At 37.4% G+C, this 144,179-nt stretch overlaps 7 protein-coding genes, 1 long non-coding RNA gene and 1 pseudogene across 42 annotated transcripts; all 9 read left to right on the plus strand.

Moving 5' to 3' along the window:
- The first annotated feature begins 13,218 nt into the window (after positions 1-13,218).
- Positions 13,219-19,704, plus strand: LOC145799085 (homeobox protein knotted-1-like 3). Its single transcript, XM_082888649.1, has 2 exons — positions 13,219-13,751; positions 19,536-19,704. Exons 1-2 carry the CDS (start codon positions 13,422-13,424, stop codon positions 19,680-19,682), a joined length of 477 nt encoding a protein of 158 aa, XP_082744775.1. The 5' UTR covers positions 13,219-13,421; the 3' UTR covers positions 19,683-19,704.
- A 469-nt stretch (positions 19,705-20,173) lies between these two features.
- Positions 20,174-22,049, plus strand: LOC114259245 (uncharacterized). The gene is given in 5 exon segments (XM_082916978.1): positions 20,174-20,265; positions 20,785-20,895; positions 21,099-21,102; positions 21,291-21,409; positions 22,028-22,049. Coding segments are annotated over 5 exon segments (348 nt in total).
- Positions 22,050-24,101: 2,052 nt separating this feature from the next.
- LOC114291561 (protein DETOXIFICATION 27) lies at positions 24,102-67,319 on the plus strand. Of its 10 annotated transcripts, XR_014341105.1 has the most exons (13): positions 24,102-24,496; positions 24,988-25,529; positions 26,229-26,315; positions 29,140-29,196; positions 54,253-54,491; positions 54,886-55,004; positions 55,613-55,756; positions 56,286-56,364; positions 58,575-58,698; positions 59,703-59,802; positions 59,875-59,922; positions 61,059-61,906; positions 66,966-67,319. XR_014341105.1 is itself a non-coding variant. In XM_082888651.1 (8 exons), exons 1-8 carry the CDS (start codon positions 24,203-24,205, stop codon positions 67,011-67,013), a joined length of 1,476 nt encoding a protein of 491 aa, XP_082744777.1. In that variant the 5' UTR covers positions 24,102-24,202; the 3' UTR covers positions 67,014-67,319. The 10 variants fall into 10 exon arrangements, 1 of the variants encoding a protein (XP_082744777.1); XR_014341118.1 differs by lacking the exon at positions 66,966-67,319 and having other exon boundaries at positions 59,715-59,802; positions 61,059-61,278; XR_014341110.1 differs by lacking the exon at positions 66,966-67,319 and having other exon boundaries at positions 58,575-59,802; positions 61,059-61,278.
- Positions 29,203-51,696, plus strand: LOC145799136 (uncharacterized). Its single transcript, XR_014341152.1, has 2 exons — positions 29,203-40,732; positions 40,823-51,696. It is a non-coding gene; the product is annotated as an uncharacterized LOC145799136 (long non-coding RNA).
- Positions 67,320-68,538: 1,219 nt separating the features above from the next.
- On the plus strand, positions 68,539-70,255 carry LOC145799129 (uncharacterized). Its single transcript, XM_082888676.1, has 4 exons — positions 68,539-68,635; positions 69,011-69,056; positions 69,199-69,414; positions 69,714-70,255. Exons 2-4 carry the CDS (start codon positions 69,054-69,056, stop codon positions 70,017-70,019), a joined length of 525 nt encoding a protein of 174 aa, XP_082744802.1. The 5' UTR covers positions 68,539-68,635; positions 69,011-69,053; the 3' UTR covers positions 70,020-70,255.
- Positions 70,256-70,820: 565 nt separating this feature from the next.
- On the plus strand, positions 70,821-76,031 carry LOC114310512 (26S proteasome non-ATPase regulatory subunit 14 homolog). Of its 3 annotated transcripts, XM_082888669.1 has the most exons (7): positions 70,821-70,889; positions 71,157-71,225; positions 71,707-71,877; positions 72,234-72,315; positions 72,943-73,119; positions 73,209-73,376; positions 75,718-76,031. In XM_082888669.1, exons 4-7 carry the CDS (start codon positions 72,241-72,243, stop codon positions 75,754-75,756), a joined length of 459 nt encoding a protein of 152 aa, XP_082744795.1. In that variant the 5' UTR covers positions 70,821-70,889; positions 71,157-71,225; positions 71,707-71,877; positions 72,234-72,240; the 3' UTR covers positions 75,757-76,031. The 3 variants fall into 3 exon arrangements, 2 of the variants coding, with proteins under 2 accessions (XP_082744795.1, XP_082744791.1); XR_014341139.1 differs by lacking the exons at positions 70,821-70,889; positions 71,707-71,877 and adding an exon at positions 75,493-75,554 and having other exon boundaries at positions 71,173-71,225; XM_082888665.1 differs by lacking the exons at positions 70,821-70,889; positions 71,707-71,877 and having other exon boundaries at positions 71,173-71,225.
- A 1,495-nt stretch (positions 76,032-77,526) lies between these two features.
- LOC114287973 (14-3-3 protein 1 pseudogene) lies at positions 77,527-78,677 on the plus strand (annotated as a pseudogene). The gene has a single exon (XR_014328887.1). The product of XR_014328887.1 is annotated as a 14-3-3 protein 1 pseudogene (transcript).
- A 4,224-nt stretch (positions 78,678-82,901) lies between these two features.
- LOC114291234 (GTP-binding protein YPTM2-like) lies at positions 82,902-97,615 on the plus strand. 23 transcript variants are annotated; one of them, XM_082888706.1, is made up of 13 exons: positions 82,902-83,177; positions 85,802-86,044; positions 86,538-86,641; positions 87,390-87,865; positions 88,218-88,519; positions 89,390-89,461; positions 90,924-90,996; positions 91,136-91,183; positions 96,351-96,412; positions 96,507-96,554; positions 96,919-96,973; positions 97,070-97,225; positions 97,330-97,615. In XM_082888706.1, the coding sequence occupies exons 8-13, from the start codon at positions 91,157-91,159 to the stop codon at positions 97,429-97,431; spliced, it is 450 nt and encodes a 149-aa protein (XP_082744832.1). In that variant the 5' UTR covers positions 82,902-83,177; positions 85,802-86,044; positions 86,538-86,641; positions 87,390-87,865; positions 88,218-88,519; positions 89,390-89,461; positions 90,924-90,996; positions 91,136-91,156; the 3' UTR covers positions 97,432-97,615. The 23 variants fall into 23 exon arrangements, 20 of the variants coding, with proteins under 20 accessions (XP_082744832.1, XP_082744838.1, XP_082744856.1 ...); XM_082888714.1 differs by having other exon boundaries at positions 82,903-83,177; positions 87,390-87,425; positions 88,297-88,519; XM_082888712.1 differs by lacking the exon at positions 86,538-86,641.
- Positions 97,616-100,217: 2,602 nt separating this feature from the next.
- On the plus strand, positions 100,218-103,273 carry LOC114288822 (ras-related protein RIC1-like; the record flags this gene model as incomplete). Its single annotated transcript, XM_082916983.1, has 7 exons — positions 100,218-100,285; positions 101,750-101,822; positions 102,024-102,071; positions 102,166-102,213; positions 102,578-102,649; positions 102,729-102,883; positions 102,988-103,273. Coding segments are annotated over 7 exons (498 nt in total), but the record flags the coding sequence as incomplete, so codon positions are not given.
- Positions 103,274-144,179: the final 40,906 nt, after the last annotated feature.

The raw sequence follows: 144,179 nt of genomic DNA on the forward strand, positions 1-144,179 counted from the left end.
GGGCAGGCCCGGACCGGCTTGTTGACAATGTGAATATTCACATTGACATGTTAACATTCACATTGATAAGAGTATAAAATTGGCCCGGGGCCCATGGCTGGCCAAAAGCCCCCCCGCCGCCCAGGGCAGGCCCGGACCGGCTTGTTGACAATGTGAATATTCACATTGACATGTTAACATTCACATTGATAGGAGTGTAAAATTAGCCTGCGCCTCGTGGCTGCCCAAAACCCGCCCATGGGAGGCCCAGGGCGGGCCCGGCCCGGCCTGTTGACAATATGAATATTCATATTGACATGTTAACATTCACATTGATAAGAGTATAAAATTGGCCAGCGGCCCAGGATAGGCCCGACCCGGCCCGTTGACAATGTAAATATTCACATTGACATGTTAACATTCACATTGATAAGAGTATAAAATTGGCCAGCGGCCCAAGGCAGGCCCGACCCAACCCGTTGACAATGTGAATATTCACATTGACATGTTAACATTCACATTGATAGGAGTATAAAATTGGCTAGCGGCCCAGGGCGGGCCCGACCCGGCCCGTTGACAATGTGAATATTCACATTGACATGTTAACATTCGCATTGATAAGAGTATAAAATTGGCCAGCGGCCCAGGCAGGCCCGACCCAGCCCGTTGACATTGTGAATATTCACATTGACATGTTAACATTCACATTGATAGGAGTGTAAAATTAGCCCGCGTCTCATGGCTGCCCGAAACCTGCCCACAGCCCATGGGTGGCCCGGAGCAGGCCCGGTCCGGCCTGTTGACAATGTGAATATTCACATTGACATGTTAACATTCACATTGATAAGAGTATAAAATTAGCCCACAGCCCATGAGCGGCCAAAAGCCCGCCCGCCGCTCGGGGCGGGCCCGGTCCGGCCCGTTGACAATGTGAATATTCACATTGGCATGTTAACATTCACATTGATAGGAGTGTAAAATTAGCCCGCGCCTCGGGACTGTCCGAAACCCGCAGCCCGGCCTGTTGACAATATGAATATTTACATTGACATGTTAACATTCACATTGATAAGAGTATAAAATTAGCTAGCAACCTAGGGCGGGCCCGACCTAGCCTGTTGACAATGTGAATATTCACATTGACATGTTAACATTCACATTGATAAGAGTGTAAAATTGGCCCGCAACCCGTGGCGCGGCCCAAAGCCCGACCGCAGCCCGAGGCGGGTTTGGCCCGACCCGTGACAATGCGAATATTCACATTGACATGTTAACATTAACATTGATAGAAGTGTAAAATTTGTCCGCTGCCCGAAGCTTCCTACGGCCCGGGGTAGACCCGGCCCTGCCCGTTGACAATGTGAATATTCACATTGACATGTTAAAATGCACATTGATAGGAATGTAGAATTGGCCCGCAGCCCGTGGGCTGCCGGAAGCCCGCCAACGGCCCGAGGCAGGCTCGTTTCGATCCGGGCTCGAGCATGTCCGAGACCCTAGGTTAGGGCCTAGGTCATCACTTTGAAGCCCAGCCCGACCCATCGGCCCGCTTAAGGCCCATTCAAGGCTTGGTCCGAGGCCCAGCCCAGCCCGCTTGGAGCGCAATGTATTTTTTTGTAGAAAATAATAAAATTTTGATAGAAAAAATTGAAAAGAATTAAAAAAAAAATGGCCAGGCCCACCCAAGCCCGATCTAAGCTCGACGCTAGACCTAGGCCAACTGGCCCGATCCGAGGCTCAATCCATTGGTCCGTCCAAAGACCGAATACCCTTGTGCTAAGGCTAGGGCTTGGGCTTAATTTTTTGGCCCGTGGGCGGGCCCGAGAAAGGCTCGTTTGGGCCTAGGCTCGAGCCTAGTCCGAGACCCTAGGCTAGGGCCTAGGCCATCACTTTGAAGCCCGGCCCGGCCTATCGGCCTGGTTAAGGCCCATTCAAGGCTCGGTTTGAGGCCCAGCCTGCGCCGAGGCCTAATGTCTTTTTTTGTGGAAAATAATAAAATTTTGGCAGAAAAAATTAAAAAGAATTAAAAAAAAATGGTCAGGCCCGCCCTGGGCCGCCCACGAGCCGTGGGCGGGTTTCAGGCAGTCACGAGGCACGGGGTAATTTTACACTTCTATCAATGTGAATGTTAACATGTCAATGTAAATATTCACATTGTCAACGGGCCGGGCTGGGCCCGCCCTGGGCCGCTGGCCAATTTTATACTCTTATCAATGTGAATGTTAACATGTTAATGTGAATATTCACATTGTCAACAGGCCAGCCCGGGCCCGTCCCGGGCTACCTAAGGGCCGTGGGCGAGTTTCCGGCAACCACGAGACGCGGGCTAATTTTATACTCCTATCAATGTGAATGTTAACATGTTAATGTGAATATTCACAATGTCAACGGGCCGGGCCGGACCGAGCCCGCCTTGGGCCGCTGGCCAATTTTATACTCTTATCAATGTGAATGTTAACATGTCAATGTGAATATTCATATTGTCAATAGGTCGGGCCGGGCCCGCCCCGGGCCGCCCACAGGCCTGGGGCAGGTTTTGGGCAGCCACAAGGCGCGGGCTAATTTTACACTCCTATCAATGTGAATGTTAACATGTCAATGTGAATATTCACATTGTCAACGGGCCGGGCTGGGAAGGCTGTCCATAGGCCCCGGGCCAATTTTATACTCTTATCAATATGAATGTTAATATGTCAATGTGAATATTCACATTGTCAACGGGCCGAACCGGGCCCACCCCGGGCCGCCTATGGGCCGCGGGCGGGTTTCGCGTCGCCACGAGACGCGGGCCAATTTTACACTCCTATTAATGTGAAAGTTAACATGTCAATGTGAATATTCACATTGACATGGGTCGGGCCCGCCCCGGCCCGACGCGAATTTTTTCGAGCACCCACAAAGATCGACATGGGTCGGGCCCCTACACATTGACGATATGAATATTCACATTGATGGTGTGAACATTCACATTAGGGATATTTTGGTAATTATGTCACCCATAGGACTTATTGAAACATAAGAAAATAATGTGAACTAAATGGAATATAAGTAAATGAAAAAGGTATTTGGGTCTTCTTATCTCAAATAGGACCTAATGGAATAGTAAAAAAGAATATGGGTTGGATGGAATAAAGCTCTTAGAAAGTAGATTTATCAAAAAAAACTCCCATTTTGGAAAGTAGTTTAAAAGTTGATTTGTTGATTTTTTTTTTTTTATAATTTTGTTTGAAAAAACGTGCGAAAAAATAGAATAATGATGTGACTCAAAAAAATCAAAAAACTATTTTTAACTGTATTGCCAACCATAGCCTTTGTTTGGGTAGTGAGTTGACTTTTTAACAGCTATTTTAACTTAGGTTAAAAAGTCTCGATTTTTTGACTTTTGTGAAGGAAAAAGTTAAATAATTATAGTTAGATATGACATTTTATTGTATTAACTTTTTAGCCAATTTTATTTTTTTGTAACTATTTTAATCCCAAACTCGCATGCCAAACATAGCCATAGTAGACTGAAAAATCTAAAAATTTCCAAGTTTGTGATTATGTTTCAATTTTTAAACAATAAATAATAATTCTAATCAAACAATCAAAGACAAAATGACACAACAATTTAACATGAAAAAATCATAATTGGAGTGTCTCCAATTGTGATAAAAAAATCACGGGCCAAAACCACAAAACAATCCACTAAGAAAACTAAAAGAAATTATACAAATGTACTCTTTATTATCTAGTGAATTCACACTCGAATTGAACTGATCCCAATATGCCTCTTCTACTACCGTCTTTACCTCAGAATTGTCTTCTCTAAAGTTGAATCTACAAGACTGAAGTCGAATCCACGATGATGAGCCACTCCGAAATCCACCAAAGATTCAGGCCTAAATTTTTCAAAATCTACCGAAAAATAACTCTCTCTTTTATGAATAAACGAAAACAAACAAATCCTTGATGATGTTGCTATGAAATTCACGAATCCAATAATCACTCTTAAATTATCAAGAAAACACTCATAAAACACCATCAAATATAAAACACATTATATATTGTTCCTCTCTGAAACTTTGGACGGTACAAACTCTAAAAAAGTGAACAACGCACCTTATAAAAAAGAGGATTGCACAAACCCGCGCACATTTCACCACTCGAGAGGTAAACTTATTCCCAGAAGTTCAAGCACTCTACAAAAATACTGGATGATCATTTTCCTCGCTTGAGCGCACAAATAACCGCTTGAACGCTCGATTCTCGTACTTAGTCAGTTTAATAGCAAATATGACAGGATTAAGATCACAAACTACTCTATATAAGTATAATTCGAATTGAATTCACATCTAAATATTTATATCCTTACTAAAATAAAAAATAAATAAAATTACAATTAAAAAAATTTTGTCAAACAAAAAATTACTAATAACAAAAACTTAACATAAGCCTTCATGATTGTCCTAGAATTTCTGCCCCATTGTTATCCTGTAGTTGCCCACGAGGACTAGTTCATAAAATTTCCAAAAAAAATTCAGAACTGACATCATGTGCATTTTATATACATTTAACAAAATTTTTAACATTTTTATGTTGAAAAATTTATAAAGAGGTAGTTGTAAATTAAAATAAACTCCATTTTGAATGAAAGGGTGTAACTTTTCATGGTGTCTTTTTGTTTTAAAGGAAGGGTCAAACCTCCATTTGAATGAAACGGTGCAAACTTTTCATGGTGTCTTTTTATTTTAAAGGAAGGGTTATATCCCTTCTTCATACATTTTCTATTCAAATTGAATAGGTGCCAACAAAGCCTATATAAAGGCGACCCCATTCCAATTTTGATTGATTCCGAAAATTTATTTTTCTTGCCTTCATTTTGCTCTCTTGCGTTCTTTATTCTTCATATTATTTTAGGGATATTTTTAGAGAGTTATAGAACATAAGGTTCTAGTTCGTCAGACAAATTTGTTTGAAGTGTTACTACAAATCTGTTAAGATCATTGTATCATGGGAGATAGACGCCACATAACCGTAAGCATCGTAGCAGGGCGAATCTGTCTTAAGAACAGAGCGTCACATACTCGACTTGGTCTTTAACTATTGTTACGGTTCAACAAAATAAATTCTGTAAGTTTATTTTATTTTGTTTGAATTATTTCTATTTATTTTATTTACGCAGAAGATTGTTTCCAACAATCTTAAGACAGATTCGAATTATTCTGTTTACAAATTTTTTCGTTTGTTTCATTTTCTCTTTCTTCGTTTAAGAAAATTATTTTCTGTGGATTTACAAAATAATATTCTGGTTGGAAAAACAAATAGTGATTATATGCTATTTGACAGATAGTAGTAATATACTGTCTATTTTCTTTGACAACTAGTAGTACAATACTGGTGTCATTAACAATTCAGAATATATTTTTGTGGAATTTTTTCAGAAATGAATTTTGGGTTTTTTAGAAATTATTTTTTGGATTTTCATTAATTAAAATTCTGTTTCAGTATTTTAATTATTGAAGTGTTATAGAAATTTAATTTTCTGTGTGGAATTAATTTTTTTAAATAAAATTTTATTTTATTTCCAAATTAATTGGAAAATAAAAGTTACATTTTTGTTTCTTTTATTTTTACAGAATTTAATTTTGTAAATTTGGATTAGTTTTCTGTGTGGAATTAATTTGGTTAAATAAAATTTCATTTTATTTTATTTCCAAATTAATTGAAAATAAAAGTTACATTTTGTTTTGTTTCTTTTATTTTAACAGAATTTATTTCTGTAGTTTTGGAATTAATTTGGTTAAATAAAATTTTATTTTATTTTATTTTATTTCCAAATTAATTGAAAATAAAAGTTACATTTTGTTTTTGTTTCTTTTATTTTAACAGAATTTATTTCTGTAGTTTTGGTTTAATTTGTTTAAATAAAATTTTATTTTATTTACAAATTAATTGGAAATAAAAGTTACAATTCTTATTTCTTTTATTTTTACAGAATTTAAAATTCTGTGTTTTTTGGTTTAAATTTACTGTGTAGTATAAAATTCTAATTATAATTTTATTTTATAATTTAGAATTTATGACTACTAAAACTGGTCAAACTAATATTCTAACCAGTACTGGTATGGTGATTGCCATTACGCCAACCTCTCCTTATGTTGGGACTGTGCTAGTGAATAATGGTGAAAAATCAGAGAAGTTCTTAAAAACTGATTTTTGCAAAGGCAAAGGAAGAACAAGTAAGAAGGTTACTAAAGCCGATATAACCGAAATGGATATAATTTCCAATAGTGTAGATGTCATAAATCTTTCTGCAGTTGTTTCCGAGGAAAATCTTGTCGGAAAACTTAAAGAATGGTAGGTGGACACTGGTGTTACTCGCCATATCTGTGCCAACAAAAAGATGTTCACATCTTATTCTACAGTGAACAATGGTGAACAACTTTTTATGGGCAACTCTTCGACTTCTAAAGTTGAAGGACAAGGAAAGATTATTCTGAAAATGACATCTGGAAAGGAACTCACTCTCAACAATGTGTTGCATGTACCGGAAATGAACAAGAATCTTGTTTCTGGATCTTTGTTGAGTAAGAATGGATTTAGGCTAGTTTTTGAAAGTGACAAGTTTGTACTTACAAAAAACGGGATATATGTAGAAAAATGTTACATGTCTGATGGCCTTTTCATAATGAATGTAATGACTGTTGTACTCTCTGGTATTAATAAATACACATCTTCTTCTTACTTGCTTGAGTCTTCAAATTTATGGCATGGTAGACTAGGACATATTAATTATGGATCTTTGCGTAGATTAATTAATATGGAATGTTTACCGAAATTTGCAATTGATTCAAATAATAAATGTGAAATTTGTGTTAAGGCAAAATTATCAAAAACTCCTTTTCATTCAATTGAAAGAAGTACGGAACCACATGAATTAATTCATAGTGACATTTGTGATTTTAAATCAATTCAAACTAGAGGTGGGAAAAAGTATTTTATCACTTTTATAGATGACTATACTAGATATAGTTATGTTTATTTAATTCGAACCAAGGATGAAACTTTGGAAATTTTCATTCAATATAAGAATGAAGTTGAAAATCAACTTGGTAAGAAAATCAAGAAACTTAGAAGTGATAGGGGTGGTGAATATGAATCACCTTTTGGTGAATTTTGTAAAGAACATGGAATAATTCATCAAACCACCGCTCCTTACTCACCTCAGCAAAATGGAATTGCTGAAAGCAAAAATAGGACTTTAAAAGAAATGATGAATGCCATGTTAATAAGTTCTGGATTGCCTCAGAACTTGTGGGGGGGAAACAATACTTTCTGCTAATTATATTTTAAATAAAGTACCCCGAAAGAAAGTGAATCAAACACCTTATGAAATGTGGCATGGTAGAGTACCATCCTACAAATACTTAAAAGTGTAGGGGTGTTTGGCTAAAGTGGCTATTCCTAGTCCTAAAAAGACTAAGATACGTCCTAAGACCATTGATTGCATTTTCATTGGTTATGCTAAGAATAGTAGTGCATATCGGTTTTTGATTCATAAATCAGAACACACCGAAATGCATGTAAATACTATCATTGAGTCAAGGAATGCATCATTCTTTGAACATGTATTTCCAAATAAGACTGGACAAGAGACTAGTAACAATAAAAAATCTCATGATGCTATTACTAGTCAGGATCAAGAACATGATCAAGAACAAGAGTTAGATCAAAATGAGGAAGAGGAACCTAGGCATAGTAAACGTGCTAGAACCTCAAAATCTTTCGGTCCAAATTTTCTAACATATATGGTAGAAAATGAGTCTTTAACTTTTAAAGAGGCTATGTCCAGTCCTGAAGCTCCTTTATGGAAAGAAGCTGTCAACAGTGAAGTTGAATCCATCTTGCAAAATCACACTTGGGAATTGGTGGATTTACCACTAGGTTGTAAACCTCTTGGGTACAAGTAGATTTTCAAAAGAAAATTGAAAGCGGATGGATCAATTGACAAGTACAAGGCAAGACTTGTGGTCAAAGGATTTAGACAAAAAGAAAGTCTTGATTACTTTGACACATACTCACCGGTTACTAGAATAACATCCATTAAAATGTTAATTAACATTGCATCTTTATACAATTTAGAAATTCATCAAATGGAACCTCTTTATTAAATGGTGAGTTAGAGGAAGAAATTTACATGGAACAACCATAAGGTTTTTCTGTTCCAGGAAAAGAAAAGAAAGTGTGTAAATTGGTTAAATCATTATATGGTTTAAAACAAGCGCCAAAGCAATGGCATGAGAAATTTGATGAGGCAATGATGTCAAACAGATTTAAAATTAATGAGTGTGAGAAATGTGTTTATATTAAAAACACAGACAAATATTATGTCATTGTATGTCTTTATGTAGATGATATACTCATCATAGGTAGTAATAATGACATGATTAAAACTACCAAGAAAATGTTGAATAAACATTTTGACATGAAGGACATGGGCATTGCTGATGTAATTCTTGGTATGAAAATTACCAAAACATCAGAAGGATATGCTTTGTCACAATCTCATTACATGGAGAAAATACTTGACAAATTCAGCAAAGATGATGATCATCTTGCTAGAATACCTGTAGATGTTAATTTGTATCTTTCTATGAATGTACAGGAAAGTATTTCTCAATTAGAGTATGAAAAAATTATTGGAAGCTTAATGTACTTGATGAACTGCACTCGCCCTGATATAGCTTATGCAGTAAGTAAATTAAGTAGATATACGAGTAATCCGGGAGTAGAACACTGGAAAGCAATTATAAGGGTTCTAAGGTATCTCCGATTTACTCGTAATAGTGGGCTGAATTATACTACATATCCAGTAGTACTTGAAGGATACTGTGATGGAAATTGGATATCGGATACTAGAGACTCAAAGTCCACTAGTGGGTATGTCTTTACTCTTGGTAGGGCGGCTGTATCTTGGAAATCTTCCAAACAGACTTGTATTGCTAGGTCTACTATGGAATCAGAATTCATAACTTTAGATAAAGCTGGGGAAGAAGCAGAATGGTTTCGCCACTTCCTTGAAGATATTTCAATATGGCCAAAACTGGTGCCTTCTATATGCATACATTGTGATAGTCAATCAGCAATTGGTAGAGCACAGAGTCATATGTATAACGGTAAGTCTCGACACATTCGTCGTCGACATAATACCATGAGACAACTACTCTCTAATGGAATTATTTCCATAGAATATATTAAGTCTAAAGACAACATAGCGGATCCACTAACCAAAGGGTTAGCAAGAGAGTTAGTTGAGAATTAATCGAGGGGAATGGGACTTAAGCCTATTAAATAAGAGTTACCATAACGGCAACCCAACCTAGTTGACTGGAGATCCCAAGATCTAGGTTCAAAGGGACAACCGAGCTGTGAATGACTTAGAAGGATCACTGGGGAGTCTAACCCCTACCCATTTCTTTGATGAAATAGTGATGTCTGCAGCGTTTAAGGTTAAGTAAAATTTTAATGATTTTTATATCTAGGTAAACCTAGTAGAGTATGCCAGGATACTCTTCATAAGAATCACCTATCACTACTACAAAAATAGTTAAAGATCACACTTTGACAAAAAAAAAAGATCTTACTTTTATTGGAAGTGTGATAAAAAAAAATTAGATTGATATTTTAATCACACTTAATTTGATTGAGTGTGATAATATTTATTTTTTATGTCACTTTTCAATTAAGTGTGATTATATATATATATTTTTAATCACACCTTCTAATTAAAGTGTGATTATATATACACTACTACTTTTTAATCACACTTTTAAACAAGTGTGATTATATATATATTTTTTAATCACACATTCTAATTAAAGTGTGATTATTTATATATTTTTTAATCACACCTTCTAATTAAAGTGTGATTATATATATACTACTACTTTTTAATCACACTTTTTAAATAGGTGTGATTATATAGATATTTTTTAACCACACATTCTAATTAAAGTGTGATTATTTATATATTTTTGAATCACACCTTCTAATTAAAGTGTGATTATATATACACTATTACTTTTTAATCACACTTTTTAAATAGGTGTGATTATATAGATATTTTTTAACCACACATTCTAATTAAAGTGTGATTATTTATATATTTTTTAATCACACATTCTAATTAAAGTGTGATTATATATACACTACTACTTTTTAATCACACTTTTTAAATAGGTGTGATTATATAGATATTTTTTAACCACACATTCTAATTAAAGTGTGATTATTTATATTTTTTTTAATCACACCTTCTAATTAAAGTGTGATTATATATACACTACTACTTTTTAATCACACTTTTTAAATAAGTGTGATTATATATATATTTTTTAATCACACATTCTAATTAAAGTGTGATTATATATACATTACTACTTTTTAATCACACTCCCTAAATAGGTGTGATTGTATAAAATATTTTAATTTGATTTTTATATAAAATATACAATTCCCAAATCCGCGCCTCTATTCTACCCATGAATGATAGAGATGACTCACTACTAGAAAATGAGGCTTTAGACACGGAACTTTTTCACCTATTTTTTCATCTTTCTATCTCTCTGTCTCTGTCTCTGTCTCTCTTCTCTCTCTCTCTCTCACTCTCACTCATCACTCTTCTCTGTCTGTCTGTCTCTCTCTCTTTCTCTCTGTCTATCTCTCTCATCTCTCTCTGTCTCTATTCTCTATCTCTCTTCTCGTTACCTCTCTCGCTCATCTCTCTCTATCTCTCTCTCGTTTATCTCTTTTCGCTCTTTTTTTCTCTCACTCTCTCTTTGTCTATATCTTTTCACCTATTTTTTCATCTTCCTTTCTCTCTTCTCTCTCTCTCTCTCTCTCTCACTCATCAGTCTTTCTTTCTGTCTATCTGTCTCTCTCTCTCTCTCTGTGTCTCTCACTCATCTCTCTTCTCTCATCTCTTTTCTCTCTCTGTCTCTTTCGTTCATCTCTCTTATCTCTATCTCTCTCATATTTCTCTGTCTCTCTCACTCATCTCTCTTCTCTCTTCTCTCTCTCGTTCATCTTTCTTCTCTCTATGTCTCTCTCGCTCATCTCACTTCTCTCTATCTCTCTCTCGTTCATCTCTCTTCTCTCTCTATCTTTTTTCTGTCTCTCACTCTCTATCTTTTTGTCCCTCTCTCTCTCTTCTCTTTCTCTCTCTCTTTCTCTCCCACTATGTTCGCGTTGCTCACTCCCTCCCTTCTGTCTTCTCTATTTACTGAGCTCCCTCTCGATTTATCTATCCACTACAAGAAAATGCACTTTTAGCGACCACTTTGTCTCTCTCTTGCTCATCACTCTGTCTTTGTCTCTCTCTCTTTCTCTTTCTCTCCTCTATCTGTCTCTCACTCGTTTTTCTCTCTCTCACCACCCATCTCCTTTACCACCTTCACCACTACTGCAAACGCCATTCCATTACCACCATTACTACCACTGTCGCCACTTCACCTCTACGACTACCATTGCTACTACCATTGCCACCACTACCACTACTGCCACTATTACTACCATTACCTCTCATTCACCGTTGCCACTTCATATACTCTACCACTACTACAACTTCACCACTAATCTCCTTCGCCACAACCACCACCACCACCACCATCATCTCTTATCCACCACCTTCACCACTACTGCCACTACTACTACCATTACCTCTCATTCACCCTTGCCACTTCATCTACTCTACCACTACCACAACTTCACCATTAATCTCCTTCGCCGCTACCACCACCACCACCATCATCTCTTATCCACCACCTTCACCACAACTGCCACTTTCTATCCTCTACAAAAAAAAAAAAAAAAAATCATTAATTACAAAAAAATATATATTTTAACAAAAAATATTTTTTTTTGACGACGGCAACTCCCGTCGCAAAAAAAAAAAGAAAGTTAAACGACATTATTTTGTTATTTAAATTTCATTTTTGACAAAAAAAAAATATTTTTTATTCCCGCCCGTTTTTGTTTTCCATTCCCGCTCTATTCTCTCTCTATCTCTTCTATCCGTCTCTCACTCATCTCTCTCTCTCTCACCACCCATCTCCTCTACCACCTTCACCACTACTGCAAACGTCATTCCACCACCACCACTACTTCCACTGTCGCCACTTCACCTCTACGACTACCATTACTACTACTATCGCCACCACTCCACTACTGCCGCTACTACTACCATTACCTCTCCTTCACCCCTTCCACTCCATCTACACTACAACTACCACAACTTCACCACTAATATTTTTCGCCATCACCACCACCACCACCACCACCACCATCTCTTATCCACCACCTCCACCACTAATGTCGCTACCTTTCCTCTACCACAAAAAATTAGTTCATGATTTTTACTAACCAAAAAAAATAGGCCGTAGAAAAATATTTTTCATTGACCACAGAAAATAAACTTTTATTTTAGTGGAAAATATTTTTCATTAAAATATTACCCTTCTTCTACCAAATAAAAAAATAATAATAATATCTATATTTCTATCATTTGATTTTCATACATACTTTTTGATTTTTTTCTTTTTAATCTCTATCATTTGATTTTCATACATAGACTTTCTGATTGATTTGTAATCGATCTGTGCTTCTCTCTTATTTTACTTTTAGACCCTTGTGTTTGTATATTTGTTTTTGATGCAAGATTGTTTCTTCTTTTTTTTTTGAAAATTTTCTCTTCTCTGTTTGTTTGCTGAGAAAACCGAGCATTAGAACCAAATATAATTAAAAAATAGCTTGATTAGTTGTTGATTTTTTAAATATTTTAAATGTTTTTTTAATTGATTAAAATATTAAAAAAATTCACTAAAAATAAAAAAATACTAATTAAAAACTCAAAAAAATAATTTTCAAAAATTGAAACAAATTTTTAATACAAAATCTATTTTGACTCGTTCAGACCCGCCCATTTGCCACGTTTAAAAAAAAAAAAAAAAAAAAAAAAAAAAAAAAAAAAAAAAAAAAAAAACTAACAAATTATTCCAAAATTCCCCCCAAAATTTCCCTCATTTTTCTTCTTCTCAGTCGCGCCCATCTCTCTCTGTCTCTCTCTCAATCGTTTTGTATTTTTTTCCCTTTGAATTTCAGCCTCTTTTTCTCTCTCTCATTTGTTGCATAACCCTAACCCAACCCGTCTTTGAGAGAGATGCAGAGACGAAACGACATGGAGATGAAGGCGATGTGACTCCGGTAGACGACTCCAGCAGACGACTCCGGCAGCTAGGCGAGGGGAGGCGACATCGAGGCAAGGGTCGAATCAGTGTAATTTCCTCAATTTACACACGAATTCCGATTCGACGACCACGTCGCAGCAGCAGCAACAAGGGTCGAATCAGTGGCTCTCGAGATCAATTCTTCAGCGCAACGAAGTGCAGGTCTCGAACGATTCGATGATGGCTGCTGCGGCGATATCGCACGAATCGGCTGATTTGAACAACAATAAAGTGGAGAACAATGGAGGAGAGATAACAGGGAGCGATGTTCGTGGTGGCAAGGGAGTTATGAATTGGCAGAGTGCTAGGCTCAAATCTAAAATTCTGGCGCATCCGCTTTACGAGCAGTTGTTATCGGCTCATGTTGCGTGCTTGCGTATCGCAACACCGGTGGATCAGTTGCCGAGGATTGACGCTCAGCTCGCTCAATCGCAGCACGTGGTGGGGAAGTATTCGGGTCTCGGCCATGGTAGCATTGGCGATGATAAGGAGCTCGATCAATTCATGGTAAGTAATTAAGCTTCTTGTGCTCTGTTTTATCTATATTTTCTCTGATAATTGTTTGAATTTTGTTATTAATTAGGTGATATGTGTATGCTATTTATGAAACTGAAGATGAGTTTATTATGGGTCTTGTTTCTGATTGTTTTGTCATCCAATTTTGTCTCTATGCTGTCAAAAATCAGAACATAACAATTCATCAGGGCGAAAATTTTCCTTGCTATAGATTATTTTTTTAAATCAATTTTGATCAATATCCTCTTGACAAGTAAATATTATAGGGAAAATATTGGTTATTTTTGTTCTTTCTGTACTTGTTGCGTTCGTATGGATCTGCATTGTGATGTGAAGAGTGGCTGGAACAAGGGCATCAAACGTTTTGCTCATAAAATTAAGTTATTTTAGGAACTTATAGTATTGTTATACTAAATATTGGATGAGAGGTCTTGATTAGTTGTCTTTGCTCTTAAATTAAGTTCTTGGTAGGAACTTTAAAGTATTGTTTTACTAAATTATATGAGAGGTCTTGATTTGCAGTGATAGACAATTACTTATTGGAGCTGAGACTGTTGATATGAAAAAATGGCCAATATTGCTGCTTATTCATTGAGTGTTACTCATGATTGAGAAGCTTTGAGCCTGAAGCTTCACTTGCTATTTTAAACACTTTACTCTTATTATATTAAGTGCTCCTTCCATCGTCTCATTCTTGAATTTTAAGTTTCCCTCGTTTTTGGAATAGATGCCACTTTAACATATTGTTTGCCAAACACTTTCTGTAGAAGATATCATATCACAAATGGATGGTTTTTTGTTATTGTATTTTCTTGCACAATGAAGAAAATGGTTCATGCTATTTTTATTTTTTCCTTGTCTTTAACTTTTTGCTTTCTCCTTAGTGCAAGATATATGGGTTGTCACAAAAACAGTGCCCGTACTTGGACATGAGAAGTAAAAAATTGCTTAATAGTGTAGATATATATACATACCTCTATGTTTCTGTGAGATTGTTAGACCGGTTTGTAAGTATATACCCCTATATCTTTCTCTATCTATACGTTTATATTTTTTGAGAAGAAAACAGAGAAAGAAGAGCCTTAACAAATCTGCACACTGTAATTGTAAGTGCTTTAAATTTGAATTCTTGGTTTTTGGGTCTTCAAAGTTGTATTTCAAATTTACGACTTTGAATGATATGGTTATGGCTATGTTCATTTTTTCTCTTTGTTTACTTTCTGAAAGCTTTATTGATGTTTACAATGCACTTCTGGTCAATTTTTATTTAAATTTAATATATAAATATTTTTTCGGCTTTACTTATGATTTTATTGGACATAAATACAGGTGTTGTTGGCATGGAAACAGATTTTTACTTGAATTTTTTAGGTGACACCTGTGCATTCTGCTATTTATTCTGATGGATAAATTTCACTTTTGGCAAATTGTAACAGGTAAGCTGATGCATTTGTGTCATTATTTGGAAGAGAATTCACAAATAATGTTGTATAATTTTTTTGTTTGACTGCATTTAGAAGTGAGTTGCTTCCAATAATGTGTCTTTGTGTATGCTGTTGAACGGTATGATTATATTTCTCAGTTTGTTAGGCTCTGAAATATATTTTTTCAAGTTTGATTGTAAAATATCTTGTGGCAAATGAATATTTATCCTTGCTTTTAAGTGAAAGGTCATTGGATGTTATAATGGATTTTTATGTTTTCCTACATTCCATAGATTAGATTTTGTTCGGTCAAAATGTAAACGTGAACTTCAATTTTTAACATAATAATATTCTGAGCGAGTTGTTCTATTGAGTTGATTATTTATGCTATCAATCTTGGAATTTTGAAGATGCACATATATAACAGATGACCTATAAATTGTTATATTAATAATGATAATGAAGTGTGCCCCTTACAATCGATGCTCAATCCAAATGTTAAGTGTGGCATTGCTCTTATACGACATAAGACTACTTAAAATGCAATTAATGATTCTCTTACCCTCTTAAATTTTTAGATTGAATTGACCTTTATATATGTGTGTGGATAGATAAATGCCAGGTGCTCATACTACAGAGGACGATGCAAGATCAGAGCACCTTGTGACAAAATATTTGATTGCAAGCAATGCCATAATGAATCCAAGGTCTTTTAAGTATTTTGTTTGATTTTGTTTGTTTTTTTGTAGTTGATTAAAACAATATTACTCTGCTATTGCTACTGTTGTGAGCATGTAATTGACACCAGAGAGTTCAAGCTAATTTATTATTATTTTTTTTTCAAATTATTATTGATGACTGTACATATTTGTCCTACTTTGTTGGGAGGTTTTATACACCAATGGATTTTGTAAGGTCTTTTGTGCTCACTTATCTTGAAGACTTGTAATGGTCTGCTGCTGTAGCATTTTTGTTTGGAGATTTTGATCAGGATTCTACTTTTTCACTATAGTTTTAATATGTTCTTTTACATGTTTTATTGTTTTAGCTATTGTTAATCTTTTATGACTACTTACTGGATACTCTGTATTATTTTCCTTTCAATAAAATTGAGCATGCACCACTGTCACCTTTCTATGCTACATTTGATTTCCTGTTAAAACTTGCTCGAACAACTGGCACGGGCCATCGTGTGAAGCATGAACCCTCACAACTAGTGTATAATAAGAGGGAGCTCATACCTGCTACAGTAGTAGGTGGCTCTCTTTTTTTCTTCATTTTCTATCCTTTTGTTTTGTGCTTTGGTTGTTTATTTATTTTTTTGTTTTTTTCTGGACAATTTTGCAACTTACAACCTTGGGAGTTTAACAATGGCTCTGCTAAAAAAAAAAAAAAAAACTCTATGAAGGAGAGCCAGCCACGTATACCATCCTTTTACACCACACAATTTCTCTTCACTTCACTTCACTTCACTTCAGTCTATGCATGCGTATCTCATTTTCTCTCCGTACTGCAAATTCTTCACCTCTCAGTCTGCGTGTCTCTCAGTCTCTCCTCGTCCAGAGAGATGTCCACGATTTGGACTATGGTTTGAGATCTTGATGGCGATGAGTTCATGATCCCAAAATACTACCAAAGATGTGTTCAACTTGATTTCGATTTTGGATTACAATTTGGAATTTCTATGAGAATTCGCCCAACAAAATTAGGGTTTCTTCTTCTCTTCGGGTACAGTACATAATTTATTTTTTTATTTATATTTTGTTGCAAAAAAAAAGGGCTTTCGCTTACAACATCTCATCTTCAAAATCGAATCAACATAATTAATCATGTATGGAAGTTCTATGAGACTCGTCTAACAAAATCAGGATTTTTTTTCTTCTATTTTTTATGTACTGTACACAAATTTTTTTGTTTGTTTGTTTGTTTGTTTTTGTTGTGTAACAAACGTTTTGTTTTCATTATTTATTTATATTTAATTTATATTTGTTAACGATTTTCTTTCTTTCTTTCTTTTTTTCATTTACTTTTTTTTTTTGAAGGGTTGTGTGGTTATCATGTTTTGTCTTCTGCATTTCCTGCTGGATTCGACTTCTTTCTGTTCAGGTAAGAAAGGCTTTCTCTGTGTGGGGATATGTTTCGGGCAAGAAAATTCATTTTAATTGTTCAAAAACACAAGGCATTAAGACTTGTTTGGATTAGGTAGATATCTCCAGGAGCATGGTAAGCCATGGAATTTTAGTTTGTTAAGAATAACATATTTTGAAAATTAAATTAAATGACTTATTGACTAACCAGGATTATTATTATTTTTTATTATTGTGGTGACTTTGGTTGGTTGCAGTGTCTGAGTGATGATGAATAAAGAGACACACAGGTTATCTAAGATTCCAGATGAAGTTCGAGTGGAAAATATGTTGTACATTGCATTACGCACGGACACTTCTTATTTTTGTTGTGGTTATTGGATATGATCAATAAATGCTGGGCATCTTTTCCTATAGAATACATAGCTTGAGTTTGTGAGATTGCTGAAGGCATATAAACAAAGTTCGGTTGGTACATTGTTTTGTCTTACTTTGGAGGCAATTGACGTTGGTGTGAAGAAAACGTATTTTGCAAAAACTTTGAGAAATGGTAGCTAGAATTGCTGATTGGAGTTATAATCATTTCAGCTTTTTCCTAACAAGATTGAAACATAATTGGCAAGCCAGGTAACCATTTTACAACTTTGTAAAGTCTCACTTTGATCGAAGTCTTATACATATTTAGAAAGATTGCACAACAATTATTTCTTGATTATTGTATACCTTAACTACATGTGTGTTACTTTACTTGTGATGGACTTTTGTTGTAGTTGTACATTATTACGTTTGCGAATGGAAATTGAATTAGAGATGTCATTAAACTGGTGTATTATGATTGAAACTTGTTTAGAAGTGATAATCTTGCCTTAAAGATGGATAGTGATGGTATGCAAAATGAGAACATAATTTGGAATCTAATGTGCCTTGTTAAGGAGTTGTTTTAGTTCTTTCAATTATCCGATTTCTTTTTTTTTGAATGCCAAAGTCAGTATTTGGTGGCAGATACTTGAGCATATTCTGAGACACTGATTAAGAACTTGAGTCTTGCAGATCACTTGGTGTTCTCAAGCTCTATGGTGCTCATGTTTTTGTCATGACATTAGAGCCATATAATATTTTCTCATTCTGCCTAATCACAAATCTGTCATATAAATCCACGAAAGCAGTTCCTGAAACCTGAATATAAACAGAACTTTATGCAGACTACTATATTATGTTTAGGTTCTTAATTGATTTTTTGGGAGCTAAATATAATGAATTGCGTGGAATTACAGTTCTTCATTCCACTGGGTTTTGCTTATGTACTGTTTGAACATATGATTCCTCTTCCCTTCAGAACTGGTCAATGAATAAATAAAAAAAAAAGAGAAGTTTATTCTCATTTTTTTCAGTACACATGAGATTGACTACTAAAATTTGGTCAGAAAGAATTTATGCACCCATTTCTCTTGAAATAAATCTAGTTCTCCGGTGTTTTACAGTTAAGTTGCCTAAATGATCAAATAGTGGACTGCTATTTGGGAGGAAATATTAGGATATCCAACTTCCCACTACTTTTCTTTTTGTCATTCTATGTCAGGCTTTTTGGGATCTTTAGTTGACATGGTGGAATTATGAATCATTTTGTAAAAATAAATCTGCAAAAAAATCTTGTGTCAACAGAAAACACCAAGCACGATGCAGACTCCTTGACGCTTCACATGATGATTAGCCGATCTTTTTACAAGTCCTGATGAACTTTGCTTCATGCTTGGGAGCCATTTTAATATTTGTCAAAATAATATATTCTATGGATTATAAAACCTAAATTCTTGCAAGAATACAAGTAACCATCAATACGCTTACAAGGCTTCAAAAATTTCCATTTACTAATTTCTTTGAGCAACTGTCGTGGTCATAAAACGACTGCATTATATTATTTTAAGACTTATTTTGATACATAAACATGTTCTACATTCAAAACGAAAGTTTTTTTAAATGGAACCAACCCGAGATCCCCTACCCCTAAAAAGTAAGGGGAAAGGGTATGGGACTAAAGCCAAGGCCTTTTTCCTTCCATCAAGAATACAAGTAACCATCAATACGCTTATAAGGTTTCAAAAATTTTCATTTGCTAATTTCTTTGAGCAACTGTCATGGTCATAAAATGACTGCATTATATTATTTTAAGACTTATTTTGATACATAAACATGTTCTACATTCAAAAGGAAAGTTTTTTTTTAAATGTGTCTTATTTTTCATATATCTTCCTCTTATAATGTAGACACATTATGTACTCTTGCTCTGTTCTTTTAAAGAACAACTGCAACAACATGTTCGTGTGCATGCAATGGAAGCAGTAATGGCTTGCTGGGAGATTGAGCAATCCCTACAAAGCTTAACAGGTATGTTCATTATTTATTCTTTCTAGATTTGTTCATTTCTCAGATTTCTTGTGTACTCCAATAGATTCCAGGTTTCCCTAGAATTTGAAATCCTTTTTCCGCAGGCCAATTTTTACTTGCTTTCTTGTAATGATGTTGATTATCATACAATTTTTTGACAGTTCGAGACCTTTAGTGCTGTTACTTACATTGAAGTTTACATAACTTCTCATGACCTTATGTCAACTCCATTGAGAAGCATGAAGCAAAAAAACTATGATTAAAATTCCCACAAGCATCAATAGGCTTCGATTTTTAGATGCTCAAATCAACACTTCCATTACTCCTAAAATTATGTTGTGTTGCTACTTGTTAGTGAATGCATTCTAATATGATCTACATAATAAAATACCTTTCAAAACATAACAGTAGAGTGTTTATTGTACCAAAATTATATATTTTTGATAGGCATGAAAATAATGAGTTAAGGCAAAACATAAATGTAATTTTTTTTATTATTTTTTGATCAACAACGTAAATGGAAAAACTTAATGCCCAGCAGGACCACAAGCTCATGTTCGGTCTACTTTTTTCCCTTAAATCCTTGACTGCAAAAATGGATCCAACAAGGTTTGTTTTGCTTCTTCAAGTTTTGAATTTCAAACATAATATGTTTGCGTGAGTATTTTGATTTCCCATAGAAATTAAAAAAATTTATTTGATTATATAAAACAGAAAATGTTTCGGTTGTGCAAAGAAAACTAATAATTTGACATGCATATACTGTTTGTTTTGGGATCCATAAGATGGTATTAGAAACACTATAACTGGTTCTAATGCCATATGTGATGTGTTGATTCCTGTAACAGAAAACTCTTCCTGTATCATCTATTGGCCTTATTAACTCCATATTTATTCTTAGCTTGGAGATTGATTAAATTTTTGTTGAAATTTGCATATGTTTGTTAGACATATTTTGTTTGGTATTGGAGTCTCACACTGTAATATATTCATGATTCATCACTTGTTTGGATTTGAAGCTAATTTTTTCATTGAGGTCCAAATGTTGTGCCAGACATTGTTTTTAATTATTTTGGTTGTGGTTGGTGTTCAATGATTGTATGATTTACATGGGACTCTTTTGGACAGTGCGGAGAAGGGAAATCTTGGGGTGCCTCAGTTACCAGGACAAGGGTGTTCATTTCACAGCTTTCGTACCAATACGTACAAACTCAGTTTTATGGAGAGTCCATCTGGTATGTTGAGCTCCCAAATATGGATGTGACTATCACGTGATGAGGTCATATGAAAGTCTTTGATAAGAAAACTTGTGTTCCCAGTGACATTAATTGATGTATTCAATGTAATGGCAACGTGATGCTGTGCATACTTTAGACTGGAATGGTAAGATTAAGGTCATTAAGATGTCTTGTTTGACGTGACAAGTTAGTCCCTTTTGCGAGAAAGGTTTTGTTTTGAATTTTTACACTGCATTATACTTAAAATTGAGAAGTTTTTGATTTACATGAGACTACCTGTAAGAGCACTACTCTGAAAGAAAGAATTCACTTCACTTCAGGCTCTCATTACTAATTTTTGGTATCTGTGTAACCACACAGTTCTCATTGTACAACTACATATAAATTTGTTTGCAGATCATTCTCGTCACTCATCCCAGGACTGGTGATCTAAGGGATTCCCTGAAGTATATTTACAATTTGTAAGTTGAATAGGTTGTCAAGAATCCACTCTATAGTCCAGGAACTCCAATCAGGTGAGTGATATATATTTTCTATCTTATTTGTATCATTGTGAAACACTTATATGATGACCTATTAGCTAAGGGTTTTAAATGCTGCATGACACCTCAGAGATTTTCTATGTAGAAGTTAATTTGATTGGGCTGTTGTCCCTGACGGGTGCCTTCTACCATTTTGGAGAATAGTTTTTGAGCAAAATATAACCAAATAGAGAAAATATTGCAAGGATTAATTTATTCAATCTAAAACAAGTTTCATTACTGACTATAAGTGACACCGAAAAAACTTGAATGGTGTAGACTGTATTGTTTTAGACTAGCACAATACATTGATCTATAAGTGAGTGGATGTATACATATTACCCCTACTCTCTTTGTTGTGTCGTGCTTAGTATCTAATCTTTTATTAAATGTCTTGTTTCTCAAATAATATTGTCATTTTCTACAAGTGCATATCTTGAGTTTTAGATCACTTTTTTGTTTTATTATTAAATTATTCTAGCTTAAGAAAGTTTGAATTCATTCATGCCTTGATGATTTATTTTGGCTTTTACAAGGGTATCAATATCTTTTGTAGCTTTATACTATTTGTGTGGAGAATCAAAATAATTATGTCATTTTTGGTGGCTGTAGGGAAAGGATTGGGGCAGTTTAACAACTGGATAAATTACATTATTTTTGGTGTGATCTAAATGTAAGTTTATAAATTAAATAGTAAGTTTATTCATATGCTTCTGGCGGTTTTTAAATTAATTTGTTTTTTGATTTTTCAGGTCAGAAATTTCTTGGAGAGATGCAAAATATGGTCAAAGAATTCAAGAACTTACTTTTTTCAAGTTTTTTATTTTTTATTTTTTAATGTATGTAATCACAGTTAATTTTTTTTATTAATTTCTTTGTATATACTTTTAAACATTTAACTTTCATTTATGAAATATATGATATTATTTCATTCAATATATGGTTGTGATTCAAAATATAGTATATAGTGTGTATTATATTATTCAAATGCGCGTGCAAAAATAATATTGATTATTTTTTAAATATGTCAATTTTTTTTTTATCACAGATTTTATTAGTTATTAATCACACTTAAAAGGTGTGATCTAAATGTTTTTAATCACACTTAAAAGGTGTGATCTAAAGTTTTTAATCACACTTAAAAGGTGTGAACTAAAGTTTTTAATCACACTTAAAAGGTATGATCTAAATGTTTTAACCACACTTAAAAGGTGTGATCTAAATATTTTTAATCACACTTAAAAGGTGTGATCTAAATGTTTTTAATCACACTTAAAAGGTGTGAACTAAAGTTTTTAATCACACTTAAAAGGTGTGATCTAAATGTTTTTAACCACACTTAAAAGGTGTGATCTAAATGTTTTTAACCACACTTAAAAGGTGTGATCTAAATATTTTTAATCACACTTAAAAGGTGTGATCTAAATGTTTTTAACCACACTTAAAAGGTGTGATCTAAATATTATTAATCACACTTAAAAGATGTGATGAAAGCATTTTTTAATGACACTTAAAAAGTGTGATTAAAAATGACCATTTTTAATCACACTCCTAAAGACCACACTTTAATAAAACTTAAAAGGTGTGATTAAAAAACATACATCACACTAAAAAAGTGTGATCTTTATCTATATTTGTAGTAGTGTATGTGAGTGTGAACTGGACCAGTTTTATGAGATTTGTGAAGGGCTACAATTCTCTAGAGCATTCATGAAAGACCAGGTTGTTCAGGGCCAAAATGAACACAATAGTGAGAACTAAACTGTGTTTGGAGATATACTCTGTGAGTTCTATTGTCTTGGTTTACATAAACGGCTGAACAGTTCAAGACATCATGTTCACTGGTTAGCTAGTAAATCCGATAGTGTCTCACAAGGGAAGGTTCAAAGCCAAAAGCTACCTATCCTTTGCAGAATATTTTCAATTTCTATACTCTCTGTATTTACATCATGTTATTGCATTTTCTCTCTGTCAATTTCATTCACGTGGGGGATTGTTGGAAAATTTATAAAGAGGTAGTTGTGAATTGAAATAGACTCCATTTTGAATGAAAGGGTGTAACCTTTCATGGTGTCTTTTTGTTTTAAAGGAAGGCTCAAATCTCCATTTGAATGAAAGGGTGCAAACCTTTCATGGTATCTCTTTATTTTAAAGGAATGGTTATGTCCCTTCTTCATACATTTTCTATTCAAATTGAATAGGTGCCAACAAAGCCTATATCAAGGCAGCCCCATTCCAATTTTGATTGATTCCGAAAATTCATTTTTCTTGCCTTCATTTTGCTCTCTTGCGTTCTTTATTCTTCATATTATTTTAGGGATATTTTCAAAGAGTTATAGAACACAAGGTTCTAATTCGGCAGACAAATTTGTTTGAAGTGCTACTACAAATTTGTGAAGATCATTGTATCTTGGGAGATAGACGTCACATAACCGTAAGTATCGTAGCGGGGCGAATCTGTCTTAAGGATAGAGTGTCAGACACTCGACTTGGTTTTTAATTATTGTTACGGTTCAACAAAATAAATTCTGTAAATTTATTTTATTTTGTTTGAATTATTTCTATTTATTTTATTTACATGGAAGATTGTTCCAACACTATATACACATCAATCATTTATAATAATAAAAAAAACTAATAATAATATAATATTCATATATATATATATATCACAAGCCAATGGAATGTCCTCATACTTTGTATTTGTAATATAATAATACAAACCATTCTGGTCTTCTCTTCCGTCTCTTCTCTCCCCACCGAATTGGCACCCAAAAAAAAATAAAAATGCCAAGAAATGGCTCAGTCGAGGAATCGAAAGTACCGTTGCTGGACTATTCATCATCAAACACAGTCCGATCAACCCATGAAGAAGATAATCAAGATCTTGGTCTTACACAGAGGGTCTTGATTGAATCAAAGAAGCTATGGCACATAGTAGGCCCTTCCATGGTCAGCCGCATCGCCTCCTTCTCCATGTTCGTCATCACCCAATCTTCTGCCGGCCACCTCGGCGACCTTGAACTCGCTGCTATCTCCATTTCCTCCAATGTCATCCTCGGCTTCAACTTCGGCCTCTTGGTACTACTACTCAAAAATATGCTCAAAATTTGAAATATGTAAATCAAATTCATATACCAGTTATGATGGATGTAACATCAAATTTTATTTCTAAATTCTGAACATTTTTTAAAAATTTTCTAAATATAACATTTTCATTATTACTTTGCCTTCTTCTTCTTCTTCTTCTTTTGTTTTTGGTTTTATTTTATGACGGAGAAACCCAACTAGCCCATTCATTCAAATTCTGATTACATAACATTTTTCTTACTACTCTCATCTTTTATCTTTATTTATTTTTAATTTTTAAATTTTTTTTTTTTTTTAGAGAACATACCCCGTCACTAAGTACAAAGAAGATTTGAGATATCGATAAATATGTGCTGAAATTTTAGACTTTCGGTATGCAGTTATGTATAAAACCATTGTACATGGTACAGAGTATGATCCTTGTCTATTTTCTCAAAAGCATAAGCTTGATTCGGGTGTTGTATTGTATGTATTATTAACAGTTGGGGATGGCAAGTGCTTTAGAAACACTATGTGGGCAAGCATACGGAGCAAAGAAGTACCAAATGTTAGGGATATATATGCAGCGTTCATGGATAGTTCTCTTCATATGTGGTGTTATTCTTTTGCCATTCTACATCTTTGCCACTCCAATCTTGAAGTTATTGGGACAGCCTTCAGACATAGCAGAACTATCGGGGGTTGTCTCTATTTGGATGATTCCACTTCACTTCAGCTTTGTGTTTCAGTTTCCTCTCCAGAGGTTCTTGCAGAGCCAGCTCAAGACCGCCGCCATTGCCTGGGTATCTGTGGCTGCTCTCGCTGTCCATTCCTTGGTTAGCTGGTGGTTTGTTTACAGGCTTAAGTTTGACCTCGTTGGGGTTGTTGTTACTTTGAATTTCTCTTGGTGGATTTCGGTGTTTGGCCTGTTTGCTTACGTTGTTCTTGGTGGCTGTCCTCTTACTTGGATTGGCTTCTCCATTGAAGCCTTTTCGGGTCTTTGGGAGTTTGTCAAGCTCTCTGCTGCTTCTGGGGTCATGCTGTGGTACTCTCTCTCTCTCTCTCTCAATAAAATTTCAACGTTTTCACAAATGTGAGATAAATATTCGTAATGCGGTTCCTTTTAGTTGGATCCCTAATTTTTAGTTATGATAAGTTATATCTTATACTTCAAATTAATTTGTAACGTAACTAATCATTAGTATGAAAAATCCATATAAACAAATTTGTGTTTGAAATTCAAATTAATTAAGAGGAGTTACAAACTTTATAACAATGTGATAGTTTTAAATTGATGAATTTAAATTATAAAGATATGTTTGGAATCTTATGAGGTCGAAATGAAAATCTCTAATTTTCTTATGTGGAAGAGAGGAAGACCACATTTGAGAGTGGAAGACCAATTAAATTTAGAATTACAATGTGTAGATGACGAAACAAAATAATTATAGATTTTATATATGAGAAAGGTTAGAAACATAAAAAAAAAATATTAAAATTTTGTGTTACATGGGTGTGGATCACGTATAGATGTTAGTCGAACACTCATATAAAACATTTGACAAAAATTTTAATAAATTTTTTAGATTCTTTAACATTTTCCTTCATATATTTGCTATTAAAAAATGTGACATATTGCAAATTTATGCGAACCACGTTAAAGCACTGAATAGATGAGTGAGTGACATTTCAACTCAAATATTAATAGTAATTTGGTTTGGCGATTTTCATGGTTGTTGAACAGTTTGGAGAATTGGTACTACAGAATACTGGTATTGATGACTGGAAACCTGCAGAATGCTGAAATTGCTGTGGATGCTTTGTCCATATGGTTAGCTACTTACTTGTTCATCATTACTTTTGTTTCTATAATCATTATTAACCAAAGTTCTGTTACAAATTTGATTATTATCTAATATGATTCCTTATATTATTATATTATCTAATATTCATACAATAACTAAAAATTACAGTGGATTATATCAGTATACTAATATAATATGAGAACTTGCATTAGATGGTGATATCATTGTTATATTTAATATTTTATTTTAGGATTGTTTTGAAAAAATGATTAAAAGTTGACTTTTTATTTATTATTTTTTTTAGCTTTTTTTTAAAAAAATGTATAAAAATTATGAGAGATGATTTGATTCAAAATGAGTTAAAAAGTTAAAAGACGACTTTTAGCCATTTTTTCAAAATAACCCTTATCATAATGACATGTAAAATAGTAAATAAATTTGACGTAAAAATTTAATCATTACAACATTACATTATCATTAGTAACAAATTTATTGTTATTATTATTATTAGATGATGATGACTACACATTATAATAAACCAGTCACAAACTTTTACAATATCAATTATAAAATTTTAAATATTTTGTTATTTTAATTTGTGGTGAAGTTATATATTTTGTAATTTATGTTATGAAATTTTATAAGAAAATTACAGATTTTTGTAGTAGGGTGCTCATGGTATGCATCCCTAAAGACCCTAAAGGGGTGCATACCATAGCATTTTCTTAAATTAAGATTTTGAAGACAAATTTAGAGACAAAAGACAAAATATTTTTATCACTGAAAGTATCATTATTATATTTTAGTAATGAAATAAAATATTTAATGATGAATTATTATCCTTTTGCTATCAAATTTTTTATTTAAAAAATAAACCTTTTCAAAATAAATTATTTTGCCTAAAAGTATATATACTAGCGGCAGTTTAAAATTTTATTGATAAATGGTCTCTTTTTTATTTTTCAAGATAATCTTTTAACAATTATTTTCACGACGGTGGATCTCCAAATACTTTGTGCAACAAAAAATTTACTTTTAAAGTTAACAAAAAATTAAGGGGTATTTTTTTAAGGTCCCTGATATTATGATTTTATAGTATAAATGACATCAAATATTTCATGATGTCTAAGGTCCCTCAACATCAATCTAGAGAAATTTCAGTCCCAGAGAAAATTGGTCCAGAGAAAATTCACGTCATAGAGAAAATTGGTCCAGAGAAATTCTGGGAAGAATTTCTCTGGACCAACCCAGAGAAAATTTAGTTCAAAAACCAGAGAATTTCTCTGGTTTCAACCCGGAGAAAATTCAGTTAAAAAATCAAAGAATTTCTCTGGTTTTAACTTCAAATAAAAAAAAATTCAATTCACAATTTGGAACCTGGAATGCTTAACTTAGAACCCAGAGAATTTCTTTGGACCAGCATTGCTATTGCTTGTGGTGAACCCAACATAACTGCAATTGTTCCAGCACTTTTCCATACAATCGCTAATGCTTAAGCCTGAATTATCGTCGCGGTCATTGGATTCGACCGAGTTGGAAGTGAAGGCTCGGAGCAATAACGAGATGAAGAGGACTTTTACTTTACTGTTTTGCCTCTTGTAGAATAGAGAGATGCTGAAGGTTTCGAACTCCAGGTTTATCTTCTTGTTCAACATCTTCATCAACCTCTATATCAGTAACTAACAGCACAAATGATGCACAAACTTTATTACCAAGAAACAACAACAATACCAAAAGCACACATGTACAAGAACACATCATTTGTGTAGTTGACAGATATAATGCAAGTTGTAGAAGGGGAAATTGAATCAGTTTCTCTGGACGAATTTTCTCTGGACTTCACAGAGAAATTCTAGTTTACAGAGATTTTCTCTGGTCCAATTTTCTCTGGACTTCACAGTTCACAGAGAATTTCTCTGGTCGAATCCTCAGACGATCGTTTGTCCATTTTTGGCCAGATAAGAAACAGACAATGAAGATTTTACCACTGTAGATGCCATCAAGAAGAGGCTAAAATTAACGACTCAGTATCATCAAATTCTAATGAATTTTTTTTATAAGCAGCAAGTTCATTCAACAAAGAATCAATAACATTCTCACGAAATCCAAATTGCTAGTTTTGAATTTATACCTCAGGTGTACTCACATTACCTTTCTCAGCAGAATCGGCTGCGATCAGCACGTCGGTGGCAGCGGCGACTTTGGAATAGCTTCGGCATAAGAAACCATGAAAATCTCTTCTAGTTACCATGTTGTTCTTGTGTGATGAAATCCTAGAGAGATAAGTCACAGCTCTGCTCCATCTCGGCAACATCACGATTGCAATCTGTCAAATTCAAAACAAACATTTTACCAAAAATATGAATTGAAGAAGAACCATTCGTGAATAACTGCGTCTGCGTGTATATATAAAGCAAATAGAGAACCTGTAAACAGAGAGCTAGAGAGAGATAGACAGAGATATGTGGATTGCAATCTGCTTTGCGTCTGTAATTCGAATCCTCAGACGATCGTTTGTCCCAGCTGTCATTGATGTAGGAGAGAGAGAGAGAGAGAGAGAGAGAGAGAGAGAGGAAGCAGAGAGTGAGAAGAGAGACCAAACTTAGTGGAGGTGAAGTGATGAGATCAGGGGAGAGAGAGAGGTGGGAATTTCTCTGTGATATATGGGTGTGGGAGTTAAGGGACCTTAGACATTATAAAATAATTTTGTGGATGTCTTCCATTACGAAAAATGGGAGAGGGACCCTAGACCAATTTTCTCAAAAATTAACTCCTAAAACTTTTAATGTAGTGACAGTTAATTTTTGTTTGATTTGATTTTTCATTATGTTGTTTGTCTTTTTTTTTCAGCATGAATATTAACGCATGGGAGATGATGATTCCTCTTGCATTCTTTGCCGGAATTGGGTAAATCCTTTCTTATATAATTGCTAGAAATTCATAATTTAAATTTCACAATTCACTTATATTAATATAGTAGTATAATTGTGTCTTACATAATTAAGTTTAAGATAAATTAGAAGTTAATATATAATTTGTTGGGTTCTCTTAGGAGTGCATACCATATGCACCTCTATCACAAAATATGTAATTTTATCATAAAATTTCGTAACATTAACTATAATATACGTAATCTCGTCACAAATTGATGTAACAAAAAATGCTATAACCAAACTACAAAATTTTTGACATTTTGTTACGTCAATTGTGATGATATTAAGTATTTTGTGATTAATGTTACAAAATTTTACGATAAAATTATACATTTTATAGTAAGGTGATACAATATGCACCACTTTATCATTTTCCTAATTTGTCATGTCATTATAAATATAATTTTAAAACTTAAATTGTGGGTCTTAGCCTCGTTTGGATAATTAACATTTTAATTAAAAGGTTAAAAAATTACTAAAAACAATTAAAAAGTCCAAAATAATAATAATAATAATAATTCATACAAAAAAAAATCAAATATTCATTCTCAATCATTCTACTTTTTACACTTTTTTTTTATTAAAACGTTAAAAAAAATAAAATTATTTCTAAACATATTAATTTTTTATTTTCTATTTTAGTCAAAAGGTTAAAATTACCTGAAAAAGGGGAAGTTATTTGATAGATACCTCATGTTTGTTGTAATTGGTGAAAAAAAATAAAGTCTCCAATTTTATATTAAGTGATTAAAAAATAACAAAAGACTCAAAAGTATAGTGACGTGGTGGTCTCCACAAAATAATATTTCCTGAGAAAGATATTTCTTATTGATTATGGTCTTCATGGCTCCACGTATTGTTCATTCCTCTACGCAACTCAAAACGATGAGAAATTCTAACATATCCTTTTAATTTAAAGGTACCTATCATATGTCATTTTATAATTATATCACAATTATTCATAATGAAATTATAAAAATTCATAATTTCGTTTATTGTAAACTTTCAAACCTTTTTAATATTTATAATATAATTAAAATATTTCCTATGGTATGCCTCTTCCTAACTAAGGCCTTGTTTGGCAATCTTGATTTTGGTCAAAAAATCATTATAAATTATTAAATCGTTCTCACTAAAAAAACCCAATTCACAAAAAAAGAAAAAAGAAAAAAATCATAATTAATGAGTTTGTGTAGTGGTTGAATCCAAGATGGCCAATATTTATGAGGTATATGGTGAAAATTTATTTGAATTTCTTATAAAGTTATGTTTTATAAATCAAATTTTTATACAACATTCTCAGAAAGAGTTATATGACTATAATCGTGACATTTCAAATCAGAACATTCTACATTTAAATTTAACAATTTAAAAAATATTATTATAATATCATTCTAAATAAATATCGTTTACAAGATAGTTTGAATTATATTTTTTCTTCTTCATCTTTTTATATATTTTTTCCGTCTCAAAATATTAGTCTCTTATTTCATTTTTTATTATCCCAAAATATTAGTCTCCTTTTCAAAAATCAAGTACAAAAATAATATAAATTTTCTATTTTGTCATTTTTTAAAATTCATTAATAACATAAAAAGTACAATTATGATATTGATATTTCTAAAAAATGTACTATTAAAGGGTAATTTTGAAAAATTATTTTTTTAAATGTAATAATTATATTACTAAAAAAAATTAAATTTCTCAAAAAGAAACCATTATTTTGGGACAGTGGCAATATACATTAATGGTGTACAAAAATTAACATTAATGATATTGGTGTCGATTTGAGTGGTACCTACCCATACTTGACTTTGCCTCTGTTTTTTTTTTTTTTTGAACAAAGTCTTTGGTTATAGCTATGCAACTATTAATGGTGTTCAACAACCAAGTTGCTGGCGAAGAAGTAAGGTTCTTCATGTCAATCATTTATGAAATAAATTAAATCGATTTTATAATTATAATTTTTTAATTTTATTACGTTTTTCTTTTAAAAAAAAAATAGATAATTTATTTTCAAAAATAAATTTGTCTGAAATAAAGATGATAAATGAAAATTTTATGATTATCGGATCGAATTAATTTTTTTTTTATAAATAATATATATTGAGAGTTTTATAAAATGAAACATACCCCTCAAGTTCTCTTAAATTGAAATGTAAACTTGAGAGAAACCTAACTCTATAAGGGTAAATTACAATATATCCCCTAAATTATTGTTCATTTACACATTGTCTCTTTGAACTTTAAAACACAATACTTAACTACCTCGAACTATTATCATGTTATACTTAATATCTTTAGTTAGGATTTTGTCTCGAAATTTAAACGAAATCAGGTCATGTGTAACACTTAATAATTTTTTTTAGAATAAAAATACAAAATATTGATTTTTTGAAGACGACAACATCCTTATCTAGTGATTCCATTTGCACTTTGAATTTTTTTTTTTTGATCAGCAAAAGTTAGTGATTAGTTGTTAAATTAACACTTTGGCTCACTTATCTTAGTAACAAAATGAAAATGGAATAAAATTCAATAAATGTTTCATGTACTGCACATATGATCTGATTTTGTGTAAATTTTTGACAGAATACTAATACAATTGATTAACTATAACCTGATAATATTTTAAGTTAGCTAACTAGTGAATTTTGAAGTTCATGAGGTAAAATATAAACGGATTGTAATTTAAGAGAGTTTAACGTAATGTACCCATATTATAATGGTCACATTTATAACTTTTAAATCAATGTAATGATAAATTAAGAAATAATATTCACTTTATGAACATCCACAACAACATATAAAGATTTTAACAACTAAATTTTTTGTTTTTAAAAGTGAAAATATTATTAAATAAAATATTAAGAGATCAATGGTAGTGGTCGAGTGAATCCCCCCAAAAATGCAGGAGAGGATTTTTTTCAGCTGGATTTCTCAATTGGAGGGTGTTGTTGGGGCTTTATAGGCCTATTATGGAGTCTACATCGATGATTCAAAACGTTTAATGTATAGAGCTCGTCGAGTATTTCATTCCTGTAAAAAATTATATTGATCGGATATCGATTATCATTTGATCAAATCATAATTGTATCAATAATTTATTTTTAAAATTATAATTACCATTAATACAAATGTAATTTGATCAAGGGTTTATGGATATCCAATGAACATGATTTTTTGTAGGGATAAGTATTCGATGAGCTCTGCCCATAGAAGCCTAATAGCACCCTCAATCCTATATGAATTGGAGAGAAACTTTTTTCCAAAAAAGCCATCATAAAAAAAAAACTTTATTTTATTTTTTTATAATTTTCATAATACTAGTTTTACCTTCATCCCTACCATTGACTCTTCTCCTTATCTCCAAACTTTTCAAACCCTAGTGTCTTCAACTCCACCCCATCACTACCACCTCCACCGGCCCACCATCGTCACTACCAATCTACCACCACTACGCCATCACTTTGGTTTGGTCTCGGTGCTTCGAGTCTCATTGCCTACTCCATTGACAGGCATAACCTTATCCTCCCAAGGTTCAATACCCAAATCTTATAAGAACAAAAATATGAACAAATCATATAAGAAGGAAGATTTGAGAGAAAGAGAGACAGAGCTATTGAACAATGATATAAAGTTTTAACAATTCAAAACAAAAGCCTCAAATTTTTTTTAAGCAAATACATATATGGAGTTGGTTTAATTTGTTTCAGAATTTAAATCAACACATCCTTTATATATATAGAGAGAGAATGTAACAAAATGAACGTCAATGCCTTTGTTGGGAGATTAGTGTCGATTGAGGAGGAGTAGGGTTTCCCTTAAAATTACTAGTTTCTCAAATTCCTGCACATGCAGCTTCCAATGTTTGCACAGCACAATCACAACATGAAGCTCGAGGTTTGGTTTTTCAGATGGGTATGAAAGCAATCAATCAACGCATTGTTATGACTTCGATAGTAGAATTCATCTGTTGAAGTTAATTGTATTTCGTGGTTTATTTGTGATTTCAAATAGGGTTATAATTTTTCTAATCAAAGAATGTAATGGCGATGATGAGATTATGGAGTTAATGGATGCAATTACATGCGGAACCTTTGTTATTATGTGTGTCAATTTCCGACCACACTACCAAATTAGTACTTAGTTGGAGAGCACTGCCATAATAGATTAAGCCCGAACGACCTGTAACAGAAAGAAAAGATTCCGACGGTGGTACGTCCACTCGGGGACACTCCGACGATCAAGTCAGTTATCTCTCAAAGATAGCAAAAATGCTTAACTCACTATTCAGAATAAAATTGCGTACCTTAGACCCATGGGGGTGCCTCCCTTTTATAGCCAATACAATCCTAGTCCCAATAGAAGCCTAGCTCCATTGGACTTAGGATTATTGCTAATCTTGGACTCCCAGTAGGATTGGGATAAACTTTCTAAGAGTCTTATCCTTACCCAATATTGAAGTCCCATTCAATCCAGGACTCTTGTCCTTTATCTGCTTATCCCGGACTCCGATATCTTCGGAGATAACCTCGGCCTAGCCGAGATCACCTCGGCGTCATGACTAGGACACGTGGCACCTCGGCTGACACTTCGGCGTCACCTTGGCCACATGTTGACACTCAGAAAAATATGTCCCCACAACTGCCCCCTAGGTTCTATTACCTCGGCATCCTGAGGTGATGGAACCTATATCGTCATATCGTATAGCATGTCGGCTATCTTGCTCTATCATCTTTACCGAGGTCATAATACATCGGCTCACACGACCAGGTCCTGTAGTCTATCTCATCAAGGTTTTTAGAACCAATAACCTAGTTTATTCAAGTTATTTAGCCGAGATCTTCCTACCAGCTGAGGTCATTGCATCATTAAACCAAGAACTCCAAGAGTTTTATCACGCGTATGAGCTGTTACACATAACATTTCAACCGTTTCTACCACGCGTCTGTCCCCCACTGGGCCGTGTCTGACACATGCCATTAAGTCGCCTTGCGCCTACGTGTGCCGTCTGACAAATACGTTGTTCTAGGCTCATCAATTTCATTTTGCTGCCTTTTCACGTTTTTGACAAAACTAGCACCCTCTCTCTTCGTCTTTTCACTTTACATCATTGTCTTCGTGCAAAAAACTCTCTCTCTCTTTACTCTCCTAAATCCTCCATTGCTGCTTTCGCGAAGCTTTCTCCAACCAGTCTCACTCTCTCCTCTAGCGAGACTTCTACTGTACTTTCTTACTTCCAGCTACCGTCTGATCCCGACAAACTTTACTTTGGCTTCATTTTTCTTGGGTGAGTCACTGTTCCTTTTTATTTCAATTCCTTGTTTCTCTTCAAAAAGCTTTACTTTATTATTTGTTGCCATTGCTGTTTTGCTCAAGTTCTTGATTTATGAATCACGTATCTGAGCACGTTTATTTTACGACTTTGCTTTTGCCCAATTCGTGTCTTGAATACACACACATTGTTCATAAAATTGTTTACTTTTGCCACTGTTCTTGGCCTCGCACCCTTGTGCACACTTTGTCACAGTGTTCTTGATAGTTTATCACTGTTCTTAATTCTGAAACACGTTCTTGTTTTCTGTTTTTTTGTGTCTTTTCCAGATTCATGCATTCAATCTTCGTTTCCATAGATCTAGGTTTGGGATTTGCTTGTAGAACCCACAAATTTTAGGAAAAACTGAAACGAATTCCCCTTAAAATCCCCACAAATTCTTACCCCAGCTCACATTTAGGTTTTAGCTGAGGTCTTTCAAAATCGTCACAAAATACTTCATTCTGAAATCCTACACCTTCCCCTCAAGCCGACATCATGGGTATGTGGAAGCATAGGGTAGACACACCGACCAAGTTAGAATACTTTAGGCAGGAGTTTTCCATTCCAGCCGACGTTCACCTTAGGTTGGCTGGTGAGGACGACTCCATTATGCCCACAGTCAACTCCATGCCCTTCTCGGTCGTCGCCTTCATTGAGTGTGGACTCAGGCTTCCACTAGACATCCTTTTCTGAGAAGTCCTCCATTATTACAAGCTTAACCCAATGCAGTTAACCATTAACTCATACAGAGTCATTAATGGTATCATAGGCTTAGCACGCCGAGAAAATGCTAGGGTGACCTTAGCCGACATCCAATACTACTACACCATGTGTGGCCTCAAATTAGAAAAAGGCTATGTCTGCTACCTCAAATCGAGGTCTACTGAATACAAACTTGTTGCCGACCTCCCAGACTCCAACAAGGGAGCTGGGGATGATTACTTCATTATCTCGGGCAATTGGGAGTTTGCTCCGGATGACGACTGTAGACGTCCCCGAATGCCCCGGGAGGAACGAGTCCCCCGTTCCGTTCGATATTGGGCTCACTACAGTTCGGACTCTCAAATTGTCACGGTTCTAAATCTGAACCAAAGAGTCCAAATCCAGCAAATCGTTTTGAGAAAACAGATTTTTAGAAAAGAAGTGCTAAACATGGACTGCTTTGCCAGATACAGAGTCGCCACCTAAATATTTTATTTTGGAGAAATTTAGGAAACCCTGACTCGTTTGCCTAAGGCCACGTGTCCGTCATCACCAAAGTTGCCTCGGCTCGGGAACTTGGGTACGATTGGGGAAGGTCACTTCGTGAGCACCCCCGCTCACCCGATCAAAGATCGGCCTCTACTAACCATGATATCTATTTTTGAAAATATTATGCGTTCTTATTCCGGTTATTAGCCTAGATTTACTATGTGATGCGCACAGCATACAAGTATAGACTGGATCGCCTGAATTGGAACAAAACATTTCATGTTTGTTTGTTTGAAAATGGTTTGATGGTGCTACTCGCAAGTAGGCTAAGACGTGGATTTGCCACCCTCAGGTGGGCTTAGAAAACATGATTTTGCCACTATCTAGTGGGCTTAAAACTCACAATTAATGAATTGTTCCAATTCAAATAACCCAACCTTCACCCACAGGCATTCAGGCAGTTTATATCACATAAGCACATAACCTCATGGTAAGCATGCTATCATGGCATTCACTCACACGCATGCAAGGATGCTAAAGCGTAAAACTTACCGAGTACTCCAAGCCAAAACAGAAGCTAGGTTAGAAATCCATGCATGATCCTAACTATACAGAAATGTCTAATGCAGCACATGTAAAAATGCAACTATAGCAGGCTCGGCTATTCTAAACATGGCATATGAAATGCTACAGCTAATATGTATTCAACTTGAAATTGAAAATACAATGCAGTTAGTATGATGCACCGAGTCCGGTGCATGCAAAACAGATGAATGAATGCAAACATGCTATCATACTGTATGCTAATTAAAACATGCCCTAATCTAACCATCATAAGCGGGTAAATAAAAGGGAGAAAGACGTGGGGTTGGAAGACATACATCACACACACGCACACTTATTACAGTTGTACCCTCGTACAGAGGGTCCGAATAAATAATATACCGTCCCAAATGAATAATTACAGTCCAAATATATACAAAACCCTAATTAATTAACAAATTAAATTAGGAAAGCAATAAATTGGCATGCAAGCCAGGGACTGCCTCAAATCTACTCCGGGTGATGAATGATGCATGCTCGGGTTGCCTTGTGCCGAGAATCCCTCGCGATGCCCCGGTTTGCCTCTGTTTACAATTGTTCTTGGAATGCGCGCCAAGCTCCGGAAGGCTACTGATTTCTGATTTGCTGTAATAGAGAGCAACAAAGGGGCATGACAAATTATTTTCACATATGTATGCATAACTACTCTTCAGGGAGTGTAGTCCTCGATCCTCGTGCCACCAATCACGCATCTCGATGCATGATGGCCGAGGAGTCGATTTGCACGACTCAATATGAAATGAATGCACATATGGACACAACAAGGCCTAGACTCCATTATGGATAATCCGGAGCGTCGGTGACCAGGAATTGAGACACGTTCCGTCACTCGGAGTATGAAACGTACCTCGTTTCCCGTGCTTAGGCTAATTCCTCTCCCAAGCACAATGCAATATGCATGACATGCATGAATGCAACTAATATACAACCTAGCATGCACAATGCTATGAAATGGCATACACAATGCACGATGCAACATGGCATACACGATGCTCTAACATACAACCTAGCATACGCAATGCTATGAATTGAAATGGCATACACAATGCACAATGGACTTACACCAACATGAGTGGACCTCAGCCACACTCATATAGGAGGCCATAAGATGAAAATGAGACACTCGAAATGCGTGCACACATGTACGCAAACCGATAACCGATCCTAAGGCACAAATGCCACTCTAACAAGGCATGGCAAGGCACGAAATATGGCATACAAACATGAAAGTTTCAGCACTGAAATGTGATGCAAACTGATCCCGAAACATGGAAACATGGCACCCGATGCATGGAATGAGACCCGAAACATGAAATTAGGTACCTGGAATGACCTATGGCTATACAAAGCATGCATTATTTGAACATGAAGTGTGAAGAAAGAATCAAGACAGTCCCAAAACAAGCATATTTACAGTTTTAAGCAAGGCCAAACAATGGACACAAATAGGACTAAGCTAGCATGCAAAAATGGCCCCAAAAGAGAGATAATGAAGCAAGTAGCAGCTGCTAGCCCCAAATAGCCAAGAGCCCTTCAACAAAGTTGAATAGGGGCTCAAAATGAAGCACTTTACAGTTTACAACAAGCCACGAAAACAAACATAAGTATGGCTAAACTATTGTGCAAGAAATGGGCCAAAAGGGAGACAAAGAAGCAAGTGATGGTTTCTGGTCTCAAACAGAGGAGGGCCCTTGATCAAACATGAAGAGGGGGTCAAAATATGATCCTTTACAGTTCGGACTAGAGCCCAAAAATACAAGCACAAGGGGCTAACAAAACATGCAAAAATAAGGCCAAAAGAGGGATAAAGAGGCAAGTGACAAAAGGAAGCCTCAAACAGTGAAGAGCCCTTCAACAATGTTGAAGAAGGGCTCAAAATAAGCCATTTTTCAGTTTATAACCAAGCTCAAAAAAGTTTAAAAAAAGGCCCAAAATACTATGCAAGAAAGAGGCATACAACAAAGGTAAAGAAGCAAGTGTAAAAAGGAAGCCTCAAACAGGGAGAGGCCCTTAAACAAACATGAAAAGGAGCTCAAAATAATTCTATTTTCAGTTAGGGTCGGAGCCCAAATATGCAAGCAAGAGGAGCTAATATATTGAGCAAAAATAGGCAAGAAAGAGGGAGAATGAGACTTACCCTTGTAGCCTATGTCTTCAACAACTCTTGGACCAAGTTTGGTGGCTCTCAACCTCTGGAAATGGCCTTGAAGCTGCTGGAATGGAGTGTGGATTGGTTGGCTTGGAGATGGTGTAGAAATGGTGTAGGATTTGAGGGGTTTTGATGGTTGGAATATAGAGAGAGAGAGAGAGATTGAATGCAAGAGGCTTAAACCAAAACCTTATAACCTCTGAAATGGGAGCTGGAGGGCCTGTTATATAGGCAAGAGAGTGGAGAAAAGGGGGGAAAAATGGGGGGAAAGGATTTCCCCTCAAAAGTGCAGCCCCTCAGATACACAATCTGGGGGGAAACAAAGTACATATTTGTAATGTACCAGAGGAGGGGATCATGGCCGGCCGGTTATTGTAGTTTCAGGTGGCCGGCCGGCCCTTCCCATAGCCGGCCGGCCAAGGGTCAAAAGGGTCAATCATGATTGATGGCTGGCCATGCCAAAAAGAGGGCCTCCCATGTGTGCACAACACAACCATGTGGTCAAAAACTGGAGAAATTGAACCAGGAGAGAGAAAAGGTCACTTTTAGGAGAGGTTCAAAAGGGTCACAAAGAATTACTGGCCGGCCATATGATATTGGTGGCCTCCCAAGTGTGTACAACACAAATATGTGGTTCGGGGCAAGAAAAAGTGGCCTTAGGGTGGTCAACATTAACTTTCAAGTGAGAAAAACGGGCGACGGAGGGCGATGGAGGAATAAAACTGGTTGTCAAAACAATTACTGGCCTCCCACCCTTCTATGACCTTCTTAACAATGAAACAGAGGTCCCTGCCAAAAATGAACCCAAACCGATGCAAAATGAAGGTTCGGGGGCCGAAACGCGCAGCCCGAGGCCCCGAAAACTGACTGTTAGGCACCGGAAGTGGTGTTCGACCACGAAGTTAGTCTCTCGAGCCACAGTGTCCCTCAAAAGGGAGCAAATAAGATGCATGCCAAAAACCGGAGCAAACAGAGGTGGTTAAGCGGTCCCGAACCGAGGCACACGGCCAACGGCTCCGAAAAATCGGAAACCGGACTCCAAATGGGCAAAATGGCCTACGACCACGAAACGTAGCCTACGGCCACTGAGAGATGATCTACGAGACCTCTCCCTCCCTTCGGGAAGAGAAAACAGAGAAAACAGAGCCTGGTTTGCAAACTAAGGCAAAGCATAAAAGAGTCCGGAAGTCCGGAGGCAAGGCTCGCAGCCGAGACTCTGAAACCTCTGAACGAGCACGATATGCAACATCACCAAGCGCTCGATCGGTGACGTCTGAGTCTTAAGGTCGGTCAAAAATGGGGTGTCTACAATGACCTTCATCTCTACCCTCTCAGCCAAACAGTTTTCGTAGAAGGTAATGGTAAGAGCCAAGCACTACATTTTTTCAAGCCTTTCATACGTCATTTTTTCTATATGTTCTAACATCTGTTTTTCTTGTAGTTCTTCCTCAACCACCAAAAGACTTCCACAAATCCTTCTCCCCAGGAAGGATCTTAAGAAGTTGCTGGTCTTGCCAGTCCACAAGCGGAGAGCTTCTTTACTGCTCAACTTCATCCCGACCTATAAGTCAGTACTTCCCAACGTCCCAAGGAAGTAGAAAAGCAAGTCTCTTCCTTCTGCCACAACTCCACCAACAACTTCATCATCTCGGCTAGATCAGGGGTCAACCTCAGATCTAGCAAAACAACCATCTACCTCGACTCCACAGCTGATCCCACTATCCCAACGCCGACGTTGACGCCGAACTATAATTCCTGCCGAGATGGGTCGCAAGAAGGCAGTCGCTGAAGATCTTTTGGCCGACATCTCTACCACAGTTGACGCTCAACCAGCACTATCTAGCCTCAAGCGAAGTCGAAACAAAAAAGACTGAAGAAGGCTCAGCCAAAGGCAACGGTGACTCAGATTGATACTAAGGACACCTTGCCAATTTCAAAATTAGCTGAGAGTGAAAAGACCACTTTCGTCGCCGAGAAGAGGCCCGCCGAGGCCGAACCATCCCAATCCACTTGGTCAAAAAGGCCAAGGTCTGAGTCGGCCATAACCTCGGGGCCAATGAAGCCAGATGCCCCTGGGCCCCTCTGATCACCATCGATGACAAGCCAGTCAAAGCTGGCGACAGTGCGACTGATCTTGAAGTCGGCGTCGCCCTTTCTATGGCTTTGCTCATTCCAAACGATCTTAACCAAAACGCCGAGATGAGCGAGTATGAAAAATTTGCTCTGATGCTCCAGCATTCTGTTCAAGTAAGTCTCTTACACTTGGTATTTTTCTTTCTTTATTCTTTCATACTTTTAGAACTTCTACTAACTTTCGTTCTGTCCATTTTCTTTCAGGCGATCCATCTTCTCAATGCAATCTTTTGAAATGAGGAAGGAGTTGGCCGACAAGATCAGAGAGGTCTCTGGTTTGCAGAAGACCCTCAAAAAGACCGAGGGAAAAATGAAGACTTTGGCCGACCAGGCCGAAGCAGCCATTAAAGACAAAAACGAGGCTGAGGAAAAAGCTGACACTGCCGAGGCTATTGCCAAGGTCCTTATGGCTGAAAAGAAAGAGGCCGAGACAAAGATGGCCGAGGCCCAAAAGGAACTACAAGATGCCTTGGCCATAAAAGCTGCCAAGATCAAGGCCGCAGATAAAAAGGCATTTAATGAAGGGGTGGCCGATGTCACGGCGGACTACAAAAAACAATTGAAGTAGGCATGCAACAAGGGTTTCACCCTTGGTTAGATGGTTGCCCTCAAGAAGTTGGACGTCCCCGAGGACTCCCCCCTCAAGAATGCTGACGACCTCCCCCTGCCATTCCCGCCTACTCCAAGCCAATCCGAAGACGGTTCTGAGTCTGAGAGGAAGCTTTGGTTAGGAAGACGAAGGACATTGCTGGGGCCAAGCCCTCTACTATGAATGAACAAGTCTAGGACTTGACTTAGGATAAGGAAAGTGAGGTCTCCAAAGATACTCTTTCTGAGAAGGCAATATCGGACGCACCTATTGCCAACAAGAGCCTCGACCAAACTCTTCAAGAAATTGATGTCGAGCTTGCGGCTGAGAGGGCTGCCGAGATGTCTTCTCAGCTGTCTTCTGAACTCCAGACCCAACCAGCCATAGACGCCGAAGAGTCTTAGTTTGACGTTCTTCTCTTTCTTTTCCTATACCTTGTACTTTTTTCTTTTTTTTTTTTTTAAAACAGTGTAAGCTTTAATTTGGCCGACATTCCATCTTTGGAATGTTAATACAACTTCCTCTCCTGAATGCTTGTATCTTTGTCTTCCTTTTACTGTCTTGTATGATTCTATACTTAGAATAATTTGGATGTCTTCAAAATACACCTTATATGTGCGATCTTCTCGGGGTGAAATACCTCGGTTATACCCACCAACAGTTTATCTCGGCAAGTACATAAGTACTTCTTTTAATACAACCTTGGTCTTAACTTGTAAATTTCAACAAGTATTTAAACCAATCTTTCTTTGTCATAACCTCGGTTTCAACTTGTAAATTTAAAATTTCAACAAGTGTTAAACATGTCATCGGTTTAACTTCAACTTGTAAACTTAAATTTCAACAAGCGTATGACTTTAGTTTAACTTCAACTTGGAAACTCAAGTTTCAACAAGTGTTAACATGTCCTCGGTTTAACTTCAACTTGTAAACTTAAATTTCAACAAGTGTTAAACATGACCTTAGTTTAACTTCAATTTGTAAACTTAAGTTTCAACAAGCGTTAAACATGACCTCAGTTTAACTACAACTTGTAAACTTGAAATTTCAACAAGCGTTAAACATGACCTCGGTTTAACTTCAACTTGTAAACTTAAGTTTCAACAAGCATTAAACATGACTTCAGTTTAACTTCAACTTGTAAACTTGAAATTTCAATAAGCGTTAGACTAATTTTAGTTTGTAAATTTTACCTTTCTAGGAACCATTTCCCAACTCTCTGCCCCCTAATGTGAACTTAAGTTCCACTTGGGTTCTCATTATGAATGTGTTCCAGAGACATCGTCAAGTATCTTATCAGTCACAAGTGTAAAAAATCAAGCTAAAACTTTATTATTACTTTAGCTAATAACAAAGAACAAGAAAGTCTAATGATAAAAAAATTTCAGACTGCAAGTATTCTAGGGTCTTGGTAGCTCTTTGCCTTTACAATCCTCAAGCCGATATGCCCCATTGCCCAAGATCGAGATGATTCTATAGGGTCCTTCCCAATTTGGGCCAAGCTTGCTTTCTCTGGGATCCTTCTTGTTGCTGACGACCTTTCTCAGGACGAGGTCACCAACTTGGAACTCTCGCGAGTTCACTTTCTTATTATAAGCCTTGGCAAGCTGCTGTTGGTTTGCCCCCAGCTGAATTGCTGCTTTCTCTCTTCTCTCTTTTAGAAGATCCAGATCTTGGGCTAAAAATACATCATTAGTTCCATTCTCCACTGCCTGGGTTCTGATCCCTGGGATGCTGACCTCCAGCGGAATGACTGCTTCTGTGCCATAAGCCATGGCAAACGGGGATTCCCCTGTTAATCTTCTTGGCGTAGTCCGATATGCCCAGAATACACTGGGCAATTCATCTACCCACTTTCCCTTTGCTGCTTGCAGCCTTTTTTTTATCCCATCCAAGATAACTTTGTTGGACGTTTCTGCTTGTCCATTGCTTTGAGGAAAACTTGGGGTTGAAAAGTAATTCTTGATTTTGAACTTTGCACAGAAACTTTTGATTAACTTACTATCAAATTGTGTTCCATTGCTTGTAACTATTGCTCTTGGAATCCCAAACCTAGTAATGATGTTCTTCTAGATGAAGTTCTTCACATCAATGTCTCGAATCTTGGCAAGGGGTTCAGCTTCTACCCATTTAGTGAAATAATCTGTTGCCACTAGTAAGTACTTCCTTTGTCTAGTTGCTTGAGGTAGTTTTCCGACAAGATCCATGCCCCATTAAGCAAATGGCCAAGGATTGGATACTGGGTTCAAGTTGGCTACTGGTTAATGTATCAAAGGTGCAAACCTTTGGCACTTCTCACACTTCTTCACATAAGCTTTGGCATCTTTCTGCATATAGGGCCACCAGTACCCCTGAGTAATGGCCCTATGGGCAAGTGACCTGCCCCCAGCGTGGCTTCCACATATTCCTTCATGTATCTCGTACAGAAAATCTTCAACTTGTGTAGGATGCACACACCTCAGAAGGGGTCCAGTAAATGATCTTCTGTAGAGGTGTCTTTCTGGGGTCAAACTGAATCTTGCCGACTTCAGTCTGATCTTGTGCGCTTCTTTTCGGTCATCGGGCACCTTCCCTTCATTAAGGAATGCTATTATTGCATCTATCCAACTTGGTTCTATCTCCACACACATAATTGCTTCGCGCTCTGTGTTCAATGGTTCTATGCTTGGACCAGGATCGTCCTTGCTTTTCCAGGTTGTATTGCACTAGCCAGGTTGGCTAGGACATCAGCATGACTGTTATTATCTCGGCTAACCTGCTGTAGTCGACAATTCTAAAACAAGGCCACCAATCTGCTGACCTCCTTTACATAGGCTGACATCTTTTCGTCTCGAGCTGCGAACTCGCCTGTTGTCTGGTTGACTATAAGCTGAGAGTCACAAAAGACTATCACCTCATCTGCTTCTACTGTTACTACCAGTTTCAGTCCTGCAATCAGTGCTTCATACTCTGCTTTATTGTTTAAGGCCTTGAACCCCAAACGAATGGATTGTTCTAATATTTGTCCATCTGGAGATACCAGTACTACTCCTGTCCCCGCTCCTTGTCGGTTTGAACTCCCATCTACAAACAATCGAAAGGAGTCGCTGATGTAAATACTACAGGGCCTGAGTTTTTCTTCCTTCCTTTGTTCTATTGCCCTTGGCTGGACTCCTCTTTGTTTGCTTGGACATCGTTCACCTCGGCTCAACGACGCCTAATGTATGATGGCTCCTGGTGTGAACTCGGCCACGAAGTCAGCCAAAACTTGGCCTTTGATTGCTGTTCTGGGTTTGTATTTCAGGTCATACTGGCCCAAGGCCACTGCCCATCTGGCTATTCTACTTGTCAGATCTCCCTACTGCAATAGGGACTTCAAAGGATGTTCAGTTAGCACCACAATTTTGTGGGCTTGAAAGTAATGGTTCAGCTTCTTTGAAGCCATTACGAAAGCTAGTGTTAACTTCTCCAAGGGTAAATACTTGGTTTCTGCATCAGCTAGGATTTTGCTTACGTAGTAAACAACCATTTGTTCCCATTTTTCTTCTCAGATTACCACTGCACTTACCGCATGTTCCGAAACTGCTAAGTACAGGAATAAGTCCTCTCCAGGTTCTGGATTTGAGAGAACTGGAGCCGTAGTCAAATACTTCTTCAAGTCGGCCAAGGCGACTTCGCACTCTTCTGTCCATAAGAAGTTTATGGCCTTCTTCACTAAGTTGAAGAAGGGTTTGCATTTATCAGAACTTTTCTTATGAACCTATTCAGGGCTACAGCCCTTCCAGTCAACATCTATACTTGCTTCATCGATGTTGAGCTTTTCAGTTCTAGGATGGCCTTGATCTGATCTGATCTGGCCTCAATGCTCCTTCTGGTTACTAAGTATCCTAAGAACTTACCAGATCCAACTCCAAATGCACACTTCGATGCATTGAGTCGGAGCTGATATGTTTTTAGGATGTCAAAGACTGCCTTTAAGTCTTCCAGATGGTCCTTAGGTTCCTTGGTCTTCACGACCATGTCATCGATGTATACCTCCACTGTTCGGCCATTTAGGTGTCTGAACATTTTGGTTACCAATCTCTGGTAAGTTGCTCCTGCATTTTTCAACCCAAAAGGCATCACTCTGTAGCAATACAGCCCTTTTGGGGTGATAAACACAGTCTTCTCCTCATCTGGGGGGTACATGGCTATCTGATGGTACCTCCTGGAGGCATCAAGGAAGCTCATCCTTCTATGCCCTGATGTGGCATCCACTAATTGGTCAATCTTGGGTAATGGGAAACTGTCTTTAGGACAGGCCTTGTTTAGGCTGGTAGAGTCCACGCAGACCTTCCATTTACCATTCTTTTTCTTCACCACCACTGTATTTGATAGTCATGTCGGGTAATTTACCTCTCGAATGGCTTTGGCCTCCAAAAGTCTATCTACTTCCTCTTCCACTGCCTCAACATGCATCAACGTCGGTTTTCTTGCTCGTTGGATTACAGGTTTGGCCGACCTGTCTACGTTTAGTTTATGGCAAGTGACCTCAGGGTCAATGCCAGGTATCTCGTAAGGCGTCCAGGCAAATACCTCAATGTTTGCTCTTAGTTCTTTTTTCTCTTCCTCGGCTAAGCCCGAGCCGAGAAGGAAGAAGTGTTCCTCATCCCCTTGCTGGATAAGGATTTTCTTCAAGGCTTCTCACTCTTCTCGGCTGGCTCTTTGCCGACGTCATCTAGGACTTCCACATCCTCGTCTTCGATCTCTACTGTCTCTGGTTCTTGTATGCTGCAGGTGGATTTCATTGCTGCCATAGAGCAGTTCTTTGCCTGCAGCTGATCCCCTCTGACCTCTTCTATCCCATGCTCTGTTGGGAACCGCAATAGCTGATGTAACGTTGAGGGAACAGGCCCCATTACATATAGCCATGGCCTTCCCAAGATGGCATTGTAGGGGGAGGGTGTGTCGATTATGGTGAATTCTATTTTTATTTTTTTGGTGCCAGCCTGCACCTCCAAGCTTGCTGCTCCCAGTGGCCATGTCGGCGTTCCATTGAACCCGACCATTGGGCTGTTGGACTGCTCCATATCGTCTGGGTGAAGGCCAGGCTCCTTGTAACACCTGACATACATGATGTCACAAGAGCTGCCTTAGTCAATTAGGATGCGCTTCACTTGGCACTCCCCAACCTGGAGGGATACTACCAAGACATCGTTATGTCGATGCTGCACCATCTCAAGGTCGGATTCAGTAAAGGACACTACTGGTCCCTTGCACTTCTCGGCCCGAGGTCTTTTCTCCCGAACCTGGTACACATGCTGCAAGTGTTTTACCTTCTAGGTCTTCCCCCGTATTTCGTTTTCATTGACCTTCGAGTAAATTACATTAATTACCCGAGGTCCGTCTGCCTGCGGTTGCTGTGCTGGAGGAGATGGAGCTGCTGGTCCTTGAGGCAGTCTTGCCTGCTCTTCCCTTGTCTTGGCTTCATATACAAGGTCCTTTAAATGGCCTTGCCTTACCAAGTCTTCCAGGTGTGATTTCAGAGCTCTGCAACCCCGAGTCAGATGGCCATCTTCATTGTGGTAAGCACAATGCTTACCAAGGCTTATTCCCATAAACTCTCCTGGTACCCTTACTGGTGCTCTGAAATAGGGCTGGGTTCGGATTTTATCCAGGACTTTGTGAAGTGGAATTCGAAATACAGTTGTGACTGCCTGTGCAGCCCTCAGTCCTATCTCTTGCTTGTTGGATCCGTTGTTACCTCGGCCTCGCTTCGGCGGGCCGTTTTCTTTCTCTTGCTTTATCTCCTTAGTCCTTAGCGTGTCTTCCTCGGCTCTGGCATATTTCTCAATTTTGGCCATGAGCTCTTCTATGCTTTTTGGCAATGTTTTTGCCAATGACTTTCGTAGTGGACAATCGTCTTTTAAGCCGTTCTTGAAAGACACGACCGCCACCTCTTGGTTGCACTCGAGTATTCAGTTGAATACCTCATAATACCTTTTGGCATAGGCTCTTAGGCTTTCGTCCTTACCAATTTTTAGAGTCATCAGGGTGTCTACCCTTAACGGCTATAGTTTGTTTGTCACAAATCTGGCCACAAACATCTCGGCCAGGCCTTCTGAGGTTTTCACAGTTCTTTTTAGCAACTTGTGAAACCAGTCTAATGCAATTTCTCCGAAGGATGAGGGGAACACCCTGCAAAGCAACAGCTCGTTCCCGGTGTATAATGCCACCGAGTTCAGGTACAAACCAACGTGAAAGTTGGGGTCTGACTTCCCGTCGTAGATCTGGAATCTTGGCATGCTAAATCTGTTCGGGACTTCGAATTTGTCCAATTCTACTGAGAATGGCGTTCTCGACTTGACCGGGGAGGTTACCTCGGCATTTTGTTGCCTCCTCTGTGGGTAATCCCTTAGGTCCTCCTTGGTCCGACCAGGAGGTCGGCTATATCCTGACTTCAGCTTTTTAGGTGGACTACTCTCAGCTTCATTGTGAGCCCTCTTCGACCTTTCTCTATTAGTTGCGTCGAAGCACAACTCTTGCCTTTGAACATGCCAATGTTCTTTGGGGTCTGCTTCCTTGGTGCGATGTGTACTTCGAGATTCTTCCATTCTCGACTCTCCTCGCCTGACCTCCCTTGAAGGCCAACGAGAGTGTTCTTCGCTCCTGGTGTGTTGGGGAACTGTAGGGACTGTTTTCTGCTCATCTTGTCGGGCATCTTTCTTGGCCGCTGGAATCGATGTATCTTGTAAGGGGAACAGTGGCTGCATGACGTTGTTCTGCATCATGAAATTGACGACTGTTTGTAGGTCTGCCAATTTGTTCGCCATTCCCTTTACCTCATCGTCCCACCGTAGGCATCTATCCTTCCATGCCTGAAGGTCGTCCTCGTTGTAATACCCGCTTTGGTCCGTTTTCTTTGGTACGTTGCTTTCCTGGCTGACGTCCTTTCCTCCGTGATTCTGGTTATGAGTCTCTTCGTTGTAGTTGTCTCCTTCGACATCAAGGTCTACAGGTTTCCCACTCCCAGTAGGGGGTCGTCCCCAACCTTCTTTTTCTGTCCATCATTGGCCATCTATTCTCCTTTCTTTCCCACAGACGGCGCCAAATTGTGTATGTCAATTTTCTGACCACACTGCCAAATTAGTACTTAGCTGGAGAGCACTGGCAGAATAGATTAAGCCCGAATGACCTGCAACAGAAAGAAGAGATTCTTGTGGTAGTACGTCCACCCGGGAGCACTCAGACGATCAAGTCAGTTATCTCTCAAAGATAGCAAAAATGCTTAACTCACTAGTCAGAATAAAATTGCGTACCTTAGACCCATGAGGGTGCCTCCCTTTTATAGCCAATACAATCCTAGTCCCAATAGAAGCCTAGCTCCATTGGACTTAGGATTATTGCTAATCTTGGACTCCCAGTAGGATTGTGATAAACTCTCTAAGAGTCTTATCTTTACCCAATACTGAAGTCCCATTCAATCTAGGACTCTTGTCTTTTATCCGCTTATCCCGGACTCCTATATCTTTGGAGATAACCTCGGCCTAGCCGAGATCACCTCGGTGTCATGACCAGGACACGTGGCACCTCGGCTGACACTTCGGCGTCACCATGGCCACTTGTTGGCACTCAGAAATTATGTCCCCACAGTTATAGCTCTTTTTTGATGTGTTTAGCTAAGTTGAGCAGGGTTCTTCAGCATTTTCGGTGTATCAAAGAATGGTAGATGATGGGTTTGTTCTTGGGGTTGTTGATTACGGTGGTGGGCCGATGGAGGTGGTGGTGATGGGGTGGAGGTAAAGAAACTAGGGTTTGAAAGATTTGGGCGTAAGGAGAAGAGTAATGGTAGGGATGAGGGTATTATAAAAATTGTAAAAAAATAAAATAAAATATTAATATTTTAAGGGTGTAAGGAGATACTTTGTAGTGTAAGTGGAAAAAAAATAAAAATAAAAATCAAATAATCTCAATGTAATGCCAAAAATGCCCTCACGTGATTTTGTTACTAAACTGTTTTTAAATCTTGTACCTTAATTATTGTATCATAATTGAAAAACCTTAAAATATTAATATTGAGAGAAATATAGGAAGGAATAGTCTTCCACTTACTTTCTTGCAATAGCACGACATATTTAAAAAGAATTATCAAAAAAATAAATCAATAAATTAGATTAATTATAAATATAATTTATATTTCAATAACTTCAAATTTACACTTTACCAAAAGTAATTTATTTTCTTGTATTGCTTTTTACTTACCACCAAAAGTGTTCAAAGATTCTCTCCTCCACCAACAGTCATGCTCAATGTGTACCGGTCTCACTTTTTTAATAAAATAAATAAATAATCACGAAATATAAATTTGAAACTAGATTTCTTCCAACCATTATATATATATATATATATATATATTTATAACCACTTTTTAGTGGTTTGTAAGATTAGTAATCTTATCACGAAAAAAAATTCTTAAAAAATTTTAGGGTAAAATACATTAATTTCTCTTGAGATTTACTTTAGTTACAATTATCACTCCTGTAGTTTTAAAAATTATACTGATCTCCTATACTTTTGAAAATAATACACAAATTCATTCTTCCTGTTAAAAGAGCATAAACGACGTTAACTTGATAGCCAAATTAACCATAATGCCCTTAACTACATTGTGAAAGGATACAACTGACCCTTCTCTATTTTCATTTTCTCCATCTTCACAAACCCTTCTCCCAACACCTCAATGATAGAAACCATTCTGCAATTTCACCTAAAGAAAACCCATTCCCATTCACAAACCTAAAATCAAGATTATGGCAAAAATTCCCATCAGTCTTGCCTGAACTCTTTGATCTAATTCTAGTAGGAATTGAATATTTGTCATTGAATTTCTTTGTCCGAAACCTAAGAGGTACCAAATCTAGATGAATTGGAGTTTTTATGTAAAACCAACTATCTGAATCAAAATTAGGTTAAAAAATCCCATGAATCTTTTCAAATTTCTTGCTTCTAATTAGGCCTTGAAAATCAGTATATCATTATCAACAACAACTACAAATATATATATATATATATATAAATAAAAAATAAAAAATAAAAAATTATAGAACTGAAAATCCACACCAAAATCCTCTGAAATTCAGCTACACCATACCAAAATCCACATCATTCATTTCCAATCTCTCCGCTTATGGGTTTCGTTTTCTTCAAACAATGCACCAAGCCTAATCAATCTCCACACACTCTCTTTCTCTCTCTGTGACATTTGTACTCTTCGACGATGTCGACAGCGAGACCATCTCATTCTCCGACCGAGAACAACAATAACAATGGCGTTGATGCAATGCTGTTTCTCATGGACCAGATCCTCCGCGGCGCGACGCAGCACGGTTCTTTCATTGCACCAGCAATCGGAGAATGATGCATGAGCCGTTGATGTGAGTGTGCAAGTCGGTGACGAAGCAGATCGATGATAGGCAGAGTGATTGGGCGTGTTCACGGCACAATCATAATTCTCAATCTCGTATAAAACCAGGAGTGGATTGATCTGTGATGTGAGAGAGAGGGAGAGAGAAAGAGAGATGATAACACAGAGAGATGAAAGACAGATAGTGAGAGAGAGAGATGTAGAGGACAGAGAGATGGAATGGCTAGGTTTTGATATGTATGTGTTGATATATATATATATATATATATATAAATATATGGATAAATTACACTTACCTCCCTGAAGGGTAGTATTGAAATTTGAAGAATAATTATGGATGATATTAGCAGAATCTAATTGAATTTGGACGAATGGGTAATAGAAAGGGGTCTTTGCATATTAGTTTTAAAAGTAAGGAAGGTCTATGTTATTTTTTAAACCATAATGGAGTTACCTGTAATAAAAGCAAACCTTAGGGGAGTCAGTGTAATTTATCCAAAAATTTAAAGTCTTTGATAGTTAGTTGACCAGTTGATTTTAATTTTTTTTCCAGTTATTCGATCACTATTTAAAAAATAAACAAAAAAAAGTCATAAAATATATTTTTTTATTATAAACATTTTTGTTGTAAGGTTATTCAGTTTTCTCTCTATTATTGTTATCTAGGAGAAATTATTAGTTGGTCCTAGAACGTCACGTGGCATATTCCAGATCAATCACAATATATCATGTTTCTTATGTTCTTCAATTATTTAACACAAATTCATGAATCTCATTATTTTTACTAATCATAATATCATTGGAACATCACACAATGATACCTTCAAACCAACTAATCACTTCTTGTAATTTAGAGACGTGGTTTCAAGGAGCCAATCCAACTTCTTTTTTTTAGCTTCGTTTCGGATACACATTTGGGCTAAAATAATCATATAGGACAAAATAAGTTATTTTAGTAAAATAGGTCATAATTCTAATTTTGGATTGTCTACATTAATGGTCATAATTCTAGAAGATGGTACACTCAACTAATTTTGACCAAAAACTAAAAAAATAAAAAAATACAAACATATACATACATACATGCATACATACTATAAAGGGAAGTGATTGAGACCCCCTCTAATCACTACCTCCACCATCCTCACACACACATGGGGGCTAGTGATTGGAGGGGAAGAAAAGAAGAAAAAAAAAAAAAACTGGCCAATCAGAGAGAGAGGGAGTTGTGGGGGTGCCCCTTTGTGGGGGTTCAAGTCATTTTCCATACTATAAAACATAAGGAAAATGTTTGGGACCCCCATGACCCCACTAATGTATTGACCATTAATGTGTTTAAATTTTTTTTTCTATCTCTGGCAGTGACATGAATGGTCCAAATTATTTTGAGAGTTGTGGGACTTCTATTTTGTGGAGATTTCTATCATTATTGAAAACATAATTTTCACACAAAAGGGGAGATGATGTGACATAGTTACTTTTAATTTATGAATTGACGCGATTTGCCTTTTTTTTTTTTTTTTTTTTTAAGGAGTGTAAAAATGGCTCGCGGCCCGTGGATGGCTCGAAGTCGGCCTGTGGCCTCGGGTGGGTCTGGCCCGTTTAGGTCCATTTGGACTCGGGCCCGAGCCCAGTCCAAGGCCCTGGCCTGAGCTATCATTTTGAAGCTCGGCTCGGCCCACTTAAGGCCCACTCAAGGCCCGAATTAAAGCCCGATGTCTTTTTTAGTGAAAAATAATAAAATTTTAATAGAAAAATTTTTAAAAAATAAAAAAAAAAGGCAAGGCCAGGCCCAAGCCTATAAGGTCCGCCCCACCGGAGGCCCAAATACCCCTCGGTTCGGTCCTGGGCCTAATTTTTTAGCCTGTGGCCCGGCCTGACCTGAATTTTGGTAGGAGCCTGCCAGGCCTAACATGGGCCGGGCCGGGCCAAATTTACGCCCCTAAAAAAAAAAAATTACGAAAAAATAGTACAATTTTCATATTTTTGTGTATTTATTAATTTTTTAAAATATTTTTTCACAAATATTTTACTTTTTTAAAAAGTAAAAAAATTTCCTAAAATATTCACTAAAAATAAAAAAATGCGAAAAAATAAAAAATTCAATTTAAAAAAAATTAAATTTAAAAAAATGAATAAAACTTGTCATTGCCATTTCGTATAAGTCTCTCTTTTTACTTTGGTCAATTATGATTATTGTTTTTTTTTTTTATGAAATTTTTATAGACGTGTATGTATAAAATTTGTGGGATAATTTTTTAAATGGAAAAATTTTATGTCAGTGTAAAATTTAAAAAGTAATTACAATAAGTGATAAATTTTATAACTATTAATAATTAAAATCACAATTATTTTTTATAAATATATAATATATTTTTTTAATTATCACTTATTGGTAATTTTTTTCTTTCTAAAATCATTTGACTGAAATTTTGTGTGACATTATTTTTGTCGTACTTTTAAATTAAATGAAAAATTATAATTAACTTTTATCTTCTAATTAATGAAAAATGAAACTGTACTATAAAGTTGCTTACTATATAAGGAGTATTAGGGAGCATAATATGAATAAATATCACATATGATATACCGAGCCTATTTCCTGTGAAGCTACCAAGGTAGTATGACTGAAAAAGATGTCCATAATTAGCATTTGCTAGTCTCACTTTGCTAATTTTTCAGGACGGACTAAAAAGTAAAAAAGTTTTTGCTGAAAAGTTTTTATAATTTTAATGAACAAAACACTAAAGATGAAATTTCAAAAAGAAAAAGAAAAAAAGAACCAACTTAAAATTTGGGAGAGAAATTGCATTCGTGTTGTACTCAAAAACATTCTATACTCACAGCACTTAGTTTAATCAAGGACTTAAATTTCTTGAATAGTTTGATTTTTATATTTTAAGTTAATTTTTTACTTAGTTTTTCTGTTTCAATTAGAAGTTAAAATTAACAATTTTGAAATATTTGTTAGTATCTTACAATGTATACATAGAAAAAGTCAATGAAAATTTGAATAGAATAACCAAATTGAAATTAAATTTAAAGTCTAGGGATCAAACTGTTCAATTTAAAATAATGGAGATCAAAATAAAATTTGAATTAAATTATAAAAATAAAATGTATATTTTATCCATTAATCAATAAATCTAAGTGCATAGATTCAAACACAAATGTGTCATGAAGGATGGATTTCATATGATTATAGTTCTTATAAAATATTTGTATCTCATAGTGTTTGATTGAATTTGTAATCGTAAAGGAGACTTATGTGTAAGTTATAATAGGTGGACTTATTGTCTAATAGGTCTTATAATAATTAATGGATTTTTTCATCAAATACTATTAAAAAATGTCACAAATTGTTAATTTTCAGCGACAGTTTGACAATTGTCACAAAAATGTCATTAATTATAAGTTTTAATGATAGTTTAAAAAAATCGTCACAAAAAAAGGCCACTAATTTTAAATTTCAGAGATAGTTTAAAAAATTTATCACAAAAAAGCCCTTAATTGTAAATTTCATGGACAATTTATAAAAATCGTCAAAAAAAAAAAAAAAAAAACATGCGGCAGTTATCCTATATTGTTTTGCATTGATATTATAGAAAGCAATGTATGATCGATCTGATTTAGCTCTGGTTTTGCATGAATGATATAATATAGAGTGAGGGTTGCTAACGAGCTCGGAGCAGGCAATGCAAAAGGCGCGAAATTTGCAACGATAGTTGCAGTGATGACATCTTTAGCGATTGGTCTCTTCTTCTGGTTGTTGATTCTCATTTTTCACAATGAGATTGCCCTAATATTCACTTCCAGCAAACCTATCCTTGAAGCTGTAGACAAGCTCTCTATGCTTTTAGCCTTTACTCTTCTCCTCAATAGTGTCCAACCAGTTCTCTCTGGTAAGTCCCTTCTTCTTCATTTGTATAATTTCTTTTGGGTTAATTACACTTTACACTTCTACCATTTATCTTTAATCCATACCAATCTATTATTTTTCAATTATAACAATTAATCTCATACTTGTTGCCTTTTTGTGAGCTGTTATTGTATGGCTGATGAAAATGGTCATGCGGTGTTGCACTTATAAAATGCCACAATGACATTTTCCGGCCATAAATCAAAGGGCTCATAGAAGGTTAACATTAAAATTCCTCATAAATATAGGAAATTGATTGATATAATTGAAAAATGACACTAATATGAGATTTTAAGGTAAAATACCAAAAATGTGCGTCTCTATCTATTTTAATTACCAAAATTGGTTTTTGTTTATTCTTTTTTAATGAATGATAGGGGTGGCGGTTGGATCGGGATGGCAATCGTATGTTGCATACATTAACATAGGTTGTTACTATCTGCTTGGAGTGCCCCTTGGCTTTGTAATGGGATGGGTTTTTAACCAAGGAGTCATGGTACGTATTTGTGTTCCCTTGTCTTTCTTCCTCTCCATTTTTCATTTCTTTTATTGATATACACATTCTTGCTCATTTATTTATTTTTACCGCCATTGATTTATTTAACTACTTTTAATTTTCTTCTTCTTCTACTTCTTCTTCTTCTTCTTCTTCTTTGTTTTTTTTTTTTTTTTTTCATTTAGTATTTAGGAAAATTTTGCACTATACATGTAATAATTGTTGGACTTCAGTCATAATATTGTTATGAATTATGATTATTGGCTAACAATTTTAAGAAAATTTGCTGACCCTGCTAACACTACTAGAAAAATGATTATTTGCGTCTAATTTTTTGCGACTGATTATTTAACCGTCGCAAAAAAAAATTATTTTTTATATTAAAATCTCATTTTACTCTCCCCCCCCCAAAAAAAAAAAAACCACAAAAAAACAAAAACATAAAACGTGACCTATGTCCATTTTTTCCTAATTTGCCAAATCTGAACTCCCTTCTTCTTCTTCTCTCTCTCTCTCTCTCTCTCTCTCTCTCAAAATCTATCTCGCTCGACTCTTTCTTTGAATCTCCACTCTCTCACTCGAATCTCATTGTCTCTCTCGCTCGACAGTGAAGATTTGAAGATTTGATTTCAAAATTTGAAGATTTGAAGATGCTGTTGATGAAGATTTGAAGCCAAATATTTGAAGATTTGAAGATTTGAAGATGCTGTTGAAGAAGATTTCGATTGATTCATAATCGAGATTCATAATCGGTAAGCCTAAATACTTCTCTTTGTCTTTCTCTGTAACGTTTGACACATCTTCATCGATTCATCTTCATCGCTCGAATCTTACTCTCTGTAATGACACATCTTCATCGCTTAATTTGTAACATGTAAATTGAACATGAATTACTCTATGTAATGATTGATTAATCTGTAATCTTCATCTTCATCTTCATCGATTACTTTTTGTAATGGCTGATTAATCTGTAATGTTGGAAACTTGATTGAATAATAATAAATTCAATCTGAGCATATTGAAGATTAATCTGTAAGCTTCATCTTCACTGTTTCGAAATGCTCAGATTAATCTGTCTCTGAAGGTTAATTGAATAATAATAATGTTGGAAACACTTCATCCCTTGAATTGTTCAAATTACTTCTCTCTGCAAAATTGTTGAATATGTTGTTCATTTCATGGCTGCTACATGTGCTTTGAATATCAATCAGACATGTTCTATTTAGGAAAGAAAAAATTCTAGATCTAATATTTTTTTAACTCTCGTTTCTGTCATTACAGGTCAAGCCCAAACCTAACTCAGCTAGCGTATAAGGACTTCTGAGAGACTTAATGTTGACAGTTATTTCATTGATTTAAGGTTAGACAACGACCTCAATGCCTTCATTTCAAACTAATCGATGCGTGTTTTCTCACTATCTATAATTGAGTTGTAGGATTTTAAATTAGTTTTAGCATGATTGGATTGATTGATTGTGATTAAATTAGTTTTGTGAGCAAGCATTGTTAGGATAGACGTTCTCACTTAGAAGCGTGCTTATGAGATAAGCCATGGGGCACTCATGTTAGTTTTCAAGTCCAAGTTTGAAAGCTAAAGGTAATCTGAATTGAAAATGAAATCTTACACACTCTCTCTCCCCCTCATTTTCTTCATTTGATGTCAGAAAAGCTTCAAAGTTTTAGTACACCATTGCTACACATGAGCATGGTGCTGAATATCAGATGATCATAATATTATTACCAATTAATCATAACTACTTTTCATTTTTTAATATTCATTATTAAACCAGTAAAGAAAGACTAGCATTTAGCAAAAAAATATTAAATAAATTGCTTTCCATTGAAGCAGGGGATAATGTTATGATAAACCTTAAGAACAGGAAACCAATTAATAATACTTAACCCTAGCTTGATCTCTCACACTCATGGTTTCAAATATCAGGTAATATGGTATTCATACAATTTGTTATATTAGTCAAAATAAAAATCATTCGCGATACTTAATTTCCACTACACATAATTGCCCTTAAAATCCACTGGACTTCTGCTTATAAGTGTTAGATCACAGAACAAATAGGTTACTTACAGGACCATGAGCATCATAATTACAGATACATATACATGTTCTAAGAATTTGGTTTGCTGAAAGAGGTGGACACCCACTTTATATGCATGAAATGGTTACCCTTAAACTTACCATAGTCCAGATACATATAAATGGACACCCACATTTTCGTGTTGGACAATCCAAGCTTTTACCATAGTCCAGGTGATAGACCCTAAATGGGAAAAGTAGATATAAAAGAGAAATGTTTTTTTTTTTCCTGTGATAAATAGATATAAAAAGGAAATATAACCAACTGCTAATCAGACTGCAATATAAATCAATCCACATGAATGACGAGACTAAGATTTCTAATACCAAAAATTAGGAAACTATATCTTTAATCCTTGTATTTTGATGTTACATAATGACATCACCTGATATAATAAGAAATATATGGCACCCATCATGATTTGTGCTTTCTTTCAGAATAAAGAGGAAACCAAATAACGGAAGAAACTTTGGTCCAACTTATAGAAGGTTGGCCAAAGTAGTTGCCTAAGGACTTTCACTGTTTAGTTAACAGATAGCCATACTTAACGAATTTAGACGTTCATTTAAAACTAAATCCTCAACCCAAACAGAGGTGCTTCCAGCATGGTGAAAATCAAACTCACCAGCGACATCATGCTTACACAAATAATAAGCTTAATCACAAATTCAAAATTAGAAAAAAGAGGTCATGCCAGCTCTTTTTTAGTTTCTCAACCAAGTGTTTTCCATTAAGATTTGATTAAATCTTCAAACTTTAACATATGTTTCATTATAATTCTCCAGCCACTCACTGTTAAAACTTGAATAATTCTAATTCCACATAATCGATCACAGAACCAAACATAACTACTCTCTAAGTGAACTCATTAAATCTATAGGTTCCCACATATAAAAGAGTTGTGTCTGATGAAATTTACGTGGACGAACTGTTAAAAAACTTTGGACAAGTGTGAGGGTATGTGAGCACATTTTAAGGGTATTAGAAAGAAAAAATTATATGATAAATTATACTTTTCACCTTCTGTTTTTCACACAAATATCATTGAAGTCTTCAGAACTTAATTGCTACAATTAAATAATATTGCTCCATTTAATTTTGATTTCTATAAGACCATGTCATCACCTTATACTGACCAACTTTCCTTCAATCATATCCCTTATCAGCCAAGTTGGTAATTCAACGCAATAAAATTTTCCTTTTGCTCTAAAGTCTGAACAAATTCTTGATGGACTGAACACAGCACACATGATAAGCTCCATTTAACTTAGATCTCCACACAAACCCTATCAAAGTTATAAACTGAACTTTTAAATGAAATGCATTAATAATTACATGATTTAAGGTTGATTACTTCGATCTAATCTTTATATTTTTGCTTTCCAATAATGATACATTATTTATTTTCTTAATTTACAAAATATTCTTAAACCCTTGTCAAGTCTGGAGTTTGATGTTTATTTGGAATAAACAGGTGTGCCAACCTTTATTTGTGGTTGTGGGACATAATCTTCGAAACCTATTTTCCATATGTGGTTGAAACAGAGGAACTTCCAGAAAATCGTTCTTTCAGGAATGGTGAAGCAGATATAGATAGAGTAGTACTCTGACCCTCTTTGCTATGTACTCCAAATAAGAAGTGTTCATTTTTCAGAGACACATATTGTTTGAGTTTTACAATAATTGTAATAGTAAAACTTATAAATGTGGGAACAGAAATAATTTTCAAAGTATGGAATTCTCGGTGAACAATTTAGATAACATGTAATCCTCAGTCTTTGAATGTGTTGCTGGAGCCTTGAGCCTATTTGGGCTGAGATTCCGTAAATTCTTTTATCCTAAATTCTCAAATTGATGCCAGGTTACTTCCACCCTTATCGTACCATAGGAGTTAGTACCCTTTATGGGACTTGTATGCGAAACTAGATGAAGACGATCTGGACAAGAAGTAAAATAATTAAATTTTGGGTTATAGACTGTAACGGCTATTAGACCTGAATTTTTATAGGTAAAGCGTGTATACTTCTTAATTTCCACTCAAGAAAGTTACAATGATTCCAAGTTCGCATAATAGAATGTTCAACATACTTCACACATATTAAACTGCAGGAGTAGAATCAAATTTTTTTATTTGTATATTGACGGTGTTCAAAACAAGAAAATGATCTACAATTGAATCAATATTGAAATTTTAACTTATCAAAGAAACAAAGAACTTAATAGATTAAAACAGAAAAGAAACTCAAAATTGTGGATTACTCTATGAATCGGTATGCCAAAAAATTGGTTGGGTGAGAGAAGGAATAGAAGGAGCAACAATTGATGTTGATGAAGATGGTTGAACTTCATTTGTGATTGTTGAGGAAGAGGGTTGAACTATACTCCGTGTTTCTTAGGTTTCTATTATTTGCAAATAAGAAAAGTTTAAATATTGTTAAAATGTCTCGTGCTTAATTGCTGAATTTGTGATAAATTTATATATGTTTATGTGTTGTTCTATTATCAAGTGTAGAATTTCATAAAAATTTTCTTTCTTTTTATAATAAATGTTTACTTACTGTGGTGGTTGTTTTTTATTCAATTACAATGTCGGTTCTAATAGTTACGAGCGTAGGAGACATCGTTGTGGACTTGTATACGGATCTCTGTTCTTTGAAATGGCCAATGCAATTGAGAGGGAAATCACTACCTTGCAATTGAAAGTATGTTAACACATTATCAATTTGCATATATACATATGGAAATTATTAACACATTATACTAACATATTGTAGGTGTCAGATGCATCTAGTGGGCAGCAAGCTTCAAAAGAAAATGAATAGGTATGCCACTCTACTATATTTCTGCATGTATTTATTTTATATATATATATATAACTAAAGATAAGACTATGCATATATATATATATATACACATCTATACACACATGTTTTATAACATCTAGAAAATCAAGAAAAAATAATAAAAATTCAAGGTTTGGTTAGAGAGGTAATAGAACTTACAGCCCAGTAATGTTCATTGCTAATGTTCCACCCTCCTGTATATTTCTTGAACCCATTAAGAGGGTCTTTCCTCTCTGTCCTCTTTGCAGCCAAAACCAGAGATGATGATGATGATGAATTCAGAGGAGATATAATGAGTCCCTCCTCAAGAAATCTTTTGCTCCCCAAAAAAACCACCTCACCATGCTCTTCCCCTGAAAAATAGAAAAATAAGAAAATGGGTGTGACAAACAAAATTCCAAAAACTATACCATATATATAGCAGCTAAATTTCCAGCGTTACCTGAAGTGGGTAGTGTTTGGAAGGTGGGAAAGTCAAGCTCTCCCTGCGAGAAGGTAAAGAGAAAGGTGGTAGTGGTAAGAAGAGAAAACAACAGTGACTTGTAACATGACATTGTGTGATTTCTAGGCTTCTAAGCTCTGTTTCTCTTCAATGGGTTGTTGTACTGAGCTGAACAACTTAACTCTTTAGCACAGAGACAGAGAGAGAGAGAGAGAGAGAGAGAGAGAGAGAGAGAGAGAGAGAGAGAGAAATGTGAGGTTGGGTTTTTTTTTTTTTTAAAGATTGATAACAGTTGTGAGGTTGGGTTTAACTGTTGGAGAAAAGGTATGGTGTTAGTGGTACAATTATTGACCCAACCCCATGATTAGGGGATGAAAGTTCAAATTCTAAGTTTCAAAATGTTAATAATTTCTATTACTATAAATATCTCTTAAGTTTCTAAAAGATAATCATGCTTTCAAGTTTCAACATTTGTTTTTGTGTTTGATTTGTTTAAGCAGTTTCAACTTGGTTCACCCAAACCAGTGGGTCGGTTGATTTGTTTAAGCAGTTTCAACTTGGTGGTTTTGTCTATTAGGCTGTGTTCACCCAAACAATTTTGTGCATGCATGAACAAAACTTTTTCTATGGAGCTGATTCTTTGTTACTAATATATTGATGTATATTTTTGCAGGTAGTGTTGAGGGAGTAGTTGATATGATTGAGTAGGTGATATTGAGAGTTAAATTCAGTTTTTTTTTTTAGTACTTGAATCTATTAGTATTTTGTATAAATACTTTTAAGGATGGTTGATGGATATTTGTTTTGTGTGTATAGAAGTTTATATTTTGTATGCACATTTTTTTTTTTTTTTGAAGAAAGATAATTTTGTTGAGGGAAGTGATGGAAAATAATACATGTGTATTAGAATTTTTGCAAATATCACTTTATATTTATTGTATATACTACTTGAATATATATATATATATATATATATGAGAATATAGGTTGCTAAAACATTGTAGGTATTTTATTTATTTATATTTTTTTTGCGACGGTAACAAGATGGTCGCTAATACATTGTAGGTATTTTTTTAATTTTTTTGCGACGGCAAAATATTAGTCGCGATAAGTAGATTAGGCGGTCGCAAATAGTTTGCGACTGTTATTTTGCGGTCGCAAAAAGTATTTGCCACCCCCACATTCGCGACCCCCATTTGCCGTCGCATGGGCCGTCGCAAAAAGTCTTTTGCGACTGTTTTTTATTATTTGCGACGGTTTATAGCGGTCGCAAAAAGTGGTTTTTTTAGTAGTGTAATGATGAAATTAACATAAATAGGGTATTCTTGGCTAACAACTTAATTGGGATATATTCTTGAGTTATGATGCAAGTCATTTCCTTCTTTCTTTTATTAATAAAATCTTTTCTTCGGTGATCAAAAAAATAAATAGGGTATATGGGCTGGAATGATTTTTGGTGGAACTGCAGTTCAAACTGTGATATTGGCCATCATTACTATCAGATGTGACTGGGAAAAAGAGGTAAGGACCTATTTTTAAAGGTGGATATATATATATATTTGTGATATTGTTACAAATAATATTAAATAATTTTTGAAGATGAACTAGTGTTCAATATTACTGATGACACCAACGCCCATGGTTCGCCGTATCTTGTATTGGGTATCGGTATTGACCACAAGGTATTATTATCGATAATATTGGTCAGTATAAATTAAGAATCAGGTGTCGTCACCGTGAAACTTTTTAACCAATTTTCAGTAATTTCTTTCATTTCGTGGTGAGTACTGGCTTGTCACGGTTTGTATAACAGTTACATCCCATTATGTAATGGGAATTGGCCAGTTCGCCGGATATTTTCGTTCATACCAATACACTAGTGAATATCTATAACGGGACTGAAAAATCTAGAAATCCCCTAAATATTGATTTGTGATTATGTATCAATTTTACCGAATAAATAGTAATTCCAATCAAACAATCAGAGACAAATCAACACAACGATTTAACATGGAAAAACTATAATTGGAGCGCCTCCAATTGTGATAAAAAACTACGGGCAAAAGCCTCAAAACAATCCACTAAGAAGATATAAAGGAATTACACAAGTGTTATCTCAATTACCTAACAAATCCACGCCCGAATCGAATTGACCCTTATGTGCCTCTTTCAGCCCCGTCTTCACCTCGGAATTGTCTTGCCCAACGTTGAATCCACAATGCCGATGTCGAATCACGACGATGAGCCACTCCGGAGTCCACCAAAGCTTCAGGCATGAATTCCACAGAATCCACCGAAGAACAATACTCTCTTTTGTATTGAACGAAACAAGCAATCCTTTGATGTATACTTTTCAAACCAGATTTAAACTCAAACGAACATCAAAGAAACTAGCAAAGAAGCTCTAGATATAAACCCTAATATCCAAGAAGAAGATCTGGAAGCTGTAACCCTAAAAACGGATAAAGCCATATGTTTATAGAAAACTGATCCGTGATCTTCGTTCTAGAGGATTGACGCTCGAGCGCAGGAAGTTCCGCTTGAGCGCAAAAACACAACTTCTAGTATTTTTGCAGACAGTTCAAACTTTTGGAACTAAAGATTCTTCGCTTGAGCGCACAAATGGCCGCTCGAGTAGACAAGCAACTTCGACTGTATTTTTGCTTTTTGCTTCAGGGGCGCTGCCCTCGACCCTGCCTGGGCGTTACTGCCTAAACCCCCGCGAGTTGACTAGGCAGCTTGATCCCTGACATAGTTAGCGAGGTGGCAATCATGAAAGAATTAATTTTTGAAACATTTCTGCAAGACACAATTCGGGTTGAATTTGCATATAAAAACTCATAGCCTCATTGAAATGAAAGTTGAACAAAATTACAACTGAAAAGTGTTTTGTCAAACGGGATTGTGAAGAATAAAAACCTAACAATCTCCCTCTTTGGCAATACCATGACCAAACACACCTAATAAATAAAATCTTAATCACTTTAACCCATTACAACCATTAAAAATAAACTTCTTTCTCAAGGTCATGATCTGCAAAACAACTATTAGTGTCACAATCTCTAAAATAATTATTAGTGCTACAAGAGTATATGACAAAGCAATAGACATATGACAAGATTATTTTGAAGCATGAGATGGAAATATGAATAGATATAAATTGGAGATTTTATGTAGCAAGAAAACATGAACTTTTACTCATGCACTCGATACATGGCATGAATACATGAAATACTAAGACACATGCACCCGACAACATTTCTCTCACTTTTTGCCACGAATTGACAAAGGAAGCTCAAACAACGAAAGCAAGAAGTAAGCAATTAAACAAGCAGGGCCAAGACAATGGAAAAATTAATAACCTGCAAGAAATAAGCAATAAACAAACAGTGGATAGCAACACACGAACCAACTAATGCCATACTCCCTTATCAAACCAATCAAAGATGAACCAAACTCCCCTTCACTAAAAGCAACCACAAACACTGAAAATAATGAACAAGAAGAAAACGACAAAAATTATATGGTAGAGCAAGTAAGGAATTTCATATTTGTACCTTAAAACACACAAGGTTATCCAAGAAGTACAATTACTTGAAAACACAATGTCCACAGCCTCTAGAAGATTTCTCATAAAAGAAAGTGATGCATTATGTGAAAAGCATAGATCCCATGATAAAAGTGTGCGTGTGACACTTGGAGTTCGACAAACACAAGATTCAAATCCTAATCGTGATCTGAAAGCTAGACCTCCGGCAAGAGAATCTAAGCACAACAAAGGAAAGTCAAACCACTAAGAATCAAGGGGTATTTGTTGAGTAAAGGCGGAGGCTTCTCCTCAATCAATGAATCTTCTCTTTTTCTTTGTTTTCTTTATGTCTTTTGCACATTTTTTCTTTCTTTTGCACACTTTATTCTTTCTTTTGCACACTCATTGGTGGCTGACACGCTCAAGAGTATGGAAACTGAACCAGAAAAGTATGGATATAATAAGGATAGCCTGGTTGGTGACTCTGAGGTAGTCTTTTCCTTACGCCTTAAATGAAAAGAACTGAGGGGAAAGACATGGAGATACAAAAAGATAAAAGGTGGTTAAGAGACTCAACATCACCCATGATGTGCTAGTATAGGTCAAATCCTCTAGAAAAGCAATAGACACACTGCTAGAAGTCCGTAGAGAAAATTAATCACAAAGGCGGAAGATTCCAATATGTGCTAATCCAAGAGTGTGTATAGAATGAGACATATCAATCAAAATACACACACTCCAAAATGAGTAATGGCCACAGAAAGCACACACATATTAACATGTAATGGATATTCTCATAAATACCAATATGTACCAAGTACTTCTCAAAAACTTCAAGCTTGCAAAACCATATTAAGAAAATCTTTTTAGATTTTTATTTATTTATTTATTTATTTTGAAAAAACAAAGCAAGACAGAAAAACGAACAAACACTCCTTCGGTTAAACGCTTAAAACTTTAAAGGCTCACATATAGTTTTGAAAACTTTCCAATGAAAAATAGTGAGACCTTCGATGAATTTTATGCGAAGTTGAGCAACATTGTAAATTCCAGCTTTAATTTAGGTGAAAAAAATACCGGAATCCAAGGTTGTGGGAAAATTTTTGAGATCCTTGCCCAATCAGTTCCAACCAAAAGTTATGGCTATTGAGGAGACTCAAGATGTTGACGACCTCCAGCTGGATCATTTGGTTGGAAATCTCCAAACTTATGAGGCACATAGAAATTTCAAAAAAAATAAAAATAAAAAGATGATATTGTTTTTAGTAGTGCTCATATAGTTGGAAATGATTCTGATGAGGATTGTAAGATTGATTCCAAGATTACAGATGCTTTCATAGAACAATTTTAAAGTCTTTTCTGAAAAAAAATTCTAATCTTTTGGAATCAATTCATAGCTTCAAAGGCAAAGATAAATTCAAAATTAATTTTATAACCCAGAAGAAGAAAAGAAAAATACAAGGGAACTCTGAAAGAATCCAATGCTATGAATGCCAAGGATTTGGCCACTTTGCTCAAGAATGCCCTATTCGTTTGAGGAAGAAGAAAGCTTTCGCTATCACTTGGGATGATGAATCTAAGTCTGATAAAGATAAAAGTGACAACGAAGTACAAGGCGAAGAGAGGCATGAACAATTCCTTACTTTCATGGCGGCTTCCGAAACTAAAGGGCAAATAGAGTATCCGAAAAGGTCGGTTGAGGTGACATTGATGATGAATTCTCAAGGAGTGATGATAAAGAGTTTCAGCAAGCTTATGAAAAGTTGTATATGAAATCTCTTAACTTATCCAAATTGAATGACAAACTCACTATGAAACTCAAAGCATGTGAAAGTGAGAATGTCAAACTAAAGGAGAAGATTTTTGAGGCTCTGATACTAATTGAAAAAACTAGAAATCCCTTAGATATTGATTTGTGATTATGTATCAATTTTATTAAGTAAATAGCAATCCCAATCAAACATTCAGAGACAAATCAACACTATGATTTAACGTGGAAATACCACTATTGGAGCGCCTCCAATTGTAATAAAAAACCATGGGCAAAAGCCACAAAATAATCCACTAAGAAGATATAAAGGAATTACACAAGTATATTCTTAATTACGTAGTGAATCCATGCCCGAATCGAATCGACTCCTATGTTTCTCTTCCAGCCTCGTCTTCACCTCGGAATTGTCTTGCCCAACGTTGAATCCACAACATTGATGTCGAATCATGACAATGAGACACTCCGAAATTTACCAAAGTTTCAAGCCCGAATTCTACGGAATCCACCGAAGAACAACACTCTCTTTTGTGTTGAATGAAACAAACAATCTTTTGATGTATACTTTTCAAACCAGATTCAAATTCAAACAAACATCAAATAAACTAGCAAAGAAACTCCAGATATAAACCCTAATATCCAAGAAGAAGATCGGGAAGCCGTAATCCTAAAAATGGATGAACCACATATTTATAGAAAACGAATCCGCGATCTCCGCTCCAGTGCAAGAGTGGCCGCTCGAGCACAAAAACACAACTTCTAGTACTTTTGCAGACAGTTCAAACTTCTGGAACTAAAGATTCTCTGCTTGAGCGCACAAATGGCCACTCGAGTGGACAAGCAACTTTGACTGCATTTTTTCTTTTTGCTTCGGGGCACTGCCCCTCGACCTCGCCTAGGCACTGCCCCTTGGACCCCTGCAAGCTGACGGGGCGGCTCGATCTTTGACATAGTCAGCGGAGTGGCAATTATGAAAGAATTAATTTCTGAAATATCTGTACAAGGCACAATTCGGGTTGCGTTCGCATATAAAAACTTATAGCCTCACTGAAATAAAAGTTGAACAAAATTACAACTGAAATGTGTTTTGTCAAACGAAATTACCAAGAATAAAAACTTAACAAGGACCTTGAATTTTTAATACGTATCAACTGATACGTTATGTACCGATCGTTTTTAAAACTATGCGAACGCGATAATAACACAAGTGATATTGAATAATTTTTTTAAATCATTTGTGTAATGTAGTGATTTCATTTGATGGTTTGATCTTAACATTGCAGGCAGAGAAAGCAACCATGCATGTGGGGAAATGGTCAGAGAGGACATGATGATAAAAGTTCAATGTTTAGAAAAATAAAAAAAAGTAAAAAAAACCTACACTAAAGTTTCTCATGCAGAAGGATTTGGGCCTGAAAATGATTTCTGATTTGTAACTTGCATATGATGCAAAATTATAAAGAATAAATATTTATTCATCGCAAAGGTGTTAGTGGGGGTAATTATTTAGTAATTTCAAAATATAGACACGTGATATTCTATAGTATTATGATTGATGAAGAAAGTGGGTAAGTAGGATATTGTGTTAGGTGATTGAGAAATATAAGAGACATAATGAATGATGATTGCTTTAATTCCATGTGTGTGGTTCGTTTGGTTTGGTTTAATTCTTGATTTAAAAATTCTAGAATTGAAGATATCGGTTTGGAACACGAGTTGGTAATTGAGTAGCTGCTTGAAACTGCGCATAAACTACCCTTTTGTCTATATTGTTTTAACAAATTTTATAGATTATATAATTTAACTAAAATGTTCTTCGATTATGTTTTATTAAAAATGATTGGTAACTCGAATTTGAATTTGTTTGAAAGCTTGAACTTGTGTTTGCCAGTCGATCGTCCAGACGATCACTCGGATGACCCGTGAAATACTTGTCTACTGTAGTTGTCACCCTTATTGATTATGACTTTCACCTTCTTGCCAGTCAATGTCCGAACAACCACCTGGACAATTGATGAAACACTTGTCTACTGCGATCTTCATCCTTGTCGACCGCAGCTTTCTTCTTCTTGCCGAACGACCGATCGGATGGTTGGCAAGCCGAAATTCGGGTTATTTTAGATAATCATTTTCGTCTTTCTAATTTCAATTTACTCGATTTTGATTCCGAATTTATAATTGTCTCAATTTGATCCAATTGATTAAAATTATTAGTATTTTTTATATATAAAAAAAAATTTTGCACATGAGCAACAATTGTCATTTTTTAGGGATAAAATTATAAAGTTGATCAATTTAGTGAGTTAATCTGATCAATAATATTTTTTTGTATCTTAATGACATTATCAATTGGATTAAATTGATAGAAAATGTAAATTAAGAATTCAAATTGAATCAATTAAAAATATAAAGACTAAAATAACACAAAAGATAAATAATAGGCACTATCATCGTCATTCAACCTAGAAGGTAAATGTGTTGGTGAACTGGGAGAAATGAGAAAATGGGCCAATCACTACAAGAATTTGGAGATTTAACGGCGTTTAATTAAAGGCGTTTGTTAAACGTCACTTTTTTTTCAAAATTAACGGCGTTTTTTAAACGTCGCAATTGTTATTAATTAAAACGGTACCGTTTGGTGACTAGGAGACGTTTGAAAAGCGCCTCCAAATCCTCTTCCCCTCAAACCCTATCCCGTCTCTCCAAACCTTTATTTTGAAAACCTATTTTGAGCACCGCCGTCTACATATGAAGTTCGAATCTCTCCCTCACTCTCTTTCTCTCAGGGGATCGAATCAATATGAAGCTGTTCTCTCTCGATTCGGTGATTCTTCTTTAGCTCGGTGATTCGTCTTGTTGAGCACAGAGCGATTGCGATTGCGAAGTTCGATTTTGAGCACCGTGATTTGGAACTCTTCTTCAGATCCGTGATCTTCGTCTTCTTCGATCAGAGGTTAGATATTTCTTCTGTGCTCTGTTTGGAACTCTTCGTCTTCTCAGATGTTTCTTCAGCTCCGTGAATCTCTTCTTCTGTGCTTTGTTTCCACTTTTTGCTGAAATCAGTATCTTCTTCGTTTCTAGTTTTGCTTATTGTTCTGCTCAAATCACTATTAGGTGATGATCGATGATTCATTTCAGTTTGTCTCTATTTGATTTTTTCTTTCTTTGCTTTTAAGATCTGCATATATACATGCAATTTAATTTGTCTATTTATGAATTATACGATGTATAAAATATGTGTTATTTTGTTATGATCAAAGCAATCACTTGATTTTCTTTTTGGTTGTCAAGTTTTACTTGTGAATTTTTTTTTTCTCCCTCTGCACAGTAATTACACAAACAGAAAATGGTATAAAAGTACATCAAAATTAATGGTAAGTAGTTCTACCTTCTTTTGATGCTTTATGTTTATGAATAAAATTAGAAGTTAAAAGAGAAAAACAAAAGAAAAGAGAGGAAAACAATACAAAGGTAAATTGAAATGTTTGTTTCTTAACAATTAAAGCCCTCATTCAGATCAGATGGTTCTTAAAGCTTTCACAAATTCCTGAAGTTACTGAGGTTCCAAGCTTCAGTGGGGAAGCACTGTCTTACTTGCAAGGATTGATTGATGGATTTACCATAAGCGATGCCTTGGAAGTTAAAAATATAGAGAAAGTGACAAACCATGATGTGAAAGCAGTGGAATACTTCTTGAAACAGAAATGCCAATCACATCCAGAGATTGCGAAGGTTTGAACTTGTCCTCCAGTTTCTTCGATACTAAAATGACCAGCTTTAGTACATTTATTTGACATAATTCAACTGCTAGTGTTGTGTTGTGATGCCTATCATGATGTTAATTTTGCTAATGCAAAATTTTTTAACAGTTAACCTGTTCTCTTTCAGTTGCTTAAGATAGTATAATGACTGCCTTAGTGTATTTGACATAATTGAATTGTTACTGTAGCCAGTCTTTAAGTTGCAGTGTCTTTCATTATTACTGTTGCTATTTGAAATATTTTGAGTAGCTAACCTTCTCTTCATTGTAGGTGCTTGAATTTTTTCATTTTGTCTGCACATCCGAGGACATTAACAATCTTGCCCATGCATTGATGCTGAAAGAAGCTTTGAACACTGTCATATTTCCAGTCATGGATGAGGTAATTAAGGCAGTTTGTGACATGGCTAAAGCTAATGCTCATGTTCCCATGTTTTCTCGCACTCATGGGCAGGTAGATGAATTTTTTATTTTAAAAAATAATAGATATATAGATGTTGCACTGCAATTCATGAGAGAGAGACTGCTCCATCTGATTAGTACCCTTCATACATTGGATCATCGAGAATATGCATAATCACTTAAAAATAACTAAACATGATGACTAAAAAGAAGAAGTGGAGTTGATGGAAAAATTACAACTGATTGGAGGAAAATGGTTTATTTACTTCAACTCAAATTGTTGGGGTATATGCTTTGTTGAGTAAAGTTGTATACTTAACCTGCCTGGCATATGGTGGCGCATGCAATTGTGTTTGAACAATGGTTTTAGAGCTAACAGAGTCATCAATAGATCACTCATTTAGTTTATTATTTTGTAGCCAGCTTCACCTACCACCCTTGGAAAGGAAATTGCAATTTTTGCTGTCAGATTAAGCAGGGAAAGGCTGGATATTTCTCAAGTTGATATGCTCTCTGTTCTTTGTTGACTTGTAGAGACCAACCATCCACTACCGCGGCTGCTCTATGTATCAAAGCTAGAGAAGTCGGTAGTCTTTATTATCTATTAGTTACTCATTAGTGGACTCTCTTTCCAATTTTTTACATCCAGTCCTTGCTCCTTATTGTTTTTAGCAAATGCTTTCATAATTTAACCATGTGTTGTAGGTTAGTTGCTGCTCCAGATTATCAATGTGATAATTTGAACCACTGGTCTAATAATATTTTTTAAAAACATAATGATTATTTAGGGATATTTTTTAATGAAATTTACAGAACATTTGAACCACTGCTCCAGATTTTGCTAGTTGTTAGAATTTTTCTCATCTAATTTTAGTGGTGGTGATACAATGAGACATGCTTTCTGTTTTGGAAGTGAATATTTATTTTTGTACGTTATGTGCAGCGTGACTTAACTGATTCAACAGTTCTGAGGAATATGGGTGAAGGTTTAGGGCATTCTCTTCTTGCGTACAAAAGTGCATTACAGGGAATATCAAAGCTGCAGGTAAAAAGTTAAATTGAAAAACATTGCTGCATAATTACTAACTACTTTTCACCTTGTCAACGGTAAAGGTGTAGTAGTAATTATCTGCTTATTATAGGTTGTTTTCTTATGAAAATATTATGTCACACATTATTACTCTGATATTATTAATATGATGAAATTAGCATTTGCTATTTGACTTTTATCAGGCTGCATTCTCCATTGCCCTTGCCATTGTTTACTTCCCTTTTATTATTTGACTTTTTTGTTGAACTAATTTTGCCATAGGTTAATGAAGCTTCTTTGTTTGAAGACTTGAATGAGTCATGGGAGGTGCTTGCGGAACCAATACAGATTGTATGTTCCTTTCTTCTAGTTTACATATCATATTCAATCTGAATTTTTTTTGGCCCTCTCTACAGATTTGAAGAATTAATATTGTGACTGCTAAAGAAAATCTTTTAACTGAATGCCATCAATAGCTCATATTGAATGCTAGTGACAGTGATTGACTGATTTTATTTTATCTTTCCTTCTCGACACTTGTTTGAATGAAATAAACCATTCTATGATTTTACTTCATAGGTTGATATTCATTCTTGGTAAAAACTATCAATTATGTACCCTCAGATTGCCTCTTTCTTATTTATTAGGGGGACAGTGGGTTGGGTTTGATTGCCTCTTTCTTATTTATTAGGGTTGAAATTTAAATTTGTGAAACCTAATTTGGTTCGAGATTGAGAATTTTTAAAAAAAAGCGCTCTAGAAGAGTTTTAATAGTTGTGGAGTTCGTATGTGATGTGATGTGTGTGTGTGTGTTTTTTACATGAGGGAGTAGGTGCTGCTAACACAACTTGGGACTCTAGAGCTTCTCCAGAAGACATGGAAAAGATGTGGAATCATCCTATTGTTAGTAAAGAGTGGAGCAAATCTGGGGAGAAACAGGGAAAAAGTGCGATTTTCTCACGATGCCGAGAATAGACCTTATCTTTCTCGGGTAGAGTTAAGGGTAAGATTAAATAATATGGATTTGCAAAATATATATTTTCTTGCATGTATTTATCATAACTGGATATTTTGAATGCTTCCCCTGTTGCTATGTTCTTCTGCTACCCCCTCCCCCTTCATCTTCTTTGTTACTGGTCACCATTTTCCGCTTCATTGGTTATCTATAAGACAACTAAGAAAGCATAATTTATTTTCCATGACCAGTTGACAAACTTCACCCAATCTTTGAATAGTTACCATCAGCTACTGAATTAGGGCAGGTTTTGAACTTAATTTGAATAGTTATCTACTATTTGAATAGTTTTGAACATTTTCATAGATGTTTTAGTCAGCTTGTTGTTTTGCTTGGAATTGCAGGCCGGAAATGGTGGTAGGATGGTATCATTCACATCCTGGATTTGGCTGTTGGCTCTCTGGTGTGGACATCAATACTCAACAGGTTGTATTCTATCTTCTTTTGTTGTTGTTGATGGTAGTAGTGGTACAATTATGTAGTTGACAATGTCCAGTATAGAGGTTGGATATTGAGTCATGGTAGAGAACCCCCTCGCCCTCCAAAAAGGCAACCTAAACAATTAGGAGAATTGAGTATGAGGTGTCAAACATAAGGCTTATGTGCTTACACAACTTCTGGGGCTTGTGTTCGTGCATATGCAGATGCACATTTAGCTAATCACTTGTTTCTCTTGTGCAATTTGATTGGCGATTTTGGATAGGAGGGATTGTGGTTGGTGCAAGATTCAAATGTACTTTGCTTAGGCTATGATTACATTGATGTTAATGAATTTGGATTTCCTGATGTTTTACTTGTGGAACTAATTCAACTTGGAGAATGATGTTTGTTAGAAGGGGAACTTATAATTTCTATGAATTAATTCATGCAAATTCTATGCTTATGAAGTTTTGATGCTTCAATTAGACAAGAATTCTCAGAAATTTTTCATGCCCCCTCTCTCGATTTGTCTACCTGTGTGTGTGTGTTTTGAATTGGGGTAATTTTGTTATCATTTATTTCTGTCAAGAGTCAAGACCACCTTAATTATTGACATTTTGTGATATCATGCAGAGTTTTGAAGCTTTGAATCAACGTGCTGTGGCAGTTGTGGTGGATCCCATACAAAGTGTTAAGGGGAAGGTGGTCATTGATGCCTTCCGCTTAATTAACCTACAAACCATGATGCTTGGCCAAGAGTCAAGGCAAACAACGTCCAACCTTGGACATTTGAACAAGCCATCCATTCAAGTGAGTGCTGAATGAGTGGTGCCTTTGTGTTTCTGATAGCTGAGGTGTCACCCCTGAGTTTTATCCTCTAATGGCAATTTGTTTTGCAGGCATTGATCCATGGGCTGAATAGGCATTATTACTCAATAGCCATTAATTACAGGAAGAATGAACTTGAGGAGAAAATGCTACTGAACCTGCACAAGAAGAAGTGGACTGATGGCTTGACACTGCAACGATTTGATACCCATTCCAAGACCAATGAGCAGACTGTTCAGGTAAGTGAAGCTTTTTGTGAGGCCAAGAGTTTCATTGTCTTGTGTGTGTGTTGTATTTGGCACCTTTGCATTAAGGTGCTGAGGCTACACATTTTTTGTTTTTTTAACCTCAATTTTGAAAGATTTTTATCGTGGATTGTTGTGTTGCCTTTTGTACCTGAGAGTCAAGGTCCATAGAATGTTGCTATCCTGCATAGATGCATAGGATCTGATGCTGAATGCCCTAGAATCAAAACAATAATATGGGAATGGTAATACAATCCAGTATTGAGATAGAAGTCCTTCAAGTGTTGCCTGTAGATTGCTTCAAGGGGTTAATCTAGTTTGTTTTTCTTATATCCTGAAGACCCAAAAATAAGACACTAATATGGAGATCAGTCATGACATGGATATTATGTTTCTATTAATTTTTTTTTTCTCTTTGCGAGTTTGTTTTCCAATATATACTAGAAGGCTAAAATCTGAGCCTTTTAATTTTGTAGTCTGGAAGAGATAACTCAAAAATCAACTTTGGATGCACTCAAATCAGTGCATTATTACTTCCCTAAAACTTCCTTATTCTTCATTTCATTCTTCATTGCATTTTAGTAATGTACTAATGTTGCTCCCTTGGGGTTGAAGTTGTTCTGTCAAGTTGGATTGTTTTCATAGGAAGTTTTTGTGTGGACAAAATTATCTTGTCTCTGATAAGCTAGACCACCCATGGGTAACTTATATAGGTTCCTCTATCCATGTGGATGACTTATTCCTCGGTTTAGAATAAAGTAATTTGCTTCATGCAGATAATCATTTACCATTGAGATTTATTTGGAGTCCTTGAAGCCCATTAATTGATGTTGTTTGAGGATAACCTCAAGTTCCCTGTGGTTGAACTAGAAAAGTGCAATCTATGAAAGCATATGCTTCTAATAGGCGGCATTTGCAAGTCAAGCACAAAAATTGAAGGAATTTAGTAGGAACATACCATGCATGTCTAAAATTTTCATCAAAAGAAAATTGATGCCTTAAATATTGACAAAACAAATTAAGCATGCTAGGGGTGTTCAAAAAACTGAATCACTGGATGAAACCGACCAATTTGGACTAAACCGAATGATTATGGTCGGTTTCAAAAAGCCTTCATGGTTAGCTCAGTTCTTATATCTTATATGTAAAATTCATCAATGTTTCGGTCGGCTGATGGTTTTATTCCTTGGGATTTGAATAAAACCGAACCACCGGAAAAATCAAGCTCTAGTAGTTCTAGTTCAGATGAGACTCAGACCACACTCAAGACGAAAGTCATACCCGATCCACCGGCATCATGGCATCCACTAGGCAGTTTTCCTACCACATCACGTAGCGGTAGTACATCACATGGCTCTATTTCAGCTGGTATGTATGAACTTTGCTTGATATTTTCCACTTGAGCAGGTAACTATAGTTGCATGAATGATGAATTAGTGTACCCTTGGTATGATCTTTTAGATAACTATCGCAATATGTGCCTACTTCTAGTTATATATAATATCCGCACTGTACACATGCAATTTGTTTTTGCTCAAATGAATAAAAATCTTGAAGTGAACATTGTCAAATTCAATAATACCCCATGTAAGTCCAGAGGCTTTGCATTTGCTTCATCTCTAATTTTTAGCCCTCTCTTGTGCATTTTGTGGAGATGTCTCAATTTGGTGCTCTGTTGGGTTATGATTAGGAATAGAATAGAAATGTAATTCACCCGGTTTAGTAGAATTTTGAGAATCTCTTTTTAATTTTTTTTCTCAAATAAATTTAATTAGTTTGACAACAATAATTCTTAAAATATATCTTTAAAAATTATTTTCTTAAAATTATTATGTCACTAACACAGTCAACAATAATGACTGTGTGCCCATCATCCAGCAGATGGACTTTTTCTTGCCCCACTTGCATAGCACTGTTCTTAAGTTTTGAAAATTACTTTTTCTTGCCCCACTTGCATGAAAACATGTTCATGAAAATTACTTGAGAGCTTCTGGTCATCATGGTTGTTGAGGGAACCGGCTCACTGTAATAATGAAAGTCCTTTGCTGGTGGATATACACTTATATGCTTGTATGTTTGTTCTATTTTAACTTTCTCATCTTCACCTCAGGTGTGCTGATAATATGCTTCTTTGACACACGCTGCAGCGTGATTTCTAACTCGCTAGCAATGGTAAACATTTACTATACTTGTGTACGTGTATTTCTGATCACTTTGCTGTAATAATATTCAGTTCTGTCAATCATTCAGTGCATAGAAACTGATATGTAGACAATTGGCCTCATTTGGATCCTTTTTTCTAAATGAATAATTTTGACCTTTTCATCATTAACAGGAAGAGGCTACCAAAAGCAAGTCTGCAGGAAAGGCATAGTACCAGACTATGATCTCCGACAGCGATTACACCGAGTTTGAAAACTTCTCAAAGTGGTTGGGAGTCTCCCAGTGAGATTTTTCTGTCTTTGAGTTTTGTCTTGGTATAATATCTTTATCTAATTGTTTTGTTTCAAGAGGAGTTAATTTACTTTTTGTGGCAGTTTTGAGACAAGATTTGAGTTTGGTGGGTTATGTTTTATGACAAGATGGATGGATTTTTCATTTTAGCAGATCTGGAATCAAAATTTTACAAATTGTAGTCTCTTACTTAAACACGGTTTGTTAATTTTTTTTTGAATGAGAAATTGAATTAATGCTTCATTTGTTATTTGAATGAGAGTTATTATTTTAAATGTTAGTTTTTTTTTAATGTGAAATTGAATTAATGCTTCATTTGTTATTTGAATGGGAGTTATTATTTTAAATGTTAGTTTTATTACAGATATTTGAATGGGAGTTAATATATTGTATGTTAGTTTTATTATAGGTATTTTTTTATTAATTGAATGAGAAACTAAATTTAATATTTTTTACAGGTATTCTTTTTAATTTAATCAAATAAAATTAGCATAATATACCCAAAAAAAAAAAAAAAAAGAAAGATATGACGGCGTTTCTACAAACGCCTCTTAATCCCTCAACAGTAACGGTAATATTTTTAAGACAGATACGACGGCGTTTCAAAAACGTCGCTAAATATTGTTGGTGATGTCAGCGTGTGTGTGGTGGGACATTTGGCGGCGTTTTAAAAAACGCTGCCTGTACTAATATCACGACGTTTTTAAAACGTCGCAAAGCTACAGCGACGGCCGCAGCTTCGACGTTTGGTACTAAACGCCACAAAAGGAATTAGGGGCGTTTTTGATACATATGGCGGCGTTTTTTAAACGCCGCTAAAAGTGCGATTTCCAGCAGTGAATCCATTCACAATCCGATAGCTCTAAAGCCCATTCGGATCCAATTTGCCCTTGGATTCCTTCTCATTTTTTTAAAGGCCCATGAACTTCTTCTCTGATAAGTGGCCTAAATATTGAACAAATTCATTGTTGCAACGGATAATATTTATTCAGCAATATTCTGTACTTTGTAAAATATATAAAATTTATAATTTATGGATCGTATTTATTTTTGTGTATCCATACTATCAACTTAGAAAATTATTTAAAAATAAAAAATATGTGTATCAAATTCGTTTTAAATGTGAATCACAACACAATAATTTTAAATCCACACAAATTTTAAAATTTAAGTATTTTTAGTATTTTTTTCCAATATTTGTTTGACAAATAATCCTACAAATCAGAACAAAGTGGTTACAGATCTCGTCCCAAAGACATATAAAATATTTTTGGCGATTTCAAATTAACTATTTGAGTGGGTTAGAACGATTTGAAATACAAAATAAAAAAGAAAATCAGTGAACATATAACCTTAATTCTTTTATAATTTCAAATAAAAAATTTATTATTTTTTATAAAATTTTTACACAAAATTTACACATTAGTTGAATGTATGATGCTTTTCAAAATGGTATTTTACAAATTAATACAAAAAAATAAATTAGAAAAAAACTAAGCAATGAAAGTACAGTTGAGTAAATATGCTACTAATAATTGCATTATTATATTATTATATCTTATTTTTATGTTATTAGAAGTGTGAGGACCATAGGGCGGTCGAGCCTAGCGTGCATTAGGAAAGTAATCCAATCCAAGTAGACTTAGGACTTGACAATTCCAGCTGAGTTTCCAAAATCAAAAAATGAGAGTTTTTCCCCTTTCCAAATTCAATTCCAGCTGAGTTTCCAAAAACAAAAAACTTGACAGTTTTTTCCCTTTCCAAATTCAATTCCTTTCCTCTATAAATAAAAGACCCATTCCTCTCTCTGGCCTCACATTTCTTTTCTTTTTAAGTCATTCTATTGCTATTGAATCCGTGGAGTTTTTAATGGCAATGGGTGTACGAGGAAACATGAGCAGATACGAGTGCTTCTATATGGCCAAACTTGCCCAGCAAGCCAACCGCTACAAAGATACCGTCAACTTCATGGAAAAGCTCATCATCGGTTCTACCTCCTCCCCCTCCTCCGGCAGCGAACTCACAATCGAGGAGCGTAATCTCCTCTCCACCGCCACCAAGAAAGTGATGGACTCACTCCGTGCCGCCTGGCGGGCCCTCTCTTCAACTGAACAGAACCACAACAATCATGTCGCACTCGTCACCGACTACAAATCCAAGATCGAATCAGAACTCTCTCATATCTGCAATAGGGTTTTGAATCTGCTGGAAAAGCATCTGATACCCTCGGCATCGAAGAGCGAGTCCAAAGTCTTCTACTTGAAGATGAAGGGGGATTACTATCGATACATGACGGAATTCAAAGTCGGAACAGAGAGAACAGAGGCTGCTGAGAACACCATCATGGCATACGAGGCTGCGGAGGCAATTGCGGTTTCTGAACTCGCTCCAACCCTTCCCACGAGGCTGGGTCTGGCACTCAATTTCTCTGTTTTCTGCTACGAGATTGAAGGTGCATCAGAGAAAGCGTGTAGCATGGCGAGGGAGGCCTATGAGGAAGCCATGGCTAAGCTTGACAGTTTGGGAAACAAGTCATACAAGGAAACTAGTCTCCTCATCTTGCAACTAATGAGGGACAATCTCAATCTTTGGGCTTCTGATATGGAAATCACTTCATATTCTTGTTAGTCAGGCCTAGGTTTGGTTATTCTCTAGGATTTATTATAGTTATTTGTGGGTAGAGAAGCTTCATTGTTTTCCTTTTTGTTTTAAAGGTCCAGAGTCTTGGTTGTTTTGTTCTTAGAAATTGGTGCAGAGATGGTTATCTGTATATAGATACTCCTGTTTGTTCAACTTTTCCGTACCGCAAATATATGAATGTGAAATTTGGCCCGCACGTAATGGAACTGTTTCTTTTTAATTTTGGTGCACAAATAGCGCCCTGCAAGAACAAAATTAATTCAAAAGTCTTAACTTTAATGATCAAACAAATTTTTAATGGTCTCTCATGGTGTCCGATCCACCCCGCTATTAGTTTGATTTATAATTTGAAACTTATAATTCGTATTTGAGAAAGGAAAGACGATAAAAAAAAGTGATAGTGGAAATAGAAATAAAAATAAAAATTTTTATTCATACATAAAAATTTATATACAAAAAATATCATAAAAATATTGTGACAGTGATATTATTGTAAATATAAATCATGTTTATGTGTTTTGTTTTAAAGTAAAAGGTCATCATGAAACTATATCATTGTGTTTGAAAATTTTATATAAATTTTATGTTTGTATATCATCACAAAATGAAAATATGTTCACGCAGAATTTAATGATAGAAAGTTGCAGAATTTTGTCATGATGATAGGAAAAAGAAATGATAGGAAAAAGAACAGAATAATCATTTAGAAAATTTTAGGGCATGACATCAGTAATCCATGGGGCAATTTGTAATAAGATTACAAACCTCAGGGAGAGAAATGCAATTTTTCAAACGTGAGGAGGGAATCTGTATTAAATAGAAATCTCAGGGGTATCAATGTAATTTACCCTAAAATTTAATATACAAAAAAATAAAAAATAATCTAAATTAGCGCATATCAAGGGATCTATAAGGGTAAAATTATCTAATAGAAGACCTTAATATAGAAATTAATATTTGATAAAGGGTTATGTCTTATCAATTTAATTTTAGGAAAATTGGTAAAAATTCCACTATAGTAATTGTCTAAGGCATTAAGTCCAATGATTTTTTATTGTTGATGAGAGATCTACACTTTGTAAAATAATTTGATAAAAAGTCCTAGAAGACTTTTTTTTTTTTAATTTTCCCCTTGACTTTTTATTTATCTGTTTGACTTTGCATTGACCATTTGTTCAAATTTTTATTTATCTGTTCAATTTGTTTGTCTATCTATTGAAATTTATCTATCTGTTTAAAATTTTTGTATATCTGTTCAATTTTTTGTCTATCTGTTCATTTTTTCTATGTAAATTTTCTATTTGTCCGAATTTTACCTATCCAATTTTTTATCTGTTCAATATTTTTATCTATACAAATTTTCTAACCAAATTTTATGTGTACAAATTTTGATCTGTACAAATTTTGTAGAGTAGTCAAACATTTGTTAAAATTTTGACCTTATTTTTTTAGCTGTTGAATTTGTTGACCTATCTGTTCAATTTTTATATCTAATTTGTTGAACCTACTTCCTCTCAATGTGTGAAACCAAACATATGAATCTGTTGAACCTATATATCTACAATCTGTTTCATCAACATCAATATCAACATCAACATCAACAACAACAACAACAACACAACAACAATAAATAATAAAAAAAAAATGCACAGCAAATGTATCTAGATTTGGATTGAACAATTTCAAATCCAAAGCACCAATAAATAAATAAATATACAAACAAATCAAATGTTTATATACACTATGTAATATATATATATATATATATATATATATGAACTTCTATTCTACAATGAAGAAAAAAACGAATTAGAATAGTAAGCTTTAATGTTGCTTTTGAGTTCTTATGTATAAATGGACCCAAGCCTCATCTACCTCCACTGTAACTGTGACCCTTGTTTTAACATCGACCATCACCCTATCTTTATCCAATGCCAATCGCTATCTCTCACTAAAACTTACCAACTCGAACAACAACAACAACAGATTCAAGATCGAAGATCGAGGCAGGGACTGGATCGAAGATCATAGATTTGTTTTAGATTTGAGATCATCGGCGGTTGAGACACTCATGATGGTATTGAGAGAGGGGGAATGATGGTGGTGGTAGTTTCAGAGATGAAGAGAAAGAGAGAGAAAAGAGAAGATAGCTGCGATTGAGACGATGACGATAGTGTTGGGAGTGGTGTTAGAAACGGTGGCGTCGAGATAGTGGTGGTGGTGTTGGAGATGAAGAGAGAGAGAGAGAGAGAGAGAGAGGGTTTGATTTTCTAAAAAGAGAGAAAAAAGAGAGAAGTAAGATTTGATTTTCTTTTTCCACCGTATAACCTAAATATATATACATGGATAATTTGCTTATTTTATAGAAGCTTGTCCTTATAGACAAAGACTTGTTTTGGCAAGTATGTAAAAGGTCACTTTTTGGTTTTTAACATATTTTAGGTCACATTACCTCTCTATTTTTTTTACATATTTTTTTCAAAAAAAGCTAAAAAAAGGCCAAAAAACTAGCTTTTAGAGTGTGGACTTTTAGACAAAGAAAACTCAAAATTAGATTTATAAACCGAGTGCGCTTTAATTTTTTATAAAAATATTCTACATAATATTTTTTTAAAAATGAATAATTTAAATTATTAAAAAAATATGAAGAGCGCCTCAAAATGCGCTTAATATGCATAGTGACTCCAAATCATGGATAAAAAAAAAAAAAAAAACTGTCTCCTAATTTTTTATATTGATGATGATTGAAGAACAAAAAATAATTACTCTTTCTTATTTCATGTGTCTACTTCTATACATGATATACATAATATTTATAATTCTCCATGGATTAAACCACTATGAATAATTTTGGTTGTATTTTAAAATTATATGTATTCGTTTGAATCTAAATAGAGCAAAGCGAATGCATTTTTAAAATAGAGATTTGTGTTGCATCTCAAAAATTCGTAAGTTATCTCACACATTTTTTTTTTTAAAATTATGTTTTATGATCTATAATATTTTACATGATACTTTAATAACTAAGGCAAGATGTCAAAATTCTAAACAAGAACCACTTTCGGTGGTTTTATTTTTTAAATCTATTTTTCAATTTTTGATATATATATATATATATATATATTTCTCAATTTTAGTGATTAAAGATAAAAAAATTTCTTCATATTGTATATTTAAATTATACTTTTACATGATAATCTAATATCTACTGATCTAAATAGAATTAAAATAGTAAAATATTGGTAAAAAAAATTATAAATTCAAACATGTACTATTTTTTGTTATATATTATTATTATTATTAGGGTAAATTATAATTTAACCCCATGTGGTTTGCCTCAAAAACATGGAGCCCCCCTATAGTTTTATTTGTAACACTTACACTGTGTTTGGATTGAGTGATTTGGAGAGAAAAGAAAAGAAATAGAGAGAAATGTATTTCTCTTCCTTGTTTGGTTATCTTAAGTGGAGAGAAATGGGAAGAAATAGAGAGAAATGGAGAGAAACTCATTTCTCTCATAACCCTTATTTTCAATCTTCCCAAAAGTGGAGAGATTGGGAGAGAAAAGAAATCCACAAATGTTTATATTTTTATAATACCAATTTTACCCCTATAAAAATAAAAGAAATAAAATGATTGAAAATATAAAAAGGTTATTTTGGTAATATAACATAAAATAATTTCTTTTCTTTTCTCTTAATGAAATCTAACCAAACAAGAAGGAGAGAAATCACAATCATTTCTTTTCTTTTATTTCTTACTTATCCAAACAAAAAGGAGAGAAATTACAATCATTTCTTTTCTTTTCTTTTCTCTTATTACTTAAGTAATCATTTCTTTTCTTTTCTCTTCTAAGTTACCAAACATAGCGTTAAACCCCCTATACTTCATACCAGAGTGCAATATTCAACGGACGTAACAAAAATTGTAAAAAGTCATAAATGCCCCTAGATATTTTACATCCCTCCGTCGTTTCATTTTAGTTGACTAACACCAGTATTCGCATCTCTCTCTTTCTCTCTCTTTATATTTATGTTCTCTCTCACCGTGGTTGATTGGATTGAACTAGGGTTTCTTCATCAATTTCACTATCATATTGTGAACGCCATTACTAGTTTAGGTATGTGTTGTTTACCCTAATTTATTTTGATTGTTAGATGTTGATTTTTCCTAATTTTGATTCATAACTGAGTGCGTGTTGACTTCGATTTATAAAATTTGTAATGTTTTAGGCATGGTATGCCCGTATTGCTTTAATTTTGGGGATTATGGCACTACAAGAAAATCAAGCTATAGTAGCGTTTTTTATAACAGCGCCTCAAAAAATGCAGCTATAAAGTGGTTATTGTGATGGGCTTTAACCGCAATTAAAACTTAAGTTTTTAGTCGCATTTATTTTCTAAACTGCTGCTATACATATTTTTTTAGTTACGTTTACAACTCAACCGCTACAATAGGTCAAACAAATATGGAGCCAAAAAATTTCTAATTTAGCGCTCAGAATTTCAGTCCCAAAAAAAAGGGTTCAACTCTAAGTCGATCTATCTATACTTCTTGTGCCCTAGTCTGTTTATACTTTCACGAAGTAGCGCCAAGAAGTCACAGAGGCTTCTTGATTTCACAAGCTACAGCCCACCGGTGTATCGACGGTTCATCCTCCATCGGTGTATCGACTGATGCATCAACGGTTCCTGATTTCAGGTCAGTTTGCTCTCTCTCTCTCTCTCTCCAAACACTCTCATAATGTACCGACATACCAACCAAATCCATAAATGAATAATCTATATATGTCATCCTCTATCAGTGTTTCTCATGTATGCTTCAAAATAAACCCAACCCAGAATTCATACAACTCCCAATCTTTCAGGGACCATAAAAACCCTAAATTTTTGCTATGATTTCATGTTAAAATCTTGGATTTTCTTTGGTTTTTGTGTTCCTTTTACCATAATCAATGGCTTCTAAACCAGTTCCAAAAATTTTAATCATCTTCACGTTGACCTGTACACTAACAAGCACATATTCTCTTCCTTTTGTCGTCTTTCATGGTAATTTTCTCATCATTCTATATGATCTCCTTGATTTTTCATGCCCACAATATGCTCTGTTTACTTTAATTAACAATTCATTATTGAGAATTGAAATGTGAAGATCACAGTGTGATGATTTAGTTTTATTGTTACTAAGTTGGTGTTGGACTGTTAGAATTAGGTTGGTTTAGATGTGGGTTTGTTGGATTTTGTATATTAGTTGCTCTGTTATCAGAATCTTACGATTCACGATTCGATTCGCAATTTTTGAAAAATCGATACGAATCTATGGGTGAATCTATTTTGGAAGTGAATCTCTAGTGAATCGCACGATTCATAATCGATTCACGATTCGATTCACTTTTTACGATTCATGCAATTTTTGAAATTATTGTATACGACATATTTTCGACTCTTTTTTTTCTCCATCTTTTTAGTGAAAATGGCATAATACAACTTTTAATAGCGTTTAATACCAAAATAACCAACATATATACATGATTTATTGTTATTTTAGTGATCATGGAGTTTTTAATAAGATCCAGTTAGATTCAATCAGACCCAACATATTTTTAACCTTTCTTCTCATTTTTTTTCTTTTTAAAAAATCATAATATATCTTCTAAAGATGTTTAAGATTAAAGTCATACCTATTTTTAAGATCCAGTTAGATTCAATCAGACCCAACATATTTTTAACCTTTCTTCCCATTTTTTTTCTTTTTAAAAAATCATAATATATCTTCTAAAGATGTTTAAGATTAAAGTCATACTATGAATTATCTATTACTATTTTATTAAATTGAATATTACATGTGTGAGGTCAGTTATACTTTTTAAAATGTTTTAGGCTTTAAAATAAAAGATTTTAAATAATTCCTTCTTATTATTTGCTCACTGTTACTTAGAAAAGTATATATGCTTATTGTCAAAATATCAACATTGTTGTTAATTATTGTTACTTTGGAAATTGATAGTTTGTCTATTTGGTTACTATCTTTATTAAAAATGGCTGATAAGAAATATCTAAAAAAGAAAAAAGGCAAGATGGTGATATTACATCTTTATTAAAAATGGTTGATAAGAAATATCTAAAAAAGAAAAAAGATAATATGGTGATCTTACATAGGAACCTTTGTTAACTTCTTACCTATTAAACTACGTGATTATTATTCAAAATAACATTTTTATTGATTTAAGTCTAAATATTTTATATTCATAAGATATATTTAACATCTAAATGTATGGATATATGTTTTTAAGTAATTTAAAAAAAGTGACCGAATCTTTACGATTCACGATTCGATTCGATTCGCGATTCGGTACAAGACCATTTCGATTCACGATACGAATCCCGATTTGACAACTATGATTAGTTGTTAAAACTTCCTTTTAGGATCATTAGCATTAATACAAACACAGAATTGTTTTCAAGCCACTATTATGATTTATATGGTTGTGTTTCGTGTTTTGTGTGGTGATTTCTGTTACTATAATTAACAATTCAGTATTGGGAATTGGAATGTGAAGATCATGGTGTGATGATTAAGTGTTATTGTTACTAAGTTGCTATTGGAATGTTACAATTTGGTTGGTTTAAATGTGGATTTTTGAATTTTTGTATTTTAGTTGTTGATGCTACACACATTCATGTGTCCTGTATGTGTTTGATAAAATGCCACAACAAGATTTTTCTTTATTGTTATATTTCATTTTGTTTTAGTTTATTTATTTATTTATTTTTGAGAAAATTGATGTTCATTATTTTAATGCTTGTACACTTGTATAGTTTTCTTGGCCTAATAATGTGATTAGAGAAAATTCAACACTGAATTATGCCCCTTTTTTGTTGAATCCAAATACACAACTAACGAAGAACTTTGAAACATTCCACCATTTTTACTAGTTTAGCAACCATCATACAAACCCAAAATGACTTTACTTTCATTGGTTAGATGCACAACAAAGTGGTTCTAGGTAGCCAGATAACATAGTTAAGGTCACACTTGTCTTAGGGAAGATCCAGCAAAAATGACTTTAATTTCATTGGTTAGATGTGAAAAAGTCCAGCTTAACCTCCAATTGGATTTCATTCTAAGCCTTTTGTTTTCCATAGAGAGAGGTGAGTTTTAGACCTTTTTTCCTTCCATAATATACAGCTTCTAGAAACAAAATTGCATGCTTTGTGAAGTCTCACTCTATTCTATGGTTGAGTTTTTAAACTAGGAAGTACTAAAAAAACGTATTGATTTATTTGATCATTACTTCTCATGTCCTGGTTGCAACCAAAAAACAGGCTGCAGCCCCCAAACCCAATAGCAGCCACCAAAAAATAGGAAAATAAAACAGAGCTGCCACCATCATAGGTCAATTGGAGATCAGGCTGCAGCCCCAAAATCCAGAATAGAACACACTCAGAGCTCCACATTTCCACCTAAACACCTTCTGATCTGGCTAAGGAGGAGAAGATGAAGGGAAAAAACAAAGAGGTGGTGACTAGGGAGTACACCATCAACCTCCACAAGCACTTACACAGCTGGTACTAACCTATCTACCTATATATGCATTATAGCTTATTGATTATATCAATTAATATATGAATTTTGGTTCTTGGTCGTGTTGAATCAATTGTTAATGTGAAATTACAACATTATCAACTTGAGTTTATGTGAAATTATTAATGCTGTCTCATAGGGAACACTGCCATTTTGGAATTTGGATTTTTTTGACTTTGCAAAGATCAAATGGAACCCTTGTTGGTTTAGTTTACCCAAAATTTCCACACTCTCACACAATATATATATATATATATATAGAGAGAGAGAGAGAGAGATAGAGAGGCATGAATTTGATTGCTCCATATTGTAATCTCTGATATATCCTAGTTTGTGTCAAATTTGTGCATATGTGCATAACAAGGTCACATGCTAGCCTAGTTTTTCAACCTTTATTTTGTACTCTATGTTACACCTTTTCCCCATTTTTTTTAATGTATTTATTATTCTTTTACACTTTGTTGCTTTGTAACATAGAGACGTTGAATTTGAAAAGTGCAAATGAATATAAATACTTGAGGCAAAGCAATTGCTATTCAATTTCTAGGGTTGATGATGCTATACAGTTTCGCATTGTAATGGTATTTTCTTCTTGCCCTTGTTCTTATTATTATGAGCACAGTTATAACCATCAATGAACTGTTGAATTTGAATGAACAATCCTATTTATTGCAGTTTGGACATACGAATCCATACTAGCCCTCCTTGAGCCTGTTGGTCTTGAGTATGACCCCATGCACCTCAGTTCAAGGGTTCAAATGCTAGTGATGGATTGCTAAAATTGGACATGGCAATCCTTGTTGCAGTGAAGAGGTTTTGAAACCCCTTTAAAAAAATTACATTGCTGATGGTACTTCATGAATGCCATCAGCTGTTCTTATAATCAAATCAAAAATTTAGAAAACAAGCTCATAGGATTTTGGAAGAGGGAGAAGAACTATTAATAGATTAGATTGATTGTTGATATTTGCTGATATCTACTTGTTTCTCTCACTTCAATCCATTGTCTTGATGATAGCATGGGTGGATTAATAAATTCTTCCCATACTTTCCTTTGTCTTTAAGCAATAAGTTTTATACATAGGTGGATTAAAATTGTTCCCATTTTGAACCAACATAAATTTGGTGAATTTTATATGATAAATCAATAAATGGTGGGTTAAAGATCAGTTTTCTAGGAGAATGGCTTTAAGCCAAACCTTGATTGTACTATTGTGGGTTAAAGATTTGGGCATTGATATTGTTTGAATTTTATGCATATTTTCTAAAAATGATAAATGAAAGCTCAATTTTCCATCTTTCCGCTATCTATGCTCCCTTGAATCTCAGGAATCTCTTGACAACGTGCTAGTTGAACTCTACAAGGTACACACATTTCTTCAAATCTGACCTTCTCTATCACCATAGATATAGCTGTTGATCTGACACGAATTTTGTTGGCAATAATTAGGAGAATTTGGAAATGCAACTTTTGTGTATGGATGACTGGTGTGATTTTCATAGCATTTGGAAAGAATGCCTTTTTGGTTTTCGTGGCATTTGAAATAAGTTGTGTTTGGATTTAATGGATAGGAAATTAAATGATTTGGCACTCTTAATTCAAGGAACTAGTTCAAATTTAGATTTCATAGTTTACAAATGGATTTCAAGCCTTTTTTTGAGATCTTTGTCGTGATGAATTTAAAATAACGTTTTAGTAGCTTCTTGAATCTTCATGGTAAGGGTTTTAGTTCTACAATTATCCTAATAAAAGAACCTTTTTTCCCCCCTCTGTTTTCTCTTTCCCATTTAGCCTAATAGTTATAGTTTGACACTATGTTACATGGACTCTTCAAATTAAATCAAATACCCGTGTCGGACACCCGACACTCGGACAAGGGTATGGGATATGTGTCGGATACTTTTCAACGGATACTTCTTATATAATTGTATATAACACTATTATTATATGTATATATTGTTATATAATTGCTATAAATGTCATTTTGACACTATAAGTTACATATAATACCATTTTATCTCACATATTAGATTAAAAATATAAAAATATGACATTTTTTTGCAGAGTCCGCGTATCCTTAAATTTATGATTTGATGAGTCCGACCTCTAGATACATACCCGCACCCGACACCCGTATCCGAGTCCATGTAACATAGGTTTGACATCTTGAATACTCTCTTTAATTACTTGGTGACCAAGACAAATCTTTGAGTATACATCTTCATTTTATTGCAGAGATCTGGTAGAATTGAAGAACAGATTGAAATGCCTCAACATTAAAGTGAAGACTATTCTTAGAAGAACAGGTTATTGGGGAACTTGGCCTGGGCATACTTACAGCAAAATAATGTTTTGGATTTCAATGACTTCAATCCTTCCACTCTTGAAAATGTTCATGAGTTCCTTGGACAAAAAGTCTCTTTGCAGCTCATTAGTTTAGTCAATGCGGACCCTACTGGTGAGTTCTCATTCTGATCAATTATTTTACGTGCACATAATCCGATCACATAATCAAACAAAACTTCTTTCATATGGAGGTGGGACTCACACATTTAATGGTCACATCTCCTATGAAAAAGTTGTGTCAAATTCTGTGATAAAATTGTGTGGACTTAGAATTATTCTATAAATTTCAAAAAATGTTCAATTTTAAAAAGTTGTGTCCAATTTTGTGATAAATTGTGTGGCCATAACTACATTGAATATTTTTTGGGGGTAAGTAGAATTGTTGATGCTGGTATGATGCTCTCAACAATGGGTCAATGACCAAACCTTCCTGTCAAAAAAGTAACTATTTATTCACCACTATTATTTTGGCCCTAGAAAGAAACAATTATTGTATTTGGCCATTTCCTTTTCTTTTATAGATCATCTGTTACCGATAAAATAAAAATAAAAATAAAAATATTTATTAAAAAAAGTAATAAATAAAGCGATCATATTAACTGTTATCTTGATTACCATTAATGCTATATGAACATAACAATAGGAAAAATTTAAATTTAATAAATCAATGAATCAAACATAACTCATTAAATGCATGAATCTCATTTATTTGACAGAATTTTTGTAATTAAATAATAAATGGTGATGATAGAATGGAGCAAACCTTACCTAACCATTATTGTATAATAAAATTTTCACCTATTCTGAAATAAATAACAAAATAAGTTGAAACATGTTAATATATTGGTGAGTGTTTTCGTTTTATTAATTTCTTATTTATTAATACATTTGTATGATTTTTTTTTTTCCGTTGGCTTGCTTGTTTTTAACCTAAAAATGACGACTTAATACTATATTTTTTATGCACAATTTTAAATTACAGGTGATATAAGCAAAGAGGTAAACAGAGTCAGAGCAGCCTAAGAGAACCAAATCTTGTGCGTGTAACAAAGAGGTAAACAAAACTTTAGGTGATATAAGTAAAGAGGTAAACTGAGTCAGAGTAGCCAAGTATAGGTGATATAAGCAAAAAAATGTGATAAAAAAATATAAAAATAAATGGATGAAGAAGTGACTTAATATTGTGCGTGTAACATTGGATTACAAGAACTAAATCTTTTTGCGATAACTTTAGCTGTTTCGTCCAATCTGATAGAGTCAGAGTAGCCTAAGAGAACCAAATCTTGTGATGAGTAGATATTTGCAAATCTGGTTTTGCAAGCACATGGGGCTTCTTTTCTTCTTTTCCAATTTAATCTGCGTACTTCAAATATATTTTGTGGACTAGTTTCTAGTGTTGTGATTTTCTTTTTGTGTTCATTTCCCCCAAATTCTTTACATAGTTTTCAATTCTGAGTTGCATTTCAGAAAGTAGTCTTAAAGATTTAATTATTTGGTTTTGTGGTTAATTGATTGTTATTTGTCAATTGATTAGGCGTGTTAGCTTGCTTATGTTATTACTTTCGCTATTAGATCTTTGAATGGGTTGGATTGGGTGGCTTAGTTCTTTCTACAACTATCCAAACTAAACAAAACCAGAGCCTAATGGGCTTCCAAGAATAATTCCCTCTTATTGGGGGTTAAACTGAACCTACCTTCTTAATTTGATTAATGATTACTCTCAAGAATAATAATACATACAAATTAGAAAAAGGAGTTGGTTCAGCTCAAATTTAATAAATCTGCTTGCCTAGGCCAAATCAACGCATATCAACTTTAACCCTTATAAAGAATTTTGATCTTGTTTGTTGAATTATGTCAAGTTTAATTGTTATGTCCTTTATGAATTTCACTTAAAATGAAAAAAAAAGAAGAAAGAATCTGAATGGTCATACATTCAGAGTATGGTTTTGTAATGCATTTATATGACCAGAAAAAAAAAATGATATAGTTGAATTTTATACACTGTTTGATCTGTGTTCTGGGTGCTTGAGAGTTGTTTGTGATTTGATGTATAATTTATATATATACAATGACATTGCATTCATAGAGGTTACTAGTAAATTTGAGCATCTGCTGTCTCATTGTGCATGCAAGCAAGTGTGGCGGATTATTCTTTTATCAGTTTCCTTTCTAAATTGTTAACTGATTAATTATTCAACCTTTCTGCATGAGCATAGATAATACTATAGAGTTGTAATGATTGGAAACCCTCTTGTACTTTTAGAGGTAGTAATATTTATGACCAGAAACACAAAATGCTTGTGTGTGTGTATTATCATTTATGAATAATTTTATAAGTCTCTTAAGCTTTCAATTTACTTTATTCACTTGTGGGAACAAGGTGGTCTTGCACATTGATTTTTATTTTTTGTGGAGAAATTATAAGAAACTATTTTCTCTTTCTGTGTACTTTCCTACATTTTGATACAAACATTATTTCCACTTTAATTTTTTTTTTGGTTGCTTATTTGCAGCAACTACCTGTTTAAGCTTTTGCTCATTGGAGATTCAGGTGTTAGCAAATCATGTCTCCTTTTGAGGTTTGCTGTAAGTTCTCCCTCTTTTACACAGCTTCTTCTTCTTTTCCCCCTCTATTTCTATTCCTTCTTTCTTTTTCAAGATTGCTTTAATTAGCCATGTTGTTTTGATGTGATTGTGTTATTTTTCAATGTTTTCTTGTCTCCAGACAAATGTGGCCTCCAGACAGATGCCAAGTTCATTAACCATTTTTATTATTTCTTGTTGAAAATCAAGCCACATCAGATGCCATATGCATCAAGCCCTTTTCTGCTTTCGGTGATTATTTAATTCATATGCTTTATTTAATTCATATGCTTTCGGTGAGTGTATGCTGATATAGATATAATATATATTAATGTATAGTTAAATATGTAGTGGCCTCGTGGCCTGCTTGTTTGTGTTTTTGGCCTCGTGGCCTCGTGGCCTCCATCTGATCATATTGTATAAACCTCCTATATAATGGAGTAGCATTGTAAGGCTTAAGTCATTGAAATAAAAAGTCTATGTTTAGTCTTTCAATCACTCTCTCTCTCTCTCAATATTAATATTTCTCATGGTATCAGAGCATGTGTAATCTTGTCTCGTCATTTTCGCCTCTTCAGTCAATATTCGAATTTTTCTCTTCTACTCAAATATATCCTTCTATTGCATGACTAAATACGGTCCAGCTTTCGGAATGACTATCAACTCATCCTCCTCTTCTTCTGATATTATCATCTCATCATCTTCATCCTCTCATCAAATGGAAACCTCTCATCTTCCGATCACTGCCCATAAACTGAATGGGCAAAATTATTTGCAATGGTCTCAATCCATGTTAATGTTTATACGGGGAAAGGAGAAAGATGACTACATCACCGGAGCCTCGGCGCTACCAGAAACCACAGCATCAACCTACAAAAGGTGGATAGCTGAAAATAATATGGTCATGTCGTGGCTCGTCAACTCTATGACCACTGACATTGGCGAAAATTTTCTGTCATTTGATACTGCCAAAGAGATCTGGGACATGGCAAAAGAAACGTTTTCAGACAAGGAAAACACATCTGAAATCATCCAGCTTGAAAGCTCCCTCCACAATTTACGTCAAGACAATCTTACGGTAACTGAATATTTCAATACCCTTACTCGTCTATGGCGTCAACTTGATACGTTTGAGGTTCATAACTGGCAGTGTGTTACTGATGGTCTGTTATATAAAAAGATTGTCGAAGGGAAGCGTGTGTTTAAATTCTTGTTAGGATTGAACACAAATCTTGATGAAATCAGAGGAAGAATTATGGGAGTAAAACCGCTCCCTAACCTTAGAGAGGCATTCTCTGAAGTCCGTCGCGAAGAAAGTCGGAAAAAACTCATGATGGGATCTCATCAACAACTGAATATGGCAGAAAGCTCGGCTCTTAAGACTCAATTCGCTCCTATCGACAACCGTCAGAAAAATAAAGGAGGTAGGCCTTGGTGTGATCATTGCAGAAAGCCGGGTCACTCGAGAGAAACTTGCTGGAAGATTCATGGAAAGCCAGTAGATTGGAAACCACGTCAGCCTCTTGAGAAAGAAGGACGAGGTAATCATGTAGGTACAAATGAACCATCACCACAACCTGAAGTAAGCCCTTTCACCAAGGAGCAAATGGAGATGCTCCAGAAACTACTACAGTCACAATCTGGTTCGTCTTCCAACCACATCATAGGATCCGGAACCTTGGCTCACAAAGGTAATTCTTTGAACGCCTTTACTGTTAGTAAGAAACGTAAAAAACCTTGGATTGTGGACTCAGGAGCATCTGATCATATGACGGGAGATGCAACGATTTTTGATACATATAACTCATGTCAAAATAATTTAACGGTCAGAATAGCAGATGGTTCACTATCAAAGGTTGCCGGTACAGGTTCAGTTGTGCTGTCTAAGAATCTTATTCTCAACTCTGTTCTCCTTGTTCCTGACTTGGACTGTAATTTATTGTCAATTAGTAAACTCACTAAGGAAAAGAGGTGTGTTACTAATTTTTTCTCCACTCATTGTGAATTTCAGGATTTGGATTCGGGGAAGATGATTGGCAATGCTGAGGAATGCTCTGGACTCTACATCCTTAAGGAACGCCACTATCCACAAGAACAACCTCAAACGGCAATTTGTGGTAGTTCTTTTTCGGTTTCGTGTCAAAATAACGATAGAGCAATTATGTTGTGGCACTATCGCTTAGGTCATCCTAATGTTATGTATCTCAAGCATTTATTTCCTTCATTATTTAATAAAAATCCAAAACCTTTTGATTGTGAAATCTGTCAATTTTCTAAGCATGTACGGTCCCATTTTCCCATTCAATCCTATAAAGCGTCTCGTCCATTCTCACTAATTCATAGTGATATCTGGGGTCCATCCAGAATAAAAAATGTAACTGGTACTAGGTGGTTTGTCACATTCATAGATGATCACACTAGATTAACCTGGGTCTTCCTCATGAAAGACAAATCTGAAACGAGCCAAATCTTCAAAAATTTTCAAATTATGATTCAGACACAATTCCAGTCAAAAATCCAAATTCTAAAGTCTGATAACGCTCGGGACTATTTCAACTCAATTCTAGGAGATTTTTTAGCAGACAAAGGGATAGTTCACTTAAGTTCATGTGTTGACACCCCACAACAAAACGGCATCGCTGAACGGAAAAATCGGCATTTGTTAGATGTTGCTAGATCACTCATGTTTTCCACAAATGTTCCACAATTCTTCTGGGGGGAAGCTGTTCTTACAGCTGCCTATCTTATCAATAGGATGCCATCTAAGGTACTACAATTCCAAACTCCTTGTCAACTTCTCCTAAAATCCTTTCCCACTACTCGCCTCATCTCCACCATCCCACCCAAAATTTTCGGGTGTTCTGTCTTTGTTCATGTCCATCAACAGTATCGAGGTAAACTTGATCCCCGGTCGCTCAAGTGTGTCTTCATTGGGTATTCGTCACATCAGAAAGGGTATAAGTGTTACTCTCCGGTCACTAGGAAATTCTACACTTCCATGGATGTCACATTTTTTGAAACCCAGTCTTACTACCCTAAAATTGATATTCAGGGGGAGACTCCAACCCAGGAATATCAATTTTGGACCCCTGAGTCATTTAGTGAGCCATCCATCACCACCAAAAATCCCACACCTCCTGAGTCATTGAATCCATCTGTACCTGCCGAAAATTCCGAGTTCATTGTTGCCTTGCGGGATAATGAACACATCCAAGAGGAAATGGAGGAAGGAGCACTTTCTCAACAATCCCATGAGGCTGAACCGGGTTCTAATCCAAGCAACATTCCAGGTAACAATCTTCTTACCACAGATAGTACTGTTGATTCTGAGTTCGAAAACAGTATTCTTAATATGCCCATAGCTTGGAGAAAAGGAGTTAGATCATGTACTCAGCATCCCATTGGGAACTTTATTTCTTATGATAATCTATCACCTTCGTTCCGTGCCTTCACTTCTAGCATCACGGAGATACACATTCCTCGGAATATTCAGGAAGCCTTCAAGTCTCCTCAGTGGAAGGCAGCAGTCATTGAGGAAGTTCGGGCTCTGGAAACGAATGGTACTTGGGAAATTACTGATCTTCCAAGAGGTAAGAAACCCGTTGGATGTAAATGGATTTTCACAGTAAAACACAAGGCAGATGGTAATGTGGAACGTTATAAAGCTCGGTTGGTTGCCAAAGGATTCTCCCAATCCTATGGCATTGACTATCAAGAAACCTTTGCTCCGGTTGCCAAGCTCAACACTGTTCGTGTACTTTTATCCTTGGCAGCTAATCTCGATTGGTCACTTCACCAACTTGATGTAAAAAATGCCTTCCTCAATGGTGACTTAGCGGAAGAAGTTTACATGGACATTCCGGCTGGACTTGAGACGACATCAAATTTCAACAAAGTTTGCAGACTCCGAAAATCCTTGTATGGTCTCAAACAATCTCCCAGGGCCTGGTTTGAACGGTTCACTAAGGCAGTAAAAGGGTACGGTTTTGTTCAATGTCAATCCGATCATACATTATTTGTGAAGCACTCCCTAGGAGGGAAATTGGCAATTATCATTGTTTATGTGGATGACATAATTCTAACAGGTGATCATGAAGAGGAAATTGGCTTACTTAAAACATTCCTAACAAAGGAATTTGAGATTAAAGATCTTGGAAATCTTAAGTACTTTCTTGGAATGGAAATTGCTAGGTCAAAGAAAGGTGTAGTCGTCTCACAACGTAAATACGTTCTAGACTTACTGAATGAAACAGGGATGCTAGGATGCAAGCCGGCAGAAACTCCTATGGACACAACTATCAAATTGGAAGAAAGTGACGGTAGTGCACCAAGTGATAAAGGGAGATATCAACGTCTTGTGGGAAAACTCATTTATCTTTCTCATACAAGGCCAGACATCGGCTTCTCTGTTAGTGTGGTCAGTCAATTCATGAACAATCCTACCGACAAACACATGACTGCTGTGACCAGAATATTGAGGTACCTAAAAAAGACACCGGGAAAGGGTCTCTTCTTCCAAAGAACAACAAATAGAAAAATTGAGATTTTTTCAGACGCAGATTGGGCAGGTTCAGTAACTGATCGGAGATCAACCTCTGGCTATTGTTCATTTGTTTGGGGGAACGCGGTTACATGGCGAAGCAAGAAACAGTCAGTGGTCGCCCGTAGTAGTGCTGAGGCAGAATTTCGTGCTATGGCCCTAGGTATCTGTGAGGGAATCTGGTTGAACAGACTGTTAGAAGAATTACGAGTTCCATCTGAGCATCCCATGGTTTTATACTGCGACAACCAAGCCGCCATCAGTATCGCTAAGAATCCTGTTCATCATGATCGCACTAAGCACGTGGAGATAGATCGACACTTTATCAAGGAAAAGATTGAAGAGGGAGTTTTTCAAGTCAGCTACACTCCAACAAACTGTCAAAAAGCTGACATTCTCACCAAAGCTCTTGCTCGAGTTAACTTCGAAGATCTGACGGACAAATTGGGCATGATTAACATCTACAACGTTGCTTGAGGGGGAGTGTTGAAAATCAAGCCACATCAGATGCCATATGCATCAAGCCCTTTTCTGCTTTCGGTGATTATTTAATTCATATGCTTTATTTAATTCATATGCTTTCGGTGAGTGTATGCTGATATAGATATAATATATATTAATGTATAGTTAAATATGTAGTGGCCTCGTGGCCTGCTTGTTTGTGTTTTTGGCCTCGTGGCCTCGTGGCCTCCATCTGATCATATTGTATAAACCTCCTATATAATGGAGTAGCATTGTAAGGCTTAAGTCATTGAAATAAAAAGTCTATGTTTAGTCTTTCAATCACTCTCTCTCTCTCTCAATATTAATATTTCTCATTTCTGTAATCAGAATGATTCATATCTGGAAAGTTACATTAGCACTACTGGAGTTGACTTCGTAAGCAATCTTTTTTATTTCCCTTGGTTTGGGTTGCTGATTACCTTAACATAGATTGTAAAGTTGTAAATTATTCTTATGTTCTCTTCTACAGAAAATCCGCACAGTTGAGCAGGATAGGAAAACCATTAAACTTCAGATTGTAAGTTTTAAGTGCGTTATTAGTTTGTTCTGTCTATGAAAGCTGTAAATTTCAGTTTCAGCTTTGATTTAGTGTTTGATTGGGAATCTGTGTAAATAAGGAATGCCATATAAGCATTTCATTGCCGTAGGATGGAAATTTTGCATAAAAGTATGCTTAAATTCAGTAAAAATTTGAAGGATAGCTTTATTCGAAATGAAATCCAGAGAATTCACACTCTTGAGATTATATGTTAATTATATGAAAATTTTGTTTTTAGTCAAAATTTATTGTGATGTTTTCTTCAACATGGTGTCCCCTGTTTTTCTATAAACTATTTTCTTGCTAACAACTCTCATCTTTCTTCTTTTCTCTGGACATGCAGTGGGATACTGCTGGAAAAGAACATTTTAGGACAATCAGTAGCAGTTACTATCGCGGTGCACATGGCATTATTGAAAGCATTGAATTGTCTTCTTGTTGAGTTTGCTTTTTAATGTATGGATTTAGTCTTATTCTAGTGGTTTTGTTGTCAGGTTGTTTACGATATGACTAATCAAGGGAGTTTTAACAATGTCAAGCAATGGTTAAGCGAAATTGACCGGTATGCAAGTGAGAATGTAAACAAGCTTCTAGTTGGAAACAAGCGTGACCTTACTGCACCGAAGGTGGTGTCTTATGAGACTAGAAAGGTGATATAGTTCGTATCTTGTTTTTTTGTTCATTGATAGCAGGTCTCTATTACTCATACAAGGACTTTGGATTTTAATGAGACTTTGTTTTTTATTTTGTGCAGCCATTTGCAGATGAAATTGGGATTCCTTTCTTAATCAAACAATGGACGTCATTTCTCGATTTGAACATTTTTTATAGAGGCCTTTATAAAACGGCGTCATGAGTAATACATTTGAGTACTATTGTCATGTGACAAGTTTATTTGTACCTTTTAGATTATGGTGTGGGCTATTAGTTTGCTAGAAATATTGGATCTATTTTGTATTACAGGCTTATGTAATGAACCCTTTAATTAAGGTGTTTTAGATATTTTGGGATTATGAAAATGAAGACTCTTTTACGTTTCACAGTTATTGAGTATTGAGCCATTAGAATAAAATAGTGTTTTTATAGATATATAATGTGGGCAGGGATAAGTGAGAAACAACCATTAATGGTTAGCAAATCATTAAAAATTTCAAGCTATATATTATTGCTAATTGAATAACAAAAATAGCCTATAACCGCGTTAATAACCGTCGCTGTAAATAAAATTCAAAAAGAATTCGATGGCAATAGCGATAGTGTAAAACTGATGGAATAGAGTCAAAATATTGTGATAACCCTGTTCCGTAATTAGCTAATTGGTCCTTATTATGAGTTTGATTATATGTTTAATATGATTTTGTGTGTCATTATGTGAAAATGTGTGATTTTGAATTTCTATCTGTTCACCGTAGGAATATCTGTTTGATTATCTGCTTCAGAATTTAAATTGAAGGCCTTATCGGCCACCGAAACCAAAATTGATTGCGCCATTGTGATTGGCATAATTTTTAGAGCCTACGGTGAAATTTAATCAAAAATTGATTCGGACCAGATTAAGTTGATTAAATTGGTGAATTAGTGCCCAATTATTTATTATTATTATATTTATTCGAGTGGGGGCCTTAATACACTCTCCCTTACTTCCATTGAACTAAAAAAAAATCTGAGTTATACAATTGTGAGACAGAGGGGGCCGGCCATAGAGAGAGAGATGGAGAGACTTGTGCAATTTTTGGCTCAAGCTTGGGAATTTGAAGATTGAACTCAAGAATTGGCTAGAACTTGGGTGTTTGAAGCTCCTAGGTGAGTAAATCCATGAGTTTAATGTGTGATTTTGTGTATTCAAAGTTGATTATTGATCAAGAGTAAGGATTGAAGTGTAATTGAATTGGTTTTGATGAATTGAGAGCCAATATGTGCATGCATGCAAGAAATTGTTTTGAATTTGCATGTTTGAGCTTGAAATACATGATTCATGTAGAGTTTTGGTTAAAGCTCATGTTATGATCACCATTTGTATCATCTAAGTTGAAGATGAGAGTAATAAATCACATTCATGTACAATTTATGAGGATAGGAGCTTTGAATACATGAATGTGTTATGATGAAAAAGAGTTTGGTGTAATTTGAGCCATGCATGTTATTATTTTGTGAAATTGAGCTCCATTATGTTGTAATTTAGTGTTTGTACCATGTTAGTACACAAATATGTGAAGTTTGAGCTGAGATTATGAGTTTGGAACCTTTGGAGGTCGGATTTGAGCTCAAGAACACATTCTGGAAAACCCAGAAATTTGATGTCCGCTCGAGCGTGGAAACCGCCGCTCGAGCGTGAATTTCGTGCTCCCAGTATTTTTTGCAGACCTTGATGTCCGCTCAAGCGGGGAAGTCCACGCTCGAGCGGGGAGCTATGTAGGATGGACTTTCGCTCGAGCGTCCAAGTTCCACGCTCGAGCATAAAAATGACATAACCAGTACTTTTGCAAACCTCATGGGTCCGCTCGAGCGGGGAAGTCCACGCTCGAGCGGGAAGCCTGTTTTTTGAAATTTTGAAAATGCATTCTGTGTTCTGTTTTCCGTTCCCTTTCACTTCTAAGCACTCTTAGGCATACATTGGGCATTGTAATTGAATTAAAGAGATAAGAATGAAGCCTAAAGAGGAATATGTGAATTAAAGAATGGATGGACTTATTTGTGACCCATATGTGTTCATGAGTTCTTTGGACAAAAAGTCTCTTTGCAGCTCATTAGTTTAGTCAATGCGGACCCTACAGGTGAGTTCTCATTCTGATCAATTATTTTACGTGCACATAATCCGATCACATAATCAAACACAACTTCTTTCATATGGAGGTGGGACTCACACATTTAATGGTTACATCTCCTATGAAAAAGTTGTGTCAAATTCTGTGATAAAATTGTGTGGACTTAGAATTATTCTATAAATTTCAAAAAATGTTCAATTTTAAAAAGTTGTGTCCAATTTTGTGATAAATTGTGTGGCCACAACTACATTGAATATTTTTTGGGGGTAAGTAGAATTGTTGATGCTGGTATGATGCTCTCAACGATGGGTCAATGACCAAACCTTCCTGTCAAAAAAGGAACTATTTAATCACCACTATTATTTTGGCCCTAGAAAGAAACAATTATTGTATTTGGCCATTTCCTTTTCTTTTATAGATCATCTGTTACCTATAAAATAAAAATAAAAATATTTATTAAAAAAAGTAATAAATAAAGTGATCATATTAACTGTTATCTTGATTACCATTAATGCTATATGAACATAACAATAGGAAAAATTTAAATTTAATAAATCAATGAATCAAACATAACTCATTAAATGCATGAATCTCATTTATTTGACAGAATTTTTGTAATTAAATAATAAATGGTGATGATAGAATGGAGCAAACCTTACCTAACCATTATTGTATAATAAAATTTTCACCTATTCTGAAATAAATAACAAAATAAGTTGAAACATGTTAATATATTGGTGAGTGTTTTCGATTTATTAATTTCTTATTTATTAATACATTTTTATGATTTTTTTTTTTCTGTTGGCTTGTTTGTTTTTAACCTAAAAATGACTACTTAATACTATATTTTTTATGCACAATTTTAAAGTACAGGTGATATAAGCAAAGAGGTAAACAGAGTCAGAGTAGCCTAAGAGAACCAAATCTTGTGCGTGTAACAAAGAGGTAAACAAAACTTTAGGTGATATAAGTAAAGAGGTAAATTGAGTCAGAGTAGCCAAGTATAGGTGATATAAGCAAAAAAATGTGATAAAAAAATACAAAAATAAATACATGAAGAAGTGACTTAATATTGTGCGTGTAACATTGGATTACAAGAACTAAATCTTTTTGCGATAACTTTAGCTGTTTCGTCCAATCTGATAGAGTCAGAGTAGCCTAAGAGAACCAAATCTTGTGATGAGTAGATATTTGCAAATCTGGTTTTGCAAGCACATGGGGCTTCTTTTCTTCTTTTCCAATTTAATCTGCGTACTTCAAATATATTTTGTGGACTAGTTTCTAGTGTTGTGATTTTCTTTTTGTGTTCATTTCCCCCAAATTCTTTACATAGTTTTCAATTCTGAGTTGCATTTCAGAAAGTAGTCTTAAAGATTTAATTATTTGGTTTTATGTGGTTAATTGATTGCTATTTGTCAATTGATTAGGCGTGTTAGCTTGCTTATGTTATTACTTTCGCTATTAGATCTTTGAATGGGTTGGATTGGGTGGCTTAGTTCTTTCTACAACTATCCAAACTAAACAAAACCAGAGCCTAATGGGCTTCCAAGAATAATTCCCTCTTATTGGGGGTTAAACTGAACCTACCTTCTTAATTTGATTAATGATTACTCTCAAGAATAATAATACATACAAATTAGAAAAAGGAGTTGGTTCAGCTCAAATTTAATAAATCTGCTTGCCTAGGCCAAATCAACGCATATCAACTTTAACCCTTATAAAGAATTTTGATCTTGTTTGTTGAATTATGTCAAGTTTAATTGTTATGTCCTTTATGAATTTCACTTAAAATGAAAAAAAGAAGAAGAAAGAATCTGAATGGTCATACATTCAGAGTATGGTTTTGTAATGCATTTATATGACCAGAAAAAAAATATGATATAGTTGAATTTTATACACTGTTTGATCTGTGTTCTGGGTGCTTGAGAGTTGTTTGTGATTTGATGTATAATTTATATATATACAATGACATTGCATTCATAGAGGTTACTAGTAAATTTGAGCATCTGCTGTCTCATTGTGCATGCAAGCAAGTGTGGCGGATTATTCTTTTATCAGTTTCCTTTCTAAATTGTTAACTGATTAATTATTCAACCTTTCTGCATGAGCATAGATAATACTATAGAGTTGTAATGATTGGAAACCCTCTTGTACTTTTAGAGGTAGTAATATTTATGACCAGAAACACAAAATGCTTGTGTGTGTGTATTATCATTTATGAATAATTTTATAAGTCTCTTAAGCTTTCAATTTACTTTATTCACTTGTGGGAACAAGGTGGTCTTGCACATTGATTTTTATTTTTTGTGGAGAAATTATACGAAACTATTTTCTCTTTCTGTGTACATTCCTACATTTTGATACAAACATTATTTCCACTTTAATTTTTTTTTGGTTGCTTATTTGCAGCAACTACCTGTTTAAGCTTTTGCTCATTGTAGATTCAGGTGTTGGCAAATCATGTCTCCTTTTGAGGTTTGCTGTAAGTTCTCCCTCTTTTACACAGCTTCTTCTTCTTTTCCCCCTCTATTTCTATTCCTTCTTTCTTTTTCAAGATTGCTTTAATTAGCCATGTTGTTTTGATGTGATTGTGTTATTTTTCAATGTTTTCTGGTCTCTAGACAAATGTGGCCTCCAGACAGATGCCAAGTTCATTAACCATTTTTATTATTTCTGTAATCAGAATGATTCATATCTGGAAAGTTACATTAGCACTACTGGAGTTGACTTCGTAAGCAATCTTTTTTATTTCCCTTGGTTTGGGTTGCTGATTACCTTAACATAGATTGTAAAGTTGTAAATTATTCTTATGTTCTCTTCTACAGAAAATCCGCACAGTTGAGCAGGATAGGAAAACCATTAAACTTCAGATTGTATGTTTTAAGTGCGTTATTAGTTTGTTCTGTCTATGAAAGCTGTAAATTTCAGTTTCAGCTTTGATTTAGTGTTTGATTGGGAATCTGTGTAAATAAGGAATGCCATATAAGCATTTCATTGCCGTAGGATGGAAATTTTGCATAAAAGTATGCTTAAATTCAGTAAAAATTTGAAGGATAGCTTTATTCGAAATGAAATCCAGAGAATTCACACTCTTGAGATTATATGTTAATTATATGAAAATTTTGTTTTTAGTCAAAATTTATTGTGATGTTTTCTTCAACATGGTGTCCCCTGTTTTTCTATAAACTGTTTTCTTGCTAACAACTCTCATCTTTCTTCTTTTCTCTGGACATGCAGTGGGATACTGCTGGACAAGAACATTTTAGGACAATCAGTAGCAGTTACTATCGCGGTGCACATGGCATTATTGAAAGCATTGAATTGTCTTCTTGTTGAGTTTGCTTTTTAATGTATGGATTTAGTCTTATTCTAGTGGTTTTGTTGTCAGGTTGTTTACGATATGACTAATCAAGGGAGTTTTAACAATGTCAAGCAATGGTTAAGCGAAATTGACCGGTATGCAAGTGAGAATGTAAACAAGCTTCTAGTTGGAACAAGCGTGACCTTACTGCACCGAAGGTGGTGTCTTATGAGACTGGAAAGGTGATATAGGTCGTATATTGTTTTTTTGTTCATTGATAGCAGATCTCTATTACTCATACAAGGACTTTGGATTTTAATGAGACTTTGTTTTTTATTTTGTGCAGGCATTTGCAGATGAAATTGGGATTCCTTTCTTAATCAAACAATGGACGTCATTTCTCGATTTGAACGTTTTTTATGGAGGTCTTTATAAAACGGCGTCATGAGTAATACATTTGAGTACTATTGTCATGTGACAAGTTTATTTGTACCTTTTAGATTATGGTGTGGGCTATTAGTTTACTAGAAATATTGGATCTATTTTGTATTATAGGCTTATGTAATGAACCTTTTAATTAAGGTGTTTTATATATTTTGGGATTATGAAAATGAAGACTCTTTTACGTTTCACAGTTATTGAGTATTGAGCCATTAGAATAAAATAGTGTTTTTATAGATATATAATGTGAGCAGGGATAAGTGAGAAACAACCATTAATGGTTAGCAAATCATTAAAAATTTCAAGCTATATATTATTGCTAATTGAATAACAAAAATAGCCTATAACCGCGGTTAATAACCGTCGCTGTAAATAAAATTCAAAAAGAATTCGATGGCTATAGCGATAGTGTAAAACTGATGGAATAGAGTCAAAATATTATGATAACCCTGTTCCGTAATTAGCTAATTGGTCCTTATTATGAGTTTGATTATATGTTTAATATGATTTTATGTGCTATTATGTGAAAATGTGTGATTTTGAATTTCTATCTGTTCACCGTAGGAATATCTGTTTGATTATCTGCTTCAGAATTTAAATTGAAGGCCTTATCGGCTACCGAAACCAAAATTGATTGCGCCATTGTGATTGGCATAATTTTTAGAGCCTACGGTGAAATTTAATCAAAAATTGATTCGAACCAGATTAAGTTGATTAAATTGGTGAATTAGTGCCCAATTATTTATTATTATTATATTTATTTGAGTGGGGGCCTTAATACACTCTCCCTTACTTCCATTGAACTAAAAGAAAATCTGAGTTATACAATTGTGAGACAGAGGGGGCCGGCCATAGAGAGAGAGATGGAGAGACTTGTGCAATTTTTAGCTCAAGATTGGGAATTTGAAGATTGAACTCAAGAATTGGCTAGAACTTGGGTGTTTGAAGTTCCTAGGTGAGTAAATCCATGAGTTTAATGTGTGATTTTGTGTATTCAAAGTTGATTATTGATCAAGAGTAAGGATTGAAGTGTAATTGAATTGGTTTTGATGAATTGAGAGCCAATATGTGCATGCATGTAAGAAATTGTTTTGAATTTGCATGTTTGAGCTTGAAATACATGATTCATGTAGAGTTTTGGTTAAAGCTCATGTTATGATCACCATTTGTATCATCTAAGTTGAAGATGAGAGTAATACATCACATTCATGTACAATTTTTGAGGATAGGAGCTTTGAATACATGAATGTGTTATGATGAAAAAGAGTTTGGTGTAATTTGAGCCATGCATGTTATTATTTTGTGAAATTGAGCTCCATTATGTTGTAATTTAGTGTTTGTACCATGTTAGTACACAAATATGTGAAGTTTGAGCTGAGATTATGAGTTTGGAACCTTTGGAGGTCGGATTTGAGCTCAAGAACACATTCTGGAAAACCCAGAAATTTGATGTCCGCTCGAGCGTGGAAACCGCCGCTCGAGCGTGAATTTCGTGCTCCCAGTATTTTTTGCAGACCTTGATGTCCGCTCGAGCGGGGAAGTCCACGCTCGAGCGGGGAGCTATGTAGGATGGACTTTCGCTCGAGCGTCCAAGTTCCACGCTCGAGCATAAAAATGACATAACCAGTACTTTTGCAAACCTCATGGGTCCGCCCGAGCGGGGAAGTCCACGCTCGAGCGGGAAGCCTGTTTTTTGAAATTTTGAAAATGCATTCTGTGTTCTGTTTTCCGTTCCCTTTCACTTCTAAGCACTCTTAGGCATACATTGGGCATTGTAATTGAATTAAAGAGATAAGAATGAAGCCTAAAGAGGGATACGTGAATTAAAGAACAGATTGACTTATTTGTGACCTATATGTGTTATATGATGTGTAGGGTCAAGCTCCAGGGCAAATCCACAAGCCGATCACTGTGAGTAATACCTTAACAAAGATATCTGAATTATGTCGTTGTCCAAATTGCTTACTTCTATGTAAGTCTTATAAGTTCATTGATTCGTTTGGTGGACAATGGTTGTTAGGATAAATGAATGGGCCAGAGGCCGTTTTGATAAGAATAAGTGAATGGGCCAAAGGCCATTTTGACATGAATGAATGGGCCGAAGGCCATTTTGACAAGAATAAATGATTGGGCCGAAGGCCGTTTTGACATGAATGATTGGGTCGAAGGCCGATTGACATAAATGGTTGGGCCAAAGGCCGTTTTGACAAAAATGAAAGTTTGACATGCATGAATGGGCCAGAGGCCAGTTTGACATGCATGAATGGGCCAGAGGCCAGATTTACATGAATGAAAGTTTGAAAGGCCTAAAGGCCAGGTTGATATGAAAGTTTGAAAGGCCTAAAGGCCAGTTTGATATGGAAGTTTAAAAAGGCCAAATGCCAGTTTGACACGAATAACAGTTTGGCACGAATAACAGTTTGACACTAATGAATTGGGCCCAAGGCTCTATGATGTGTTTGGAACTGCAGTTACTTAACTTACACATGTCTATGTATGTATGTATTAGTAGAAAAATAAATTGGGCCCAAGGCCGTTTAGTGTATATTGTTCCAATGTGTATTTTTTATTTGATATTATTCACTGGGTTTTCGCTCACGCACATTCATGTGTTTGTAAGAGAGCCAAGAGAAGTCCAAACCCAGCCCTAGTGAAGTCTGTGTGGAACAACTAAGGTTTTGAAGAGTTAGCCCTTGCGTCTCACACACGAGACACGTCTTCGCCCTTCTGCCATTCTATGTTATTTTGTCATGTTGGCGAGAACTTTGGTGTACGTCTGTACATAGCTTTAATTTGGCTGACTTAGATTTGAATGATCCTGTCTGTATAGAACTTTATGTTACTATACTTTCTGTTATGAGTTATTAACATATGTATGTATGGAATGTTATGATGTGCATGTAAGCGCGGCTCTATGGACAAAGTTTTAAATTTCCTTCTGATTTTGCCCCTTTACTCTGATGAGTTTTGTCTTATTTGGTTTGAAGTCGTAGGCAATCTCGTGATTACTGGCTGATTATGGCCTTAACCCATAGGGGTGGGTTCGGGTCGTGACAGAGTGGTATCAGAGCACGAGTTAATAACTCACACACTTGTCCAAAAGAGCAATAAGCGTCTAGAGAAGATCTAGGATGCATTTATATGGTAAGTATGAATTTGGAAGCATTGAGAATATGCCTAACTATTTTGATATGAACGATTATGTGCTATAAGTTTGTGAATTGCTTGCATTGCAAAATATTTGAATATGTATGCTCTTTAGTATATGTATACCTGTGAATCTTTTGTATAAAGCATAATGCAAGTTTAATCAAATGTTGAAAACATGTGATTATATGAGATATGGATTGTTGCACTAACATGTACAATGAGTTTGTTTTGTTATAATGCACATATATGAACATATGAATCATGAAAAGTTGCCTATGTGCATTCGATTCCGCAAATGGGTGTCTATGTGAAATATGAACATGATTTGAGTATATAACTACTTAGTAAATGTTCAGCATGCGATATCTGATAAGTATGCAATCATCTGTTACGTATGTGATTAATTGTGTCTTGTCAATACATAACATGAGAAAGTAACAATGTGCCTATGTGCGAATGTACGCATGTGTATCGGTGTTTATCTTTGTATTGGGCATCCCAATAATTGGCAAGGATTAATAAGAATTTGTGTAGAACACGGATAAAGTAAGGGCATACGAGTTGGCAGACTCTTCCATAGCCCGATTTGATAGACTGGAAAGAATAGTACAAAAAATGACAGAGATTTTGAGACAACAACGTCAGTTGCCACTACGGTGAGAACCTTTGCCACCATCAGTGTAAGAAACGCCGAGGGGTTTGTTATCAGACTTCTGGGCTTGTTATAGGTGTGGTAAAATGGACCATATGGTAAGGAACTGTCCTTAAACTGGACAAAATGTGGATACATCTTCTGTCTCAGCTAGATTCGTACCAATGGTAGGAATTGCTAATCAGGATAGAGTAATTACACTCATCCCAGAAAGCACTCAGAATACTGTGACTGTTATCCCAGGTATCTATATTGTTTATAAACGCATGCTTATGTGATGATTGATTCTGAATTAGTACGTGTGCACATCTTTGCTTGGGATATTAATTGATTCGGATCGGCATCTTTTTTTTCGTATCTGCTGCATGTGCATCTAGATTGGTTAGACCCACAAGATCGAGACCGTATTCATTTAATGTATTGGGATATCGATTGACTTTGTACATGCACATGTACGTCTTGACCCATGTTCGGGGTAATTTATTGTATTACTGTCTTTAAAGGCTGAACCACTGGAATTATGACTATGTGATTATGTGACCGGGTTGAGCACCCCAAATAATGAACTCTATAAATTGCAAGATCATGTATTCTAATTGGTAGAAAATTGACTGGACTATGTGACTATATCAAGCTTGACTCGTAAACCTATGTTTTGTGACTAATTTGGAACCTCTGCGTGACAAATCTTGTGTTATGTGTAACCGAAGAACTTCGTTTATTGTGTTATTGTGTACCATGTGCTTGCATATAAGACCTATTTGAGGATTTCTATATTGATTATGATATATACCTCCTGATATGAATGCCTACATATGCAACTACGCCTGAACTTATGTGAAAGTGCCATATTGTACATGATTTGAAATACTTTGACGTAAACAATTGTGATAAATGACTCCGATATGATTTTGAGAACTGATGAACTTAGAACAGTTGTAAAACCATCGACTAGGTACCTAAGCAAAGAAGTGTGCCTTACAGAACCAAAAATACCCCTTTGAGAAAACTTTTATCCGATTCAATCTGATAGAACTTTTGTTTGATTGGACCTGTTAGAACCCTCATTTGATATAATTTGATGGGGCCTTTGTTTGACTTAATTTGGCAAGACCCTTGCTTGGATTGGTCGATAAGACCCTCTATCTAATCCGATTTTATAAAAAGGGAATTAAGAATCATGTATAAATAAATGCCCAGATTATTCTTGGCAAAAAAACTGATAGACCCAAAACTTGAATCCGTTTGGAGTACTTGACTTATTTGAAAGACCTTTTGCGGGCTATCAACAGACCGATTTAACCATGAACACTATGAAGAACCGACCTATATTTGTTGGAGACATACTTGTTACAAGTGAACGGGATTGAGCAAATCCAATGATTGGGAGTTTTATGGAACAATGTTTGTGTATTGTCACATTCTTGTTTGTTTGACGCTATGGCAACCAATGGCGGCAGATTGATTTGATTATAAGCAGTACTGAACATTTATCCTTGACTGATTAGAATATGTTTTGTATGAGGGAGTAGTTGTGTCAGTGTTATCGGATTTTGGGAAATTAGGTTATGGTGAGTGATGTTGTGTTTGTTTTGATGACATTCTTGGGGCGTCCTTTCGTGCTAGGGGACGTTAAGCCTATGTAGCACCTTTGTTGAGTCATCTCTTTTGCCACCGACGGTTTTGTACGAGTGGGTTTGTTTAATCGATCTCGAGTTGGCCACTGACGGTCGTGAACGGGTGTGCTTTGATTTCGAGACAATTATTCCTTTGTTTTGTCTGGAATGTCATCTTTTGGTATTATGTGGATGTTATTAGCATCAAAGGAGCTTTGGAAAAACCCTGATTATCTGAAAGTGTGTGAATTCAGTACGCTCTGTGTAAATAATTGCTCAGTGCCATTATATTCTGTAATTGGGGCTCTGGGGATGTGTAAATTGTGCTTGATGGGTGATTGACTCCTTTGATATTGCCCTTGACATCATGGGGATTTGTATATGCATTGCCTTATGCTTTTGACGATTATTAGATAATATGGAAAGACTCGATAGAACAGGGGATTGAATGTTGATTGAATTATAAACCGCAAATTGTTGAATGAATTAAGGACACGTGTATTGTGTTAGAAATTGATTGCTTCGATGCCACCTTTGTTGATTCGGGAATCAGTATTTAGATCCACTTCATATTCCTGAAGACTTTTGGTTAACCTTGGATAACTGTGATGAGTCACTAAACTAAATACCGAATCAGATTGTGAATTGTGGAATTATTGAAGAATGAATTGAACTTTTGTGACAAGGGAGTAGACCGAACTTCTGTGATAAAGTTAGCTGGCATCCGAAAAAAATATGTTGGTAACCTACCTTGAAGAGGGCAATTGGTGAAATTGTGTCTAAATATTTTTGGTGCTAACAAGTCAAAGTCAAATATCAGATATTGGCGGAACTACTTCGATCTCTCTCTGTTTCGGAATGGAAATAGGGATATGTGACTACGAATTTTATTGTGGGGTTGCCTTGGACACCCAGGGTATAAGTCCCGTTTGGGTTATTATATATAGGATTACTAAGTTTGTTCATATCCTCCCTGCAAAATCTTCGTGTGATGCTTATAGACTAGCAACTGTTTACATCGACAAGATTGCTCGTTTGCCTGAGACCCTAGTATCCATTGTTTGGACAGGGATCCTAAAATGCGTTTGAATTCTGACAAGCCTTCAAGAGGCGATGAGAACTAGATTGTGAGTCAGCGCTACCTTCCATCCGCTAATTGATGTATAATCAGAAAGAACTATCTAGACTCTGGGAGGAATGCTCCAAATGTGTACTTTAGACTTCCGGGGAATTGGAAAAATCTACCCATCGTTGGCAGACTTTGCTTACAATAACGGCTCACACTCTAGTTTCGGCATGGCACCATACAAGCCTTGTATGGCAGGAAAGGTAAGTCTCTGACTGATGGAGAACAGAGTGTTGCTTGATTTTGAGACTAAGCAGTAAATGACTATAAAAAAGGATTGGAACCGTTGAATGAAAAGCGTTCCGAATTGTTTTTGACTAAAGGTGAAATAAGTTTGGAGGACCAAACTTCCTAAAGGAGGGAAGACTGTGATAACCCTGTTCCGTAATTAGCTAATTAGTCCTTATTATGAGTCTGATTATATGTTTAATATGATTTTGTGTGCCATTATGTGAAAATGTGTGATTTTGAATTTCTATCTGTTCACCGTAGGAATATCTGTTTGATTATCTACTTCGGAATTTAAATTGAAGGCCTTATCGGCCACCGAAACCAAAATCGATTACGCCATTGTGATTGGCATAATTTTTAGAGCCTACAGTGAAATTTAATCGAAAATTGATTCGGACCAGATTAAGTTGATTAAATTGGTGAATTAGTGTCCAATTATTTATTATTATTATATTGTGTTGAGTGGGGGCCTTAATACACTCTCCCTTACTTTCATTGAACTCAAAACAATCTGAGTTATACAATTGTGAGAGAGAGAGGGCCGGCCATAGAGAGAGAGAGAGGGAGATACTTGTGCAATTTTTGGCTCAAGCTTGGGAATTTGAAGATTGAACTCAAGAATTGGCTAGAACTTGGGTGTTTGAAGCTCCTAGGTGAGTAAATCCATGAGTTTAATGTGTGATTTTGTGTATTAAAAGTTGATTAATGATCAAGAGTAAGGATTGAAGTGTAATTGAATTGGTTTGGATGAATTGAGAGCCAATATGTGCATGCATGTAAGAAATTGTTTTGAATTTGCATGTTTGAGCTTGAAATACATGATTCATGTAGAGTTTTGATTAAAGCTCAGGTTATGATCACCATTTGTATCATCTAAGTTGAAGATGAGAGTAATATATCACATGCATGTATAATTTATGAGGATAGGAGCTTTGAATACATGAATGTGTTATGATGAAAATGAGTTTGGTGTAATTTGAGCCATGCATGTGATTATTTTGTGAAATTGAGCTCCATTATGTTATAATTTGGTGTTTGTACCATGTTAGTACACAAATATGTGAAGTTTGAGCTGAGATTATGAGTTTGGAACCTTTGGAGGTCGGATTTGAGCTCAAGAACACATTCTGGAAAATCCAGAAATTTGATGTCCGCTCGAGCGTAGAAACCGCCGCTCGAGCGTGAATTTCGTGCTCCCAGTATTTTCTACAGACCTTGATGTCCACTCGAGCGAGGAAGTCCACACTCGAGCAGAGAGCTATGTAGGATGGACTTTCGCTCGAGCGTCCAAGTTCCACGCTCGAGCGTAAAAATGACACAACCAGTACTTTTGCAGACCTTATGGGTCCGCTCGAGCCGGGAAGTTGCCGCTCGAGCGGGAACCCTGTTTTCTGAAATTTTGAAAATGCATTTTGTGTTCTGTTTTTCGTTCCCTTTCACTTCTAAGCACTCTTAGGCATACATTGGGCATTGTAATTGAATTAAAGAGATAAGAATGAAGCCTAAAGAGGAATATGTGAATTAAAGAACATATTGACTTATTTGTGACCCATATGTGTTATATGATGTGTAAGGTCAAGCTTCAGGGCAAATCCACATGCCGATCACTGTGAGTAATACCTGAACAAAGATATATGAATTATGTCGTTGTCCAAATTGCTTACTTCTATGTAAGTCTTATAAGTTCATTGATTCGTTTGGTGGACAATGGTTGTTAGGATAAATGAATGGGCCAGAGGCCGTTTTGATAAGAATAAGTGAATGGGCCAAAGGCCATTTTGACATGAATGAATGGGCCGAAGGCCATTTTGACAAGAATAAATGATTGGGCCGAAGGCTGTTTTGACATGAATGATTGGCCCGAAGGCCGTTTTGACAAGAATAAATGATTGGGCCGAAGGCCGTTTTGACATGAATGATTGGGCCGAAGGCCGATTGACATAAATGGTTGGGCCAAATGCCGTTTTGACACAAATGAAAGTTTGACATGCATGAATGGGCCAGAGGCCAGTTTGACATGCATGAATGGGCCAGAGACTAGTTTGACATGCATGAATGGGCCAGAGGCTAGTTTGACATGCATGAATGGGCCAGAGACCAGTTTGACATTCATGAATAGGCCAGGGGCCAGATTGACATGAATGAAAGTTTGAAAGGCCTAAAGGCCAGTTTGATATGGAAGTTTGAAAAGGCCAAAGGCCAGTTTGACACGAATAACAGTTTGACACGAATAACAGTTTAACACTAATGAATTGGGCCCAAGGCTGTATGATGTGTTTGGAACCGCAGTTACTTAACTTAAATATGTCTATGTATGTATGTATTAGTAGAAATGTAAATTGGGCCCAAGGCCATTTGGTGTATATTGTTCCAATGTGTATTCTTTATTTGATATTATTCACTGGGCTTTCGCTCACGCTCATTCATGTGTTTGTAGGTGAGCCAAGAGAAGTCCAAACCCAGCGCCAGTGAAGTTTGTATGGAACAACTAAGGTTTTGAAGAGTCATCCCCTGCGTCTCACGCACGAGACACGTCTTCGCCCTTCTGCCATTCTATGTTATTTTGTCATGTTGGCGAGGAGTTTGGTGTACGTCTGTATATAGCTTTGATTTGGCTGACTTAGATTTGAATGATCCTGTCTGTATAGAACTTTATGTTACTATACTTTATGTTATGAGTTATTAACATATGTATGTATGGAATGTTATGATGTGCATATAAGCACGGCTCTATGGACAAAGTTTTAAATTTGCCTTCGATTTGGCCCTTTTACTCTGATGAGCTTTGTCTTATTTGGTTTGAGGCCGTAGGTAATCTCGTGATTACTGGCCGGTTATGGCCTTAGTCCATAGGGGCGGGCTCGGGTCGTGACAAATATAGTAGCGGTTCACAAAATGTCACAAAAGTGAAGGATATAGCAGCAGTCGACCCGTTGTTATAAAGTTAGCAAGTAATGGGTAAATTTAAGATATAGCGACATTTGCAACTGTCACTACATCGACCGTCACAATAAAAATAATTATACCAGCGCTTGAAGAAAATGTCACTATAAGGATATGCCGACGGGCTTATTGCAGCGGTTTGGCCGTCGCTATTTCAACCGCGGGTAAAGATCTTCTAGTTTTTAGCAACACTTTTTTTCTGCTTTTAGTGACAGTTTTGGCCACTGTTGAATCTTAATTTTTTTGTAGTGTGGTTAAAGTGGGGTGGGGTGGGGTATAGAGCTTCATAAATAATAGGTATTTTTTTTTTCATGATGTTAACTTTGGGCATTTTTTATTCACAGATTTGTTTTTGTATACTTTAGTATTCATGCCTTTTATTGCTTTATTTTTTTGGGATGTTGGTTAAAGTAGGGGTGGGGTGGGGTATAGAGGTTCATAAAGAATAGGTATTTTTTTATGATGTTAACTTTGGGTTTTTCTATTTTTTATTTATTTATTTATTTATTTTTTTTATGATGTTGACTTTTAAGAAGGGGTATTCTATTCATATATTCTAGTTATAGTTGTATTCATCTATTCCATTCATATATTTTGTTTTTGTTTAGAGATTTTGTAATTTTTCATGCATGCCATGCCTGTACTGGTGTACTATTTTTGAATTTTGGTGAAAGTGAGGTATAGTTTGTTGTGGCCCCAAGGAGATTTGAATTAAATATTGAGGAATTGAATCAATAATCAAATATGAATTAAATAGTGTGGTCCAAGGATTATGATTGTTGTTATGTGGTCCCAATGAGTTTGAGTTTTGTAATGTAATTTTGTGAAGTTTTGTTGTTTTCTGCAGTGAGGTAAAAACAAAATGATTTTTGAGATCAACTATAATGGGTACTTCAGTAAGTCTCCTAATATTGGTTATAAACAAGGGAAAGTGGAATATATATAGATGATGTTGATCCTAACAAACTATCTTTTGTTGAGATTCATACAATCTTGAGGGAGATGAAAATAGATGTCTATAGTACTTCTGTTTTGTGGTATAAGAAACATGGAAAAACTTTGGATGATGGGTTAACAATAATTGAAGAAGATGTTGATGTATATACCATGATATGTGATTATGAAGGTTTAGACGTGATTCAATTATTTGTGGAGAAGGGTCAGGACTCATTACAAGTGGTAAGTCCAAAAGGAAAACATTTTGTACCCCCAAGAGTACCAGTTAGTGCTAAGCAGACACTAACTTGGCATGAGATGAAAAATATAAATAAAGAAGAGATGGATTGTGAAGATGGAGTGCAAGATGTAGGTGATGAGGAAATACATAATGGAGATGGAGATGGAGATGAAGGAGCAGTAGATAAAGATGTCAGAGATGAGGAAAGTGATAATAGAGCTTGTGATGAAGAAGATAATGATGATCTTGATTACATTGATGATGGGAATGATAATAGTGGTTCAGAAGACGAAGACTATAAAAGTGATGAACCTGGCTGGTTGAATGAGGGTTTAGAGGGGTCAGAAGATGATGATATTTTCTCACCAAGGAAGACTGTAAAGAAAACAAAGAGGCAACCTCCTTTATGTGATCAAGAGACAGATGAAGGGTGGTTTTCTGATCTTGAGAATGAAGATTTACACTGTGTACATTACTCATCAGATGAGGAATGTGAAGATAAATATCCTAAGTTCATTGAGGAAGTAGATATGAAGAAACCACAACTCAAACTTGGAATGAAGTTTGCCACCCGTCAAATTTTTAGAAAGACAATAAAAGAGTGGAATATCTGACATCGTTATGACATAAAGTATGTTGTAGACACCCCATTTTTGACCGCCCGCGTGACTTGTGCACTTTGTCCTGTACACTCAATGATGAAAATAGTATTGTGCATGATTTGCCTTCTCAACCAAGGTTGGGCGCTCAAAACAATCTCAAACCTTTCATATCTACACTGATTGAACCCCTGAATTTTATTTTTGAACCTTTGTGCTGCCCTACACTGAGCTTAAACCAGAGAAACAGAGGAACACTTTTAGGCCCGGCAGTGCCTCATTGAGGGCCGGCCGTGCCCTGTGGGCGATAGACACTATTCTGGGCGGGAGCCAGCCAACTGTCAATTTTTGAAGATATTTTCAACTTGTTTCACACAAATTCTATAAAACGAGGTTATACCTCTATTTTGAGGGCTGGACAATTTCAAGAGAGCCTATATACACATTGAGAGCTCATTCTTCTTGTACAAGTCATATTTGAACAAGCTTGTCACCCTTAAGTCATCTCGATACTTTATACACACCCTCAAACCTTAACCTTGGAACCTTTGTTGAACCTTAAGAAGTACAATTCAAGCTTGAGAGTGTGTTAGGATTGAGTTTGATCAACAACCAAAGCTTACTCCATTTGAGAGGTATAAGCTTGTAACTCTTACTTTTGCTTTCATTCTCTATCATTTCTATCCATTTCTTGTGTCTTTGTATTGTTTTGATCCTAGTTCAAGTGTTGAAACTTGGGTTTGAATAGCTACCAAAAGGTAAAGAAGGTTGACACACTCTCTTACACCTTACTTCATAGCTCAACCCTTGTCTTTACACTATTTTCTTTGACTCAAATTGATTTTCAGAGTTCAAAAGAGGCTAAAAATCATGCTTTGAGGTTTCAAAGGTGGAGGGGTTAGCCACCCCTCCTTGTTCTTACTTACTAGCCTTATTTTCTTTGCTTGTTGTTTAGCTTTTTGGGCTCTTTTCATGCACTTTGAGCCATTGTTTTTCACCTATCAGGGGCTATTTTAGGGTTGTCCTAGGTTATTTAATTGGTTCAAGCTTTGATTAGTTTGTTTGTTGTATCATAAGTTCTCATATATAGCTTGTTGCATGTTGTACTTAGCTTTTCTTTAATTAATTTCCATGTTAAGAGCCTCATTTTAATAAGCAACTTACCATTCATTTCTTTATTTGGGGGTCGTTTTAACCAGTTGATGGTTGTTCAAAATATGAGTTAGAGATCTATGCTTAATGGCTTAATCTCTACGGAGGTTTATCGCCAACGACATGATCTCTCTTTCATGTTAAGAATCACTTCTTGCTTGACATGCTTCTCATATAGTGGACGTAATCTTTAGAGGACTTAACAATTATCTTGGACAAATGGACTAAAGAATGGAAAGGTCTAAAAAATTGTTAAAATGAACCGACCCACATAAAGAAAATGAGTCATATTGCTTGGATTTGGCCGAACGTTATGCCGAGTCTAATGTGTCAAGGGTCATCTTGCATCAATTCATGATGTTTCGATGAGCCTTGAAACGTTTCTACCTCCCTCTTTGAGCTTACTCCATGATGCACTCATTAATTTTTGTCCAAAATCATGTCCTAACTCATCAAGCAATCAATTTTCTCATTGATGGTTTTGGAAATGATTTCGTTCTTCATTTGAGGCTTTCCATGGCAGAGAAGAGTAAAAGGGACAAACAGAGTTCAGAATAACTATGTCTTCACTATTTTCACTTTAGAGCACAAAAACAGGTTTTTTCATAAAAATAGAGCACGACTGGCCTTATTTGGGCCCGACTGGGATTGCCCGGGCTCCAATGTTTGGTCAGCAACATGTTTTGCAGAAAACAGAGGGCAGTGGGAGAAGGTGAAACATAATAGCCTGGTGTAGACACCCCATTTTTGACCGTCCTCAAGACTTGGACGTCACCGTTTGAACACTCGGTGATTATCCATGTTTGTGTTCGTCTTGAGTTCCCGAAAATCTTGGCTGCGCTCCTTGCCTCAGGATCTCTCGACCTGACTGTTCCGTGTTTAGTTTTAGCACCAAACACTTGTGTGTTTGCCTTGAAGGGTGGGAAATGGCTTGTTGGCCATCCCCACATTCCACCGGCCTTCCCCTAGCATCACCGGCTGTTTAGGGGTGCCACCGGCCATGGTTTCCTCAAATCAATGGCCGGTCGGCACAATATTATGCCGACCGGCACTTTACTTTGCCGGTGGCATCTTTTGCTGGCCGGTGTGACTCCTTTGCACCCTTGAGGCATGGTGCATGCCAGCTGTGCCAGCTGGAATGCACCATCACTCCTCCCCGTGCAGTTTTTGGCTGGTGTGAGCCTTTGAACCCCATTTCCTTCTAGAAGCTTGAACCCTTTGGCCAAGCTTCTTGGGGAAGCTTGGCCAGCTGTTTTAGCTTCTCCAAGAAGCCAAGGCTCCTTTGCACCCTTTGCCCCTTTCCTTTAGCTTCCTTAGGAAGCTTTAGTCTTGGCCCTTTGCCTATTTAAGCAAGGATCCTCTCCTTTTGTTAGGGGTTGGAGCTTTTGAACCAAAAAAACCAGAGCTTCTATATCTATACATCTGATATATCACTCTCTCTCTATATATCTCCATCTCTCTCATCCTTAGGGTGTGTTTGGAAGCCTAAAAGTGCATTTTGACCTTACTTTTGCACTAAAACACACACCATTACACCTTGCTCCAAGATTGAGAGGCTTTGAGGGTTGATTCTTGAGCTTTTGGACTGATTTTGATCAAAAGAAGAGGGCTGCATTGGCTGTTCTTGAGGCTTCTTCAAGGGTGAGACACTTGCTTTAGTTTCCCCAATTTTGCACTAGTTTTCTACCTATCTTGCATGCTGATTTAGGCTTTGTGTTAAACATGAAAAAGTCTTGTATTTTTGTGCTTAACATCTTTCATTAAGGGTGTTTTGTGGTTCGAGTTCAAACTCACCCTCTTAGGCCTTATTTGGCCTTTTTGGTGCTTCTTTTGTGAAGCTTTGTTTGCTTGAGTGTCTTAGTCTTCTCACCACTGAAAACCAGTAGATTTTCAGTGGTGAGGAAGGTGGTTTGAAGTCTTGTATAGGGGAGGGACACCCCTCTCCCTTCATTGCCTCATTTCCTTGTCTTTTGGCTTAAAGGGTAACATGCATGCTTGACTGATTTTGACCCTATTTCAGAGGTTTTTGGGTGTCTCCAGGTCACATGTTATCTCTGTCTTTGGTCGGATTTGTGCCCTTTTGCATGCTTAACATACTTGCTTTACATTCCTCTATTTGGCCTAGAAATGCATCTTGTGTTTAGGTCATGATTCTTGCATGTGTTAGCCTAATTTCATGAAGGTATTGGCATTACTTTACCATGTTTAAGTCCTGTTGGCCATCTGTTTTAGTCATGCTTGCCATGTTTGCAGTCATCTCTTTGTGTTTTGGCTTGTAAGCCTTGAGTATATTGGCCCCTAGCATGCGTAGCTTAGACCATCCTCATGATTTGGCATCATTTAGGATCGTATTTCAGTCCATAAATCATGTTTGTATGTTCACATATGTGACCTCTTTCATGCTTTGAGGATGTGCCCTTTTATGCCTAGAAATGAGTCTTGGTGCATGCATCTCATTGGAGCCACTTAAGCTGCCATATCAGGGGGTTTCAGAGTCCTTTTTTTGCATGCTAGGATTCTATTTTTGCTTGTCTAATTCATGCCATGAATGGTCATGTTAGTGGAAGTAAAGTGCCCCCTTTTTGTGCCTTAGCCTTGGGTCCATTGGCTTGCGTGTTGGCATGAGTGTTTGTCCACCATTTTGGGCACTTTTGGCCACTATTTTGGGGTGGATTGAGGTCTACCCCTTTATGGTTTAAGTCCACCATTGCATGCTTGTCTCATGTTTGTTGCATGATTGCTTCATTAGATGTTGTAACATGATGATCCTATCGCTTAAATCGTCCATGTTTGCATTGCATTTGCATCTTGCATGCCTAGCATTGCATACTTGCCATGGTAGTTGCATGGCATTTGGCATGCCTTGCATCTTAATCTCATGTTGTATCTTTGAGTCATGTTTGCATAACATGCATTACATTACTTGGTTTGGGGTGTCAAACCAAGTGTGAGGGTTAAGGAGCGTTCATACTATAAGTGATGTAACGCGTCTTAACTCTCGGTCACCGGGGCCCTTGACTTCGACATGATAGGGTCTTGGTCCTCATTTGTGTGTTGCATGCATTTTTACATCAAATGGCAAGCTTGATCTCTTAAGCTATCATGCACAATTGATGGCTCGAGGATCGAGGACCATGCTTCCCTGAGTTCAATACATGATGGGGAGCATGGCCATGCTCACATGTGCCTGAAATCCCATGCCATATATTGTCTGTCCTCTGTTGCTGTCAAAATTGTCTTCTGCAGGAAGTTTCTGCCGACCGGCAGTTTTCAGTGCCGACCGGTAATCCTCCCTGAGCCGATGGCTCCATCAGCGGCCGATGGATATCTTCAATGGCCGGTGGACATTCTCTTCAGCCGATGGTGTTCCACAGCTTTCAGGAGACCTGTTCCAGAACTTTGGCAATTTTCAGAGAAGCAGGTCAGTGTAAACAGAGGCGGCAGTGGTATGGTACGGACTTTTCGGGTGAAACAGGTTCAAGCATGCATCATTCGCGCATCCCGAGGCGGGGGCTGTGGCCACCTATCTTTTTGCATTCATTTTGTTAATTAATTAGAAATTTTGTAATAATTAATGTGTTTATTATTCGGACTGTAATATTTTATTTGGACCCTCCGAGTGAGGGCAATTATGTAATAAGTGTGCGTGAGTGTCTGTATGTCTTCCAACCCCACATCTTTCTTCCCTTTTATTTACCCGCTTATGATGGTAGACTAGGGCATGTTTTAATTAGCATACCTTATGCTATGCATGCGTGCATTCTTACATTTGTCTTGCATGCACCGGGCTCGGCGCATCATTCTAACTGCATTTGTATTCCAATTCCAAATTGAATACGTGTTAGTCGTAGCATTTCACATGTCATTGTAGATTAGCCGAGCCTATCTTAGTTGCATTTTTTGCATGTGTTGCATTAGCCATCTTAACATGAACTAGGATCATGCATGTGATTACTAACTGGTTTCTGTTTTGGCTTGGAGTACTAGGTAAGCATTTATGCTTTAGCATACCGCATGTGTGCGAGTGTTGCCATGATAGTATGATTACCATGTGGCTAGATACTTATGTGATAAACTATTTGGATGCCTGTGGGTGAAGGTTGGATTGTCTGAGTTGGAAAAATTCGTTGAAATCCGTATTTTAGCCTACTTGCGAGTAGCAAATTCCAAAATATTTCCCAAAACAAACGGATATGCAATGCTTATTCCCAAATTAGGCAATCTAGTCTATACTTGTTTGCTGCGCGTATAACATAGTAATTCTAGGCCAATAATCGGGATAAGAACACATAACGTTTTCAAAAACGGATATCACGGTTAGTAGAGGCCGATCTTCGAATTGGGTGAGAGGGGGTGCTCATAGCTAACCTTCCCCGATCGTACCCAAGTTCCCGAGCCGAGGCAACTTTGGTGATGACGGACATGTGGCCTTTGGCGCCGAGTCAGGGTTTCCTAAATTCCCCCATAAAAAATATTTAGGTGGCGACTCTGTATCTGGCAAAGCAGTCCATGTTTGGCACTTCTTTTTCTAAAAATCTGTTTTCTCAAAACGATTTGCCAGATTTGGACTCTTTGGTTTAGATTAAGAACCTTGACACAAAATCGAGTCCGAGCTGTAGCGCGAGGTCCCACGCGGGCGCATCTACAGTTTCTGGCGACTCTGCTGGGGATTTAGAGAGCTTGACTCTAACTCGTGATATCCTATTTTGATTTCATTTATGTGTCTCTTTGCATTGCATGTGCATTGGTGCGCCTAGGACACAGTGTTTGCCATTTGCCATTCCTGAACGGTTTGCCGGAGGCTTGTCTTGTCAAGGCATGACCATAAGGCTGACCGGTTATGGGCTCTGACAGTATGGGAACACAAACCCCGATTTTACCGGGGCACCCTTTTCGACCATTCGACCTAGCGCATATTCGGATCCATAGTGACCATTCCAAGTTAGGACAGGTTGCTTACCCGATGTTAGGTTGTTTGAAAACTGCTGCGTGCATAGTGAAACCCCAGCTCCTGGCAAAATAGGACAGGGAAACCTTACCCCAACATAGGGGTGTTTTGGCTCTCTTTACTTGTTATGTGCTTTTAGAATGTATCTCTACAGGAACGTACATATCAGTTTGCAAGTTTGAGTATCAGACCCGAGGACACAAGTATCAGTGTTGTTGAGAATCAGTTATCTGCGGGTATCAGGTTCAGTTTTGGGGACGGTGATTCTGGGGAACAGTGATAAGTAGTAGAGTGCAATTGTTCAGCCACACCCGTGTTTGATCCATTTGGGCTGAAATGTTGCTTGTTGTCTCTTTCAGTTCGGACAGCTGGTACAGAATAGCTAGTGTTCCCCCTTGCTAAGGCAGGACTTATGATGACGCAGAATTCGGAAGAGATCGTGGTTATGATAGCTGCATTGGACCAAGGGATCACTCCGCAAAGTGAGACCAATATTGATATGCCACATCCACCCAGGTCGCCTGTTGCGCACCCGGTCTGGGTCCCCCAGCTATACCAGGCTCGCGAGCCTACTACATTTGAACTAATGGAGATGATAGGTGATCTCCAGAGGTCAGTGGCAGATCTCGCCTACGGAATGTCAGCTTCGCCTCCAGCCGCACCATATGCCGGGAGTTTTGTACCTCAGGAGCCCCCGCTGTTGGGGCGAATTGTGATTGAACTCAGCCAACCGGAGATGGCCTCCAGCTATGGTAATGACATATCAACATCAACCCAAACCCTCGATCAGGCTGAGGCCGGAGGAAAAGACAAAGTGAAGGCAGATGCCGATCCTAGTGAACAACTGCTGTGGGCAGTCGAGGCTTTGAAAGCCGCGGGAATGAACAAGCAACAGATATCTGCAGTTGTGACAAGAGTTGTGGAGGATGCTTTCCCCACTCCACCTGAGGGTAGTTCAAGTCAGTCAGAAAACCGGGATAGACCCCGTCATGTCAGAACAGTTCCTTCCTTTCCCAACCCTGTACCGGGAAAGGATCAGAAAGCCAAGGTGGCGCCTGCCGACCCTTTCGCTAGTGCGTCTAGCAAGAGTGCTCAACCTTCAAAGTACCTGTCCCGAGGGCGTAGGGTCTTCCACGCTCTCTACATGCCTTTGTCTAAGGCACTTCAGATCCTTGCCGAGAGGGGACACCTTAAATCCTTGGAGCCTCGGCCTCTCCCAAAGAATCTCCCTGCTACGCATGATACTGCTCAGTACTGCACGTACCACCAGCAGACCGGCCATGCTACCGACAATTGTTTCCGCCTCCGTCATGAGGTGCAAGATTTGATTGACAACGAGGTTATCCTCCCGCCCACCTCAGCCAAGTCCGTTACCACCCAGTTATTGGATTTTGAGGACGTAGATACTGCAAGTATGTAATCAGAAAGTGAACCACCTGCGGGCGGCATTCGGTATATTTTGGATGTGGTGTCTGGCACGCATTTTTGAGCATCTGTGAACGCTAGCTTTGTAAATTCTGGCTTGGGTATCGAGTCAGTCTTTTGTTTTGAGTCTGTCTCTTTGTCTTGAGTCAGTCTTTTTTTGCTTAAGGGTCTGTCTTGTTGTAGCGAGTCAGTCCCTTTTGTATAGAATATCAGGTGATTCCGGGGTTGTTGCCTCGAACACCGTTTTGTCTTGTAATTACCTGCTTTTGTTTTTGAGTTTGTTCTTGCCGAGGAGCCAGTTACACCAATAGACCTGAATGAAACAGCTGCGGCTATCATGTTTCCGTGCTTATTATTTATTTTGGGCTAGTTGTGCCAGAAAATTTGAATCAAACAGCCATGCATTCCACCTGTTCTCTTGTGCCCTGAAAATCATTGCTTTAGCCTAAGTTTTTCAAAAACCTCTTTTGAACACTGCGGTGATAAAAACGAAGAGGAAGGAATTCCTCGGGTTTTGCAAAATTTGATCAATTGAGAAAAAGAGAAGCATGTTAAGTCCTTAATGAATGAAATCATGCTTGTCAGCGTGAGTACTGGGAAGGACCCTGGCTTGATCTAGATTGGTTCCACACTATCTTCGGCGCGAGCAATTTGTCGCTTTTCTTAAAAACTTACAAAAACAAATGTTTTGCGCGGCCCTGTGAAGACCTGTGTGGGATCGCTCTTGAGATTGTGCAGCCTAGGATCGCTCTCAACCTCAAGATTCGACCTGTTTGTCTTGAACCTCGAACTTATTCGAAACATTCAACAGTCAACTGACGGAGGAGGCCCGTGTGGCCAGTCTTGAAGCAGCCCTCGAACAAGAGGCACCAAAGTCGAATCAAAAGATTAGATCTCACCAGAAGAAGCTTGTGGAGCAGCCATGATGGATTCTCCTACAAATCAATGAAACAGTCGTTCTCCTAGATATAGAGAGGCTTCAACTTCAAAAACCATTTGGCATGGACTTGTTACACTTTTACCCTTTGAGAGGCTCGTTGGGCCGAAAACCCGGAAGGGCGACCCAGGCAAAAGTTAGAGCAAGAGAAAAATACAAAAAAAAAAAGAACAAAAAATAATAATGCAAAAGAAAAGAAAAAAGAAGTAAAAAAAAAAAGAAAATGAAAAGAAGCTCGCAAGGTCGAAAACCCGCATCGGGCACCTTGGGAAAAGTTAGAGCCTGAAAAGTGAAGGTTAAAATACCCGAGTGTACCTTAATCGGAACTACGTAAGGCTTGATTCCCATGTTTGGGATACGTAGGCAACTTCATCCTGAAGTCCAGCCCCCAACGCTTTCATAGCGTCTCGGTCCATGCAATGGTTTCGATTTCATCCCAAAGTCCAGTCGCCAACACCTTCAAAGTGACTGTGTCCATATATTGGTTTTGACCATCTTCGTCTTCTCTGTGTTCGAGGGAGTTCGGTCGTGATCATCACTAGTGAAGACTGTTTGCGGACTGCTGCGGCATCATCCAAACAAGGGGCAACTTTCCGTTGCCACGAGTCGTCGCAAGATGCCAATCAAACCAGGGGCAACTTTCCATTGTCATCCACCCCTTTCAAGCCAGGGGTAATTTTCCATTGCCTCCGATCTGAGGTTGCGCATCTCGAAGAGTAAGTTCCATGCTCGTTGAGCATTGACTGTTTGCAAAATAGTTTTTGAAAATTTTTACTGAGGTTGGCTATTTTCTCGAAAACTATTCCATTTTCCAAAACTGGACCATTTTCTTGGACCCAAAAGGAAAATTTTCAGTGCTTACAGCCTTACTTGCATGGCTTTCAAATCAAAAATCGAACGAGTACGTTAATCCGACTCTCATCTTGATCAAAACTGTTTTAGTAGAAAACCAAAACCAAAAAATGGTCAAAATGATGAACTAGGGGCACAGTTGAGTCAGGTGTTCTGTCTTTCCCCCGTCATCGGCGTACTTGCCAGGAGGGCACTCTATCCACCAGAAGAAATAGCTGTGAGCTAACGATGTTGAGCATGAACCCACACCTTCCTATTTATCCATCAATCACCCTGGGGAAGGATGAAAAATGAGAGAATAAAGAATAGAGAGGTATAAATTGAGAGAAAAGTGAGGAAAAGGGTTTTTGAAAGAAAAACCGAGCCTGAGGGTCGAGTGACGTGAGAATCACAAATCAGAAAGGGCGGGAAGTATACCCGGAGGAACCGGCTCCTCGAGGTTTGAGGTCTCTCAGTTTATAAGCACGTCCGTGTGTCGTGTCCTTTTGATTTGTCGGTCTCACATTTTGTTTTCAGTCTTTCCCGAGCGTGTCTCGTTGTGTTTAGGTCGTGTACCTTTGTCGAGTCCTTTTCCGCTGTATCCAGTTGTGGGCTCGATACCCCGGTTAAGAAAACCCCTTTTCCAAAAGTTAATCGTTTATGCTCGGAATGCCGTGCCATCCCCTATATTTGGGGCGAACCAAAAGAAGGAGGGGAAAATTTGGGGCATCCGAGCATGTTTCAGCCCCAGCAGGTTTCACCTTTGAAGGTCGTCTTGTCAGATTGGGCTGTTCTGTTTAAAGCTTGCCGTGTGCAAAATAAACCAGGTGTTGGGTTATTGACTGTATGCAGATTAATCCTCAGCAGAGTATGGGCCGTGTGTTCAGGTTAAGCAGTGGTTTGTATGGGTTGCTTTGCCATTACTTGATTTGGTTATCTTGTTATTACAATGCAAGTGTTCAACATTCAGACCACAGATCAATTTCATTTACATTGAGGTGTAACATGATGCAATGTAGTGGAATATAAAAAAATGTAACGCTTCTTCAGATAAAAAGTTCGTTTCATTTCATAATCTTTTTCAAGTACAAAGTTTTGAGGAAAACAAAAATCTGCCCACGGCAGTACAAGGTAATCTAACTACCAGCAAAAAAAAAAAAAAAACGAAAAAGAAGAAGAAAATCAGCAATCTGGGTCATCATCAGTAGTCTCGAGCCCGGGGATCTGCCCTCGCCCTCTTCCTGGACGAAGGTCCAGGGGCATCGTCATCAGCATCGCCGTCTGAGCCTGAGTCTGAGTTATCTCCAGCCTCCTTAGATGACCCGGCCTCTGCCTCTGCCTCTGCCTCGGACTCGTCATCGTCATCATCATCATCATCAGGGGTCGGCGCCCGAGAACTACTCCCGACATGAGTACGCCCTCCCCTGGTACGGGGACGTGCAGTGTCTCCACGCCCTCCTCGAACAGGAATAGAGGGCCTAGCCGGAGCACCACTCACCGGAGGGATCTGGAATGGAGGCTGAAAATCACAAAGGGCAAATATATCAGAATAATGTGAGTAGTGTATCAGTGCAGAATGCAGTGTATGAGTACGGTGTGTGAATGCCGTGAGCAGTTTATCAGTACAGAATGCAGTATATGAGTACAGTATGTGAACACCGTGAGCAGTTTGTCGGTGCAAAATGCAGTGTATGTAGTGTATCAGATGCTGTGAGATCAGTGTGTCAGGTGTTGTTGTAACAGCGCCCGCCTGGGACCTCGTGCTACAGTTCGGACTCGATTTGTGTCACGGTTCTTAATCTGAACCAAAGAGTCCAAATCTGGCAAATCGTTTTGAGAAACAGATTTTTGAAAAAGTAGTGCCAAACATGGACTGCTTTGCCAGATACAGAGTCGCCACCTAAATATTTTAAAATGGGAAATTTAGGAAACCCTGACTCGGTACCGAAGGCCACATGTCCGTCATCACCGGAGTTGTCTCGGCTCGAGAGCTTGGGTACGATCGGGGAAGGTCAGCTATGAGCACCCCCTTTCGCCCGGTCCGAAGACCGGCCTCTACTAACCGTGATATCCAATTTTGAAAACGTTATGTGTTCTTATTCCAATTATTAGCCTAGAATTACTATGTTATGCGCACAGCAAACAAGTATAGACTAGATTGCCTAATTTGGAAATAAACATTGCATATCCGTTTGGTTTGAAAATGCTTTGGAATTTGCTACTCGCAAGTAGGCTAAAATACGGATTTCAACGAGTTTTTCCAACTCAAACAATCCAACCTTCACCCACAGGCATTCAAGTAATTATAACACATAAGCATCTAGCCACATGTTAAGCATGCTGTCATGGCAATATTCACACTCATGTGATATGCTAAAGCGGAAATACTTACATAGTACTCCGTGCCAAAACAAAGAACTTGTTAGCAAACATGCATGATCCAAGTCCATGTGAAGTGCCTAATGCATCGCATACAGAGTGTTACTAGAATAGGCTCGGCTATCCTAAACATGTCATGTGAAAATGCACAATTATCACGTATTCAGTTTGGGAATTGAAGTATTGATGCAGTTAGCGTGATGTACCGAACCTAATGCATGCAATACAAATGCATGGATGCACGCATGCATAGCATAAGGTATGCTAAATTAAACGTGCCCTAATCTACCATCATAAGCAGGTAAATAAAAGGGAGAAAGAAGTGGGGGTTGGAAGACATGCACACACTCACGCACACACACTTATTACAGACTTGCCCTCGCTCGGAGGGACCGAATAAATATTACAAATTAATTAACTACGCAAGCTAATTAATATTACAAATTGCCTAATCTAATTAACAAATTAAATAAATTAAATAAAGCGGGAAAACGCCTCGGGAAGCGCGCCACCATGCGCAAGCTGCCTCTGTTTTCCTCCCTTTCCTCCTCTGGAGGCTGTCAAAACCTCTGGACTGCATCCTTGGACAGAGGGGATCACCACCGGCTGAATGAAACTTCCACCGGCAGTGTATTATGTCCATCGGCACAAAATAGGGTCTGTCGGCAGAGAAAATTGTGCCGGTCGGCACATTACACTGCCGGTCGGCAGAGTATTCCTGCAGAACCTGCAACTCACAGCAACAGAGGGCAAAACAAGGCATGGCAGCATATTTCAAGGTATGTATGCACCAACCATGTCTCTTATCATTGTAATGACTCAAAGGGACATGTGCCTCGGTTCTCGGACCACCAATCACGCATTTCTATGCATGATGGCCCAAGGAACCAAGTATGCAACTTTGATTTCAAATGCATGCAAACCAATCAAACAAATTAGGCCTAATTCCTATCACCATTTCAAGGAACAAGGCATGCATGCAAGATGCAATGCAACCTAGGCATACAAGCTAAGGATGCAACATGGCATGGCAATTAACTTATGCAAGCATACAAGCATGCATATGGCAATGCAAACTAATGCTAAGATGGTCTTATACATGAATTAGGCAGCTCTAATAAGGCCTAAAACAGTAGCCATAATGACCAAAACAAGAAGCCAAAACACATGCACACATACACATGATGGAAGGCCTACACTTGGGCACAATTTAAACAACCCTCAAGCACACTTGAAAGGGATAAACAAGAGCAATTAGCATGCAACATAAGCATTGAAATCATGTTAGGATGGTGCCAAACCAAGCAACAAAATCAAGCCAAAACATGCAACGAATAGTCCAAGTGTTCAAAGCAAATCAATAAGGCATTGAACTACACTTAACATGACCAAACATGGCATGCATTAAACAACTAAAAACAGATTTTTAGCATGTTAAAACAAGGCCAAAGGACTCCTTAGATGGCATCTAAGTGGCCCAAATACAAAGGCATACACCATGGCCAAAACATGGAGCATTGCAACACATGCTTTCAAAGCATTAAAGAGACATGCAAGGCAATCCAACAAGCATGGAAATGGGACTGAAATAGCATCTAGGACGATTCCAAATCTTCAAAACAATGCAAAGATGGCATGCTACACATGCACATACTCAAGGCCAACAAGCCCAAATACAAAGTAGCTATATAATGCATGCAAAGATCAACCCAAACGACTATGGACAGAGCTGAAACATGGCAAAATAAGCACATAAACTTCACAAATGCAAGCCTAAAACATGCTCCAACAAAGGCTAACAACCTAGAACATGTTAAGGCACAAATAAGGCATTACATGGCAACTATGCTAAACATGCATGGAGTTCCAAAACCAACTTGAAATCATGTTATATCATGGATATATAAGCATGAAAAACAAACCAAACATGCTCAACACACACTCAAGCATAGGCTTCCTTAAGAGGCCAAAATGTGTCCTTTTCAAGGACAACAAGGAGAGGGGGTGGCCCTCTCCTTCTTGGGACTTCAAAGCATCATCTTCACCACTGAAATCCCTCAAGATTTCAGTGGTGAAGAGACCTCAACACCAAAATCCCGGAGCTAGCACAAAATGGCTCAAAATGAGGCCTTTTGAGGCCTAAGGGTGGTCAACAACCCTCAAACAACAAAACACTCTTAATAAACAATAAAGAGGGCTTAAAAATAGAACTTTTTTATGTTATACAATAATCACAAAAACAGCTCTAAGACTAGTAGAATATTGATGCAAGAATGGGGAAAAAAAGGACTAGAATCTCACCCTTGATGCCTTCTTCAACAATGGTGCTCCAATGGCCTCCTTGAGCTTGAATCCAACACCAAAACTTCAAAACACACTCTTTAGAACCTCAGCTCCAAGAGGAAGGTGAAACACTAGGTGTTTGTGTGCAATAGTGAGACACAAAACACCTAGTGAACAAAATGAGAGGGAAAGAGAGATAGGTTGTGTATATCTAACCCTAACCCTAGAAAAACCAGAGCTTGGTCTGTATTTTTCTCCTCCCTAAAATGTCTAAAGCTCTCTTTTTGCCTTAGAGAGAGCTTCTCTCTATATGCCTCTTGTAAAGCTTACAAGACAAGCTTTGCAAGAGGGAGATCCCTCCATACACGTGTATGGAGGGGAGCAAAATCAATACAGCTGTCTAAAAATATCTGCAAAAGCAGATGAACAGCAATCGGCCGGCAAAAAATGCCATCTTGGCCAAAAAAAGTGCCGACCGGCACAAAATAGTGCTGACCGGCAACAAAGAGTGCCGGCCGGCAAACTATATTGCCGGTGGCAGCAAAAACCAGCCGGTGGCATCTAGCCAATGCCGGTGGTGGGTGGGGATGGTCTACAAGCCCTACCCTGCCTTTCCAAGGCAAAACACAAGTGTTTGGTGCAAAACCAGACACTAAACGGTCGAGTTCGGAGATCCTGAGGCAAGGCATGCGAGCCGAGGCTTCCGGGAACTCCAAACGAACACAAACATGGATAATCACCGAGTGTTCAAACGGTGACGCCCAAGTCTTGAGGACGGTCAAAAATGGGGTGTCTACAGTTGCCCCTCTTTGACAGAACTCGAAAGTCATAACAATGACGGGAGTGAATGTCAAAGCCCAGAGACGACCCATTTTTGACATGGCCGAAGACTTAGACAAGCATACAAGACAAATAAGATATGCGCCCGGAGGCAGGGGCAAAATGCAAGACAATGCACGGAGCCGAGCATAACTTATGATCATGCAAAGAAAGCTGTAATGAAGCAAACATGCGACAATTTTAAGCTAGCATACCAAACTACACTACAATGCAGAAAGGATGTAAGAGAATTATGGAATTCTCGATACGTCTCACTCGGGAGATACAATACCTGTGCGGCTCGTCTGGTTGCACCAGCTTCAAATGAACCGTACATACAATATCGTGCCTGAAAAGAAAACAAACTTAACAGGTACAATATGGTTAGCAACATGCATGACAATGCAAATGTGGATGCAAAACGAAATGCAATATATACAAAACAATGTATAAACAATGCAAATGAAGATGCAATGTAATTGAAACAATGCAAGCTACATGCAAAGCATTTGGATCGTGATCCAATCACGAGCGGTTCGAAACCAAACCTATGTCAAATAGATTGATGGAGGTAACAAGTCTGTCTACCATAGAACGGTCAACTGAACTATGAGTATTGTAGACAGACGCAAGAACAAGTATTGGGTGGAATTGACATAAGTGGGGAAACGACCCGCTGGAGAAAGGATTACGATCCTAATGCCGGATGCAAAAATTACACTACAATGTAATGGATGAATATGGCACGCGGGCCAAACTAAATCTTGCCTAGGAAAGGCATGTACACATACAAGCCATGTGTAACACAGAAAAGGTGCCGCAACCCTCAACCAACATATCAACGTGGAATCGGCGCGATACACATACAGAACTGTGTTTTAACATGAAAAGTAAGGGCACATACCAGACCAAGCTCAACCTGGAAAGGCGCAAGCCATAGATGGAAGGCGATGCAATGAATGCATGCAATCTACAATGCAATATCTACAAATATGCAATGGAGTGGATATGGATACAATGAATATGGCATACAAGCCAAACCAAATCTTGCCTAGGAAAGGCATGTGCACATACGAGCCATGTGTAACACAGAAAAGGTGCCGCAACCCTCAACCAACATATCAACGTGGAATCGGCGCGATACACATGCAGAACTGTGTTTTAACATGAAAAGTAAGGGCACATACCAGACCAAGCTCAACCTGGAAAGGCGCAAGCCATGGATGGAAGGTGATGCAATGAATGCATGCAATCTACAATGGAAATGCATGACAATGCACTATGATGCAGTGACTATGATTGCGACTTTCCCTATCTTACCAACAGGGTGATATACTAGGTTGGTTCAGTATCCAGAATGGAGGCGTAGACATGCCGCCTCAACCTATGGGGCTTCCATACAGATTTCAAGCCGAGGGCAAACCTCTGGGTATTTAAACCAGACTTTAGTCTCGGAACTCCCGAACCTTTGCGTTCTAGGCATAAGCCGTTCGAACTCTAGTTTCCACCGTCCCAGTTGGTCTTCTAGGAACTCATCGCAAACATAGGCAGGTGGCTTTACCAGACCACCGAAAAGTCGTTCGGGCACGACGAACACCAAAGGAATTGCACCTTCAGAGGATTTAAGGTCTCCTAGACCGGGATGCAAAATGTATGCATGACAATGCATGTTTTTTTTTGTTTGTTTTTGAAATGCAAATGATGCATGAAATGCATGTTGCATGGAATGCGCGACAACACGCGGCTTAAAATATGTACAAAGCAATAGTGTGCACACCAATGCATTAAAGGTCTTGCACCTTCCAAGGATTTAAGGTCTCCTAGACCGTACGTGTTTAAGGTCTCGCCAGACCATGCGTGTTTAAGGTCTCGCCAGACCGGGCGGTATTGCACGACGGTATGATGCGCAAAATAGCGCAATGCGTTAGGCAACGCGAGTGCACAGGACAGTGCGATGGAATGCATGCAAAATGCAATGAGATGCGCAAAATAGCGCGAAATGGATACATGCAAGATGCAAGTGAGGTGCACAAAACAGTGCGTTGGAATGCATGCAAAATGCAATGAGATGCGCAAAACAGCGCGAAATTGAAATGCACAAAACAGTGCGATGCGCAGAACAGCGCGAACAATTTTGAAATGCACAAAACAGTGCGATGCGCAGAACAGCGCGAACAATTTCGAAAGGCACAAAACAGTGCGATGCGCAGAACAGCGCGAGGTTTGAAATGCACAAAACAGTGCAATGCCAAGTGTGACATGCATGCCACACGGAATGTAAATGGGCTTTAATGCGCAACAACGCACGTATTCCGGAATGCATGACAATGCATGGAATGGAAATGCAATGATGATGCATGAGAAATGTGCACGACAATGCAAAGGGGTGCGTGTTGCAACGCATGTAACACGTGCATAACAATGCAAATGTGTGGCGCATGACAGCGCAATGTAATGCACCGAAGTAGTGTGATGAACTCGTACAACACACCTGGGGCAACTTTTGAATTCAAAAAGGATACAAAAAGGATACACCTTGCACGAATTCGAGTGCCACGCACTGGAGACACGGCCCGAAGTCAAAACGGAGGCCGGTTGAATGTCGGAGATGCACTTTCTTGCACTTTCTTCAGCTATGAAGACCCAAAACAACTCAAATGGCCTAAACAAGGCTGTGGGAACCCCACCGGCCGAAAGAGGAGGCCACCGGCTGGCCACGAGTTCGTTGATGTCCCCGACTTACCTCCGGTACGTATTACTGCATTTTGTACAGTTATTCAATTCAGTTTACTTGATATTCCACAGAATATTGATGCATCTGATACTTTTGCAGGCCTCTTCTGAGTACACCCGTCAGTCGTTGGCGATGAATGCCTCGATGATGGGGATGCTCCAGCGGACATTTGACCTCCTAGCCGTCTACAGCATACCGGTATGTCCTTCTGACGCTGGCCTCAAACCATTCATACACTGATTCGCATAATCTGATGCACGGCACAACACCTGATACACATGATCTCACAGCATCTAACACACTGCATACGCTGCATTCTGCACCGTACTCTGTACTGATAAACTGCTCACGGCATTCTCATACTGCACTTGACATTGCATTCTGCACTGATAAACTGCTCACGGCATTCATACAATGTACTCATACTCTGCATTCTGCATTGATAAACTGCTCACGGCGTACTGATGCATTTCCCTTTTTGTGTACTTTTCAGCCTCCTTTCCAGATTCCCATGGCAGGAGGTGCTCCGGCCAGACCTTCTGTCCCTGCTCGGGGGAGAGATGAGGAGGGCAGGATATTTCCCCGTACCAGGGGAGGGCGTACCCACGTCGGGAGTAGTTCGCGAGCTCCAGTCCCGGATGACGACGACGACGAGGATTCAGAGGCGGAGGCAGGGTCATCGGAGGAGGAGACCGGAGACGGTTCTAGCTCGGGCTCTGACGACGACGCTGACGTTGCTCCTGGACCTTCGTCCAGGAAGAGGACCAGGACGGACTGACAGCCCTTGGAGTCGCTGGACATAGATGCAGATTTTTGCTATCTTTTCTTTCTTTCTTTGTACTTTTCTTTTTGTTGGTAGATAGATTACCTTGTACTGCCGCAGGCAGATTTTTGTTTCCAAAACTTGTACATTTGAAAAGATAATGAAATGAAATGGACTTTTTATCTAAAAAAGTGTTTACATTTACACATTTCATGCATTGCATCGTATCTCATCATGTTACACCTCAATGTAAATGGAACTGATTGGCTGTCTGAAAATTGAACACTTGCACCGTAATAATCAGATAACTAAACAGCCAACAGCAAAATAACCCAAGCAACCCACTGCCTGATTCTTGAACACACAGCCCTTACTCTGTTGGGGATTAATCTGCACATAGTCCATAACACAGCATTCGATTCATTCTGCACACGGCAATTCTCAAACAAACAGCCCAATCTGACAAGACAAAGCTCAAAGATAGAACTGGTTGGAGTCGAAACACGTTCAAATGTAGAGAATGGCACAACATTCTGAGCATAGATGATTTTTGAAATTGAATAAGGGTTTTTCAAACCGGGATGTCGAGCCTACAACTGAACACAGCGGGGAGGACTCAAACAAAGAGGTACACGACCTAAACACAACGAGACACGCTCAGGAGAGACTCAAAACAAAAGACGAGACCGTCGAATGAAAGAGACACGACACACAGACGCGTAAACGAAGATGGGAGACCTCGGACCACGAGGAGCCAGTTCAATCTGGGTATTGTTTTCCCACCCTTTCTGATTTGTGATCCTCACATCACTCGACTCTCAAGCTCGGATTTTCTCTCAAAACCCTTTTCCTCACTTTTCTCTCAACTTACACCTCTCTATTCTTCAATCTCTCATTTTCCATCCCTCCCCGGGGTGATTAATGGATGAACAGGAAGTTGCGGGTTCACGCCCGATGCCGTTAGTTCACGGCTATTTCTTCTGGCGGGCAGAGTGCTCTTCTGGCAAGTACGTCGGTGACGGGGGAAAGACAGAACGCCTGGCTCAACTGTGCCCCTAGTTCATCATTTTAACCATTTTGTTTTTGCTTTCTACTAAAACAGTTTGATCAAAATGAGAGTTGGATTAACGTACTTGTTCAATTTTTGATTTGAAAAGCATGCAAGTCAGGCAGCAAGCACTGAAAATTTTCCTTTTGGGTCCAAGACAATGGTCCGGTTTTGGAAAATGAAATAGTTTTCGAGAAAATAGTCAACCTCAGTAAAAATTTTCAAAAACTATTTTTCAAACAGCTGATGCTCGACAAGCATGGAGCTTACCCTTTGAGATGCGCAACCTCGGATCAGAGGCAATGGAAAATTGCCCCTGGTTTGAAGGGGGGTGTGAGGCAATGGAAAGTTGCCCCTAGTCTGAATGGCGTCTCACGACGGCTTGTGGCAACGGAAAGTTGCCCCTTGTTTGGGATGGTGCCGCAGCAATTCGCGGACAGTCTTCATTGGCGGTGGTCGAGCTCTTGGACACAGCGATGGCGAAGACGGTCACAACACATATATGGACACAATCACCTTGAAGGGTGTTGGCCACTGGACTTTGGGATGAAATCGAAACCATTGCATGGACTGAGACGCTTATGAAAGCGTTGGGGGCTGGACTTCATGATGAAGTTGCCTACGTATCCCAAACATGGGAATCAAGCCTTACGTAGTTCCGGTTAAGGTCCACTCGGGTATTTTAACCTTCACTTTGTTTGGCTCTCACTTTTGCCAAGGCGCCCAATGCGGGTTTTCGACCTTGCGAGCTTCTTTTCATTTTCTATTTCTTTTTTCTTTTTTGCATTTTTCTTTTTCTTTTTCTTTCTGTATTTTTTTTCTTTTCTTTATTTTTTTTCTTTTTTTTCTTTTCTTTTCTTTTTTTTTTCTTTTGTATTTTTCTCTTGCTCTAACTTTTTCCTGGACCGCCCTTCCGGGTTTTCGGCCCAGCGAGCCTCTCAAAGGGTAAAAGTGTAGCAAGTCCATGCCAAATGGTTTTTGAAATTGGAGCCTCTCTGTGTCTAGGAGAACGGCTGTTGCACTGATTTGCAGAAGAATCCATCAAGGTTGCTCCACGAGCTTCTTCCGGCGAGATCTACTCCTTCTGATTCGGCTTTTGGTGCCTCTTGATCGAAGGCTACCTCAAAACTGGCCACACGGGCCTTTCATGGCGTTTGTCTGTTGAACTTCTGAAGGTTCTGAACGGGTTCAAACTCGGAAAACAAATAGGTTGAATCTTGAGGCTGAGAGCGATCCTAGGCTGCGCAATCTCAAGAGCGATTCCACACAGGTCTTCGCAGGGCCGCGTAAAACATTTGTTTTTGAAAGTTTTTAAGAAGGCGACGAATCGCTCACGCCGAAGATAGTGCGGAACCAATCTGGATCAGGCCAGGATCCTTCTCAGTACTCACGCCGACAAGCATGGCTTTATTCATAAAAAGGCTTAGCACGCCTCTCTTTCTCTCAAAATGATCAAAATTTTACAAAACCCGAGGAATTCCTTCCTCTTCGTTTTTATCACCGCAGTGTTCAAAAGTTTGTTTTTTTTGAAAAACTTAGGTTAATGCAATGAGTTTGGCACACAGGAGAGCAGGAGAGATGTACTGTCAGCCCATTCAAATTCTCTGGCACTTATGCTGAAAGCAAGCATGAAGTTGAGATAGCAACAGCTGATTCAATCGGCTCTATTGGTGCAACTGGCCCCTCGGCAGAAACAGACTCAAAACAAAAACAGATAATAATTATAAAACAAAATGGTGTTCGGGACAACAACCCCAGAATCACCAGGTATTATATACAACGGGGACTGACTCGATACAACCAGACAGACCCTTAAGCAAAAAAGACTGACTCAAGACAAAGAGACAGACTCAAAACGAAAGACTGACTCGATATCCAAGCCAGGATTTACAAAACTCGGTTTCACCGATGCTCAAAAATGCGTGCCAGACGCTTCAAAAATACACCAAATGTTGCCCGCAGGCGGTTCACTTTACATACTCGCAGTATCTGAGCCCTCGAAATCCAACAACTGAGTGGTGACGGGCTTGCCTGAGGTAGGTGGTAGGATAACCTTGTTATCAATCAAATCCTGCACTTCATGACGAAGGCGGGAACATCCATCGGTACTGTGACCGGACTGTTGATGGTACGCGCAGTACAAGGTAGCATCATGAGTGGTGGGGAGATTCTTCGGGAGTGGCCGGGGCTCCAAAGGCTTAAGATGCCCATTCTTCGCCAATATTAACAATGCCCTAGACAAAGGCATGTGGAGGTCGTGAAAGACCCTGCGCCCTCGGGGCAGGTACTTTGCAGTTTGAGGATTCTTGCCAGATGCGCTGGCGAAAGGATCAGCTGGCGCTGCCTTGGCTTTTTGAACCTTTCCCGGTGCAGGGGTGGGAGCTACTGGAATTGTCTGGGCATGACGGGGCCCATCCCGGTTTTCTGTCTGGCTTGAACTGCCTTTGATCGGAGTGGGGAAAGCATCATCCACAGCTTTGGTTACTATTGCAGACGTTTGTTGCTTGCTCATTCCTCTGACTTTCAGAGCCTCGACTACCCACAACAGTTGCTCAATGGGGTCGGCATCTATCTTTGCCTTGTCCTTTCCCCTGGCCTCAGCCTGATCAAGGGTCGGGGTTGGTGCTGGTATGCCGTGGTTATAGCCGGAAGCCACCTCTGGCTGGCTGAGCTCTATCACAATCCGCCCCAGTAGCGGGGGCTCCTGTGGTACAAAATTCCCGGCATACGGCGCCGCTGGAGGTGAAGTCGATATTCCATAGGCGAGGTCTGCCACAGACCTTTGGAGATCGCCTATCATCCCCATTAATTCGAAGGTGGTGGGCTCACGAGCCTGGTATAACTGGGGAGCCCAAACTGGGTGCACAACGGGCATCCTGGGCGGGTGTGACATACTGATGCTGGCTTCACTCTGCGGAGCGGTCCCCTGCTCCAATGCAGCCGCCATAACCACAATTTCTTCTAAACTTTGTGTCGCCATAAATCTTGCCTCAGTAAAGGGGAGACACTGGCTGTTCTGTGTCAACTCTGCAACTCTCTGTACTGAAAGAAAAACAGACAGCATTTCAACCCAAACTGATCAAACACGGGTGTAGCCAAACAACTGTACCCTACTGCTGATCACTGTTCCCAGATTTCTGTTCCCAAAATACTGAATCTGATACCCGCGGATAACTGATTCCTGATAACTGATTCTCAACAATATTCATTCTGGCGCCTTCGGGCCCGATACTCAAACTCGTAAACTGGTATATGCGTTCCTGTAGAGATACACTCTAAAAGCACATAGTAAGTAAAAGAGAGCTCAAATCACCCCTATGTTGGGGTAGGGTTTCCCTGTCCTATTTTGTCAGGAGCTAGGGTTTCACTACGCACACAGCGGTTTCAAACAACTTAGCATCGGGTAAGCAACCTGTCCTAGCTTGGAATGGTCACTATGGATTCCGAATATGCACTAGGTCGAATGGTCAAAAAGGGTGCCCCGGTAAAACCGGGGTTTGTGTTCCCATACTGTCAGAGCCCATAGCCGGTCAGCCTTATGGACATGCCTTGACAAGACAAGCCTCCGGCAAACCGTTCAGGAATGGCAGATGGCAAACACTGTGTTCCTAGGCGCACCAATGCACATGCAATGCAAAGAAACACATAAATGAGATCAAAACAGGATATCACGAGTTCAAGTCAAACTCTCTAAAAATCCCCAGTAGAGTCGCCAGAAACTGTAACAGCGCCCGCCTGGGACCTCGTGCTACAGTTCGGACTCGATTTGTGTCACGGTTCTTAATCTGAACCAAAGAGTCCAAATCTGGCAAATCGTTTTGAGAAACAGATTTTTGAAAAAGTAGTGCCAAACATGGACTGCTTTGCCAGATACAGAGTCGCCACCTAAATATTTTAAAATGGGAAATTTAGGAAACCCTGACTCGGTGCCGAAGGCCACATGTCCGTCATCACCGGAGTTGTCTCGGCTCGGGAGCTTGGGTACGATCGGGGAAGGTCAGCTATGAGCACCCCCTTTCGCCCGGTCCGAAGACCGGCCTCTACTAACCGTGATATCCAATTTTGAAAACGTTATGTGTTCTTATTCCAATTATTAGCCTAGAATTACTATGTTATGCGCACAGCAAACAAGTATAGACTAGATTGCCTAATTTGGAAATAAACATTGCATATCCGTTTGGTTTGAAAATGCTTTAGAATTTGCTACTCGCAAGTAGGCTAAAATACGGATTTCAACGAGTTTTTCCAACTCAAACAATCCAACCTTCACCCACAGGCATTCAAGTAATTATAACACATAAGCATCTAGCCACATGTTAAGCATGCTGTCATGGCAATATTCACACTCATGTGATATGCTAAAGCGGAAATACTTACATAGTACTCCGTGCCAAAACAAAGAACTTGTTAGCAAACATGCATGATCCAAGTCCATGTGAAGTGCCTAATGCATCGCATACAGAGTGTTACTAGAATAGGCTCGGCTATCCTAAACATGTCATGTGAAAATGCACAATTATCACGTATTCAGTTTGGGAATTGAAGTATTGATGCAGTTAGCGTGATGTACCGAACCTAATGCATGCAATACAAATGCATGGATGCACGCATGCATAGCATAAGGTATGCTAAATTAAACGTGCCCTAATCTACCATCATAAGCAGGTAAATAAAAGGGAGAAAGAAGTGGGGGTTGGAAGACATGCACACACTCACGCACACACACTTATTACAGACTTGCCCTCGCTCGGAGGGACCGAATAAATATTACAAATTAATTAACTACGCAAGCTAATTAATATTACAAATTGCCTAATCTAATTAACAAATTAAATAAATTAAATAAAGCGGGAAAACGCCTCGGGAAGCGCGCCACCATGCGCAAGCTGCCTCTGTTTTCCTCCCTTTCCTCCTCTGGAGGCTGTCAAAACCTCTGGACTGCATCCTTGGACAGAGGGGATCACCACCGGCTGAATGAAACTTCCACCGGCAGTGTATTATGTCCATCGGCACAAAATAGGGTCTGTCGGCAGAGAAAATTGTGCCGGTCGGCACATTACACTGCCGGTCGGCAGAGTATTCCTGCAGAACCTGCAACTCACAGCAACAGAGGGCAAAACAAGGCATGGCAGCATATTTCAAGGTATGTATGCACCAACCATGTCTCTTATCATTGTAATGACTCAAAGGGACATGTGCCTCGGTTCTCGGACCACCAATCACGCATTTCTATGCATGATGGCCCAAGGAACCAAGTATGCAACTTTGATTTCAAATGCATGCAAACCAATCAAACAAATTAGGCCTAATTCCTATCACCATTTCAAGGAACAAGGCATGCATGCAAGATGCAATGCAACCTAGGCATACAAGCTAAGGATGCAACATGGCATGGCAATTAACTTATGCAAGCATACAAGCATGCATATGGCAATGCAAACTAATGCTAAGATGGTCTTATACATGAATTAGGCAGCTCTAATAAGGCCTAAAACAGTAGCCATAATGACCAAAACAAGAAGCCAAAACACATGCACACATACACATGATGGAAGGCCTACACTTGGGCACAATTTAAACAACCCTCAAGCACACTTGAAAGGGATAAACAAGAGCAATTAGCATGCAACATAAGCATTGAAATCATGTTAGGATGGTGCCAAACCAAGCAACAAAATCAAGCCAAAACATGCAACGAATAGTCCAAGTGTTCAAAGCAAATCAATAAGGCATTGAACTACACTTAACATGACCAAACATGGCATGCATTAAACAACTAAAAACAGATTTTTAGCATGTTAAAACAAGGCCAAAGGACTCCTTAGATGGCATCTAAGTGGCCCAAATACAAAGGCATACACCATGGCCAAAACATGGAGCATTGCAACACATGCTTTCAAAGCATTAAAGAGACATGCAAGGCAATCCAACAAGCATGGAAATGGGACTGAAATAGCATCTAGGACGATTCCAAATCTTCAAAACAATGCAAAGATGGCATGCTACACATGCACATACTCAAGGCCAACAAGCCCAAATACAAAGTAGCTATATAATGCATGCAAAGATCAACCCAAACGACTATGGACAGAGCTGAAACATGGCAAAATAAGCACATAAACTTCACAAATGCAAGCCTAAAACATGCTCCAACAAAGGCTAACAACCTAGAACATGTTAAGGCACAAATAAGGCATTACATGGCAACTATGCTAAACATGCATGGAGTTCCAAAACCAACTTGAAATCATGTTATATCATGGATATATAAGCATGAAAAACAAACCAAACATGCTCAACACACACTCAAGCATAGGCTTCCTTAAGAGGCCAAAATGTGTCCTTTTCAAGGACAACAAGGAGAGGGGGTGGCCCTCTCCTTCTTGGGACTTCAAAGCATCATCTTCACCACTGAAATCCCTCAAGATTTCAGTGGTGAAGAGACCTCAACACCAAAATCCCGGAGCTAGCACAAAATGGCTCAAAATGAGGCCTTTTGAGGCCTAAGGGTGGTCAACAACCCTCAAACAACAAAACACTCTTAATAAACAATAAAGAGGGCTTAAAAATAGAACTTTTTTATGTTATACAATAATCACAAAAACAGCTCTAAGACTAGTAGAATATTGATGCAAGAATGGGGAAAAAAAAGGACTAGAATCTCACCCTTGATGCCTTCTTCAACAATGGTGCTCCAATGGCCTCCTTGAGCTTGAATCCAACACCAAAACTTCAAAACACACTCTTTAGAACCTCAGCTCCAAGAGGAAGGTGAAACACTAGGTGTTTGTGTGCAATAGTGAGACACAAAACACCTAGTGAACAAAATGAGAGGGAAAGAGAGATAGGTTGTGTATATCTAACCCTAACCCTAGAAAAACCAGAGCTTGGTCTGTATTTTTCTCCTCCCTAAAATGTCTAAAGCTCTCTTTTTGCCTTAGAGAGAGCTTCTCTCTATATGCCTCTTGTAAAACTTACAAGACAAGCTTTGCAAGAGGGAGATCCCTCCATACACGTGTATGGAGGGGAGCAAAATCAATACAGCTGTCTAAAAATATCTGCAAAAGCAGATGAACAGCAATCGGCCGGCAAAAAATGCCATCTTGGCCAAAAAAAGTGCCGACCGGCACAAAATAGTGCTGACCGGCAACAAAGAGTGCCGGCCGGCAAACTATATTGCCGGTGGCAGCAAAAACCAGCCGGTGGCATCTAGCCAATGCCGGTGGTGGGTGGGGATGGTCTACAAGCCCTACCCTGCCTTTCCAAGGCAAAACACAAGTGTTTGGTGCAAAACCAGACACTAAACGGTCGAGTTCGGAGATCCTGAGGCAAGGCATGCGAGCCGAGGCTTCCGGGAACTCCAAACGAACACAAACATGGATAATCACCGAGTGTTCAAACGGTGACGCCCAAGTCTTGAGGACGGTCAAAAATGGGGTGTCTACAGTTGTGTCGTGCATCAGATTATGTGAAGCAGTGTATGAATGGTTTGAGGCCATTGTCAGAAGAACATGCCAGAATACTATAGAGGGCTAGAAGGTCGAAGGTCCGCTGCAGCATCCCTATCATGGAGGCATTCAACTCCACGGACTGTCGGGTGTACTCGGAGGACGCCTGCAAGAGTAAGATATGTCAGTATTCCGCGGAATATCAAATAAACTGAAATGAAATGTCAATGCAAGATGCAAAATGAAGTAATACATACCGGAGGCAAGTAAGGGATACCGGCTAGCTCGTGATCAGCCGGGGGAGGAGCAAAGGGGATCTGGTAAGTCGCCCCATCCTGCCCTTTATATGACAGTACAGTGGGCAGGGCAGGCCAGCCAGTCCCCCGTCCCCCCCGAGCTCCGCTCCTGCCATGCACTCGAGCTCTCCTCGACGCTCCTGCTCCAGCCCCCGCTCCCGCTCCAGCTGCCGGCGCCGCTGGCCTCTCCCCCTCAGCTCGGCGACCACCGCTCAAGGGTCGCATAATGTAGGTCCGGACGTACTCGGCGTAGTCGCCCTCGCCTCTGTAATGCTCTGTACCCCAGCCGACGGTGTAGTCCCTCATCTACTCAAGAGAGAACCCCTCTGTATGCCTCATATGCGTAGGAGGCGGACCCGGAACTATCTGCTCCGGTAAACCTAGGGTCTGACGCAAGAAACGCTCGCCCAGGTACCAAGCCCGATAGACCGGGCCCTCCAACAGAATCTGACAACGGGCAGTCTCCTCTGCGCCCTCATAGTGATCCCTCACCACAGCCGGCAACGGAGCCCAAGGTTGCCAGGTGATCTGAAAATAATATGCAGTTTATTATCTACCGTTATTGAAAATATACGGTGCGAAGCAAAGCCAAAATAATAATAAACTCTAAAGTTGAACATACCTCCGCGGCGGTGATGGTGTCGAAGTATCGGCGGAAGAAAATAAGAGATTCTCGTGGTCTCCGCACGTATCGCCCATCAAAGCGGTGAGAGAAGGGGACGCCGAGTGGGATCTCCTCATTGGGTACTGGGGCAAGCCTAGGAAAGCAGGCATACACCCACAACTGCAAAACAGATATCAGTATGACTATCAGATAAGGCAGAATACAGAATAAAGTAGAAATAGTAGAACCGTGTGTTGTGCAGTGTATTGTGCGGAGCGTACAGTGTGTGCAGTATACAGTCAGTGTAAAGCAGAGTATATGTGTGCCGGGTGTGCAGTGTACAGTCAGTGTGGGGCAGTGTACAGTATATGTGCAGTGTGCAGAATACAGAAAGCAGGAAGCAGAAATGTAAAAAAGGAAGAGGACGTACCTCCCAGGCTCGCCAGTAGCCACCGAGAAGCTGTCCGCTGAGGCGGGAAGAAGAGCTCATGTAACCGTACAAAGTGGCCAGAGCTGCGCCACCCCAGTCGTAGCGGCGGATCCGCCTGACGTCCACCAATGCGCTCAACAAGCATAAAGGCACGGTGTTCGCCCGATCAGCGAAAAGGGTTATCCTGAAAAGGAACATGATGAAGCCCCGCGCGTACTGGTCCACCTCCTCCGGGGACATCTGCGCCTCCTCTGCCAAGGCCGGCTGGACCCGAAAGTGGCTCTCGAACCAGGAATACCTGACAAACCCCGCTCGAGCGAGGGGAGGCTGAGTGCCGAGTAGGTACAGCTGGACGGCATCCCACTCACCCATATCAGTGTCAAAGGGGATCGAATCACCCCCTACCTTGATGCAGGTGAGCATCGAGAAATCGTAAAGGGTCATCGTCATGTCCCCCGCAACGGAGAAGTGGAAGGAGTTGGTGGTATCCCACCACCTCTCCACTAGAGCAGCGAGCAAGGACCTGCAAGTGGTAAGTCGGGAGAGCCCCCTGCAGAAGATGCCGAAGCCTGCCTCGTCAACGATATGATGAACAGCATCTGGAAGCTCTAGGTACCAATCCCGACTGACGATGTTCCCATACCCGCGGATGGTATGGGAATCCCCCTGTAATCAAAAAAGAAAACAACAACAACAATTACAAGGCAATATTCAAAATGCAGTTTAAGAAGCATACAAGTATACAGCATGCGTGCATGTTTTCAAATTCGAACAGACATTGGGTGCCGGTGTGCCTACAGTGAACTACAACGTATGATGTGTCAGCGTGTTTGAGTGGTTCAGGGCAAATACAGCATGTGTGCATATTTTCAGACTCAAGCAGATACCGGGTACCAGTGCGTGTATGCAATAAAATACAGTATGCGCCGTGTGTTTGGGTGATTCAGGGCCAGTGCAGTGTGTGTGCACGTGTAAGTCTCAAACAGATATCAGTTGCATGTATGTTTACAATCAACTATAGTATACAGTATATCAGAATTAAGCAGTTAAAGAGCATAACCAGCTACGGCAGTTTTGCATCCTACATTGCAGAAAGCAAAGCAGAGAAGGAAAGTTACCTCGGAAGCGCCGAAGGACAGATGGGAAGTAGGCTCACGCAGGAGAAGCTCGGGTGTCCATCGAGGAGCATCACATGAACTGCAGGCCTGTAGGTCTCCGGATCGAACGGCCGGATATGAAGTGGCAAGGGGTCGGCCTCGGGATCCATCTCGAGCTCTGGAGGGATCCCGCCCTGTGGAAGGTCATCCTTCATCTTGAAGAGGATGTGAAAATGGCCGGAAGACGGAAAACCGGGCAAGAATGCGAAAAGTCAACAAAAAGTCAAACCCCGAGAGGGTCGAAAAGGGCCGGAAAAGCCGGAGTGTGGAAAAGGTATAGAGATCGAGAGGAACTCGAGGGAAACAAGCCCCGAGTGGCGGAAATCAAAAAACAAACACCGAAACGAAG

This window comes from Camellia sinensis, chromosome 1, assembly GCF_055761805.1.
Source record: "Camellia sinensis isolate YWXY chromosome 1, ASM5576180v1, whole genome shotgun sequence".
Lineage (NCBI taxonomy): Eukaryota > Viridiplantae > Streptophyta > Magnoliopsida > Ericales > Theaceae > Camellia > Camellia sinensis.

What these genes read in the sequence shown, in the direction of transcription:
- LOC145799085 (XM_082888649.1), top strand. Translation starts at nt 13,422, where the DNA reads ATGATGGCTGCTGCGGCGATATCGCACGAATCGGCTGATTTGAACAAC. An exon ending in AGGAGCTCGATCAATTCATG is followed by an intron (nt 13,752 to 19,535) that starts GTAAGTAATTAA and finishes CTTATAATGTAG; the next exon opens with ACACATTATGTACTCTTGCT.
- LOC114291561 (XM_082888651.1), top strand. Translation starts at nt 24,203, where the DNA reads ATGCCAAGAAATGGCTCAGTCGAGGAATCGAAAGTACCGTTGCTGGAC. An exon ending in GTGGATGCTTTGTCCATATG is followed by an intron (nt 26,316 to 29,139) that starts GTTAGCTACTTA and finishes TTTTTTTTTCAG; the next exon opens with CATGAATATTAACGCATGGG. An exon ending in TTTTTAACCAAGGAGTCATG is followed by an intron (nt 55,005 to 61,816) that starts GTACGTATTTGT and finishes AAAAATAAATAG; the next exon opens with GGTATATGGGCTGGAATGAT.
- LOC145799129 (XM_082888676.1), top strand. An exon ending in CACATCCAGAGATTGCGAAG is followed by an intron (nt 69,415 to 69,713) that starts GTTTGAACTTGT and finishes TCTTCATTGTAG; the next exon opens with GTGCTTGAATTTTTTCATTT.
- LOC114310512 (XM_082888665.1), top strand. Translation starts at nt 71,188, where the DNA reads ATGAGTCATGGGAGGTGCTTGCGGAACCAATACAGATT. An exon ending in TTGCGGAACCAATACAGATT is followed by an intron (nt 71,226 to 72,233) that starts GTATGTTCCTTT and finishes TTGGAATTGCAG; the next exon opens with GCCGGAAATGGTGGTAGGAT. An exon ending in TGAACAAGCCATCCATTCAA is followed by an intron (nt 73,120 to 73,208) that starts GTGAGTGCTGAA and finishes TTTGTTTTGCAG; the next exon opens with GCATTGATCCATGGGCTGAA.
- LOC114291234 (XM_082888706.1), top strand. Translation starts at nt 91,157, where the DNA reads ATGCCAAGTTCATTAACCATTTTTATT. An exon ending in AAACCATTAAACTTCAGATT is followed by an intron (nt 96,555 to 96,918) that starts GTAAGTTTTAAG and finishes CTGGACATGCAG; the next exon opens with TGGGATACTGCTGGAAAAGA. An exon ending in CAGTAGCAGTTACTATCGCG is followed by an intron (nt 96,974 to 97,069) that starts GTGCACATGGCA and finishes TTTTGTTGTCAG; the next exon opens with GTTGTTTACGATATGACTAA.